This window comes from Oncorhynchus masou, chromosome 12, assembly GCF_036934945.1.
Source record: "Oncorhynchus masou masou isolate Uvic2021 chromosome 12, UVic_Omas_1.1, whole genome shotgun sequence".
Taxonomy (NCBI): Eukaryota; Metazoa; Chordata; class Actinopteri; order Salmoniformes; family Salmonidae; genus Oncorhynchus; species Oncorhynchus masou.
This window is the reverse complement of record NC_088223.1, coordinates 50,723,808-50,838,779: the sequence shown is the minus strand read 5'-3', so window position 1 is coordinate 50,838,779 and position 114,972 is coordinate 50,723,808. Positions and strand designations below refer to the sequence as shown.

General features: G+C 43.6%; 4 protein-coding genes across 8 annotated transcripts; 2 read left to right on the top strand and 2 right to left on the bottom strand.

The window, feature by feature from the left end:
- Nucleotides 1–5,922: 5,922 nt before the first annotated feature.
- Nucleotides 5,923–14,590, bottom strand: LOC135550309 (dnaJ homolog subfamily C member 18-like). 2 transcript variants are annotated; one of them, XM_064980988.1, is made up of 8 exons: nucleotides 13,942–14,590; nucleotides 11,176–11,350; nucleotides 10,878–11,023; nucleotides 10,395–10,601; nucleotides 8,747–8,859; nucleotides 8,141–8,250; nucleotides 7,576–7,748; nucleotides 5,923–7,422 (listed from the first exon to the last, which is right to left on the bottom strand). In XM_064980988.1, the coding sequence occupies exons 1-8, from the start codon at nucleotides 14,066–14,068 to the stop codon at nucleotides 7,298–7,300; spliced, it is 1,176 nt and encodes a 391-aa protein (XP_064837060.1). In that variant the 5' UTR covers nucleotides 14,069–14,590; the 3' UTR covers nucleotides 5,923–7,297. The 2 variants fall into 2 exon arrangements, with proteins under 2 accessions (XP_064837060.1, XP_064837059.1); XM_064980987.1 differs by having other exon boundaries at nucleotides 8,141–8,253; nucleotides 13,942–14,587.
- An 11,758-nt stretch (nucleotides 14,591–26,348) lies between these two features.
- ppp3ca (protein phosphatase 3, catalytic subunit, alpha isozyme) lies at nucleotides 26,349–78,805 on the bottom strand. Of its 2 annotated transcripts, XM_064980984.1 has the most exons (14): nucleotides 78,492–78,804; nucleotides 55,019–55,219; nucleotides 41,453–41,577; nucleotides 39,921–40,032; nucleotides 38,864–39,009; nucleotides 38,501–38,640; nucleotides 34,598–34,675; nucleotides 34,313–34,407; nucleotides 32,598–32,723; nucleotides 32,105–32,188; nucleotides 30,767–30,851; nucleotides 30,518–30,615; nucleotides 29,861–29,911; nucleotides 26,349–28,251 (listed from the first exon to the last, which is right to left on the bottom strand). In XM_064980984.1, the coding sequence occupies exons 1-14, from the start codon at nucleotides 78,544–78,546 to the stop codon at nucleotides 28,061–28,063; spliced, it is 1,587 nt and encodes a 528-aa protein (XP_064837056.1). In that variant the 5' UTR covers nucleotides 78,547–78,804; the 3' UTR covers nucleotides 26,349–28,060. The 2 variants fall into 2 exon arrangements, with proteins under 2 accessions (XP_064837056.1, XP_064837057.1); XM_064980985.1 differs by lacking the exon at nucleotides 29,861–29,911 and having other exon boundaries at nucleotides 78,492–78,805.
- A 1,890-nt stretch (nucleotides 78,806–80,695) lies between these two features.
- LOC135550308 (ubiquitin-conjugating enzyme E2 D2) lies at nucleotides 80,696–84,724 on the top strand. The gene is made up of 7 exons (XM_064980986.1): nucleotides 80,696–80,940; nucleotides 82,111–82,174; nucleotides 82,469–82,500; nucleotides 82,594–82,671; nucleotides 82,865–82,970; nucleotides 83,167–83,260; nucleotides 83,350–84,724. Exons 1-7 carry the CDS (start codon nucleotides 80,917–80,919, stop codon nucleotides 83,393–83,395), a joined length of 444 nt encoding a protein of 147 aa, XP_064837058.1. The 5' UTR covers nucleotides 80,696–80,916; the 3' UTR covers nucleotides 83,396–84,724.
- Nucleotides 84,725–89,064: 4,340 nt separating this feature from the next.
- Nucleotides 89,065–108,200, top strand: LOC135550306 (CXXC-type zinc finger protein 5-like). Of its 3 annotated transcripts, XM_064980980.1 has the most exons (4): nucleotides 89,065–89,146; nucleotides 89,264–89,332; nucleotides 97,567–98,600; nucleotides 106,800–108,200. In XM_064980980.1, the coding sequence occupies exons 3-4, from the start codon at nucleotides 97,794–97,796 to the stop codon at nucleotides 106,842–106,844; spliced, it is 852 nt and encodes a 283-aa protein (XP_064837052.1). In that variant the 5' UTR covers nucleotides 89,065–89,146; nucleotides 89,264–89,332; nucleotides 97,567–97,793; the 3' UTR covers nucleotides 106,845–108,200. The 3 variants fall into 3 exon arrangements, with proteins under 3 accessions (XP_064837052.1, XP_064837054.1, XP_064837053.1); XM_064980982.1 differs by having other exon boundaries at nucleotides 89,077–89,332; nucleotides 106,803–108,200; XM_064980981.1 differs by lacking the exons at nucleotides 89,065–89,146; nucleotides 89,264–89,332 and adding an exon at nucleotides 89,358–89,547.
- The last annotated feature ends 6,772 nt before the right edge of the window (nucleotides 108,201–114,972 follow it).

Sequence of the window (114,972 nt, the reverse complement as noted above, 5' to 3'; positions counted from 1 at the left end):
ACTCGAATGGAGACCATACAGTTGGTGGGCTTCATGGGCTTAGATGGTGATGAACTCATGATAGTAGATAGGAACCTGACTCCCTCCGATAATACTGCTAATGCTGTTGAATTGCATTACAGACACAAAACACAAAATAGTCAAACGCACGCACTGCACCCATACCTGTGCAGATATAGGGACAACGCGAGACAAAGATCCCTTGCGAGTCCACGCCGTTGAAATCAAATCAAAGTTGATTTGTCACGTGCACAGGATACAGCAGGTGTTAACAGGGGTGTGAAATGCTTGCTTTGCAAGCTCTTCCTCAACATGCAGTAATACTAAGTCATATAAAATAGATACACACCAGAAGCTACACTGTATACAAGGTCAGAACCAGTACAGTACCAATCAATGTCAGGGATACTGGTGAAAGTGTAGGTAAGGCTATGCATATGTAATCTGGTTAAATTTCTCTCAACTCTCTCAACTGTCAATCTGATACACACACACACACACACACACTGATATTTTATTTCTCATCCTTCATTCATCTTTTCACTGCCTCTGTGTCTACGCTTGTGTGTGTGTGTTAGCTTTTTGTTAGCTTCATTGATCTGTGTTTGTATCTGTGTCGTGTGTGTGTGTACCCCACTTCACTGCATTAATGTGTGTAAAGACATAGCCATGGCAGCGCTCCAACCTTGTGTTCTTCTCCAGTGTCTCTGGCTGGTAGATAGACTCAAAGCAGGAGAGAGGCTCAAGGTTTAGGGGTGGGGGGGTTTAGAATGAGTTGTTTTGGATTTAGTGGGGCAGATTCAATTTGTATTATAGTATTTTTTGGATCAGCTTTAATATTGCACATAGATTGTGGCTTCTATCAGTGTAATTGTCTGCATCATTTCCAATCCCCCTTTATGTTTAAACACACACCTACTCATTAAAAGGTTTTTCTTTATTTTTAATAAAGACTAATAGTGAAGACATCAAAACTATGGAATAAGACATATGGAATAATGTAGTAACAGAAAAGGTGTTAAACAAAAAAATATATTTATATTCGAGATTCTTCAAAGTAGCCACCCTTTGCCTTGATGACAGCTTTGTACACTCTTGGCATTCTCTCAACCAGCTTCACCTGGAATGCTTTTCCAACAGTCTTGAAGGAGTTCCCACATATGCTGAGCACTTGTTGGCTGCTCTTCCTTTACTCTGCGGTCTAACTCATCCCAACCATCTCAATTGGGTTGAGGTCGGGTGATTGTGGAGGCCAGGTCATCTGATGCAGCACTCCATCACTCTCCTTGGTCAAATAGCCTTCATGTCTTAAAGTAATGACGGACTGTCATTTATCTTTGCTTATTTGAGCTGTTCTTGCCATAATATGGACTTGGTCTTAGACCTATTTGGTAAATCTTCTGTATGCCAATCCTACCTTGTCACAACACAACTGATTGGTTCAAACACATTAAGAAGGAAAGAAATTCTCCAAATTAACTTTTAACAAGGCACACCTGTTTGAAAGGCATTCCAGGTGACTACCTCATGAAGCTGGTTGGTTGAGAGAATGCCAAAGAGTGTCCAAAGTTGTCATCAAGGCAAAGGTTGGCTACTTTGAAGAATTGCAAATATAACATATTTTTGATTTGTTAAACACTTTTTTTTGTTTGCATGATTCCATGTGTGTTATATATTTGGAGTAAACTAATGGATAGCAATACTTAGGCTGCTTCTTCCAGTTCCTACAGACGGTATATTTTACAATAGTTATCGTTTGTTTGTTTTTAGGCCCAGCCTTCAGCTACCCTCAACCCCTCCCATCTTTCTCTATCTCGTCCAGTTTTGGTTTCTCGCCGACGCATATTTTTCCACTGTGATGTTTCACAAAAGTTCTGAACTTTTCTATTCTCGTCGTTTCTACAGATTGTAAATGAAAGATACATATTTTTGCTTCGAGTATTACAGTATATTATAGTATTTGAAACTAAAGTTATTTGCAATGCTACAGCATTTCATATTTGGCCAAAAGTCACATGGTACATGTTGCATTTTGGAGCTCAAGTTTTAAGATGGAATGCTTATATTTAGTTCATCACAACAACAAAAAAGGCTCAAACGATATCTTCACAATCCAAGTGAGGAATTGGTTACCCACCTGCGTTTAAGTAAAGGACTTGGGTCAGTTGGTGGACCACTCCTGTGAGAAGATGGATCCTGCTTCAGTATGTGTTCCCACAGGTTTATATTCTATACTGTATTTATAGTGTCCATGACTGGTGGTGTTCACTTATTTTATACCCTCCATGTTTTTCCCTATATGATGCACCTCATTTCTCAATCTTTTTGGAGGGGGTCTGTCTTTTTAAATTTATTTTTATGCAGTTCTCTTTTCTTTTGGAGTGTGTCGTCAGCGTGTCGTCACTGTGTGTGCTCCACGACTCCTCTTCTTTCGTTGTTCTGTGTGTCTTTGTTCCCTCTCTCTGACTATCCTCTGTCTTCTCACAGGACAGTGTCCCCATGGCCTCTCCTGCCTTCCTTCTCTCTCTCTCTTTGTAAGTACCCAGTCTGCAGGTTACGAGCTGCAAGACGACAGCTGGGGTATTTGCATTCTGGCCCCAAGTCAGATTGAATACTTGCCTGACGACTCATCCTGAATTTGATTTTCGTTGCTCTTATCGATCGCTCCATGCTGAACCTGCTATCCGGGAAGTTGTTTGTGCTGTCGTCAAAAATGACGTGATTCGTGTAGGCCGGCTCTGGCCCAGCTCATTGGTTTCGGGGGACCAATCAGAGCGGTCAGAATGGGTTCGCATTCGAGAAGCAAATCCAGACTCATCATGTAGAAGAAACTTTAGCGGGAGTGGCGTTTGGCCGGAACGATGTGGATGGGTAGACAGGCAAATTGAATACCCCTGCTCTGTAGTATTCTTTCTTAAATGTCCTCTCCCTCTTTCTCTCTCTCACACACATACGCTTCTAAAAACACACGCAGGCAAAGAAACACAAATTGACTCGCTAACTTTCATGCACACAAGCTAATTGACCCATGCGTTTGCAAGTTGCATTGAGTCTAAATGTTGAACCATGTTTCCTATCATGTTCAAACAAACACTAAATATGAGGGCCAGTCTGTCCGGTGTTGTCTAGTGTGATGGCTTTGGACCAGAGTTAACCCATCTCCTCTCTGTGCTTCTACAGGATGGGGGCACCAGGGGGCGCCATTGTGCCATAGAAGCTGACCTGAAGATGAAGAAATGAGTCGCAGGGAGCACCTGCGGATGACTCTGGATGGAGTACAACTGATTGGTACCCCCTATCCATGGTCATGTCCCAGTTGCTTAAGGTAACGAAGGACACCACAGTCTGGGTCAATGTCTTTTCATGTCCTCTCACTTCAACTAGACACGGTATGTCTGGCTGAGAGAGCAATGCAGTTCCTGAATTGCAGTTTAGAGTAAACGCAACCCCAGCACTGAGAAACACATACTCCAACTCATGAATCGAGTCCCCCTCTTAAACTGAGCAAGATGGATAAACAGAGTGAGGAACAGTTGACTGAATGAGATGACCAGGGTCGTACTGTATGTGTCTGTCAACACAAAACTGAAATACCTTGCATTGTGTATGTGTATGTGTTTCATGAGTTTAAGTCCTTTGTATACTATTGTACAGGCGTTAACATATGGTGCCTTTTTAAAGGCAATGAATGTTTCAAAATAATACATATTAGTTGCAAGATTGTGGTCCCCCAACTTAGCAAACCAGGCAGTGTGTGATTTTTATTTATTTTTTATTTTTTAAGGAAATCCCACAAAAAGGACTAAGGTTGGGACTCTAAGGCAATCCGTTTGAGCATTGTCGACAATGCACTGTTTAAAGGCAATGTTTGTGGAGACGGCATTTATGGTAAATGCTGCATGTCGGCTCAATCGGAAATGGGCACATTGTCGACAGCGTGTGATTTAACTGATTCCCGCCATAAGCTCGGGTGTAACACCAGTATATACAGTGCATTCTGAAACTATTCAGACCCCAGAGTTGCTGCACAGCTATTTTCAGGTCTCCAGAGATGTTCGATTGAGTTTAAGTCCGGGCTCTGGCTGGGCCTCTCAAGGACATTGAGACTTGTCCTAATGCCACTTAAGCATTATCTTGGCTGTGTGCTTAAGGTCGTTATCCTGTTGGAATGTGAACCTTCGCCCCAGTCTGAGGTCCTGAGCACTCTGGAGCAGGTTTTCATCAAGACTCTCTCTGTACTTTGCTTCGTTCATCTTTCCCTCGATCCTGACTAGTCTCCCTGCCGCTGAAAAACATCCCAACAGCATGATTCTGCCACCACCATGCTTCACCGTAGGGGTGGTGCCTGGTTTCCTCCATACGTGTCGCTTGGCATTCAGGCCAAAGAGTTCAATCTTGGTTTCATCAGACCAGAGAATCTTGTTCTCATGGTCTGAGAGTCCTTTAGGTGCCTTTTGGCAAACTCCAACTGGGCTGTCATCTGCCTTTTACTAAGGTGTAGCTTCCTTCTGGCCACTCTTATCACAAAGGCCTGATTGGTGGAGTGCTGCAGAGATGGTTGTCCTTCTGGAAGGTTGTCCCATCTCCACAGAGGAACTCTGGAGCTCTGTCAGAATGACCATTGGGTTCTTGGTCACCTCCCTGGCTAAGGCCCTTCTTCTCCGATTGTTCAGTTTGGCCAGGCTGGCCAGCTCTAGGAAGAGGCTTGGTGGTTCCAAACCTCTTCCATTTAAGAATGATGGAAGCCACTGTGTTCTTTATGGACAATTCCTTCGACCTCATGGCTTGTTTGTTTCTCTGACTTGCACTGTCAACTGTGGGACCTTTTTATATAGTCCAATCAATTGAATTTACCACAGGTGGACTCCAAGTTGTAGAAACATCTTAAGAATGATCAATGGAAACAGGATGCACCTGAGCTCAGTTTTGAGTCTCATAGGAAAGGGTCTGAATACGTATGTAAATAAGATATTTGTTTTTTTTTTAAATAACTTTGCCAAAATTTCTAAACCTGTTTTCGCTTTGTCATTATGGGGTATTGCGGGTAGTTTAATACGTTTTTAGAATAAGTTTGTAACGTAACATTTGTAAAAAGGCAAGGGGTCTGAATACTTTCCAAATGGACTGTGTGTGTGTGTGTGTGTGTGTGTGTGTAACTCAGCAAAAACATAAACGTCCCTTTTTCAGGACCCTGTCCTTCAAAGATTATTTGTAAAAATCCAAATAACTTTACAAATCTTCATTGCATAGGGTTTAAACACTTTTTCCCATGCTTGTTCAATGAACCATAAACAATTCATGCACCTGTGCATCATTTGTGGGCAGAACTGAAAAAGCATGTGCGAGCAAGGAGGCCTACAAACCTGACTCTGTTACACCAGCTCTGTCAGGAGGAATGGGCCAAAATTCACCCAACTTATTGTGCGACGCTTGTGGAAGGCTACCTGAAATGTTTGACCCAAGTTAAACAATTTAAAGACAATGCTACCAAATACAAATTGAGTATGTAAACTTCTGACCCACTGGGAATGTGATGAAAGAAATAAAAGCTGAAATAAAATATTCTCAACTATTATTGACATTTCACATTCTTAAAATAAAGTGGTGATCCTAACTGACTTAAGCCAGAGAATTTTTACTAGGATTAAATGTCAGGAATTGTGAAAAACCGAGTTTAAATGTATTTGGCTAAGGTGCATGCAAACTTCTGACTTCAACTGTATATGAGAGAGAGAGTGAGTTGTATTTCTATTTTATTTCACTAGTTTCACTGCATGTTGAAGCTCAAAGCCGAAGAGTTTCACTGTACCCTGCAATCACACCTGTAACCCTGTACATGTGACTATTAAACATTCTGAATCAGTTGGAAAATGGGAGTATAGCATCAGGAAACAAAACAAAAGCTCCCCAGAGACACCAATAGATTGTTTTAAGATTTTATTCAACCAGCTTGAAAACCTGCTCTGGCAGCACAAATCAACGGGACACCAGAGTTTAGCCAAGGGACCACTAGGTTTCCAGTTAACATCAGGTCTAATCTGTAATCCCCCCCATCCTGTCGGTCTGCCACTAGTTTGGCCGTTAACCCCCCGCCTGCTGGATTTATGATCTGACTAAAAGGAAAGGTCAAGCATTAGAATATTGAAACTATTACTGAAACAACTGTTCCTTTTGGAGAAACCAAAACTAAAGCATGTTTAAAAGCTCTTTAGTAAAGTTAGTCGATTTACATGAAATGGGCAGGATGTGTGGATTGCTCTTAATAATAGTCCTTCACAGAGAATTGCGGCCGACTGAGCACCTGATGTGTAACACAAAGGCCTGGATCAACTATGCATGCATCAGGGAATAGGGACATCGGGCTCAGAATTAAAACAGCATCAAAAATGTGCTCGAGAAGGAAATGACCAAATAACGGACAATAAATACAACTAACAGCAACGCTGTCTGGCAAAGTCTTAATGCACGGCAAATGAAAAGGAGAAAAAAAAGGATCAACGTATCGGTCTTCACATAAAACAGAGATCTGCAGTTAAATTGTATGTGGATCTAATACGCTAGAGATGTATAGCTCTTGCCTTGCTTTGTTTCTCTAACGAGCAGGCGTGACAAATCTACACTTTCCCTTCACAGTTTAAGACCCTATAGAGCGGTCTTTTCAAATAGAATCTCTCACATCGTTTGCCTCTGTATCTGAACCTTTTCTACAAGTTACTGGCTCTCGGGTCCTTGCCTGCCTTCGCAATTAAAACGTTCTTCCCAGTTCAAAACTAAGTCACGGCTCTAGCTATGCTCTTTCCCAATACCTACTCAATATACTCAAATGTAACCCACGCCACAGAAATCCAGATAAAAATGAGTAACCCACCAGTACTAAACATGCTTCAAACAGGTGACTAACAGAAAGTGTACGTCTGAACAGAACCATATTCTCAAACCTTGTAAGCAAGCCCATATTCCTTAATGTAAGGAAGTAGAAACAAGGCTCCTGTACATCAATACAACAATCCCAGAGCCAGCCAGTCAGGGCTTCATGTTATCTACAAAGAGCCAGGCTTGGCAGCTTACAGTACATGCTCCTCCACGTTCTTCCATCCGAGAGGAGAGAAGGCACAATGTTTCAATTCAAAATGGCTTTGGCTGCCACGGTGCTCTAACCAGCGAGAAGAGACAATTCTTCTTCTTCTTCTTAAAAAAAAAAAGACCCGATTTTGAATAAATAAATGAAATTTAAAACGAGTAGTGTCGAATTCCCAGCTGCAAAGAGATGCCTCCCTCTCCTCCTGTCTTAAGCCCCTCATTCTCCTCTCTGTCGGCCCACAAAGCGGTACAGCTTGTCACAGTTGTCCAGCTTTAGAGACTCAGCCTTCGCCTTCAGCCTGTCATCACGGTACAGTTGGGCAAGGTTCGCCAAGTCCGACTCTGAACGAGGATGGAGAGAAAAACATATCAGCTTATATATGGATCAAATTCATACTCTGCAACATGGATTAACCATGCGTGGCTGCCTCAGTCAACATGTCTCCAAATGGGGACCGTGCCAAGCTGCCAGGATCTGACTGCAGCTGGACTTACTCTGCTGTTTCTCCTTCCAGCAGCTGCTCTGCAGGTGTTCAATGTAGTCACTCTCTATGGTTTTCTCCAGCTCCTCCAGGGACTCCCCACGGTACTCCTTCTGGAAGCCCTTGTCCACGTAGTAGGGCACACCCATATTCTGGGTCTCCCGGGAGACAACCAGACCCATGGCCCTGAAAGACAAATATACAGTCAGTCCCACTACAGGCAGACTTAAGGGGGAAATACACGTCACACCTCACCCGCATACGCAGGGTGGGCAACTCCAGTCCTCGAGGTCCTGATTGGTGTCACAGTTTTGCCCCAGCTCTAATCACCTAATCATGATCTTCAGTTTAGAATGCAATTTGATGAAAATAAGCTGTGTTTGTTAGGGATGGAGAAGAAGTGCGCCGTCAATCAGGCCCTCGAGGACTGGAGTTGCCCACCCCTGCTCTTAAAGGGTCCTCATGCACTCTGCACCCAGTTGCTACCATGGAACTAGTCTGAATGAGGCTCATACGCATGCAGTCTACTTTAGAGGCAAACGTGTCATCAAGAAGCTTGGTTGATGTGGTTGACTCACGGTTTGTAGAAGAGACTGTAGGGAGGGTTGGTGGCCATCAGTTGGGTCACAACAGATATGAGGATCAGCACCAGCACAGGAAGAAGCTGCAGGAAGGCAGTGAAGGTGTTCTGCTGAGGAAAGGCAACGCCAGAAAGATATGTTAAAGCAAAAGTTTACACCAAACCATATACCTGTAAATACATGTAAAAATCAAATCTGCAGTAATGTTTCTAGGACTCTATTGCTTATTGCAAAAAAAAAAAAAGCTAGTTTACTCATTTTCACAGCTGGTCCGTTTCATTGGTCAACCTTTATCTGACCCTCTTGGAGCAGCATAAGGTTCTCATTTTTATTGCCTATTGTAGCACTGCATAAAGGGAAATACTATCCAAAATGGCAGAAACAGGATCAAAAAACCCAATCTTAAAGAGATCTAAATGTAAGGCCCAGCATTAATTGTGAACACATAGGAAATACATACGCTGTAGCCATGCGAGTTAAACTGTACGCCCATAGAAAAATCCGCTGTAGCTCTGTTGGGTTAATCACACAGCTACAGAACATCTATGATGTGAACTGGCGGGAGTTTCTAGGAGATTCCTCCTCATGTGGGCACTGACTGACCGGACTGCGGTTCTCCTCCACTTCCTCATCGCGCCTCTCATATGCACGTCGCCGACGAGGCTGGTAGAAGTTAGAGTAGGTGGCGCCTCTGTTTGTGTACACATGGATGTTGCCTGAGGGAGCAGAACACACGTGTAACTACTACGCAACAACCGACAAGGTGACTAATCCAAAATGAAAGGAACAAGAGAGAGAGAACACACGCCATCTCTCTTTCAGACACCTACATGCACACAGTTCCACCAAGGTTATTATCGTTTTTTTTTTTTTTCTATTCGTTTTTTCTATGTTTATTTGAAATGTGAGTTTAAGTTTGTTTTCTGACTTGATTTATTAGTTTTAGTTTTCATATTATTTAGTTTCAGTTTTAATGTTAAGGGCAAAGTAGACTAGGCGTGGGAGGCTAAGAGACATTTCAGTTTTGTAGGCCTATAATTTTGGGGGATTTGACTTCTTGCCACAGGGGCAGTAATACATAAATTGATAGGTTTAAATTGTCAACCTCATTGTGACTTGATTTAAAACAATTAGTGCCTAGACTGAATGCAGAAATATGGAAGAAAACTTGCCCATTTTTACACTAATATTTTTAAAGCTTTAGTAGTACATGTAAGAAACAAGTACCTATATCTGAAAGAGAGGAAAAAACAACAAGTCATGGCACATTTGTTAGCTACAGTGATAGTGATGCGCACTAGTCTCGGAAATCCCAGACCTAGGCAACAGCAGCGCTAGGTCTGGGGAGGATGTTAGAAAGGGGGGGGGGGGGGGAATTGGGGATTGTTCCAGAGAGAGTCGTCTTAAGACACACAACTCTCTACAATTCATGAGTCTGGGTAGGCGGGCCAGAACATCACGATTAGAAACTAAAGTTTGCAGGCAAAGCCTTTGCACTTGGTTTTTAGTGAAGGTAGATGCAAACTAGCCACTTGCAAAAAGCACTCATTACAAATAACCATTCTCCGTCTTGCTAGCTAGATACTACGTTGTGTCCGGCAGGAATGTTTTACACTTGGGCAACAAGCAGATACGGCGGTGAGACGCATCCCATTTCCCACTCTCCTCTGTTCCCAACTGACACAGACACTTCTACAGACGTGTCTGCAGGAACATCGGTCCATTGTGGGAGGCAACCGGTCAAGCCTTGAGAGACTAGTGATGCACACGCTAGGCTTATTTCAACCATTGTCATCTCCTGGTGGCATTTACCTGCCAGATAAAGCAAGCATGAAAACCCCATTGGGGGAAAAAAGAAGCTTAAACCCCATTGGGGGGAGCTTGAAAATCCAATTAAGTTTTTGCCCAAAGTTTAGGAGAAAACAAACTAAAACTGAACATAATTTGATGTTTTTCATGTTTCAGTTTTTCAAATGGGTTTCTTCACTTTATTTCCGTTTACAAAAGTCTTCATGATTTGTTTTAGGGCTCCATTCAATCTACCGCTGAAGCGTTACAGATTACGCAATAGAAATGTAAAGGTCATTTCCGATTGAGCCGAACATATGCAAGCGTTTCCCGTGAATGCCGTCTCCGCTGACGCGGTAACGTTTCCTTTCAATTTCAATCACGCTGTAACCTTTTCAGTTTACTCCTAATAACCTCGACTTCCACACACACACACACACACACACACACACGCAAATCTTACCTGTGGGAAATCTTCCTCCAAAGAAGATATTGAAAAGCTCTTCAGGGGAGATGTCAGCCTCAAAGTTCCTGTTGAAGTTGCGGTAGTGTCCGTGGCGAGCTTGGGCTGAGGAGTGGGTGGTGCTCTCAGAGGGAGCCTGCTCTCCGTACTGGTCATACTTATGACGCTGCTCAGCATTGCTCAGCACTGCATACGCATTGCCTATGGCTGTAGAGGGGAGAAAAAAAACCACTTATCAGGCCTATGATTGATGCTCTTGGTGTGTCGTTGTCTGACTCGATGCACATGCCGGGCCACAATAGCATGATAATTAAGGAGCTAATTATCTGCACCAGCAGTCCCACAATATACAGAGGCCCTATTTATTCATCTATTTTGTTGTTAGAATTTAAAAAAAAATTGCTCACAGAGGAGAAAGATGTGACTCAGATGAGTCCTGGATCAGGTCAGGGAAACACAGCACTAACAGAGGCATCCCTTTACCTTTAAATGCATCTGTGGCTCCCGGGGCACAGTTCTTGTCAGGGTGGAACTTCAGTGCCAGCTTCCTGTATGCCTTCTTCAGATCTTCATCGCTAGAGTCTTTAGGAACGCCCAGGATCTCATAGAAGTCCTTGCATTTCTTTATCCTGCAATGGATCAAACCTCACAAAGATTAGTACGAAAACTGATACCAAAACAGGACAATGTGCATTTGCCCTGTCACTGGGCGGACATCTTGACAAAATGTAGCGAAGGTCTGTAAGTGCTCAAAATGAACGTAGGCCTATCACTCAGGTACCTGAGAACACCCTGACGCTGATCCTCTGTGTAGGTCTTCTTCTCCTCGTTGGCCCCTTTGCGCACTTCCTCTCGATCCCCGTCCTCTTCATTGGATCGAAAGCCACGCGGTGGGGGTATGTGGGGCTCCTCTGGAGCAGCAGAGCTTCCATTCCTCACTATGGCATCAATCAGCACTGATGGGGAGATCAGGCATGGGTGCAAATATCAATAGAAGAAACAGCCAGTCTGGACAGGTGTGTACCTGAAACATGCATTCCCCTAACCTAGTCCCTTCTTGTCAACAGAAGATGATGAGTTACTTACACTGAGTGTACAAAACATTAGGAACACCTTCCTAATATTGAGTTGCACCCACTTTTGCCCTTAGAACAGCCTCAATTCGTCAGGGCATGGACTCTACAAGGTGTCAAAAGCGTTCCACTGGGATGCTAGCCCATGTTGACTCTTGCAGTTGTGTCAAGTTAGCCGAATGTCCTTTGGGTGGTGGAACATTCTTGATACACACAGGAAGCTGTTGAGCATGAAAAACCCTACAGCGTTGCAGTTTGACACACTCACACCGGTGCACCTGGTATCTACTACCATACCTCATTCAAAGGCAATTTGTCTTGCTTATTCACCCGCAATGGCACACATACACCATCATTGTCTCAAGACGTAAAAATCCTTCTTTAATCCATCTCCTCCCCTTCATCTACACAAGTGGTCACCAACTGGTAGATCTCTAAGGGATTCCTAGTTGATCACCAAACATTTCTGTAAAAACCCAACGAAAAAGCCTTGGGCTCCTATTTTTTTTTTTGCGCTGTTGGCGGTAGGTGCACTTGATTCAACAGCCCTAGCGCCGGCAAGGCAAAGTGTTCCCATTTTGAACCATTTCATGTGTCCTACACGCCAGGCCCAGAGAGCAAATCGAGTGCACCAGAAGGCCTACCGCTGGCCAGTCAAATAGCTCAGATCACCATGTCTGCACAGTTTGCGCCTTAGACTGTAAAAAAACAAAAGCCTTGAACGCACAGCAAAGTTGATACTGTGAGATTTCAAAACAATCACTAGAGAGAATGAATAAGGCAAAGAGCCGGCTGCTGTTTTTATGGGTAACTTCATGTTCAAGTTGTAACTCAGCACCACCAACACCTTGTTCAACACGTAAAATGCTACAACCAGCTAAATTGTAATGAGTATAGCAAAGACAATTTATGCTTGATCCGAAAATGTGTTCGGAGGTGCCGTGTGGAAGGTGTGACGCAATTGCGAAGCCTCCAGAGACACGCAGAGGCCAAACGGAGCTCCTGTACCGCATGCTCTGCTCCGCTCAAATGTTTAAACAATGCGGAGGGCTCCGTATAGACATGATTGGTTGTTGGTAGGTGAGAGCGGATGGGTCCTGTATAAAACACAAACTCACCTCCTTGACAACAGCGCAGCGCTGCTCGGCAAAACACAAGTAGTACGAGTGCCCAGAGTTCTGCAGAGGCCATAACATCATAAATGCTGCACGGCCAATGCAGATGTCGGAATGACCATGCAGAGCCTGTAAGTGTTCCGATAACCTTGCGTTATCATTAGCAGCTTATGTCTTTTTTAATATTGAGGACTATTTCATTTTTGGGGGGTCATAGGAGTAACATGAATTGGTGCATGAGGCTATTTGGAGCTCTCAGCAATGTTACAAAATTTGGGAGGCGCACAGCGATGCGGTCAGTTTGGCCTCTGCATGCATCTGGAGGCCCCGCGATTGCGTCACACCATCCACACGGCGCTTCCGACCACATTTTCAGATCAAGCTTAAATTGGCTCTTAAGTTTCGCCATCAGCTGGAAGACTTGTGTCCCCATTTTCTCAGCAGAAGGAAGGAGGGAGAGAGAGACGGTGAGAGGCAGCCTCACCACTGCTCCCTCCCTCCCCTCAGATGCAGGCCATCAGCCCAGCTCACTTAGCTGTGCCTCACAAGTAATACAAAAAATGATCTATGAACAGTGTGATCATATACAAAATATTTTTTTTATATAATTTCAAAATGGTCTGAGAATAATAGCATTGGCAGGGCAATTCCGGCATAGCCAATATGTAGTGATAATGTATTGGGCTTATAGCCTACTGCACAAATCTCATTGCTACAGAACGGTTTTTAAATGGTTCATGTTAAATAGGCTTACGTTTTTTAAGTCGTTTTTTATTATATGACTGATCTTCACTCAAAAGGTTGGTGACCAATGATCTACACTGATTGAAGTGGATTTAACAAGTGATATCAATAAGGGATCCTTATTGGTCAGTCTGTCATGAAAAGAGCAGGTGTTTTGAAGAAAAAAACAAACATTTATTTTTAAATGTAACCTTTATTTAACTTGGCAAGACAGTTAAGAACAAATTCTTATTTTACAATGACGGCCTACCGGGGAACTGCCTTGTTCAACAATAACAACCAATTTGTCTGGCTGACAGCTGCACCTCCAGGTTGAGTAATAACACGGCAAGTAAGTCAAATAAACATGACTAGTTACAGTAACTATACATTGTAGTGTGGCCTACAGCTTATAAAAAGTAAATCCACTTACAGGCACAAACATGCTATCTAAAAATATTGTTTATATTATAAGCCTGACCATGTTGTAAATATTCAGATGACATGCATAACACATTCGCTGATTCGAGCATACATTATGCAATTCACATTCACAAGATACAGACGTTGCACTTTCTATTTTAACATTCAAGTTGGCAAGCAAGGCTAACAAGACGGCCATTACGGGACACTTACCTCTGGCCCGAGTGCTGGGAAATATTTTCTGGGCTTCATACAACAGTTGAAGGGCCTTTTCTCTCCGCCCTGACCGCAAGCACAGCTTTGCTTTCTCTATCAACCGATCTGATTCAGCTCTATCCATTTTGACAGCTGTTCGATAGCTAGCTACTGTAGCTAGCTTGTTACCGTTAGCTTGTTCTCAGAGGCCTGCAACCCCAATTAGCTACAGTACGCTAGCTACACAAATGCGGTTGACTGCCTGAAATTGTAAGATTTTAGTTAAGCTAGCTATCTTATGTTCAGAAGTACCTGGACGTTGTATGTCACCTCAATTAACGGTAACTAACTAGCTTTGTTTACATCCAGATAACAAGCTAACGTTAGCTAAGCTAGCCAGCAATCGGTTAGCTACGATATTTCGCCGTAACTATCAGGTATCATAGCGATGATGACGACTGCCACAATTCAGACACGAACACGGGTGCAAGCGCGCCTATTCAAGTCGACATACAAAACTGAAGTACTACAAATCCGTGCATGACTGAGAAATGTAATACCGACATTATAGAACTGGTGTGCTTTGATTCAGGTTACCACAACACTAACCATTCACTTCCGGGGTACGGAATCTTTTAAACGTTCTAAATAACCCTCCCCGAGATAAAAGTATAAAAGTGCCAATAACCTGTATTTAATCATTGTCTAAACAGTCATTCATATTTGATCATATGCAAGTGAAATTTACTGGGGGAGGTGGAGACTGGTCCAACTCAACAATATCATTAAAAAATGCACCCCCCTCCCCAACGTAAAACCTACTGTATAAACACAAATCGTTTAAAAAGTGATCGGGATTGCGCAATAAAGTTGAGATCTTATTTCCATTGTGGTCCCTACATTTGCAGCAGCATATGCTACAGTAATATAAGGACTTAATGTACACATCTCCACCTGGCTTTCCAGGGTCATCTTGTGTTTTAATATAGCTACATCTATGGGTTTTTCTGTCTTGCGAAAAATGCGGTAGCCTATAACATAGGCTATGTATTGGATAAAAGCACAATCATTTTTTAATTTTTTATTTGGGCTCCTAAAATGTATTTAATGTATAGCTCATCAGGCTCAGGTAGCATCAGATTTGAATTATCATGCCGATCAAAGCTCTTATCAAATCAAGACATATGCTTTAGAATTACATTGGGAAAATATTCAACCCTAGTCTGTAGTTTATTCTTTAGATGTTTGGGGCTGCTGGTGAACCATGATGTGCAGGCATAATGAAAATGACACTGGACTAGCGCATTTATAGTCTTTAGTGTGTCTATAGGTTTCCATGCAATTGTCGACAGATTTTCATGCGAATATTCTAAAATATGCATAAAAACAAACAGGCGCATTTAAGGAGTTAATTCGGGAAGATTTTACATTGGACAATCGTGACCGGGAATATTTTAATTTAACAGACATTTGGTAAACGATGGATATTGTTCAAATTAAACCACATTTACGTGTCCTTAAAAACGGATTATAACACATGAAAAACACTATTCATTGTGTTTCGATGTGTAGCAAACTTTATAGCCTATTTTTTGGTTCAGCTGTCGGAGATTTGAGTGTTAAATGCATCAGGGCATTGCATGCATATGCCTATAGGCTTAGATGTCCACTGTATAATATTAATATTTACAAAAAAAATATAGTCTATATAAAGGAAGAGAAGCTTAGGCCTATCCTAAGAGAGATAGATCGAGATATGCAAATCGCATGCTAAGACACCGACATGCATTTCTTTATGTCAGATGGCTACTGCGTCTGCCATACATATATAGATTTACAGTAAAAGGTTAATTCGTTCGTTTTCGATCAGGATATTTTGCATACAAATAAGCATTATATTTTAGGGCTATCTCTGATAGGCCTGAAACGTTTTTCCTCACCTCAAATGTAACTGTCAAGAGTCTGCTGGAGCGCCGTGCATACTGCCTTCATATCATAGGCTTGCAGTAGCTAAATTGTAATATAGCCTGTCGTGGTAATTTCCTGTATTACTAAGTGAAAGGAGAGTTTACAAACCACACACAAGTCAGAGTTATACTTTAAACTTAATATTTTAATAATATGAGCTTCACCAATAGCCCTTTGACTCTCAGATCAATTCAGTGTCTGTAAATGAATTCTCTGAGAGTGTCAACATAATGGCAACTGAGATATTTTATAGCAAAGATACAACCCTCTCAACTCACAATGATGAACCACAGGTCTTAGGAAAACTGCACAAAGGAAGACTTTCACTTGAGAGAGGAGTATCCCATAGCCAGACAGCATTAGCTATAAATTATCATTCAGTTTGCTCTCTAAGACAAGGTTCTACTTCTCATTCTTGGTACTTCATATTACCAAAACATTACCTCATCCAAGGGCATATATCAATTGTCAATTCTCGATACTCCCATCTCAAATACAACCCACCCCTGAACAAGCTCCCTGAAAGGAGAGTGAGCCTCTCAGTCATATACTAGGTCAAGTTAAGTTTTATTTTTTATATATATATATATAATGTTACAAATAATTTTAACAGCAGCAGTAAAATAACAATAGCGTTTCTATAAACAGGGAGTACCAATACAGAGTCGATGTAGGTAGAGTTAAAGTGACCTGCATAGATTATAAACCGAGAGTAGCAGCAGTGTAAAACAGGGGTCTGGGTAGCCCTTTGATTAGCTGTTCATGAGTCTTATGGCTTGGCGGTAGAAGCTGTTAAGAAGCCTTTTGGACCTAGCCTTGGTGCTCCGGAACCACTTGCCGTGCGGTAGCAGCGAGAACCGTCTATAACTGGGGTAGCTGGAGTCTTAGTTAATTTTTAGGGCCTTCCTCTGACACTGCCTGGTATAGAGGTCCTGGATGGCGGGAAGCTTTGCCCCAGTGATGTACTGGGCCGTACACACTACCCTCTGTAGTGCCTTGCAGTCGGAGGCTGAGCAGTTGCCATACCAGACAGTGATTCAACCAGTCAGGATGCTCTTGATGGTGAAGCTGTAGAACCTTTTGAGGATCTGAGGACCCATGCCAAATCTTTTCAGTCTCCTGAGGGGGGAATAGGCTTTGTCGTGCGGATGTCTTAGTGCGTTTGGACCATGTTAGTTTTCCCATCAGGCAGTTCAGGATCCAGTTGCAGAGGGAGGTGTTTAGTCCCATGGTCCTTAGCTTAGTGATGAGCTTTTAGGGCACTATGGTGTTGAACACTGAGCTGTAGTCAATGAATATCCTTTCTAGGGCAGGCGTTCTGCTAGCGGAACCCCTCGACAACATTCCGCTGAAAAGGCAGAGTGTGAAATTCAAAAATATGTTTTAGAAATATGTAACTTTCACACATTAACAAGTCCAATACAGCAAATGAAAGAGGAACTTCTTGTTAATCTACCCATTGTGTCCGATTTCAAAAATGCTTTACAGCGAAAGCACAACATATTATGTTAGGTCACCGCCAAGTCAAAAAAACACACAGCCATTTTTCCAGCCAAAGATAGGAGTCACAAAAAGCAGAAATATAGATAAAAATAATCACTAACCTTTGATAATCTTCATCAGATGACACTCATAGGACATCATGTTACACAATATATGTATGTTCAGCCCAGTAATTCATCTTCATGAAACGCGAGCACTTCGTCCAGACAAAAACTTGAAAAGTTCCGTTACAGGTCGTAGAAAAAAGTGAAATGATGTATGGAATCAATCCTTAGGATGTTTTTAACATAAATCATCAATAAGGTTCCAACCGGAGAATTCCTATGTCTGAAGAAAAGCACTGGAACAAGAGCTAACTCTCTTGTGACCGTGCGTCATGAGATCAAGGCACTCAGCCAGACCACTGACTCAAACAGGTCTCATGAGCCTCCTTTATAGTAGAATCCTAAAACAAGTTTCTAAAGACGGTGGACATCTAGTGGAAGCCGTAGGCAGTGCAACTTGACTCCATAGACACTGTGCATTCGGTCGGCCAAGCTTTGAAAAACTACAAACCTCAGATTTCCCACTTCCTGGTTGGATTCTTCTCAGGTTTTCACCTGCCATATGAGTTCTGTTATACTCACAGACATCATTCAAACATTTTTGGAAACTTCCGAGTGTTTTCTATCCAATACTACTAATAATATGCATATATTAGCATGTGGGACAGAGAAGGAGGCAGTTCACTCTGGGCACGCTATTCATCCAAAAGTGAAAATGCTGCCCCCTATCCCAAAAAGGATAGCATTCTCACATAGGTTTTCCTTTTGTCCGGGTGGGAAAGGCAGTGTGCAATAGAGATTTCATCATCTGTAGATCTGTTGGGGAGGTATGCAAATTGGAGTGGGTCTAGGGTTTCTGGGATAATGGTGTTGATTTGAGCCATGGTCAGCCTTTCAAAGCACTTCATGGCTACAGACGTGAGTGCTACAGGTCGATAGTCATTTAGGCACATTACCTTAGTGCTCCTGGGCACAGGGACTATGGTGGTCTGTTTGAAACATGTTGGTATTACAGACTCGGTCAGGGACAGGTTGAAAATGTCACTTGCCAGTTGGTGAGCGCATGCTCGGAGTACACCTCCTGGTAATTCATCTGGCTCTGCGGCCTTGTGAATGTTGACCTGTTTAAAGGTTTTACTCACATCGGCTACAGAGAGCATAATCACACAGTCGTCAAAAACAGCTGATGCTCTCATGCATGCTTCAGTGTTATTTGCCGAACATAGAAGTAATTTAGCTCGTCTGGTAGGCTCGTGTCACTGGGCAACTCACGCCTGGCTTCCCTTTGTAGTCTGTAATAGTTTGCAAGCCCTGCCACATCCTACGAGTTTCTGAGCTGATGTAGTACGATTCAATCTTAGGCCTGTATTGGCGCTTTGCCTGTTTGATGGTTCATAGCGGGATTTCTTATAAGCTTCCGGGTTAGAGTCCCGCTCCTTGAAAGCGGCAGCTCTACCCTTTAGCTCTGTGCAGATGTGGCTTATAATCCGTGGCTTCTGGTTGGGGTACGTACGGTCACTGTGGGGACTACGTCCTCAATGCACATATTGATGTAGCCAGTGACTGATGTGGTGTACTCCTCAATGCCATCGGAAGAATCCCGGAACATATTCCAGTCTATGCTAGCAAAACAGTCCTGTAGCTTAGCATCTGCTTCATCTGACCTCTTTCTTATTGGTCGAGTCACTGGTGCTTCCTGCTTTAGTTTTTAGTTTGTAAGCAGGAATCAGGAGGATAGAATTATGGTCAGATTTGACAAATAGAGGGAGAAGGAGAGCTTTGTACGCATGTCTGTGTGTGGAGTAAAGGTGGTCTAGAGTTGTTTTTTTTTGCCCCTCTGGTTGCACATTTAACATTCTGGTAGAAATGAGGTAAAACGGATTTGAGTTTTCCTGCATTAAAGTCCCCGGCCAATAGGAGTGCTGCCTCTAGATGAGCGTTTTCCTGTTTACTTATGGCCGTGTACAGCTCATTGAGTGCGGTCTTTGTGCCAATTTCGGTTTGTGGTGGTCTGTAGACAGCTACGAAAAATACAGATAAACTCTCTTGGTAAATAGTGTGGTCTACAGCTTATCATGAGATACTCTACCTCAGGCGAGCAAAACCTTGTGACTTCCTTAGATTTCGTGCATCAGCTGTTGTTTACAAATATACATAGACCGCCACCCCTGTTCTATCTTGCCGAAAAAGCTTAAAACCCGGCATCTGTATGTTATTCATGTCGTCGTTCAGCCACGACTCGGTGAAACAAAAGATATGACATTTTTTAATGTCCCGTTGGTAGGATATACATGATCGTAGTCTATTTTATTATGGATTGATTGTACGTTGGCTATTAGGATCAATTATCCTCTCGGCAATGGATCCTAACAAGGCACCCGGATCTTTGTTTACGATACCTCTGTCTCTTTCTCCTACGAATGACGGGGATGAAGGCCTTGTTGGGCCTGAAGTAAATCCTTCCTGTCCGACTCGTTGAAGAAAAAGTTTTCCTCCAGTACGGGGTGAGTAATCGCTGTCCTGATGTCTAGAAGCTCTTTTCGGTCATAAGACACAGTGGTAGAAGCATTATGTACAAAATCATTTACAAATAACGCAAAAAAAACATACACAATAGCACAACTGGTTACGGGATCGTAAAACGGCATCTTTTTCGGCGCCTTTAAAATCTATTAATTAAGAAATTATGAACAATATTAATAACATTCCACCCATGAGGCCACTAGTCATTTGAACGCTGGAAAGGGTTACATAAAACAGGTTTTGCGTGTATATATATATTTTTTTTTTGATTTGTTATTAATAAATAGGCTTACAATAATAACAATGATATACAATAATGATAAAACAACTGATTATAAATAAGTTCCAAAACTGCTTCCTACCTGAATAGGGAGTTGCACAGTAGCAGTAGTATTTGGCCATGCCAGTGTTCTTCAACTACAACATTAAAACTTATATTAAATTCCCCTTGTAGGCTTTTCACTATAGGCATACTTTTCCCCCCTCTAACTTTTGTTTTACTTCAATGAAAAAGGCCTCAATCTTTACAATCAACAGTGGCCTAGGGCAAGGATGCTCTCTTGCTCTCTCTTGCTCCTCAGCAGCAGGCTCACTTGCCCTCAAGGCATGAGAGAATGGTGCTGAAGCACAAATTCAGTGTAGGCTATGATAAACAGCCTCTCCTCGATAATTTGGCCAACTACAATTGTATTCATTGGCTTTTCATTTTATTATCGGCAAAATGCCGCAATTCCCGGCTAAGGGAAACCCTGGCGCATTTTACCATCAGAGTTGTGTTTCAATCAAATGTACTTCTTGTAGATCAAAGTCTGTGCATAAATATGACATCATGGGAAAGCATGAAGCTTGATAGGCTACAGATTAAATAAATGATGATGAACTTCACAGGGTGGTGAAAGTGCATGGCGATGAGCTTAATGCTCCTTTTCAATAAATATCGAAGGTCTTATTCTGGTGACGTGATAATCGATGCTTGGCTGCTTTTTGACAAACAAAAATAATCTTGCTCTTTTGTCCTTAATAATAATCTAATCAGGTAGTCCAGTGGCTCCTTGTGGCCGGCCGGGCACCTGCCAGCTGGGCGGTGTTTCCTCTGAGACATTGGTGTGGCTTCCGGGTTAAGTGAGCACTGTGTCAAGAAGCAGTGCGGATTGGCAGGGTCGTGTTTTGGAGGACGCATGGCTCTCGACCTTCGCCTCTCCCAAGTCCGCAGGGGAGTTGCAGCGATGGGACAAGACTGTAACTACCAATTGGGGAGGAAAAAAGGGTAAAAGTAAAACAATTATTGAAATCTAAAGATAAAATTAAACCATCGAGTAACCTTAGATCTTGGGAAAAGGCAGCCCTTGACTGTTTTACTTCAATCATTCTCACGGTAAATGGCTAGGCCTGCTACGCTCTGAAACCCTAAACTGTTGCAGAGACTGATGTTACCGGCCGCAATTGATGTGGGGAGGCAGAGGCACAGAAACGCACATCAATACCTTTGTCAGATAACCTGTTAAACGAAGAATTGATGCTTCTAGCAATCAAGGGGAAACTTACTAAACAACTCAAAGTCCCCAGTTTATGCTTGGCAAATGGACGTTCGCTGTGAGGGCCTAGATGCACATGCATTTACTTTTGTTCGCCATACGTGTCGGGGGATGCTATTCACAAGGACATATTGTTCTGTCTCATGATTCCCAAGCATGAAACGGCACAGGGGATGTTCAGTGTGCTGCATGGCTATATTCACGAAAACAGATTCCATGGGATCGATTGGTGGGCTTTTGCACAGATGGGGCTTCATCTATGGCGGGACGGAGGGCATCTGCACCCTAGTTATGAGTACGTCTCCCTCTGCCACATGGATGCATTTTATGATACACAGAGAACATCTGGTGTCAATAGAGTTGAGCACAGAACTAGGAGATATACTGCAGCAGGTAACTTCAATTGTAAACTACATCAAACCACACTCACTGCGCCTGTTCACAAAACAATGTGGCAATATGGGATCAGAGCATGTTCTATGAAATCGAGCTGTCATCTGAATTAATGCATTCATGGTTCACTAAGGGGGAGTTTTGTTTCCTAACTCAAAGGGAATACCCAGCAGACGCGGAACCGTCTCCTTCTGAGCATTAATGCCGCATTCAAAACAACTGGGAACTCGGAAATCTCCAACTTCCGACTTCAGTGGAAACATCTAGTCAGTTGTACAACTGAATGAATTAAACTGAAATGTGTCTTCCGCAGTTAAGCGTTCAAGTCAACTGGGAACTTGGAAAAAATGAGCTCCGAAGGGAAAAAATAGTTTTGAACGGTCATCCAACTCGGAATTCCAGCTTGGGAACTCGGGCCTCTTCTCTTTCTAGAGTTCCAATTTTCTGACCTGAAAATCACTGACGTCACAATTTGACCTATTGCTCAGAGATCCCAGTTGTCTTGAAAGCACTATAAAACTCATGGTACACCAGAGACTGTGGGTTTGAGCCCAGGCTCTGTCGCAACAAGCCGCGACCGGGAGGTCCATGGGGCGACGCACAATAGGCCTTGCGACATCCGGGTTAGGGAGGGTTTGGCCGGTAGGGATATTCTTGTCTCATCGCGCACTAGCGACTCCTGTGGCGGGCCGGGCGCAGTGCATGCTGACCAGGTCCCTAGGTGTAAGGTGTTTCCTCCGACACATTGGTGTGGCTGGCTTCCGGGTTGGATGCGTGCTGTGTTAAGAATCAGTGTGGCTTGGTTGGGTTGTTTCGGAGGACGCATGGCTCTCGACCTTCGCCTCTCCCGAGCTCGTACGGGAGTTGTAGCGATGAGATAAGACCGTAACTACTAACAATTGGATACCACGAAATTGGGGAGAAAAAGGGGGTAAAAAAACAAAAAAACTTGTGGTACCCTTCGTCAGCGCATATCCCTATGAAGCTGGATTCAGTATTCTCATCTGCATTAAAACCAAATCTCAATCCAGTTTGGCTGTCATAGCAGAGATGAGGTGCGCACTGTCACCACGCCCCATGACTTTGAGAAGCTCTGAAGCGACATGCATCAAGCACACCCATCTCATTAGTGGTGGAGAGATGAGTAAGGGATAATCCAAGAGGGGCTATGCATTCTATGGAAAATAATGAACAACGCGGAAGGTGTGTTCCACTGTGTGCTAGCTGAGTGGAACTGAGCTTCCACAGAGTTGCATTATTTTCCAGAGAACGCATAGAGTCCCGAGTTGATTATCCCTATTATACCATGGCTGTAATTGAACAAATTGTTGTTCATTTGCCAGTAGAAATGTGTTCAACATCCACTGAAGTAGCTAGCAAGTTTTCTGGATAGGCCTAGCTGCAGTAGTTGCTGTGGTAACCAAACAGACTTGCTAGTTTAGCTAATCAAACAAACCATCAGTCCTAGTTTGCCATGGTGAATATTGAATTCAACAATACCTATAAATGTTTACAACTCGACTTTCGCTTTCAAAAGCAGCTCAAACACAGAACATGTGAGGATGAACTATAGCCATTGAATTCTACCATCCACGTGTGTTACAGGGAAACAATGTGTGCTCTAGAATGCCCTTCAAGCCAATCAGAAACAAGTATTCAACAATGCCATGGTGTAAGTCAGACTAATATGCAATTGACTGTCATAGCCCCACATTAAAAGTATGTGATGGTGAGTTGAGAAGACCATGGGAAATAATGTTAGATTTTTTTTCAATTGACTGCCATAGCCCCAAATAAAAAAAAGTTTTAATTTGCCGTTAATTATAGAATTTATTTCACATGGTTGGGGTCGTGACAGTTTTCAGAAATCAAAATGGAGTAGCGGGCTAAAAAGGTTTGTGAACCCCTGATGTAGGCTATAGACAACAGCATTACCGGTATCTGTCTGTTGGCTATAATGCATATGCCAATACCAGAGTGGGCACACTTGCTATATAATGCAAACTCTTTTTGTGAGGAAACCACAAGTATAGTTAAAAATGCTATGGAAACCCTTAACTTGTATTTTTTTATTCGGTACATGGGAATTTTACGTCATCACGCACAGCCTTTTATCTACAACAAGTTAATTTGAAAAGTCATCTTAATTTTGGGAATGATCACAAAGTTTATCCAGAACTCAGATTGGAAGGCGTGGGCTTACTTGAGAAATCTTGTTGTAATAAATATATAAGACAAATTCTTCATTCACAAAACCAACTTACACCGAGAGGAAAGTTTTTCTGGAACATGCTTATTCCTGACATTGTCTGGAAAAATGCATGGTTAAGGTCTTACAAATTCTGTATACCAAACAAAGTTAAGGAAGTGCACTTAAACATTTTGCATAAGATATATCCATGTAATTCTATGATTTCCAAATTTGTGGCTATTGATGATATCTGCGTTTTCTTGTTCTTTGAATGTAAATTTGTGTCAGAATTTTGGGAAAACCTTGCACAGTACTTATTTACCATTATGAACACTGCCTATAATTTTAACATAAAATATATTATATGTTACTATTGCAATGATAACAAAACCACTGAAATGATTAATGTTTTTATTCTTGTTGCCAAATACTTTATACACAAACAAAAATTCCAAAATTCGAATAGCAAAATTACCAATTTTTGAATTTTTGAATTGAATTGAATTATCTTATTAAAACTAATCCTAGTGAATAACAAAAATAATAACATCTTCATGAATCATTATAATAAGATATTTTCAGAGTGAATATAATTGCACTTAAATTGTTTAATTTTTGTATTTTATTTTTATTTATATTTTTTGTATGTTTGAGCATTGTTAATACCTGTGTTTGGTTTGTTAGACATGTTTGATGTAGCAATGTAAGTTGATGTTTATATTATGAATAAAATAAATTTAGAATAAAATAAATAAATAAATTAAAAAAAACAAGTCAATTTGTTGGAAACACCTCTGGTGGGAAGATTGAACGCCTGATTCATGCAGTCTCCCCTGAACAATTAATTGTTGAGATGTGTCTGTTACTTGAACTCTGAAGCATTTATTTGTGCTCCAATCTGAGGTGTAGTTAACTCTCCTTAATTTATCCGTTGCAGCAGAGGTAACTCTGGGTCTTCCTTTCCTGTGGCGGTCCTCCTGAGAGCCAGTTTCATAATAGCGCTTGATGGGTTTTGCGACTGCACTTGAAGAAACTGTCAAAGTTCTTAATTTTCCATATTGACTGACTTTCATGTCTTAAAATAATGAACTGTCATTTCTCTTTGCTTATTTGAGCTGTTCTTGCTGTAATATGGACTTGGTATTTTATACCAAATAGGGTTCTCTTCTATATACCACCCATACATTGTAACAACACAACTAATTGTCTCAAAGTCATTAGGTAAATACATTCCACAAATGAACTTTTAACAAGGCACACCTGTTAATTGGAATGCATTCCAGGTGACGACCTCATGAAGCTGGTTGAGAGAATGCCAAGAGTGTGGAAAGCTATCATCAAGGCAAATGGTGGCTAATTGAAGAATCTCACATAGAACAATGTATTTTGATTTGTTTAACACTTCTGGTTACTACATGTGGTATTTCATAGTTCTACAATGTAGAAAATAGTAAAACAAATAAAGAAAAACCCTTGAATGAGTAGTTGTCCAAACGTTTGACATGTACTGTGAGGAGAGTTGTGATGACAACAGGAAGTTTCGGTACAATTTAATAAATGTCAACAGTACCTGTAATCTGGCTACGCTGCCTTTTTGATTTGAACCTACCTGCTGGAATGAGGAGAAACACACTCAGCAGTGATGGGATATAGAAGCAGATCAATGTCCAAATCTACAAAGTTTCCTCTGACTGGAGCGTCTCACGTTCCCACTGTGTGTGGTTGTGTGCGTGTGTGTGTAAAATGAATGAGTGTGTGAGGTCACGCAGGGGCAAGAGGAGCAACTGTGTAGGAGAGAGAATGGAGACTCTGAGTAGTATGTCTGTCTGTGTAAGGCAACTGGCTCAACTTGTGACCTGAGTCTGCGTGTATGTGTTAATGAGTATGGTTAAGGTCCTGGTAACGGGATATTACCGTCTTGATCCATAGACTTGCCCCCTACAGTGGGTTCAGTGTGAGGTGGGAGTGGTTGCCATGGCCTGTGTGATGCTGTTCCCGGAGTTTCCTGTGGAAGAATGACGGGAAGCAGACCGAATGCCCACATGGAAATGGGAGAGAAAAGCACATTCGCCCACTGTATGGGATCCAAGTTGGCTGTGAAAAGCAGCTCCCTTCGAAAACAGTGAAGCTGCCCGTTTTACATATGCGCAGCAGACACACACACTTCGTCCCGCAGAGCATACTGTTTAGGTGTGGCTTAAATTGGCATCCTATTTACATCATGTTGCACACATTTCCTATCTATCGATAAGAAACTTGAAGCCACACTACTGATTCATGCATATTTTATTCAAGAGTAAAAAATATGATTTGTCCCATAGGGCATGCTTACCATATGTGTATCATTTAGGAATTCAAATGCCAAAAATTAGTTCCAGAGAAAATTACAAGAAAAATTGTCACAAGTTAAAATCCATTAAATTCCTTCTTCGGAATAAACCATGTCTAGACCAATCAAGGATCAGAAAACAGTGGAAGGGGGGGAAAAACTGTAAGCTTAAATCGTTAGAATTATAGGAATATCATCAAGAACTAATGAGAATATATTTTTTCCTTTTAAAAGAAAGAGAGACACAGGATTTTCATTATGTCCAATTTGTTTACATTTGAACAAACCATGCGAGCATGCTTTGGTAGCCTGAATGTTGCTTATCACGGAGTAATATGTTCATTCAAACGATTGGATAACTTCTGTACACCAACAGAACAGAAAAAAAACAAGGCTTCACACCTTAAAGAGAGCATCTGTGTCTGTAGAGCGAAACAATATAAAAATACAAAACCGTAATAAAATGTTAAATAATATTGATGAAAAAAATGTACAAAAACAAATCAAAGGAAGCAAGAATGAAAAATGATATGTAAAAAAAACTCTTTGAAGAGGGAAATAATTCAAGTCTACTCTATTGAAACACATCACAATAAAAATGGTACATATCAATAAGGAACTTAATTGCATGCATTGATGCGTTCCATAACGTAGATGCTGTTAAAAATCATTGTCTTTGTTATTGTCCTTCTTTATAATTAATTATATATATATAGATATAAGATTTTTTTTTTTTTTACTGCGACAGCAGATTTGACATACCGTGTGCATTCTCTCTCTTTAGTTACAGGCAAGTGAAAAACAACAATCAGGTAGAAGGTAGGTGGAAGGTAGCTGGAACTGCAGCCCCTAAACATGACAGACTGTGGCTTTGGTTGGTGGAGAGGCCACAGTCAAGCCCACGTTCCACCCCTACCCTCTGCAGGCTCATGGCGTCTTACCACAAAATAAATCAAGAAATAAAAGTTCTCCGGTAAGATTGCATTGCAAGTAGTAAAACGTACATATTTTTCCTTCTCGAATGCCCTTTCTTACAAATAACATTTTCTCTTTTTGGATTTGTTTCTATTACTACTAGTAGCAAAACATGTTGAGTAGCGAGATTATTTCTGTTTGAGATGAGTTCATGAGTGAAACTTAATCAAAAATAGTCAAATGTGTGTGTGGCATGGGTCTCGTATCATACCCTTTGAGGATGTAGCGGACATGGGAGAGAGTTCGGGACTCTAAACCCTGCTTACTAGGTCTGTGATTGGACTGAGAAAGGGACCAGCAGACACACCCACAGGAACACACCCCCTTGACAAGTTCCATCCCGCCCCGCTCGCCTCCTCCATGTCCCTTCCCTAATCTCTGACCCCACTACCCTCCTCCCAATCCACAGACCAAAGAGCGGGAAAACCTCCCCTTCTGAGCTCAGTTCCCCCCCATGTGGTGACCTGGCGTCAAAAAATATACCACCTTACCCATTTGTACAAGAGACTTAACATTTGATTTGTTTCTCTAATTGGATGTAGGAGCAGCAGCGGTAGATGCAGATGTGTTGTGTCTGTGTTCTGTTGTATCTTTATTCGGAGGTCTGATATCACCATTTGGCGATATCTTGTCGCACAGCGCAGCAGTAGCATGAGCTCTGGGGCGGGCCTCAGCGTCACTGGACGTTGCTGTTGTCATTGTCATTGTCTTCCGTGCCGTTGGCCTCGGACATGTTCATCTTGCCCATGGACTGTCCCACGTGGTTGACCCCGACTCTGCGGGGTGGCATGCGCTCGTTGATACGGTCTAGCCCCTTAGCTTCTTCGAAGCTGGCGATCTTATGCTGGGGAGAGAACCCACGGATGGCTGAGAGGAGGGACAGGTGGGAGGAGAGAGAGGGGGGACACAGGGGATCAGAATTACTGTCTCATGACAACATTCATAAATAATAAACCTGGATTTTAAATCCTTTGAAATTCCTCTTTGTGTACGCTCATACGATACAAATATTATTGGGAAGTACCACACTGGGCCTCAACATAATAGAACATTACAATAGTTCAGTCCCTCAAACATAGCGTTCTCATGTCACACAGCAGTACAAGCTAGCATTGTGATTTCAAAGATCATTTGACACTCGTCTAGAGAGAACATCTGAACACAGCTTTGAGTAAGACAAAGATGATTAGAATAAGATTTAATTGTGGACAGAGTGATATCAGAACCCTTTGGGATGTTCACAGGCTCTTTTAAGAGAAACATCTGGGATAACGAGTCAACGACTCACCCAGCCACTCAGATAAACAACCATGGCTATAATAGCACCCTCGTGTCCTGACACCCTTGTTTACTACAATAGCACCCAGGACCCTCCTTTACTCAAATGGCATCCTCGTTTACTAGAATAGCACTAGTTTATTAGAATGGCAGCCTCCTTTACTAAAATGGGACCCTTGTTTTCTACACTAGCACCCTCCTTTACTAAAATGGGACCCTTGTTTATCACTATAGCACCCTCCTGTACTTGAAGGGCACCCTTATTTTACTGTTGTTATTATTATGCATCATGAAGCCAACGTGACATTACAGTACCAGCTACATGGCATAAGCATGTCATACTACATACCAATGGAGGCTGGTGAGGGAGGACGGCCCATAATAATGTCTGGAATGGAGTCAATGGAATGGTATCAATCACACCAAAGACTTTGGTTTCCATGTGGTTGATACCACTCCATTGACGCCATTCTAGACATTATTATGAGCCATCCTCCCCTCAGCAGCCTCCTCTGCAACATACGTAGTCCTGATAGTTTATCGCAACTCTGCCGTGATACAGGCAGTTGTTTAACTGCAGCTGTTAAATGGGTACTAAAGTGTCCAGAGACTCTATGGTTCACACAGATAGCATCACGCTCATGATATCATTCAGTTGACATCATGACGCATACTGTATTTCACCTTAGGGCTCACCTGTGTCCTGTTCTCCCTGCATGCGATGCATCTTTCAACCAGATGGGGGCGGAAGATAAGCCAAATCCCCCAAAATAAAAATGAAGGAATCATGCCTGAGCATAAAAAGTCACCCGAAACCATCATGCATCTCTTGGTAGCACCTCACTTTGCATGGCTTAAATTACTTCCATACAAATCCATGTGTTTATATGTACCAGTATATTTGTTAATATATGTGCATTTGTATGTTTATGTGAGGTATCAAACTTGTGAAAAAGCTTTGTTTTTCATTGAGCACACTATGTAATTATTGTTATATATCCTGGCCCTTATATCATAACTGATATAGTTGAGATATCTTGTAATCAAGGTACTGCAAAGTTCCGTGCTACCCACTCTAAACCAACTGTCCCCCTGAGATGTTCGATGCAGGCTGAATATGAACTGCTATTGTCACCGATGGGTAGTTGACCCAATGCATGTCCTGCTGAAAGGGGTGGGGTGGGGGACGCAGCTTTACCTTCTCCGTCCTCAGTTTCTGTGTCGATGGCTTCGATGGCCTCGGTGGTGGCTGGGGGAGGGGGAAAGGAGGGGAGCGAGTTACTTCTGACAAAGCCATGCAGAATGCAGCCCCCCCCCTGGCGGTAGGTAGGCAGCTGGCCAGAGACCAGCGAGACACACATGTAACCCAGCAACACAGCCAGGCAGGCTGGATCAGCAGCCCACTCCAGTCTCTGTAGAACACAACAGACTGAGTGACCAAAGGACTGGGGAACACCCCAGGGCTGGGTAAGAGTAACTCTGGAGGCCCACAGACACCTCACCCAGCTTTTCAAAGAGAAACTCGATGGGAGTGAATACAGGTGAGATGACTCTCTCTCTCTCTCTCTCTCTCTCTCTCTCTCTGTCGAGCTATAGCTTAAGAAGGCAGAATCTGCAGTCCTCCAGAGTTACGGGTGGCTGCGCAAACCTGGGTCAGAAACAAAGGGACCAGAGGACGGATACGAAGACAAAGACCCAGGGAGAGACGGAGAGCGACGGAGACTGTGACAGAAAGAGAGTAAGAGTCACAGTGATAGAAAGAGGAACGGATAGACAGGGTGGGAGACGAGGAGAGGGCAGGCGGGACGGAGGGAGGATAGAAAAAAACATGGCCTGGCTTGGGCCTGGTCCTCACCACTCTGCAGGGTCTGTTTTCCCCCTGAGAGCACCCCACTGGGCAGCATGCCAGTAGGCGTCAGGCCCTTCAGCGTCAACACGTTCTCACTCTCCTCCCTGCAGGACACACACAGGTCAGAGGGCATCCACAAAGATCACTCACGTCGGCTTCTACTGTGTATATATATATATTCAATTATAATAACTCTATATTCCACATTAGAGATGTGTAACAGCTCATGTGAAGTGAGGTGAAGAACATTCTCACCGAAGCACTTTGAACATCGTGGCCATTTTCCCAATGGCGCGGATCTTGTTCCTGATGACCTCCTTCCGAGCTGCAGCTGCGTTGGCTAGAAAGAGAGAACACTCATTTTCAGATCTCAGGAGTGAGTCTTATGGCCACATTGAAGTGATCCATTTAAATTCTTTACAGGTAATTCAAAGAGCCCCTCATAACAAACAAATACCCAGAGGACATTTAATATACAGTACACATACATTGTTTTTAAATTGTTTATCGGGATCTATGCCAGGGAGGGGAATGTGATACACTACAGCACGAATGGATTCTTAAAGGCCTAGTGCAGTCAAAAACTTGATTTGTCCTGTGTATTATATACTCTATCGTTCGAAAGTTTGGGATCACTTAAAAATGTTCTTATTTTTGAAAGAAAATCACTTTTTTTTGGTCCGTTAAAATAACGTCAAATTGATCAGAAATACAGTGTAGACATTGTTAATGGCGGCAGGGTAGCCTAGTGGTTAGAGCATTGGGCTCGTAACTGGAAGGTTGCAAGTTCAGATCCCCGAGCTGACAAGGTACAGGCAGTTAACTGCCCTGAACAGGCAGTTAACCCACTGTTCCTAGGCCGTCATTGAAAATAAGAATTTGTTCTTAACTGACTTGTATTTGTTTCTGGCTATTTTGAGCCTGTAATCGAACCTGCTGATGCTCCAGATACTCAACTAGTCTAAAGAAGGCCAGTTTGATTGATTCTTTAATCAGAACAACAGTTTTCAGCTGTGATGGTTGTTGATAATGGGCCTCTGCACGCCTATGTAGATATTCTATTAAAAAACTAAAATCAGCCGTTTACAGCTACAATAGTCATTTACAACATTAACAATGTCTACACTGTATTTCTGATCAATATGATATTTTAATGGACACATAAATAGCTTTTCTTTCAAAAACAAGGACATTTCTAAGTGACCCCAAACTTTTGAACGGTAGTGTATATATTTCCACACTCTGAGGTTGGATAATATAACTGTGAAAATGATGACAATGCTCTTTAAGTGTAAGAGCTGTATGAAAAGACCACCTGAATTCAATTCAATTCCTTAATAGACCAATAAGAAAGAGTTCCAAACCTCTCTGCCAATAACAGCTAGTTCTCAGTTCTCCCCTCCCCACTCAGACCACTCCCAGAGTCCTAGCAAAATTATTGCTTGAGAAATTGCTCTTTGCTAAGAAGCAATTTTTGTTTCTTTTTGACCAGTAAGGTATTTAATTGATAACCAGAAATTATTTGATATTGAGATTTTTTTTTTTTCAATGGCTGCATTGGACTCTTAACAGTGCAGTATATTAGTGACTCACCATCAAGGATCTCTTGGTCGTCTCCGTCGTTCATGAGCTCGTCGTCAGAGCAGATGCTCAACACGTTCACCAGCATCTCTGTGACTGGACAAGGGTCAAAGGGTCAAAGGTTCTCAGATGAGGGTGCTGCCGCACATATTTGTTCATGATAAAATGAGGTAAGAGGGTTAAGTATAGGAAGGACACAGTCATTGCATATCGTAGCAGTCTAAGAGCCTGCATATATCACACTGAATGTTAGTCCATACTATCAAAATAAGATTATTTTGTAACACCAAACTTGGGGTGAGGAAAATAAATATACATTTTCCAAAAGTGATCCCCTGCATATTTTTTTTTGTTGGTGTGTCCATTTGGGGTTGTGTGCAGAAAAGGTTTGAGGACCCCTAACTTAGCTCAGTGTGATGAACCTGTATTAAAACACCACTGTACTCATTAGTCATTACACTGATAAATGCGCTACTAATGAATAAGGAAAGGGTAGTAGTGGTACCTTTCTCCCCCACAAAGGGCAGGGACCAGGTGAACACGTCCATGAAGTTGGGCAGCCAGTAGGGATGAGGGGAGCAGTTGAACTGCCGGATGTTCATCACGTTGTTCTCATACTTCAGGACTGCAGCTGTGGAGGGGGAACAACTTGAGAGGGTCCCGGTAACATAAAACATTTCAGCATGGATACACACATTGCTACACAAAACATAGATGTGCAGAAACAACACAGTAAAAATGACCATCGGTGTTCTGAGTGATACATTGCTAAAGCTCTGTATGTCTTCCAGGCTCACGGTTCAATGTCACATCCTCCATGTTGAGGCCCCCCTGTTCCTATGTCAATGACGCAGCGTTGCATGGAAACGCGTTCGAAATCCTGTCAATTCCCAAGACGGCATGGTTTTTTTCACCCCTCTCACACCAACGTTTCATGCCTTCCGTTGCAGACAGAACACAAAGCATCTGATGTACTTCTACCAGGGATATATTCACAGAGATTGATTGTTTGATGTTTTGTTGTTGTCACATTTGAAAACAGCAGCAGCGGCTGATGCTAAGCAAGGATAATTATGACAATGCTTCCCTATGCTACTTCCACTATATACAGTATAAGCTTGATATAGGAGTTTTTTCTCTTGACAAATATGATTTAGGAACGAGCCTTTTTTTTACTAAAAGTTGTAACACAATCCACGACATCTAAAAACACACTTTCTTTGAATGACTGTATAAAACACCACCACAAGGAAAGACATCTAATAATCAAAATATGAAACCAAGAGTAGAGCTCGTATAACACACTGGCTCTTCAGAGTGGCAAGGAGATACTAGGCTAGAGCAACATTCTTAGTCTTGTGGGGTTGCACATCCTGATATGTGTTTGCGTGTGAGTGAGAGAGAGACGGACACAGAAATTCAGGGACAGACAGAGGCAGAGACAGACACAGAAACAGGGACAGACAGAGGCAGAGAGAAACAGAGGCAGAGGATGAGAGAGCGAGAGGGAAACAGGGGCAGAGAGGCACAGCAACAGACAGAGGCAGAGACAGGCAGATGCAGAGGAAGAGAAGAGTGAGAGAGAAACAGAGGCAGGGAGACACAGAGACACAGGGACAGACAGAGGCAGGGACACAGAGGCAGCGGGAGAGGCAGTGAGACAAGGGCAGACAGAGTGAGACAGAAACAGAGGCACAGGAAGAAACAGAGACAGGCAGAGACCCATAGAGAGAGATGAGATCAACCACTAGGTGCCCCTCTTGAGTCCCAGAAATGTAGTGGAGAAACATTCTTAGTCTTGTGGGGGTGCACATCTTGATATGTGTTTGCGTGTGAGAGAGACGGACACAGAAACGCAGGGACAGACAGAGACAGAGACATACAGAGGCAGAGTGAGAGGGAAACAGATGCAGAGAGACACAGATAAACAGAGGCAGAGACCCATAGAGAGATGAGATGATCAACCACTAGGTGCCCCTCTTGAGCCCCAGAAATGCCGTTGCAGTTCCATCAGGAGAGATAAAGCCACATGGAGATAGTCAGTCATACCGACAGTCCCTCCTACGCTCTCCCCATGTCCCACGATCCATCTCCACAAGCCACACATTGAACACCACCCACCAGCAAACACTTGCTCCAGCATACATTCACTACAAATATTTACTGGTTCACATAGATTCATAAAGTAGCACCACAAATACATGGAGCAGATTGACTGACCTTTGTTGTTGTAAACATCAAGGTAGTTTGGCGCTGAGAAGATGGTGATTAGGGAGGGGAAGCCGGTGGTTTGGCTCTTCCGGTACATCCGGTAGCTATAGGGCACCACAGAGAGAGTGGGAGGTGTTTTCAGGTTGATAATCTGGATGAATCATCAATTGTGTAAAAGCTACTGAAAAGTGTGTGTGTGAGAGAGAGAGGGAGAGAAGTGTGTGTGAGAGAGAGGGGGAGAGAGAGCGGGAGAGAGAGAGAGAGAGAGAGAGAGAAGTGTGTGTCGGTACATACCCAGCATCTTGTGCTTCATGTGCTCGGATGACTGATAATAAGTTATTGTTCTGTAGGAACTCACATACAGCTGGATAACTGCAAGGCAGAAAGGAGGGAGGGTTTAGGGATGTCATATACACATTCACACTGTTTGACACATATCACAGTGCAACACAGCCTGACCTATGGAATCGAACAGCGTGCCGAAAGCAGAGGTATTGTGTAACAGAGCATACACATTACATTCAACTGAATACAAACATTATTTTCTACATATTACATTTACGAAATGGAGCATGACCGAGTATGACACCCCTGGTGCAGCCACAGAGTAGAACATTGACATTGTCCGAAAACAAAACAGAGCAGAGCACCAGCAGTCGTCAGTGTGCTGTTATCAGATCACTGCTCAGCATGATGCAAGACGTAACAGCCCATCCCAGCCCGACACATGGCTCACAGGTCGCCCAAAGCAACTTAATGCCACTCACTGGGCCTTAAAGAACACAACAAACCATCATGTCAGCTCTCATTTGACGGCTAACTGGCTGTCACTTCTACCCGACAGGAAGTGTGAGGATTAGGACATTTTCCCCATCCTTTAGGCATACTGTTGACGAGACGGCCTGCTTGACAGCATTGGTTCTCCGCCTCTCTCTCTCTCTCTTCACAGATCACTCCTTTCCTTGTAGCTCTCCCTCTTCCTATCACTCGCTCCAGTTTGGTCTGGAGGAGTGAGTTGTCATAGCAACAGCTCATTGCAGAGCCCCAGGGGGGTTGTGGGATAGACGGCAGTGTTGAGTTGATACTGGCCCTTCTTTTATTCCACGCTCGACTCCGCCTCACCCACGGTGCATTTCAACCGCCTGGTTTGGAGTAGGAGATCCCCGTGTACTTGTCTACGCCCCCTCTCATCTCCTCTACATTCCTCTCCTTTAACCTCACAACAGCAGCTGCAAGTGGAGTTGATACCCCACTAGCAGCATCTAATATATCAACCCCCCCCACCCTCTGTATCTCACTCCATCCTGCTGATCCAGACAGACAGAGATGCTGATACAGATTCAGCTCGATTCCATTCCAGTTCCCAAAGCTCCAATTTGACCTCTCAATCTATAAGCTTAACCAACGTTAAGAAGCCAGGATGTGTATATGGTTAATAATCATAGTGTGTGTCGGCGTAAGGTAAAATGTATTTCAAGCAATGTCCCCAAGACGGCATTGTTCCCCCCCACCCCACCCCCACCCCCACCTCACACCAACGTTTCATGCCTACGGTTGCAGACAGAAAAACGGAGCATCTGATGTGTTTCTTCTGCAGGCATATTCACAGGGATTGAAAGGACCAAAGGTGGCAATTTTGAAAACAGCAGTGGTTGATGTTAGCAGGGCAAGATTAACGTAGGGGCTGATTAAGGACGATATACAGTATGTATTATTTCCAGTGCCATCAGAAAGTATTCAGACCCCTTGGCCTTTTCCACATTTTGTTACGTTACAGCCTCATTCTAAAATGTATCAAATGCATTTTTCCCTCGTCAATCTACACACAATACCCCATAATACACCAAAACCGGTTTACCTTTTGCAGATTTCAAAATACAAATCAGGAAAAACATACAGTTTGGAAAGCAAATGCCTACTGCTGAAAAGAGAAGACTAATCTGTCGAACCAATATAACTTTCTTTGTAGCTAACAGCAACACTGTTGTTCAAAGTAGCTCATCTTGAGATATGCTCGTTGTGGCAATAGCCTATCTTCATCATTAGGTTTTTTAAAACATTTTATTTATTTAACCAGGCAAGTCAGTTAAGAACACATTATTTACAATGATGGCCAAACCCGGCCAATTGTGCGCCACCCTATGGGACAATCAAGGCCAGATATGACACAGCCTGGATTTGAACCAGGGTCTGTAGTGAGGCCTCTTGCACTGAGATGCAGTGCCTTAGACCACTACGCCACTTGGGAGTCAATGTACAGCTGGAATTTTGATTTAGTAGCGAATATATACTGTATATACAGTATATATTGCCTCCTAATATTGTACATTCTGTGTGTCGCTTCATTGGCCTGGGCTATTGTTTGTTAAATCCAAGACCAGATTGTCAGTCTATCAGTGTAGCCAGTCATTTCGATCATTTGTGTATTAGAAAAGTTTTCGCTAGTGTCTTCTGTCATGTACATTACTTAGAACTGCATGAAATGCGTTTATAAAAGGCAGATTTTTTTGGAGGGGGGGGAATCCTAAATATGCCTCTGCTCAACTGTAACCTATCTGTGTCATGGCAGGTAGCCTAATGTGTTGGGCGTTGGGCCAGTAACCGAAAGGTAGCAAGATCGAATCCCCGTGCTGAACAGGCAGTTAACCCACTGTTAGTAATGGAAAATAATAATTTGTTCTTAACTGACTTGCCTAGTTAAATAAAAACATTTATGGTTTTATTATAACCTTTTTTCCCCCTGCTCTTCAACAGTAAATTTACCACGCATCCAATTGCATCTTGGCGCAAGGATTTGTTTACAGAACATGATGGTGGGCCGGTTAGGGTGGAAAGGTTGTAAAAATTAAAAAACAAAGCCCCGGAGCCTATGATTTCTTAATCTGCCCCTGGTTGCTAGCTAGCTCTCGGACTAATTATGACAGGGCTTCACTATACTACTTTCACTATATACAATGAGATCATGAACATAAAAAAGAGAGAGACTGCAATCAGCATGAATAGAACCTGCAAATTGCTGTGGTAAATGATTTTTAAAAATCTGAAAATAACAGGAGATTACTTTCACCATGGTTATGAACAATTTTTATGCACATACAGATGACTCAAGCCTGCATATTGATTGTGCATTTGTACCCAAATGTGCTGCAGTTTTTTAAATCCATGGCTCAGTTGGTCAGAGAAGGTGGTCTCTCATGTCTGTGTCAGATTTGGCTCCTGAGGCGTTTCTCTGGACCACTGTAGTGCTGAAACCATCAGGTGCTGAAGCCGTCGGGCTACAGAGTGACGGATGAGAGGCACTACTGAACTGTTCCCCTGAATACACTATTGTAACTCCTCACCGACAAACCAGACCGTAGGTCTTTCACCTCATCTTATAAAAAAAGCACAGTCCACCACCTAACAACAAGGATGCCAGGTGGGAAACATAGTGTTATGTGGCTGTCTGATAGTTCCCTTCCATGTATTGCTATGGTCATTCAGAATGATACAGTCCATAAAAGGACACAAAGCATTTACAACATGGACATAAGCCAGCTGAGATCCACCAATAACACCTACTAATCACCAGGGATCCCATATGCCCCCTCTCAAACCGACAGACCAAATGACCTGAGGTGTGCACTTGTTTATGTGTGTAAAAAAAAGCCTCTTATGAGGATGTGTTCACCTACCACAGCCATGTATTGCACCATCATCTCCATCTTATCCTACCACCACCATCCCCTCTACCCCTCCCTACAGCCACGCCCCATCTAAGTTGTCATAGGCGTGTGAAATATTTAAGTGTTCAAAGATTTGGGCAGGAAAGAAAATAAACGAATAACGGCCGGGCTCTGAGCACCTACTGAGAGCCTACCGAATGCAGCCCCATATACGTCCAAGGCTTTCCGCCCAAATATCCTCGGCACCCAGAATGTAGGTCAGTGCAGCGGCTGCATCTCACACAGACATGACATATAAAACGGCACACACTATGGCTGACAGGATACAGAACCACGGCAACACAGATGCACATCGTGGCTGTGTGCGCGCTGCATTTCCCTGTGTGTGTACAATTTGAGATTGTGGATTCGTGCCGTTTGGTTTGGAGGTAATTGTTTGGTCGACAGATCCAGAGTGGGATAATTGACGACTCAAAAACACCAGGACTCGTTATGAAAGAAAGTGTTGAGGTGGGAGCGAGAGAGAGCTGACCTGTAGAAGTAGGAGCAGCCTCGGACTGTGTTGTGGCTGAAGAACTCCTGGGTTTTTTCGTTGCCAAAGTCCTCCAGAGGGTCAGACCACAGTAGGTCACACATGGGCCCAAACGCTGGAGGCTCCTTGAACCGGTCTATCTACAGCAGAGAGAAACGTACTGAATTCAAAAAAACGAGCAAATACGCAAATATTCAAACACAAAAACAACACTCTCTCGCACGTACACTGGTGCTCACGCATGCGCTCACACACACAACATGCACAAGTGCTGTACGGAAGTATGCGAAGAGATGAAAACACAGTTGATTTGATTTTCCTATGCACGGCTTGTCAGTGAGTGCCATGGTGGTAGTTCAATACCTTCTTTATGTCATCTAAGTTGTGTATTTCTGGTGAGAGTCCTCCATGGACACACAGAAACTGCTGGTTCATGAGGGCAGCCAGGGGAAGGCAGTCAAAAGCGTCCATGCATGAGTCATACACCTGCTCTGAGTACTTGATTTTACCTGTCCATCACAGAGAGACAACTGGATCAGTGCAATGATACAAACAGGGACCTCAGGGACCACACAAGTCATCCATCAAGGTGGAATCCTGATGTGAGATACGAGCTAATAGCTTTGACTGTTACATAAGCTGTCCATTGATATTAACGCATGATTCACGCTTAAGAGAGATTTCAGCCTGGAACAGATAGTCCAAGTAAGAACAAACACAATATCTCACAGTCAAAAACATTTGACATTTTAGTCACTCTTAGCCAGAGCAACGTACAGTAGGGAGTGCATACATTTTTGGATGTCTTTTCGTAATAACATCCAACCATCCTCTCTCAAGAGGATATACTGTATTGTGTGATCTGACTGAGCAGAGAAGAACAAGATGACTCCCAACATGCACTTCTCCATGGATGTTAGAGACCCAGAGAACTATAAAACAATCAAATAAAGAGTCGCACACTTCATATATAAACTCCCAGTAATTTATTGGGTAAATCACCTAAGACCCAGAGAACACCTCTACCATCTGTCATATTCCTTCCCAGCTAAGGGATCTCGGATATTCATCACAACACCTTCTCACACTTCTCCCCAGGCTCATCCGATTTCATCTTTGTTTGTGTGTGTCTGTATGCCATGCCAGTCTTTTTTCATTAACTCCTAATCCCCAACCTTTCACAGCATTGGTAACCATGGTGATGTGCCACCGGGAGAAGATACGGAAATAGGTTCCAGGTCTACCTGTACTTGTAGTACTTGTAGTACTGCTTCTCCTCATGGGATACCTCGGCTCGAACCATCCATCCACTATTTTTCGTTAATGTATCACGCTTTCATTTTCAAGAATCCTTTCATAGCCTCTCAAGGAACAGTGCACGAGATGACACAGAAATAGAACATCTCTGGAGAATACTCACATTCTTGTTTGAAGGTGAAGTATTCTGTCAAATGTCTACATTCATGGTTTCCTCGCAGTAAATATAGCGTCTTTGGGTAGAGGATTTTCAGCGACCAAAGGTACAAAACACACTGTCAAGAAAGTAGATAAAGGGTTATTAGATCAGTTTACATACACACACAAAAACTGAATGATATGATACACTGTTCAGGACCTAAAAAAAAAGGCCTGCATCAGGCTGCAGCTTGACGATAACAACGTCAGCGTTATATAACATTGGATATAAAATCAGACCGTATCACGATCAATGACTGCCTCGAGCTCAAACCAGATAAGGCCTGAAAATGGACCTTTATTTGAAATATATGAAACGCAACAAGCAACAATTTCAACGATTTTACTGAGTTACAGTTTATAGAAGTAAATCAGTCAATTGAAATAAAATTCATTAGGCCCTAATCTATTGATTTCACATGACTAGGCAGGGGCGCAGCCATGGGTGGGCCTGGGAGGGCATAGGCCCACCCACTTGGAGCCAACCCAACCCACTGGGGAGCCAGGCCTTCTCAATCAGAAGTCGTTTTTCCCCCACAAAAGGGCTTTATTACAGAAAGAAATACTCCTCAGATTTATCGACAGTGTTTGGCTGGTATCAGACGGTCCCCTAATTGAAGAAGCCGAATGTGGAGGTCTAGTGTGGTTACACATGATCTGTGGGTTGTAAGGCCGGTTCGGCGTGCAGCCAAATTCTCTAAAACGACGTTGGAGGCGGCTTATGATAGATTAATGAACATTCAATTCTCTGCCAAAAGCTCTGGCGGACATTCCTGCAGTCAACATGCCAATTGCATGCTCACTCAAAACTTGAGACATCTGTGGCATTGTGTGACAAAACTGCACATTTTAGAGTGGCCTTTTATTGTCCCCGGCACAAGGTGCACCTGTGTAATGGCCATGCTGTTTAATCAGCTTCTTGATATGCCACACCTTTCAAGTGAATGGATTATCTTGGCAAAGGAGAAATGCTCACTAACAGAGATGTAAACAAACATTTTAGAGAAATACGTTTTCTGTGCTTATGGAACATTTCTCTGATCTTTTATTTCAGCTCATGAAACATGGGACCAACACTTTACATGTTAGGTTTATATTTTTGTTCAGTATATATCAAATGAGGACCCCCAGCCATTGATTTGGTGACAGCTGATAAAGATAGCATGATAATCATGAGAATTGGTGGAGCCAGTCTGTTTGCGGATAATCAACCCCTCAGGCCAGCGAGCCTTCCTTTATGCAAATGCAACTTGTCAGCATCGATTTCATGTGATTGGATGATTCCTCCTTCCTCCTCACGGAAGATTCCAGGGGAAGCTGGCCACGTGGTGTTTTTGCGGTGCTTCAGTACACTATAGCTGCTTCAATATAGCATCGCAGGGACATAGCACAGCACACGGAGTGGCACAGGGAGCGAGGCAGCAGGACAGAGACGCCATTTGTCTCTCATTCCATGTGGATAAGGCAGGAATGCCTCCCAGTCTAAAGGTCTCTTACCTCGATACTGAAGTATCCCCGGTCCACATAGTCTCCCAGGAAGAGGTAACGCGTCGTGGCCGGCGAGCCACCCACCTCAAACAGCTTCATAAGGTCAAAGAACTGCCCATGGATGTCCCCACACACTGCAAAACATCAAATCCCACAGCATGAGAAAAGATCAGCACATTATTACTGGATCTGTTAGCATTACATACAGTACACAGCGGGCATTTTATATACAGCTGAAGTCGGAAGTTTACAAACACTTTAGGTTGGAGTCATTAAAACTTGTTTTTCAACCACTCCGCACATTTCTTGTTAACAAACTATAGTTTGGCAAGTCGGTTAGGACATCTACTTTGACACAAGTAATTTTTCCAGCAATTGTTTACAGACAGATTATTTCAATTATAATTCACTGTATCACAATTCCAGCAGGTCAGAAGTTTACATACACTAAGTTGACTGTGCCTTGAAACAGCTTGGAAAATTCCAGAAAATGATGTCATGGCTTTAGAAGCTTCTGATAGGCTAATTTACATAATCTGAGTCAATTGGAGATGTACCTGTGGATGTATTTCAAGGCCTACCTTCAAACTCAGTGCCTCTTTGCTTGACATCATGGGAAAGTCAAAAGAAATCAGCCAAGACCTCAGAAAAAAAAACTGTAGACCTCCACAAGTCTGGTTCATCCTTGGGAGCAATTTCCAAATGCCTGAAGGTATCACGTTCATCTGTACAAACAACAATATGCAAGTACAAACACTTTGGGACTACGTAGCCGTCATACCGCTCAGGAAGGAGACGCGTTCTGTCTCCTAGAGATGAACATACTTTGGTGCGAAAAGTGCAAATCAATCCCAGAACAACAGCAACGGACCTTGTGAAGATGCTGGAGGAAACAGGTACAAAAGTATCTATATCCACAGTAAAACGAGTCCTATATCGACACAACCTGAAAGGCCGCTCAGCAAGGAAGAAGCCACTGCTCCAAAACCGCCTTAAAAAAGCCAGACTACAGTTCGCAACTGCACACAGGGACAAAGGTCGTACTTTCTGGAACTGTTTGGCCATAATGACCATTGTTCTGTTTGGAGGAAAAAGGGGGAGGCTTGCAAGACGAAGAATACCATTCCAATTGTGAAGCACATGGTTGTCAGCATCATGTTGTGGGGGTGCTTTGCTGCAGGACGGACTGGTCTAATACACAAAATAGATGCCATCATGAGGAAGCAAAATGATGTGAATATATTGAAGCAACATCTCAAGACATCAGTCAGGAAGTTAAAGCTTGGTCGCAAAGGGGTCTTCCAAATGGACAATGACCCCAAGCATACTTCAAAAGTTGTGGCAAAATGGCTAAAGGACAACAAAGTCAAGGTATTGGAGTGGCCATCACAAATCCCTGACCTCAATCCCATAGAAAATTTGTAGGCAGAACTGAAAAAGCATGTGCGAGCAAGGAGGCCTACAAACCTGACTCAGTTACACCAGCTCTGTCAGGAGGAATGGGCCAAAACTCACCCAACTTATTGTGGGAGCTTGTGGAAGTTAAACAATTTAAAGACAATGCTACCAAATCCTAATTGAGTGTATGTAAACTTCTGACCCACTGGGAATGTGATGAAAGAAATAAAAGCTGAAATAAATCATTCTCTCTACTATTATTCTGACATTTCACATTCTTAAAATAAAGTGGTAATCCTAACTGACCTAAGACAGGGAATGTTTACTAGGGTTAAATGTCAGGAATTGTGAAAATCTGAGTTTAAACGTATTTGGTTAAGGTGTATGTAAACTTCCAAGTGTGTGTCTGCATTCTTGTAAGTCTGCGTGTGTGGTACTGAGCAAAAGAGAGTGCCTGTGTAAGGCATGCTTTTCCTGTGTAAATTAGACAGTAGAAGATTTATGCTGTTTCTCGGTTCAGTGATTTTTCTCAGAGAGTGTAAGAGAGACGAGAGAAGTTGCAAAGTCCTGTTGCCATGGTGATATGATTTTTATGAGAATAAATAATGAAATAAATGGACGTTTCTATATATCATCTCGCCCTCGCGTGGTGTTGGCATGGCGATGCTGCCTGGGTGTTTGCCCCCAGAGGCCTCGCTCTTTCTACCCCCAGTAGGGGGTGGGTGTGGCTCAGGGACCCTGGGCCTGGGGGAGGGAGTCTGGGAGGCTGGGACTCTGGCTGGCTGGTTCCAATCCCCTGGAGACAATAACAACTGGACCCTGGGTGCTCAACACTTTGGTTTTACAGACTAAACCTGCATCTCATTTTGTCATCTTTCCCCGTCTCCTCTCTTTCATCACCACTCTCTCGCTCCCACTCACCCTCCCTCTCCTCCTTCCGTCTGCCTCGGTCTCCCTCTATCAGCTCCACTGTGGCCTTTTGTCCACTCAAAGCTCAGAGCAACGCGAGTGGGAGCCTCTGCTTGTGTGAGTAAAGCAAACAACACACACATGCTTGCACGCACAAATAGCATATGCACACTGCACATACAGTAGTAGTACATGAATGCATAAATACACACACACACACACACACACACACACACACACACACACACGTAAGACTAAGCACAGACACTATAAAACAGTGCTAGTAACAGCAAAAATACAGTCGTCTTACATAGAGATCCACACTTTGCAACTCTATTCTTAAGAATGTCTTAGCACTGATACCCACATCATCATCCATATTTCATGCTCAACAAATGAAGCATATGACCCTCATGTTTGTGGCGCTTGTTCACCAGAGGGTCGAAGGACTACCCCTTGTACTGTAACTAAGGTATCCCGTCTCCATTTACCATCTCCCACCAACCAATCAACCATTTCGTCAGTCAGTCCACCAATCAATCACTCAATGCCAGGGGAGGAGCCATCTGTACATTGGGCTATGTCTATTCATCATGTTCACAACTCCTAGTATATCTTGGTAACACATGCTGCACAATGGAAACCAATGCCTTTTTTCAGAGCAGGAATTAAATGAAAATGGATACTAATACCAAATGAAATGAAACTAGAATTCGAAGAACCTATGACCCCTAATGTCGGTGACACACAGTGTGCCTACTTCTAAATAAATTATAGCACACGAACAAGGACAGGCAGGCACCAGCGTACAAATAGATTTCTAATCTCAATGTAATCACCTGTATAAACACGGGATAAATGGGCAGTTATCTGACAAAGCAAATGGGTCGGGACTCACATTACAGCCCAGTCCAAGTGAACACTAGCTGCTGATGTAGTATGGTAAACGGTGACTTCCTGTGTCCTCTACTGCCTTACTCCAGCCTTCCTCTCCATCCATGGCCGTAGTATGACAGGGGATTCAGACATGGGGGAGAGTAGAACAGGCTGATGAGTATAGAAGAGAACCTACTTGCTATGGGATTAGACGTAATGGTAAATAGGTCTACCTGCTATGGCACTAGACCAGTGGAGGATCCTGAGGGGAGGACGGCTCATAATAGTTGCTGGAACAGTGTTAATGGAATAATGGAATCAAGCATATTGTTTCCATGAGGTTGATACCATTCCATTGACTCCATTCCAGCCATTAGACCAGTGGAGGATCCTGAGGGAGGACGGCTCATAATAGTTGCTGGATTAGACGTAATGGTAAATGGAATCTACCTGCTATGGGATTAGACGTCCATGGTAAATAGGTCTTCCTGCTACTCCATTAGACAATGGTAAATTGAGCCTACTTGCTATGGGATTAGACGTAATGGTAAATAGGTCTACCTGCTATGGGATTAGACGTAATGGTAAATAGGTCTACCTGCTATGGGATTAGACGTAATGGTAAATAGGTCTACCTGCTATGGGATTAGACGTAATGGTAAATAGGTCTACCTGCTATGGGATTAGACGTAATGGTAAATAGGTCTACCTGCTATGGGATTAGACGTAATGGTAAATAGGTCTACCTGCTATGGGATTAGACGTAATGGTAAATAGGTCTACCTGCTATGGTATTAGACGTAATGGTAAATAGGTCTACCTGCTATGGGATTAGACGTAATGGTAAATAGGTCTACCTGCTATGGGATTAGACGTAATGGTAAATAGGTCTACCTGCTATGGGATTAGACGTAATGGTAAATAGGTCTACCTGCTATGGGATTAGACGTAATGGTAAATAGGTCTACTTGTTATGGGATTAGACGTAATGGTAAATACTATTACTTGTATTATTGTTCTCCAGTACAACCAGAAAGCTATTTCACATGTCTATCTACAACAAACACACGCATGCACACTCATGTAAACGCTCTCTGACTCTCGCAATTGCTTCTCATGTTTACAATATCCAAAAAGGTGCCTAGTGTTTTGAAAGGCTATCTTAGACCATTTGAACCACCTGGGTGCTGAAGCAGCCAAGCAGCTTTCGCTGGGATGTGTTCATGCTCAGTAGTGTGGATTTGTCTGGACTGTTGGGCTGTTCAGCTCTACCATCGCTGTGGGCTGAGTGGAGTCACTGTACAAGAGAATGAACACTTATGAATATAACTATTGTTCCCTGAAGGAGGGAACGAGGTATAACATACCTCGAAATCAACGACCAATCATATTCACCTGAAGAAAACTGAAATCACGCCCTACGGACCGGACCAATGGATGCTAAGCCCGCCCTCGGAAGCCCCGCCTTCCTGGCTATAATACTGGGGCTGCAAGTATTCCTCAACTCAGTGAGCCCAAATATGTTGGACCAAAATATGTTATACCTCGTTCCCTCCTTCAGGTAACAGCAATTATATTCATAACCTTATGTTCCCTTTCAATCGGTCACTCGGAATAACATACTAAGGGACATACAATCACGCCCCAAGCCGGCTCAGATGATACCAAACTTGGAGGCCAGGCCCGTAGCAGCCCAAGCACACATACGTGTCACCGACTCCAAAAAGAGGTTACGGAAGCCATCCTCTTCCCTAATACTTACCGGAGAAGCCTGAACTGTCAGAGCCTGATGAGGACTGATCTGTCAGAGCCCCATATAGGGAACAAGAACCTGCTGCAACTTGGCTATGTGTACTGACACGCTGCCACCACAGCCTAAGTCCACAGACCCCACGGTTCCAAGAACAATACTTACCTTGTGAGCCGGAAAAACCAGAACTCGTACAAGGAATCGCAAGTCCCAAAAAAACAGGACACCTGTCGTGACTCTGTAAAGCGCAACACGTGCTCTGCATAGCATCGACCGGAGTCGATGAACCACGGCAGCTGGAGGCTCAAGCCCACAGGAAACCTGCAGTAACTTGTGTACGCGCGCACTGCCACGGCAGCTCAAGGCGCACGCCCAAAGGAAACTATGGTAACCCGAATAATGCACACTTTACACGCTGCCGCACCCACAGGCAGCCCAAGGCTCAATTACATAGGAACTGTGGTAACCCGGATAAATGCACAACCTGCACGCTGCCTAACTCCCACTCCCGGAGCCAGCCATAAGAACACTAGGAGCCACACTAGGAACAGTTACATCCAAGTGATAAAACCTCACAAAAGGTATGTGGGAAACCCCAATTTACTGCAGCACAAGTATCCCCACTTGTCATGCTCTTGAACAATGCCCAAGGAGCTGTCAGACCCCGAGTGGAGTGAGTATGCATATCGCTAGGCAACCATTATCCTTTGGTGTCATATGCCAGGGACATAGCCTCCACAGTGCAATGAGAGAGACGCTTAGAAAGGGCCCTACCCCGAGCTGGATTGGCAAAAAAAAAATACAAACGCTGCTCACAATGCAGATATCCTTGGTCCTATCCGTATACACTATATACACAAAAGTATGTAGACACCCCTTCAAATAAGTGGATATGGCTATTTCAGTCACACCTGTTGCTGACAGGTGTATACAGCCATGCAATCTCCATAGACAAACATTGGCAGCAGAATGGCCTTACTGAAGAGCTCAGTGGCTTTCAACATGGCACAGTTATAAGATGCCACCTTTCCAACAAGTCAGTTCGTCAAATTTCTGCCCTGCTAGAGCTGCCCCGGTCAACTGTAAGTGCTGTTATTGTGAAGTGGAAACGTCTAGGAGCAACAATGGTTCAGCCGCATAGTGGTAGGCAACACAAGCTCACAGAACGGGACCGCTGAGTGCTCAAGCGCGTAGAGCCTAAAAATGGTCTGTTCTCAGTTGCAACACTCACTACCGAGTTCCAAACTGCCTCTGGAAGCAATGTCAGCACAAGAACTGTTCGTCGGGAGCTTTATGAAATGGATTTCCATGGCCGAGCAGCTGCACACAAGCCTAAGATCACCATGTGCACTGCCAAGCGCCGGCTGGAGTGGTGTAAAGCTCTCCGCCATTGGACTCTGGATCAGTAGAAACACGTTCTCTGGAGTGATGAATCACGGGTCACCACCTGGCAGTCCGAAAGATTAATCTTGGTTTGGTGGATGCCAGGGGAGCACTACCAGCCCGAATACATAATGCATACTGTAAAGTTTGGTGGATGAGGAATAATGGTCTGGGGCTGTATTTCATGGTTCGGGCTAGGCCCCTTAGTTCCAGTGAAGGGAACTCTTAATGCTTCAGCATACAATGACATTCTAGACGATTCTGTGCTTCCAACGTTGTGGCAACAGGTTGGGGAAGGCCCTTTCCTCTTTTAGCATGACAATACCCCGTGCACAAACTGAGGTCCATACAGAAATGGTTTGTCAAGTTCGTTGTGGAAGAACTTGACTGGCCTGCACAGAGTCCTGACCTCAACCCAATCGAACACCTTTGGGATCAATTTGAACGCCGACTGTGAGCCAGGCCTAATCGCTCAACATCAGTGCCCGACCTTACTAAAGCTTTTATGGCTGAATGGAAGCAAGTCCCCGCAGCAATGTTCCAAAATCTAGTGGAAAGCCTTCCCAAAAGTGTGGAGGCTGATATAGCAGCAAAGGGAGAACCAGCTCCATTTTAATGCCCATGATTTTGGAATGAGATGTTCGACGAGCAGGTGTACACATACTTTTGGTCATGTAGTGTACATGTGTAAAGCGCACAACAGACACAGATCCCATATCTGCGGTTGTGGGTGCCAAACTCTCCCGTGCGCCTGGGACAATATATACCTCCACGGGTCCCCCGCCCAACAAGCGGATGATCTCCGGGAACCAGGGTCATCTGGGCCAACGGGAAGCCACCAGAATCAACAACAGACCCTCCTGACAGACCCTCTCCACGAATGAGGTCCACCGGAAGAAACGTATAGAGCAGGGTCAGAGGCCACTGATATGCCAAAGCCTCCATTCCCAACAGAGCGCGCAGATCCTTCATTGAGAAGAACAGACGGCAATGCACGCGATGCGCAAAGATCTACGTCGACCGTGCTGAACTGGTCCCAAATCTGGGCAACCACCCGAGGGGTGCGGTCTCCACTCTGTAGAGATAGGACCCCCCCGGAACATATATCTGCATCCGTGTTGAGGGACCTGGGAAGATACGTCAAATTGAAAGATAGGAAATGCGCACTGCTCCATGCGAGCAGATAATGGGCCAGGTTTAAGAGAGAGACACAGTTACGTGTCCTTAAAAACAAAAACAAATGATCAAAAAATGATGTGTGCTTGTGTGCACTTCCTTTGGAACTTAATTTAGCCAACAAAAATGTCTCAACAAAATCAAACAAAACACTTTTTGCACAGGCTATTTAAAGAACAGGTTTAGATGATTAAATAGGCCTACAACAATAATTACAAAGAAAATAATTTGCCAGCAGCATACCACCCTGCATCCCACTGCTGGCTTGCTTCTGAAGCTAAGCAGGGTTGGTCCTGGTCAGTCCCTGGATTGGAGACCACATGCTGGTGGAAGTGGTGTTGGACAGCCAGTAGGAGGCATTCTTTCCTCTGTTCTAAAAAAGTATCCCAATGCCCCAGGGCACTGATTGGGGACACTTCCCTGTGTAGGGTGCTGTCTTTCAGGTGGGACATTAAACAGGTGTCCTGACTCTGAGGTCATTAAAGATCCCATGGCACTTATTGTAAGAGTAGGGGTGTTAACCCCGGTGTCCTGGCTAAATTCCCAATCTGGCCCTCAAACCACCACAGTCACCTAATAATCCCCAGTTTACAATTCTCTCATGCACCCCCCCCCCCCTCTCCCCTGTAACTATTCCCCAGGTGGTTGCTGCAAATGAGAACGTGTTCTCAGTCAACTTACCTGGTAAAATAATGAATAAATAAAAATGACTAAACAATTGATAATAAATACGAAAATAAGTAGAAAATTGCTTCCAACCTCAATAGTGAGTTGCACAGTCCATTTGGCCTCTCCAACGTTCTTCTCCTCTTTGTCCACTACAATACAGAAACATTCCCCATCTTTTCACTGTACTCTTTCTTTTGTTAACTTCAACAAAAAAGGACTCCATCTTCACAATCAACAGTAGCCTAGACCAAGGCTCCTCTCTCTCTCTCTCTCTCTCTCTCTCTCTCTCTCTCTCTCTCTCTCTCTCTCTCTCTCTCTCTCTCTCTCTCTCTCTCTCTCTCTCTCTCTCTCTCTCTCTCTCTCTCTCTCTCTCTCTCTCTCTCTCTCTCTCTCTCTCTCTCTCTCTCTCTCTCTCTCTCTCTCTCTCTCTCTCTCTCTCTCTCTCTCTCTCTCTCTCTCTCTCTCTCTCTCTCTCTCTCTCTCTCTCTCTCTCTCTCTCTCTCTCTCTCTCTCTCTCTCTCTCTCTCTCTCTCTCTCTCTCTCTCTCTCTCTCTCTCTCTCTCTCTCTCTCTCTCTCTCTCTCTCTCTCTCTCTCTCTCTCTCTCTCTCTCTCTCTCTCTCTCTTCAGCAGCAGCAGGCGTAAGTGAGATGAGCAGCCGGAACCAGTTTCAGCTGGACATAAGCGATACGTTTTATTGAGTTTCAATTGGCTGACACAGATAACAAGTTTGCGCAGTTCTCAACACACAAACACAAAATTAACAGAGAACAGGTCCAATCGGGTCCAGTCGGTACATCAATATTAATTGCACATGCCCGAGACTCGTGGCAATTATATCAGACCTGACCCAGATCCGAGACAAAAGTCTGAATTTAGGACGCGGATCCCAGGTCAGATCTCTGAATTTCGCGTCTGTGGAAACCGTGAAGACCATAGACCACATCCCTCCCTACCTGTTGATGCACGCCACCACCAACACGGGTCCTTCCAAGGAGTCAACGCCCTTAGACAAGACAAGGGACGCCAACCGATGGCTCTGTCGAGATGCATCAAGATGCGTAGCAATCCCCCAGCGCTGACAGACGCATCAACAGCCCTCCCAGAGGCACCACAGCTATCGAACTGGCCAGCAGACCCAATAATCCCTGGGACAAGTGTCCCAGCTGAAACCGTGCCAGATAGAGCCAGTATGCGACTCTCCTCTGTTGGGACAAAAACACATGATTCAGAACCCGAGTCCAGAATGAGACACAGAAACTGAAAGTGCTGAGCCAGAGTCTAACAACTTTTCTCATGATTCATTATGAACCCCTGTGACTTAATATGGGAAGTCACCGCAGCAGTGTGGAGCTCCAGATAGGCCAATACACTGATCCCCTGTCAACGCACCGGTGTCAAAGCCACCTCCACTACCATAGAAAAGGTGCGGGGTGATAGAGAGAGCCCGAAAGCCAGGACCAGAGACTCGATGGCCACATCTGGATGACTAAGCCTGTGGTTTAAAAAAAAAAATCACTAGGACCCATTCCTCAATCACTTTTTCAAAACTCTTCACACAGTGAGTACAACAGCAGTCTATGTGGGCTAAACTGTCGATCATTGTTCATTGCTTTGGCACAAAATGCATTCAATGACTACATCTTTCAAATTTCATGAATTATTTTCTCACTCACAAGCACCACCCAAAATTCTATGTACAGTGCCTTGCGAAAGTATTCGGCCCCCTTAAGTTAATACCTTGTAGCGCCACCTTTTGCTGCGATTACAGCTGTAAGTCGCATGGGGTATGTCTCTATCAGTTTAGCACATCGAGAGACTGAAATTTTTTCCCATTCCTCCTTGCAAAACAGCTCGAGCTCAGTGAGGTTGGATGGAGAGCATTTGTGAACAGCAGTTTTCAGTTCTTTCCACAGATTCTCGATTGGATTCAGGTCTGGACTTTGACTTGGCCATTCTAACACCTGGATATGTTTATTTTTGAACCATTCCATTGTAGATTTTGCTTTATGTTTTGGATCATTGTCTTGTTGGAAGACAAATCTCCGTCCCAGTCTCAGGTCTTTTGCAGACTCCATCAGGTTTTCTTCCAGAATGGTCCTGTATTTGGCTCCATCCATCTTCCCTGTCCCTGCTGAAGAAAAGCAGGCCCAAACCATGATGCTGCCACCACCATGTTTGACAGTGGGTATGGTGTGTTCAGGGTGATGAGCTGTGTTGCTTTTACGCCAAACATAACGTTTTGCATTGTTGCCAAAAAGTTCAATTTTGGTTTCATCTGACCAGAGCACCTTCTTCCACATGTTTGGTGTGTCTCCCAGGTGGCTTGTGGCAAACTTTACACGACACTTTTTATGGATATCTTTAAGAAATGGCTTTCTTTTGCCACTCTTCCATAAAGGCCAGATTTGTGCAATATACGACTGATTGTTGTCCTATGGACAGAGTCTCCCACCTCAGCTGTAGATCTCTGCAGTTCATCCAGAGTGATCATGGGCCTCTTGGCTGCATCTCTGATCAGTCTTCTCCTTGTATGAGCTGAAAGTTTAGAGGGACGGCCAGGTCTTGGTAGATTTGCAGTGGTCTGATACTCCTTCCATTTCAATATTATCGCTTGCACAGTGCTCCTTGGGATGTTTAAAGCTTGGGAAATCTTTTTGTATCCAAATCCGGCTTTAAACTTCTTCACAACAGTATCTCGGACCTGCCTGGTGTGTTCCTTGTTCTTCATGATGCTCTCTGCGCTTTTAACGGACCTCTGAGACTATCACAGTGCAGGTGCATTTATACGGAGACTTGATTACACACAGGTGGATTGTATTTATCATCATTAGTCATTTAGGTCAACATTGGATCATTCAGAGATCCTCACTGAACTTCTGGAGAGAGTTTGCTGCACTGAAAGTAAATGGGCTGAATAATTTTGCACGCCAAATTTTTCAGTTTTTGATTTGTTAAAAAAGTTTGAAATATCCAATAAATGTCATTCCACTTCATGATTGTGTCCCACTTGTTGTTGATTCTTCACAAAAAATACAGTTTTATATCTTTATGTTTGAAGCCTGAAATGTGGCAAAAGGTCGCAAAGTTCAAGGGGGCCGAATACTTTCGCAAGGCACTGTACCTACAGGCCAGTTTGCATATTTGTACATACTCTATTCAAAACTGTTAAACTTAAGTTCAAAACCTAACATAACACAACATTGAATAAGACAGCAATTTCCTACACTTCTACAGTAATACTATACCGAAATATATTCCACATCTAACAAATGAAATACTATCAAAACAATTAGACACACCACAGCTGATTCCCGTTGTAGCTGAACCCCTACAAAAGGTGTTAAGTCTTTCAATTTCATTACCATCTATACAAAAGGGGACATCTTAGGAGTAATGCTGTACTGTAAATGTAAACATGGACCCAGCCAGAGATAAGAGAAGTGGCTGACAGAGGAGGAAGATTGCCAGGGATGGACCAGGCCAATAGATTAGTTCCTAGGTGCGTTGCCCAAGATGACATAAGATGTGATGTGGATGAGAACCTGTGGCCACATGCAGAAGACAGGGTTGACAAGCATTGCTACTGTATCCGGTAGATGGTGTATATACAAAATCTTGTATTTTGGAATCACTCAATGGTAAAATGGCATAACATATGACATCATGTCTGATTCATTCCTGTAACATATACTGCAATGAATTCTGAATAGTAGAGAGGTGTCATTCTTGTTTTGTAAAGACATTTGACAAAAGAAAACATTGCGCAATGCTACCCGTTGTTGGTGTTTTTATAGGTCGTTGATTTATGACTGACAGTGTGCTTGTTGGGTGACAACCTTTGCTAGTGTTATGGAAGAATGAGTTGATTTGAGACATGTATGAAGTGTTTTTGTAGTGTTCGTGCATTTTGGATGTGAAATTAACTGCTGTGCCAAGCTGAAAGTTGGTTAGGAGATCTGTATGAAGTTTTGAAAAAGTGACCTAAGTATTGAGATCTGGGTCCTAGCGATGGTAAATAAAAATGTTTTTAATATGATTACATTCCTAAGTGTGGAAAAGATATTTAGAAAAAACTAACTTATGACTGAACAGACAAATATAATGGAAATGATTCGCTAAATGATTAACTTTTACGCTAGTGACAAGAAACATATGGAATGTTCCATGCATCTGGACAGTGGATCTAGCCAGAGCCATATATTTAGAGAGTTTGGCCAACTCTTTGAATTTGTAATATATATATTTTTTTTTTACTAAATTCCATGTGTGACGATAATGGGGTACTAACATGGCTGAACTGTCATGTAGGCTAAACACATCATAATTGTCATTCTGTTAATGGGAGATAACATGGCTGCCATAGAATGTTGTAGTGTCATGTAAATGCATCATAATGCAGAAACGTCAATGTCCCAACTGTCTAAACACAAGGCTCGGGACACAGCGCATAGTGTCCGATATCGCGTTTTGCAACAAAACACATTCTAAAGCACATCTAAAGTAAATGTTCATAGAAAGGAACAATTCATTTTCAGATAAAAAAAAAAAAAGCTAAATGTGAAAAATGTGTGTTTATTGCGTTTTGGAATCAAACCCTTTAAATACAGGTGAGGTGACAAACCGCTGGACTTCTGTGATTGGTTGAACAAGCCTCAGTATACTCTGGTCCTCATCATGTATAAGTGCCTGTCTGAGAGGTATCTTCAAACAACACTCAACATTGACGCTCTGATACTTGAAAAGAAAGATAAAGAGAGATACAGAGCGCTTGAGGTGCTTGAGAAATATATTATTCTTACATGCCCGTAACACTTGAAAGTGACAGCTACCCGATATGGGACTCTGCATATAGAGAGTCCTGCTTTGCCGTCTCTACTTTTCATCTTCATTTCAACTCCAGTCAGGTGCTTTGGAGTTTATTTTTGTATTTCAGGTCATTCATTTGCACACTCACTCCCAGACTCTCTATGCTTGTCTTCCTGTTTCACTTTCAGACACTCTACTTGCACACAAATATTTGCTTATAGACATAGTACAGTAAGACACCTTCACACACATACATTTATACATCAAACGAAAGTACATTCTCCCAGATAGCCAAAATACCAAGTTCTCTACAGTGCAGGTTTACTCCAGAGCTCAGACTCACTCTCACGTTAACCTGCTTATAAAAGAGTCCCTCAGTCTGAAGCACTTTAGACCCACAGACCCACTCTCACAGCAACCTAGTCACTCATAATACTCGTTCTCACTCGCCACTGGACCAAGTAACCAGAAGAAATCATATCTATTCTGACAGGTCTGTCTTCAACAGACAGGTCTGCCTTCCTTCCTCCCTGTTGGACCGTGATATGAACGTTAGTCATCGTTTGTTTCACCAGTCAAACAGGTAAAGGTGATCTCTATTCCTCACCTGTGACTGGTGCTTCTATATCCAGCATGGTTTTCTCCTGGCGCAAGATGGCGGCGCCCTCGTTGACGATGCGCAGTGCCACGGCCTCCTCCACGCGGCCCTCCTTGGTGAGGTGGGCTTTGAGCAGGTCCACCCTGGGCTTCCCCTCACTGTCAAAGACCTCCTTCAACGTGAGGCGATGACTCAGGGGGAAGGGCACGGCTGTGGAGACAACACAGTGAGACAACACAGTGAGGTGAGAAAACACACCCCAATGGGATGTCCAGACAGTCCGTGATCACCTGCTCTGAGGCTAGGACACAAATACTTCAGACTTAAAGTTAAGCATGGGGAAAAGAGCCCAGAGAATTCTAATCGCATAATGTTTTGTTTAAAAAAAAAAAAAAAAAAGCTTACTTTATGTGATAATGTTTGCAAGCTACTTTAACTCTGGTCCAGACTGATGGTGCAGAGGATTATTCGACTTTAGCTAGCTTGTTCTTCCTATGACATTTGTTCCCTCTGCGGGATGTATTGTACCAGGGAACATGACTTCATGTAGTACAGTACAATCCAATCCAAACGCTAAGGGCCCCAGATATAGGGGGCGGGGCAGATGAGAGCTTTTTAACGGCCGTGGTGCTGAAACAGCGACCAGCCTCTTGTTTTCATTCGTGCTGGTGCTGAACGTTTGCGTACCACCGTAAGGACACAACAAGGGATTGCCGCAGGATAGTTAGATGTCTTCCTTGTACCGGCTTCTACAATTCATGTTACAACTAATGCCTAAAACAGATACTCTATCCTCCAATGCGTTGGTTAAACCTGCTGAGCCTGTTCAATTATGGCGCTTATATGCATAAAGCTAAACCCCGCCCTTCAAGACACCTAAACGAAAGTCAAACTTTTTCTTCTTTATGCAGAAATGGCAGAGGGGAAAAGTTCTGTCAACAAATTCTTCCAAAATGTGGCCTACTTTAATTATGGATGCTTCCACAGTATATTATAATTTCTGAATCGCTGTAAATGTACAATCGGATGTGTGGAATAAAAATATCCACGTGATTTATTCCCCCAGATAACACAACCTCTTTTTTTTAGTGAGAGTCAACAATCCAGTATGTATAAACATCTTAACAAAAGTTTGCTCAACATAGTGGTGGCAGATAAAGCCCTCTGAGTAATTACTATATGTATCTCCGATCCCTATAAAGAGGGAACGGATTGTGTTGTGTTCCAACCAGAGGGTGCCGTCATTTCTGATGAGAAAGCCAATAATACTGCAATACGACAGGAAACAAAACTTTAGTCAGAAGGAATAACTTCACTGGGTCGTTAAAACAAATCTAAACCCATGAATAAGACAGCACCTGTCTGCCAGACATCCTCTGAAAACATCCCATCCAACATCACATCCATTGCTTTGGGAGCAACAAAGGGCTTTTTTTTTGCACTGAAGCTAATCTGTGTCAGTGGTCGAAAGACTTTGGTGTTGGCTTTGCGTGCTGCATAATACTGTATAAAAAGTTAATGTTGCCACGCTTTTTTATTTTTAAAATCAATTTTACCCCCTTTTCATTTGTTAGTAACTACTATCTTGCCTCATCGCTACAACTCCCGTACGGGCTTGGGAGAGACGAAGGTCGAAACACAACCCAACCAAGCCGCACTGCTTCTTAACACAGCGCGCCTCCAACCCGGAAGCCAGCCGCACCAATGTGTCGGAGGAAACACCATGCACCTGGCTACCTTTGTTAGCGCGCACTGTGCCCGGCCCGCCACAGGAGTCACTGGTGTGCGATGAGACAAGGATATCCCTACCGGCCAAACCCTCCCTAACCCAGACGACGCTAGGCCAATTGTGCGTCGCCCCACGGACCTCCCGGTCACGGCTGGCTGGATGCGAACCCAGAGTCTTTGGTGGCACAGCTAGAGCTGCGATGCAGTGCCCTAGACCACTGCGCCACCCGGGAGGACCGCAGCAGCCTTTCTTACTGCTGGACCTGTGGCCTTACTATGAAAGCAGGTTTGCATTCCAATCAATCGGTCGTAGACAATTATGTTTGATTCAGATTGGATACTAAATCCAACACCATTGTGCTCTTATATCACAGACCAGTTAGAATGAAAACATCACACATCAGGCAAGTCCTTTGACCCATAGGACAATGCACCTGTGAACTCACAACTATATAGGCCTGGGGGTCTTGATTGTTTCCATCAGCCAATAACACTACTGTACAAACCTACAAAAAGTATTTGATTGGATAGTGGTTCCCTCACCAGTGTCTCAGCTCTAAACCTGTTGCTGATTGAAAAGTAATAATAAAAACCAGCTGATACAATGACCTAAAGCAGAGTGGTGCTCCAGCCCCTGCAATATGGTTGTCTGAGATGCGCAAACATGCACACGCGCACGCACACAGAGTAATACAGCAATATGGCCAAGTTTGTCGGCTAGAGATTTGTGTTGCTCAGTGCATGTGGCGATGGGGAGCTGCTGAGCTGAGCGCTGGGGGAATAGAAGAGAGAGAGCAGAGAGCTCTCTGAGCTGACGCCCAACGTGATCAACATGCTGTTAAATAATGGATGCTTGACTAGAGGGGGAAAAGAGAGAAATCTCATGTTCCTGCTGCTGGGATAATGAGCCCAGGCCTGGCAGGAGATTTTCACTGGGGTAAATTAATCCCATTCAACAGTGTGTTTGTGTTTTATCTGTGCGTGTGTCTGTGTGTGAAAGTCCATGTTAGTATATGTCCATGTGCGTACGTTTTGGGCTTGTGTTATTTGCCTGAACGGTGTATGTTAACGTGTTTGTCTCTGTGCTTACACATAGGTGTGTATACCTGACTGTATTGTGTTTCTAAATACACACCGAGTGTACATAAAACACTCAATGACCTAGACTGACCAGGTGAAAGTTATGATCCCTTATTGATGTCACTTGTTAAATCCACTTCAGTCAGTGTAGATGAAGGGGAGGAGACAAGTTAAAGAAGGATTTTTAAGCCTTGAGACAACAGAGACATGGATTGTGTATGTGTGAATGGGCAAGACAAAATATTTAATGGTGGTACTCGGAGTAAATAATGTTCACTCCTCAATGCTATGAACCAGATTGTGTTCTCAGAGCTAGCAGGAGCGAGATGAGGCAGAGCTGTGTGATCAAAAGAACGTGTCACAATCTCAGTGGCCTGTCTGGTGTGTTTATATCTCAGTCTAACCTACAGACGTCACTGAACAGCCACTATAATACACTCAAAAGAGCCCTAATGGTAGAACTGCAGTGGTAGGTACTGTACCTAATAAAGAGACTAGAGATACTGCATGCCCTGTATGTTTGTAGACATGTCTGTATGTGTTTAAGAGTGTGCATCATTTCCTTCAGTGTGTGTTTTAAAAACAACAGACAGTACTGTGCTTTTGATACTCTCCGACGCTAAAAGACTGAGAAGTCAGGGAGATTCCTGGTGGACATTAGAGAGGGGGAGAGAAAGAGGGCGAGAGGGAGAGAGATGAGAGTGTAGAAGGGAGCAAGAGAAAGAAACCGAGAAAAGGAGGGAGAATTTAGAGGGAGAGAACACCAGGCATGGTGAAAACACACGAGAGAAAGAAAGAGGGGGAGGTGGGGGGTTGAGATGGGTGACAGCTCACGTCGACTGGGCGCCCAAGCTAAGCTGAACTGTGGTGTACGTTGCCCGGGCAACAGCAGCTAACTTTTGAAGTACAGCCAATATCGGCGCGAAATACTGTGATTTGCATGGGAGGATCAGAGACGCATACAGTATTCCCTCGTTCTCTCCTTTTATGAAGCACAATTTCCCCAAGACAATGCAGAAAGGGCAGGGAGCTTGATAATTGAGTAAGGGTTTCAATAAACAGGAGACTATATCAATACAAATATAGCTTCTCACCCATTCTGCTATTCCATGGACTTATCGTCATTGCACAGCCTACAGTAATTACCACCAGACTCATGTACCGTACCTTCATTAATGAATGGTCATGTATGCCATGTTGCCTAAGTCCTTTTTTAAATTATTTTACAGCCACTCTACTGTATATCAACCTGTCATGACACATTGCCAGGCTGGATGCTGCAGAGAGAGAGACGGGGGAACTGTTGGTCAAGCACTGCCCATGTTTCTACCTAACTAATACAACAGCAACAGTGAATACTCTCCATCCAGCCCTGGCATCCTGTCAATCTGTCCACACATACAGCACAATACTCATCCTCTAGGTGTGTAGCTACTGTCCGTCTGGATCTATGTGCACCTGTCTGTCACATCTCTGGCCCAGGCTTGTGTTAGCTAGCGGCACCTGTCACTTGTCTCAGCCCTGCTTCTACCAAACCTGCTGTCCCCCCTCTATCTGGGCCTGTGACCGTCTTCATTACCACACAGGGATATGCGGCAGGGAGGAAAGTTGCTCCAGGACTAGGGCTTTTGTGGTTTATGTCATCCTAACTTTGTAATGGACATTGCACATAACTAAAGAGTAGAATTTACTACCTAAGTGCAGATTCCTGCCTAAGCCATATATGCAGTGTTGCCAGCGAGCTTTTCTTTTATTAAATAGACAAGACTAGAGACACGTGGAGATATTGTAAATAACATGGCAAACAATGTTGCCTAATCATTTGGGTGACAAGATGTTGTGTTTGGTTCCTGTGTGCACTGTGAATAACTCTTGACCTTTAAAGAGTCCATTCAATACCAATGTTGACATTCGTCTCGTTATTATTGTTGGGATTATCACTGTACTCTGCACTCCATTTAATTGAGATTGTGTCGCTGTTGGGATAACTGAAGGGTTTGTTATCATAGCACTCAACAGACTGTGATGCGAATGTTTGAAATGTCTAAATGAGTATGTTCACTGATTGAACCTACGTTGACCCTGTTTCTTTCCTGTGCAAAACCCCAAATGTGCAGAGCCCTAAAGTGCATTCTGACTGTTTGCACGGAGTCTGCCAGGCCGTATGGCAGCTTGCGGCCCACAGATCAGCCCATGCATGAAAACCCAATATGCTAAAGACTGGGAAGAGAAGGAGCCAAGGAGGAAGCCATGTTAGCGGGGATCTGAACAGAGCAGCCAGGGTAGACACTAGGCAGTGTTTGTTTGACCAGTCTACAGTACTGATGATGTCCCAAAACCACAACAGGTAAACTCAGTTGAATTAGAGCTGCACATTGCTCTTCAGTTATGCGTAGAGCATACATTTGGACAATCACAAAATTACAGAACTCAGTCATCGGTTCAGGTCTCTTTTTGTCACTACCCCATAATGGCTCTAGGAGTTGGTTCTATGACCCATCTTCTAGGTGCTATGTTCTAGGCGTACCTTTAGTGTTCTGTCTCCCCCTCCAAACTGTAAACTTTAAGTAGCACATTTCAGCCATCTATTTATTGTGTTTGTGGGGTTCACTTGTCACTTACATTTCGCTGGATTGATTGCTTTCATTTTACTCCTGAGACTCTTTCAGACTCTTCCTTGTGCCTGTCATTTTTTTAAATAAACATTGCGACCGTGGAAATGTTTATCATGACCTGCCAAACACATCCTGGTAATGGCTGAAATGGGGTAAGTCGCTTGGGGTATGTCTCTATCAGTTTTGCACATCGAGAGACTGAAATTGTTTCCCATTCCTCCTTGCAAAACAGCTCGAGCTCAGTGAGGTTGGATGGAGAGTTGGATGGACAGCAGTTTTCAGTTCTTTCCACAGATTCTCGATTGGATTCAGGTCTGGACTTTGGCTTGGCCATTCTAACACCTGGATATGTTTATTTTTGAACCATTCGATTGTAGATTTTGCTTTATGTTTTGGATCATTGTCTTGTTGGAAGACAAATCTCCGTCCCAGTCTCAGGTCTTTTGCAGACTCCATCAGGTTTTCTTCCAGAATGGTCCTGTATTTGGCTCCATCCATCTTCCCATCAATTTTAACCATCTTCCCTGTCCCTGCTGAAGAAAAGCAGGCCCAACCCATGATGCTGCCACCACCATGTTTGACAGTGGGGATGGTGTGTTCAGCGTGATGAGCTGTGTTGATTTTACGCCAAACATAACGTTTTGCATTGTTGCCAAAAAGTTCAATTTTGGTTTCATCTGACCAGAGCACCTTCTTCCACATGTTGGGTGTGTCTCCCAGGTGGCTTGTGGCAAACTTTAAACGGCACTTTTTATGGATATCTTTAAGAAATGTCTTTCTTCTTGCCACTCTTCCATAAAGGCCAGATTTGTGCAATATATGACTGATTGTTGTCCTATGGACAGAGTCTCCCACCTCAGCTGTAGATCTCTGCAGTTCATCCAGAGTGATCATGGGCCTCTTGGCTGCATCTCTGATCAGTCTTCTCCTTGTATGAGTTGAAAGTTTAGAGGGACGGCCAGGTCTTGGTAGATTTGCAGTGGTCTGATACTCCTTCCATTTCAATATTATCGCTTGCACAGTGCTCCTTGGGATGTTTAAAGCTTGGGAAATCTTTTTGTATCCAAATCTGGCTTTAAACTTCTTCACAACAGTATCTCGGACCTGCTTGGTGTGTTCCTTGTTCTTCATGATGCTCTCTGCGCTTTTAACGGACCTCTGAGACTATCACAGTGCAGGTGCATTTATACGGAGACTTGATTACACACAGGTGGATTGTATTTATCATCATTAGTCATTTAGGTCAACATTGGATCATTCAGAGATCCTCACTGAACTTCTGGAGAGAGTTTGCTGCACTGAAAGTAAAGGGGCTGAATAATTTTGCACGCCAAATTTTTCAGTTTTTGATTTGTTAAAAAAGTTTGAAATATCCAATAAATGTCGTTCCACTTCATGATTGTGTCCCACTTGTTGTTGATTCTTCACAAAAAATACAGTTGTATATCTTTATGTTTGAAGCCTGAAATGTGGCAAAAGGTCGCAAAGTTCAAGGGGGCCGAATACTTTCGCAAGGCACTGTAATACAGTTGAAATGTTTCCAAATTAGATGCTCTGAAATGAAAGCAAGCTCCCAAAAGGAACACTTGGATTATAGTGATATTATGTGTGATTTTACAAACAATGTAAAGTATGTATAGATAGGTGTAATCTGGAGCCAAGCTTGTTGATTTTTAAACCCGAGGGTATCCTGCTATTGACACACTTGTTGAATAATGCAACAGAATTAATTAACAACAACAGTAATTAATGCAGCAGTCTAGACAGCGCAGGTGGGGTCAGGTTGTCCTGTTAAAATCTTCCCGGTGTGAAATAGTTCCAGATTGTTCTGATTGTGACGTCATGTTGTAAACATTTTCACAGCGGGAAAATAATTGCACGCGCGTTTGTGTGAATGGCTGAGCTCGTGCAGATGTTTTTCTCACACCCCCTCGCCCTTGCTAGCTAACTAGCATAATTAGCTGTAAACTGGTCTTAATAATGGCTTGTTCTCAGAAGTGTGCAATTGTAACTTGTTTGTATTGCTAACAAACATTTTATTCATATTCATATATATATATATACATCAAGACTATACGTATATATACGTATATATATATATACGTATATATACGTATATATATATATATATATATATATATATATATATATATATATATACCGTGTCTGCAGTAACGTAGCAGGCATAAAAGAAAGCTAGAGCACAATTGAGACTGAGACTATCAAGACTATACGTATATATACGTATATATATATACGTATATATACGTATATATATATACGTATATATATATATATACGTATATATACGTATATATATATATATATATATATATATATACGTATATATACGTATATATATATATACGTATATATACGTATAGTCTTGAAGTCTCAGTCTCAATTGTGCTGTAGCTTTCTTTTACGCCTGCTACGTTACTGCAGACACGGTCTGAGCCATCCGATTGTCCATTGGTAGGTCTACAGTGCATTTTATTTGCTGCCGGGCACATGCACGCTGACTTCGGTCGCCAAGCTGTATGGTGTTTCCTCTGACACATTGGTGTGGCTGGCGTCCGGGTTAAGCGAGCAGTGTGCCAAGAAGCAGTGCGGCTTGGCGGGGTCGTGTTGACTCTCGACCTACGCATGACTCTCGACCTTCGCCTCTCCCGAGTCCGTAAGGCAGTTGCAGCGATTGGACAAGACTGTAACTACCAATTGAATATCACGAAATTGGGGAGAAAAAGAGGTGGAAAAATACAATTACAAAAAAATAGATATTAAATGGTTCAAAATGGGAACACGTGGCATGTACAGGGCACCTACCCGATTCTTGGTGTTTGCAGCCATGTTCCACCCCTTTACGTTAATGAATTCATACAGTATATGCAAATACACATTGTATATTTATGCAAATTAACAGCATATAATTTTCTTTATTTTTACACAAAATTTAAAAAAATGACACAACGTATACCTTATACGTATATTCTAAGAACAAAAGTTAAAATTGACAGGAATTGAACACCTAAATCCCTGAACTCCATTCATTATTTGTCCGTGCCAGTAAAATGTTTTATGTGCCATAATTCAGTCAATAACTGATGGATAAAATAAAATAAACTTGTTGATGACTGTTGCTACTGTAAGAGCTCTCATGTGTGTGTGCAATCATGTGCAAGTGTCTCTCTCATCCACCTCCCCCCACCCCCCCCTTACTCTATCCTTTAGATTTGTCCTCTCCACTACACTACTCTCCCTGACTCCATCTCCCTTCTCTTCCCCCTCTCATCGCTAGACCTCAGGGAAGTTTCATTATGTAAGAGGCCTGTGTGCAGTAAAACACTGCTGCAAACCAATCCTTAAATAATTCACCCACACTGCTATATAAAGCTTGTGAGTATCATGCATGCAGATAGCCTTCAGAGGGGGCGAGCTGGGCGCAGGGTATCACACCATCAAGATCCACCACATCCACACATCTCAGGGGGTGGGCTCTACGCTGTCTGGCCAATGAGCCAACCATATCACTGATATTCTCAAAAACAAACAAAACGCACACACACCCTCTTATATAGCATCCATCATAGTAATAAAACACACAAACGCTTATGAGAACAAGACAAGCATAGGCATAGCAGAATGGTGAAAGGCCTCTTCTCCCACAGACCCTTATACGTGAACACAACAACTAGCTGTGCATTTTCACAGTGAATGTCAGAAATCTAATTGTGGGTGTAGAGAAACGGATCTTAAACGGCTGAATGTTTATTGTAAATATTGGTGTCTAAAGGATGGTCACCATTTTTTAGGAAGATCTCTTTCCAGCCTAAGCTTTGGGAGAGAAAAACTGAGAGACTGCATATGTCAGAATCATATTTCAGAAGAGAGATTCCCTCTGTGTGCCTACTGACTGGCTGTCTAAATCCAAAAGTGCCTCTACTGATAGGTCTGCCCTTTCCATGATTGTCTCCGTTTTGTTCTGAAAATAATTTGGGTATTGTGAGGGTTCCCTCTCTCAGACAAAAGGCATTCAATCCACAGTGATTTACCGAGCCCCACGAGAACTAGCACCTATAATATCCTACAACCACTCTAAGAGCCTAGCTTGATTGTTCACACTCTCCAGAGATGCCCTGACATGGGACCAGGCCAAGTGGCAGACACAGTCTCCTCTCCTCCAATAGCTAGTTCATGTCCTGGTCACAACAACCCTACTCATAGGCATCACTAATATCCTCATTCCTCTATACAAAGACTAAAATCCCCATGATCCCTGGTGGCCACCCACCCTCCAACACAGAGAAGGTACAGTAGTCGAGCTGTGTGACAGAGAAGAACAGCACCTAGGGCAGCTTTTTCAATGAACCCTCTTCCCTTTCTGTTACATTTCCTGTGTGGACCAATCATGTATCACAGTGCTGAAGAGTGAGGTCAATACACACTCCCGAGACCCTACTTGTAAATAGAGGGCTCTCCTTGAACCAATAAAACAGTACTCATGACACTGTGAATGTAGCACATGCCATTGTGACGCTGTCCTGTTTGGTGGGAGGATGTAGCAAGTGGACATATGATAGTATCCATCACTGAGTACCAGAGGGAAATGATGTGACAACATCAGAGATTAACATCTTACCACCTGATATATAACTGTAAGAGAACATAAGAGTAAGAGTGACATCGTAAAAAAATAAACGCTGAGTAAAATCAAACAGGAAAACAAACGCTTAAACACACAGGTGAGTCATTTATAGGCCAGTATGTTTAGCTATGTGCTAAGCTTTGCTTCAGGGCAATTCCATGTTAACTGAATGACGCTGAGATTCCCATTTTCCCCTTAACACTCTGCCAAACAAAAACCATTGGTTGCAAAGTTAAACGAACCATACAACTCTATGCACAAGGACTACTTTGAACCATTTCCCCCTGAACATTTTAAAACAACACATTTACTAGAAGAACCTGCAGATGTAAGGTTTGGTAACAGAATGACAATCAAATTTCCCTCCGATTTTTATGCGACTGTGCTTTTCAAAAACTGTTAAATATCTACTCCAAATTAAGATTCCAAGATGTCGGTAGAAAGAATGGGGTGTCAGCTATGACATCTTGACTTGAAAAAAAAATCTGTTTTGGTTATTGTACTACAATAAGTGTTTGGATATTATGTTACACACTGGCTATTATTCTAATGAGCTCCAAACCCAAACAAGACAAGATTAAATCAAGATTTGGTTGGTGCGGAGTGGACCAAATCTTTACCAATCATAGACGTCTATGTTTCACAAGTTTGGACATCACAGTACAGCACAGTATATACAGCATATAAAGTACAGTAGAGTATAGTTCAGTAGAGTTCAGTGCAGTATAAAATACAGTAAAGTACAATACAGTCAATTATACTGTACTCTACTCTAGTGTGAAAACAGCACCCTGCACGGTATCCCTGATGCAGTGAAAATAATAAAAATAAAACAACGAAGTAAGCTTTATTTGTAATATTTTCTACATTGTAAAATAATTGTGAAGACATCAAAACTATGAAATAACACATATGGAATCATGTAGTAACCAAAAATGTGTTAAACAAATCACAATAAATTTGATACTTTAGATTCTTCAAAGTCGCCACCATTTGCCTTGATGACAGCTTTGCACACTCTTGGCATTCTTTCAACCAGCATCACCTGGAATTCTTTTCCAACAGTCTTGAAGGAGTTCCTACATATGCTGAGCACTTGTTGGATGCTTTTCCAACTCATCCCAAACCATCTCAGTTGGGTTGAGGTCGGACGATTGTGGATGCCAGGTCATCTGATGCAGCACTCCATCACTCTCCTTCTTGGTCAAATAGCCCTTACACAGTCTGAAGGTGTGTGTTGGGTCATTGTTCTGTTGAAAAACAAATGATAGTCCCACTAAGCACAATCCAGATGGGATAGCGTATCGCTGCAGAATGCTGTGGTAGCCATGCTGGTTAAGTGTGACTTAAATTCTAAATAAATAACTGACAGTTTTACCAGCAAAGCGCCCCCACACCCCACACTGACCTTCAGTCAATCAAGAAAATTAATGATGGACTGTCGTTTCTCTTAGCTTATTTCAGCTGTTCTTGCCATAATATGGACTTGGTCTTTTACCACCCCTACCTTGTCACAACACAACTGATTGGCTCAAATGCATTAAGAAGGAAATAAATTCCACTATTTAACAGGGCATACCTGTTAAATGAAATGCATTCCAGGTGACTACCTCATTAATCTGGTTGAGAGAATGCCAAGAGTGTACAAAGTGGTCATCAAGGCAAAGGGTGGCTATTTTGAAGAATCTCAAATATAAAATGAGTAGGTGTGGCCAAACTTTTGACTGGTACTGTATTTGCCACAGCTGCAGCTGTGTAGGGTATTAGGATCTCTGAACAAGCACCAAGTAGTACCACAATTCCTCTTCAGCCACCTCAAAAGAGATGTTTTTGTGAGCAGCATGAAGATATTACTCAATTTGATTGATAGGTTAATGAATTTCTAGTGCTATGAGATTGCTGCATTTACCAGACCTGCCAGGGATGGCACAGGCATTGATCTGGGTGTGGTCCTCCTGAAATCCCTTCACATTCGATTCACAGTTGCAGTGGTTCATCCAGCATATCCCTCCTCTATTACGATGCAACTGACCCACAGAAGACAGATGTTCCTGTATTAACACCTACAGTCAACTTTGAGTGAACCCATTCCACTGTCAACCCTTTGTCCTCTCTGCAAAAACACTCACTCGTTGAGATGCAGTACAGGAAACACACAGCTGTCTGCTGTCTCTGTATTGTCACCTGTTCAAAACAGTCCCTTTCCAAAACGATGTAGCTATGCCCTCTCAGAATGGAATTGAGTACGAAGGGATCCATCCTTGCAATACTTGCTGACTTACTATCATGCAGCACATTCTTTTGCTAACTCATTACAACTTAAATATGCTCAGCTTCTAAAGCAATTATTATTAAATTCCCCTATTGGCAATAGCCCCAAAAAGATTAAACATATGACAAATAAATGATGATGTCTTCAATGGAACTGGTTACTTATTGTACTAACAAGAAGTTAGATAGTATGTAGGAATACATTACAAGAAGACAGCCTATGCATAATATTCACCCCAAAAGTTGATATATCCAATACCAGTCATATATGTGTAACACCCTGATCAGTTTCACCTGTCCTCACTATTGTCTACACCCCCTCCAGGTGTCGCTTGTTTTCCCCAGTGTATTTATCCCTGTGTTTCCTGTCTCTGTGCCAGTTTGTCTTGTATGTGCCAAGTCAGCCAGTGGTTTTCCCGTTCACCTGCTTTTTGCTATTCTCTTTTTTCTAGTCTTCCCGGTTTTGACCCTTGCCTGTTTCTGGACTCTGTACCTGCCTGCCTGACCATTCTGCCTGCCTTGACCATGAGCCTGTCTGCCACTCTGTACATCCTGGACTCTGATCTGGTTTTGACTTTTTGCCTGTCCACGACCATTCTCTGTCCTACTCCTTTTGGACTAATAAACATTAAGACTCCAACCATCTGCCTCCTGTGTCTGCATCTGGGTCTCGCCTTGTCATGATAGTACGAACTGGCCATGACCGACCCAGCAGACTTGGATCAGCTCCTCCACGTTGTCTCCCTGCAGGGAGCCACCATTGGAAGACATGAGTTGTTACAGGACCTTTTGGAAGGATTCAGTTCCTTGATGGAACGCCACAACCATGGGTTGAAGGCTATTCTGGAGCAAATCAGGGAGTTAGCTCAGAGGCTGCCTGCCACCTCTGGAAAAAACCCAATCACCCAGTAATTTTTTTCCCCTACCTGTGGTGCGTTTGTACAGCCTATCCCGGCTCCCCGAGAACCCCGCTTACCACCTCCGAAGGGATATTCGGTGATTCCTGATACCTGCTGGGGTTTTCTTGCTCAGTGCTCGCTTATGTTTGAGCTACAGCCATCTTTGTTTCCTTCAGACTGATCAAAGATATATTATTACGCTAATGTCGGAAAGGGCGCTCTCCTGGGCTACGACAGTTTAGGAGCAACAATCTGCCATTTGTGGTCATCTGGAGGAATTTATGGCAGAGGTGAGAAAGGTATTTGAGTCTCCGGTATCCTGGAGAAAGGCGGCCAGTAAACTGCTTGACTTACGTCAACTCCCGTAGTGTGGCAGACTACGTGGTTTATTTTCGCAAGTTGGTCGCCATGAGTTTCCGAAGGCAGCTTTTCCGAGAGGATTCAAAGCCATCCGAGCCCTCTGGTGAATCTATGACAGGTGAGTTGGATACTCCTGAGCCTATGCAGTTGGGAAGAGCTAGGTTATCAGTTGGGGTAACGCTCAGGGAGGAAGAATAGTAACTGTTGTCTGTACTGTGGAGGGGCAGGACATTTTATAGCTCCCTGCCCTATTAGGAAACCCTTGTCTCTAGTGGGTACCAGTACTATGGTGTGTCAGACTGGGAGTTCCCTATTCCCATCACCCGCACACCCTTTTTTGTGCTTATGCTGTGGGGAGACCAGTCTAAGTCTGAGTGCTCATTGACTCTGGGGCTGATGAATGCCTTATAGATGCCATGATAGCTTCGGAGCTTGGTATTCCCACTCAGCCTCTCTCTGTTCCCATGGATGCTAGGGCAATAGACGGACGCTCTATAGGGGAAGTCACTCATAGTACTGTGCCCGTTCAATTACGGGTTTCAGGTAACAACAGTGAAACCACGGTTCCTCCTCACATCTCCCCCATGTTCCGGTTGTTTTGGGATTTTGCTGGCTCCAAAAGCACAATCCTGTAATTGACTGGACCACAAGCTCCATCCTGGGTTGGAGCCCATTTTGCCATTCCCACTGCCTTCAAGCAGCACAGCCTTCCCCAAGTCGTCTTCCTCAGGATGTTGGCAAGACTGTGGATGTCTCTGGTATTCCCACTGAATACCATGACCTCCTGGAAGTCTTCAGTAAGGCATGTGCTACTTCCCTTCCCCCACACCATCCTTATGATTGTGCCATTGATCTTCTCCCAGGCAATACACCCCCTCGGGGTTGGTTGTATTCTCTGTCCGGACCAGAGACCAATGCTATAGAGGAGTACATAGAGGACCATCCTTCTGCATCTCCTGCTGGCGCAGAGGCCTTTGTGGAGGAGGACAAGACCCTGCGTCCTTGCATTGACTACTGGGGAATTAACGACATTACTGTTAAAAAATCGTTACCCCCCCCCCACCTTTTCTATGCATTTGAACCTCTCAGGGGGCCACCATGTTTTCCAAGTTGGATCTTTGGAATGCCTAACCTTGGTTCGGATACGTGAGGGGGATGAGTGGAAGACAGTCTTCAACCCAGCCAGTGGACATTATGAGTACCAGGTCATGCCATGTAGACTAACCAATGCCCCTGCTGTTTTCCAGGCTTTGGACATGCTAAACCACTTTGTTTGTTTACCTTGTCGACATCCTGTTTTTTTTACCACTCTGCCCAAAAACATGTACTTCATGTCAGACAGGTCCTTCAGCACCTCATGGAGAACCAATTGTTCGTGAAAGCCAAGAAATGAGTTCCATCGCTCTACTATCACCTTTCTGGGATATCCTGTTGATGCTCTGGGGGCGCAATTTCATTTTTGGATGAAAAACGTTCCCGTTTTAAACAAGATATTTTGTCACAAAAAGATGCTCGACTATGCATATAATTGCTACCGTTCGAAAGAAAACACTCTGACGTGTCCAGAAATACAAAGATCTTCTCTGTGCGTGCCCTAAAACGTGAGCTTCAGGCAAAACCAAGATGAGATGGCATCCAGGAAATGACAAGGATTTTTGAGGCTCTGTTTTTCATTATCTCCTTATATGGCTGTGAACGCAAGAGGAACGAGCCTGCCCTTTCTGTCGTTTTCCCCAAGGTGTCTGCAGCATTGTGACGTATTTGTGGGCAGATCATTGGAAGATTGACCATAACAGACCACATTTACCACGTGTCCGCCCGGTGTCCTGCGCCGAAATTGGTGCGCAAAGTCACCTGCCAGTATTTTTCCATGGGACACAGAGAGGAAAGCAAGCTTCCACGAACTGCATGTCAATGAAGAGATATGTGAAAAAACACCTTGAGGATTGATTCCAAACAACGTTTGCCATGTTTCGGTCGATATTATGTAGTTAATCCGGAAAAAGTTTCACGTTGTAGGTGACTGCATTTTCAGTTCGTTTCGGTAGCCAGACGCAATGTAGAAAACGGAACGATTTCTCCTACACACAGACGCTTTCAGGAAACACTGCGCATTTGGTATGTGACTGAGACTCTCCTCATTGAAAACATCAGAAGCTCTTCAAAGGTAAATGATTTTATTTATTTGGTTATCTGGTTTTTGTGAAAATGTTGCGTGCTACATGCTACACAAAATGCTATGCTAGCTTTGCATACTCTTACACAAATTAGTCAATTTCTATGGTTCAAAAGCATATTTTGAAAATCTGAGATGACAGTGTTGTTAAGAAAAGGCTAAGCTTGAGAGCAAACGCATTATTTTAATTTTATTTGCGATTTTCAGAAATCGTTAACGTTGCGTTATGCTAATGAGCCTGAGGCTTTAGTCACAAACCCGGATCCGGGTTGGGGAGTTTCAAGAAGATATGCCATTGCTGAGGGCGATGTTCAGATGGATCCTGGATAGGTGAAAGCAGTGGTGGATTGGCCTCAACCAATGTCCAGGGTGCAGTTTTAACAGTTTCTTGGTTTTGCTAACTTCTACCGCCGCTTCATTCAGGATTACAGCACCCTGGTGGCCCTCCTCTCGGCACTCACCTCTCCCAAGGTACCGTTCAAATACTCTCCAGCTCCCGACAAAGCCTTTGTGAACCTGAAGCATCCGTACAGCCAAGTGCCTCAACTCCAGGCAGGCCCGGTGGGCCCTCTTGTTTACCAGATTCAACTTCACCATTTCCTATCACCCAGGGTCAAAAAATGTGAAGCCTGACGCTCTCTCCTGCCTATACAATTAACACCCTTAACCTCTGAAACTATTCTCTCTACCTCATGCCTTGCTGCCACTGTGGATTGGGATATTGAGAACCTGGTTCGCATGGTGCAACACTCCCAGCCTGGACCTGAAGGGGGTCTGGCTAACCGGCTGTTTGTCCCTAACCCAGTCCAGTCCTGGAATGGGCTCATTCCTCCAGGCTGACATGTCATCCAGGGTCCCGTCGTACACTAGCCTTCCTCCGACAACGTTTCTGGTGGCCCACAATGGTTCCTGACGTCTCTGCCTTCATTGTCGCATGCACAGGGTGTGCTCAGAACAAGACTTCACGGCAAGCTCCTTTTGGCCTCCTTCAGCCACTACCGGTCCCTCATCGTCCCTGGCTTCATATCTCTGGACTTTGTCACTGGGCTCCCTCCATCTGACAGCAACACTGTCATTCTGACGGTAAGTCACTCGGTTCTCCAAGACCGCATATTTTATCCCTCTCCCCAAACTACCTTCTGCCAAAGAGACGGCCCAGCTTATGGTGCAGCATGTTTTACGGATCCACGGTCTCTTGTTAGACATGGTCTTCGTTTGGTGTTCTCGTCTCCGTTCTGGAAGGTATTCTGCACCCTTATTGGGTTGTCGGCCAGCCCTCGAAACGGGAGTCTGCCTCCACTCTTCCCGGAACAAGAGTAGGTCAGCATACCCTCGGCCCAGATGTTTGTCCGCCGCTGTCGACGTACCTGGAGAAGAGCCAGGGTGGCTATTCTCAAGACCAACTCCAGGTATCATCGACAAGAGGACCGTCGCCGGACCCCAGCCCCCACTACCGCATTGGGCAGAAGGTATGGCTTTCCACTCGGGATCTGCTTAGGGTAGAGTCTGCCTAGGGTAGAGTCCCGCAAGCTGTTTTCCCGGGTCATTGGTCCTATTCCCATCTCCAGAGTTCCACTGCTGTCCGTCTTGTGTTACCCCGTACCCTCCATATTCACCCTACATTCCATGTGTCTAGGATTAAGCCCGTGTCTCAGTCCTTTGTCCCCCCCCCCCCCCCGGGTCATCATCAATGGACAGACAGCATATACGGTGAGACGCCTCCTGAGGGTTCGACCCCAGAGCAGGGGTTTCCAGTACCTGGTTAACTGGGAGGATTATGGCCCGGAGGAGAGGTGCTGGGTCCCTGCTAAAGACATCCTGGACCCGGCCCTCATCAATGATTTTGACCACCAATATCCCAGTCAGCCAGGTATGCACCCAGGTAGGATGCCAGGTGGTGTCCCGGGTGGGGGGCTACTGTCACATCCTGATCTGTTTCACCTGTCCTTGTGATTGTCTCCACCCCCTCCAGGTGTTGCTTGTTTTCCCCAGTGTATTTATCACTGTTTCCTGTCTCTCTGGGCTTGTATGTTCCAAGTCAACCAGCGGTTTTCCCTTTCTCCTGCTTTTTGCTATTCTCCTTTTTTTTGTCTTCCAGGTTTTGACCCTTGCCTGTTTCTGGACTCTGTGCCTGCCTTGACCACAGGCCTGTCTGCCACTCTGTACCTCCTGGACTCTGATCTGGTTTTGACCTTTTGCCTGACCACGACCATTCTCTTGCCTACTCCTTTTGGATTAATAAACATTCAGACCCCCACCATCTGGGTCTCACCTTGTGTTGTAGCGGTATTTATTAGAGAGGGGTAAAGAAAGATTTTGTTCGGGCGCCAGGCAGGTATTAACCATGCCGAAAGGAAAAGAGTAGAATAGAGAGAGTACCACTACCAGACCCACACACATCAGCAGAAGAGACTGCCTAGAGTGTAGCCTATTTACCAGATAGCCAGTGGAGAGAAAAGAGAATACACACCATATAAAACCCACATCACAGCACAGGGGTAACCCCAACAAGAATACCTCATACACTAATACTAATAATGGCAGAGCAATTCAACAGCAACTTCATACAAGAACGAACCCAGTCATCAACAGAGGATTTGCAATAATCTGTATTATTTTCTAGTGGATGAGTGCAGAGGGTATGAATGTGGGGGGTGTTCATCGACACAACCATGGCCTTAAAAGTCCACAGTCTTCTCGGAAACATGTCATTAGTACACCTCACCTCAATACAGTTCACATAATAATACACAATTTGCAAGCAACCTCCCTTTTAACTACAATGTCCATCCAAATAGTTCTGGCAGGGCAATAATAGTCCAGCTCTAATGAACTTCAATGGGAAGTGCATTTAAAAAATAAAGAGTCTGTTGCAGGGTAACGCACTGGAACGAGAGGAAAGAGAAAGGGAGAGAAAAAAAGAAATCTTAGCTGTGGTCTTCAGGCCTGCCGGTGTACTGTCTGACTGTCCGATGGTTTGTTGGTTAGTATGTTAAAGCTTCGCAACAATGTTGCTACTAATCCATGCAATCCATAATGGACGCGGTCCCAAACAAAAACAACCACGATCTAAAGCGAACACACCGATGATTGAGTTAAATACTTTATAAACTACACACGCTGAAAACAAACAAAACTTCTGTAAAACAGCACACACAATCAAACTGTTGCGTCACCCAAGAGCTCCTCCCCAAAGAGTTGAATGAGCCCTCTTTATTTCCTCCTTCCTTACTGCTCATGCTCTCTTAAAGTGGCAGTGCACGGTGAAGATGGCATACCAGTGGAAGTAACTTTTTTTGATATACTCAGAGGACCATTATTAGCATGTTTTAACCACTCCTATATACAGTAAATGGTAGATTATCAGATATGCAACAAGAAGTTCTGATATCATTATTACTGAAACAGGACCCAAGTGGTGAGTGTGTGTATATAAGATCCAGTCCATTTAAAAAATTGGAGACCTCTTACACTTCAGTGTTGTGATGCAAAAATCCTAGCAAAATGCTTGGCACATAGAATTAAAGTATTGTCAGATATTATTCATCCTAATCAGACAGGTTTTTTACATGGACGATACATTAGAGATAATATAAGACAAATACTGGAAACAATAGAATACTATGAAATATATGGGACAACAGGCCTAGTTTTCATAGCTGATTTTGAAAAGGCTTTTGAAAAGTACGACTGGGGTTTATATATACATTTTATATAAATTAATATATATACATTTTGGGGAATCTCTTATAAAATGGGTTAAAGGTATGTATAGTAACCCTAGGTGTAAATAATGGCTACATCTCAAAGTTTTAAACTATCTAGAGGAGTAAAACAAGGTGGTCCACTATCGGCATATCTATTTATTATTGTCATTGAAATGTTAGCTGTTAAAATTAGATCAAACTATAATATTAAGGGATTAGAAATCCGTGGCTTAAAAACTAAGGTGTCATTGTACGCTGATTCATGTTTTCTTTTAAAACCACAATTAGAATCTCTACCAAGGCTTTTTAGAGGATCTAAATACTTTTGCTATCGTCTCTGGATTAAAACCAAATTATGATATTACGTATTGGATCACTAAAAAATGCACATTTTACATTACTGTGTAGGTTACCAACTAAATGGTCTGACGGAGATGTGGACATATTCGGTATACAAATCCCAAAAGAAAGAAATGATCTCACTCCAATAAATGTTTATAGAAAGTTAGCAAAATAGATAAGATCTTGCTACCATGGAAAGGAAAATACCTGTCTATTTGAGGAAAAATCACCCTGATTAACTCTTTAGTCATATCACAGTTTACCTAATTGCTTATGGTTTTGCCTACACCTAGTGACCTGCTATTTAAATTATATGAGCAAAAAATATTGGCAAGCCAGACAAAATTAAAAAGGCCTATTTATATAATGAATATGAATTCGTAGGGCAGAAATGATTAAATATTAAAGCATTAGACCTCTCATTAAAGGCATCAGTCATACAAAAGTTATGCTTAAATCCAAACTGGTTCTCTAGTAAATTGGTAGGAATGTCTCATCCTGTGTTCAAGAATTACTTTTTTCCCCTTTATTCAGATTACACCTGCTCACTTTCGGTTGTTTGAAAAGGAAATAATCTCCAAAATATCATTATTTTTTAAAAAAGCCTTAGAAAGTTGGTTGCAATTTCAGTTTAATCCACCTGAAAAGATAGAACAAATAATACAACAAATATTGTGGTTAAACTCACATATACTAATTGATTTTTTAAAAGTGTTTTTTCGAAGACATTTAAAAATTTATGTGAATAATATCATAAATAGGACTGGTGTAGTTATGTCACACATGCAGCTAACACAGACATATGGAAATATCTGCTCTACCCAAAATTACAACCAACTAATAGCAGCATTACCACAAAAATGGAAGAGGCAAGTAGAAGGGGAAAAAAGTAAGGAACTTGTATGTCGGCCCTGTATTAAAGAACATAAATGGTTAAAGAAAGTGTGATAAATGAACACATATACCAATTTCATTTAAGGACCAAAAAACGGACAGCTGTGCCATTTAAATTGCTAAATATTTGGGAAGAGATTTTCGATGTATCCATTCCATGACACATGGTTTATGAATTGATACGCAAAACAACTAGAAATAAATGCAAATAGAAATCCAAAATGGATGGGGTTGAGAGAGAGATGGGAGGGGTTGAATGGAGCTGAAGGGTGGGACTAATAACAAGATAACCAATGTAAAACATAAGGGGTCTGCAATATTAAGCTGATCCACCCCTTTCAAAAAAGAAGTTCTTGGCCCATACATGTTAAGAGAAGAGATAAAGAAATGTTAGAATGAGGTGCTCCACCTTCTCTCTTTGCAAGTTATGCGCCACCTCCCCTTCCCAAATTCGAAAGATGCTAACACGGAACCCAAACCGGCTGTGCGCGTGCTCCATCGTGCATAAATGTATTTTGTCCCCCACAACAAACGTGATCACGACATGCAAGTTAAAATATCAAAGCAAACTCTGAATCAATTATATTAATTTGGGGACAGGTCAAAAAGCATTAAACATTTATGGCAATTTAGCTAGTTAGCTTGCACTTGCTAGCTAATTTGTCCCATTGAGCTAGCTTGCTGTTGTTGATTTGTCCTGGGATATAAACATTGAGTTATTTTACCTGAAATGCACAAGGTCCTCTCCACCCGCCAATTAATTCACACATAAAACGGTCAGCTGAATCATGTCTAGTCATCTCTCTTCCTTCCAGGCCTTTTCTTCTCTTGACTTTATGTTGCGATTGGCAACTTTCATAAATTAGGTGCAAACCGCCACTGACCTCATTCGTCTTTCAGTCACCCATGTGGGTATAACCAATGAGGAGATGGCACGTGGGTACCTGCTTCTATAAACCAATGAGGAGGTGGGAGAGGCAGGACTTGCAGACCGATCTGCGGCACAAATAGAACTGACTTCTATTTTAGACCTTGGAAACACAGACACTCGTTGGTGCCACAAATAGAACTGACTTCTATTTTAGACCTTGGCAACACAGACGCTTTCTACATTTATTTTGTGAAGCGAGCGGTGTAGTCAGCCTGTAACACCTTGGAAATTGTGATTTGTCAAAATAACCAGTGAAGACAAGCAAAACACGGGAACTAGTGCTGTTCCTTATCCTAGCATCCCATTAAATCCAAATAGATTATATTGGTTTACAAACAGAATCTTCCACAACAGATTAGCATATGCCAGATTTTACAATGCCTGGATAGTTATTTTACTTATAAACTAACCACATGTTATAGCAATCTGGTGCCTGGCAGAACAGTCGATGACGTGACACCCAGACATTGGTTGATGCATGCAACTTCTGAGCAGAGGCACGCGACCTGTATGTGACAGTTGTCAGGGGCTTGGTGGGTCTAGCAGGCTGTGATCGTCTTGATTTTATACTTTTCACATGTTCAGCAAGAGATTAGAGTCACCTATGAAACACGGACCACACAAAGGTTCCCACCCTTACATTACGATAAACCGAAGAGTAGATGTATAGCCCTATTTTCAATCAAGTGCTATAGTATTTTTATTCTAAACAATGCATATTCAATATATCACAATGCTGCTGTCCGGGCCTGGATAGCTGCAGCACCGAACTCGGGTTTACATTAGATTAAACCTCGTCTGCGCCTGCAGACAAGTGCCATGGGGTTGGGTGTGCAATTGAGACTCGATTTGTAAATAAAATGCGTCAGAAATAAACTATTCCAATATTGGAAAGCGGCAACCCCAAGGAGGAGCCCTGACGCACCACCGTAAAATGACTAAAACTGTCATATACCCCACGGGATGGCACATTTATAATAAAAAGCCATTTGACATGAACGAGACGGGAAAGACAGGGACTTATTATTGAAGCTCAGTCGACACTATTTTACTTGTAGCATAGCCCCTATACATCATTGCAGACGACAGCACTTTTGACGCCAGAAAATGATATTGCAGAGACAATAGGAGTATTGAAAGAAATGGCTACAGGTCTACATTAGGTTATATTTTCTATGATATGCATACTAATAGCCTACATCATAGCAGCATAGACGTTATTGGCACACGTGCCAAAGAAACGTGAATATAGGCCTAATCGAAACGAGTGCGTACTTTGAAACTCAAGATCCAAGCAAAGATAACCTATATGTTTTACTCATCGACAGTGAAAACTGCCACATACAATTCCAATATAGATTGCAACCCACCCCATCCCCCCAGTGAGTACGTAGATCCACGTATTCACCAAGCGCCCTCTATCACAGTGCCAGCGAAATCATGCTGCATCACTGCCTCAACCGCAAAGACCTCCACGGCAACACGGCCTCATTTAGTATCTTCTTCTGCTTGTCCATGACTAAATACAATCACATTGGGACAGTGCAAAACATATTGCCGTGACACGATTAGGAAGAGTATCCCCCCCCCCCCCCACCACCACACACACACACACACACAGAGTCTGAAGGCTATAGCTATAAATACAGTCACTGCCTTTCACTGTTTATCAACATCACAGGACCCGAGCAAAATGCAATTATTTATATAGCACATCAGACATCCACATGACGCAATACCCAACCCTAAACTAGATCTTAAACGGCACACAATTAATAGCGTATAGCTCTTAATAGCCTATACAATAATTTAAAAACAAAGAAAATGCACTCACTTTTTACTACTCGATCCGTGGCGTTTAAGACCATGTCAACGTTAGACATCTTCATGGGCAGTTGCGCTCGTGAGGCAAACTCGTTTTTAGTCCTCCTTGCGGAAGTGACTGTTTATTCTCGGTGTGTTTTCGCGGTTGCGAGATTTGGTTGGTGCAGTGGCATCACTTGGATACGTCCCTCAGTGTATCACTGCCTGCGCTGGGGATGACTACTGCTACCCAGTTAGGGTGGATGCTGCTGAGGAGGGTGCTGTGTTAAGCTGTCGTGTGGCGGAGGATGGAGGGAACGAATTAGGAGGGGGTGGCAGAGAGAGACAGAGTGGGAGAGAGAGAGAGCTCTGCTCAGGAGATCCTCACTGCGCGCTGCACCACCCCGACATGGCGTTGAGGGGAACTCCTTCGCAAATGTTTCACGGGGCTGCCTGATGCTGCCATCAGGTGGAGGCAAAGCCGGGGATTCCCAAAAACACGCACGCGCCATGTTTTTGTATTCTATGCACTTGCTGAAAGGGGTGGGGATGTGCCCTGAGACGCATAGGTCTGTCGCCTACTGTATTTAGTATGGTTGTATCAGTGAAGGTTCCTGGGGTAAAACATTGTGCCATTGATTTTTTTTTCGTGTGAGATGTTATTTCTCCAACATGTTCAAATATTCTGAGAGACCTATGGGAGAACAAGTGGCATCCATAGAGGAGATGACAAGCCCAAAATGTGTGTGTGTGACAAGAACACATTGAATACCTAACCAATCAACACAGAACATTTCCTGGAAGTGTTCACATAACCATGGCATGTGGTTGCGCAAACTGTTCTGCCTCTCAGACCAAATGTGTCTGGATGCCAAATAATCTTGGATCAGTAGGCCTATTAGAGGAAAGTGGAAATTTTAACAGCATAAGGTTTTCCTGCAGCCACAGGCCCATAACAGGTGCTTTGAATGAATATCCTCATTATATGAACTGCCAGTGCGCGGCGCTGTTCAGTGTCCGTGGTTCTGAAACCAGCGACCAGTCAGACCGCGCTCATCGCAGCGCTGTCCGTAGTGCTGAATGTTTGGGCGCAGGTAGGCCATCTTCCCGTAAACTCGATTCACTGCGGATTCTAAAATGTAAGTTACAAAAGACAGACAACTTGTTTTGCCACCTCAACAACACACTGTGATGTACTTAGCTATTCATATATTTTTCCACAACTTTTACTTCGCTACATTCTTAAAGAGAATAATTCTCTTTTTACTGCATACATTTTCCCTGACACCCAAATGTAGCCGTTACATTTTGAATGCTTAGCAGGGCAGGAAAATTCTCAAATTCATGCACTAATCAATAGAACGAACCTGGTCATCTCCCCTAATGCGTCTGATCTGGTGGACTCACTGGTGGATACACAAATGCTTCGTTTGTAAATGAGGTCTGAGGTTTGGAGTGTGCCCGTGCCTATCAGTACATTTGTTGTTTTTTTTAACAGGAAAATTGTGCTGTGGTCTGTTAAAGATAAGGAATTTTAAATTATTTATACTTTAACTTTTGATAGTTAAGTATATTTCAAACCAAATACTTTTACAAAGGTAGTATTTTACTGGGTGAATAACTTTTACTTGAATAATTTTCTATTAAGGTATCTTTACCTTTACTCAAGTATGACTATTGGGTAATTTTTCCACCACGGCTCATTCCCATGTAGGCCTATGGCTACAATAGAAGTCGCGGATTGGTGGGTCTTCTCTTCATCTGAATTTTGTAGGCATGACGGGCGAGGACTTTGTGATGACTGTAGAAATGTATGTGCTTGGCTAAATGTTCTATGATGTAACCTTAGGTATAATACATGAACAAAATAAAACTCTGAAAACAGTGAAACAATATCTGTAGTGCTTTTTCTTTTTGACAGCTATGAGGTTGCAGGTCCATCCCTTGCACATATGGTTCCACAGTTATTATATATGCATATAAAGTTGACCATGACACGGGTAGGCCTAATTACGGATACAAGTGGGCTATCCTATTTCTACATCTAGCTAATCATTAGAAATTATAGCACAAATTAATAAAATCATGGAGTCATATGGGAGGAACCAGTGGAGTTGTGTAGCCTAAAGACTCAGAAATGATGTCAGTTGCATAGCTCTAACCTGTCCCACCGTTTCCAGCGGATGTAGCGTGTCGCAAGCAGACGATTGCGTCACAGTCTACCGAGAAGTGATGCGGTGCCCACTTCCCACAGCTGCTAGGAGGAGCCGGGTGAAGCGCACTGTATTTCAGTTTCGATAGGCTACTCCGATAGTCAGTCGCCGCATTGTACTGTAAAGACAACCATTTAAAAACACATTTTGAACTCCGGGGGGTAAAATCTGGGTGGAGAGGCAATAATCGTTGTTTCGCAGAAGTAAACCGACCAGTACATTGACAGCGGCACGAACACAACAATGGCCCTGAAAAGAATTCACAAGGTAAGGAAGTAACGTTATCTTGCTTCCGTGCTAGCTAATAGCGAGCCCCCTTTTTGGCCTTCGCTTTTTGGCACAATTACGAGCTAGGCTACTAAAGCAAAACGGCTTGCTAGCCCACATTTAGACCGCTTTCCTCACTTGCCGCCTGGTCAGTGGCTAACTTGTGATCAGATTAATTTGCTTTTGAAAACTAGCGTTAGCTAGCTGGCTACTAGGCAGTTAGCTAGCACAGTTTAGCGGCAGATGACATCGATAACAGTGCGCTATGCTAGCTAACAAGGTAACTAACGTTAACTATGAGTTATTGGCTACTAGCTAGTTAGCTAATTTGATTAGCAAGCTACCATTAGCTTACTATAGTTAGTTAATTAGGTAGTTAGCATACTGGCGGTGGTAGCTAGTTAGTTTGGCTAAATAGCTAACTAGCTTTAATCATAGCTTGCCAAGTATAACTAGCTAGCTAACGTTTTTCGGGAAATCCCTTACTAGCTAGTACTACCTACTAACCTTACTTCCTTGTAGTAAACAAATGAACATCTGCTGCTGGTATCGTTTACACCCCAACAAAAATCACGTTTGGCATATAACTACCATGGTCCTGACCTGTCTAATGCCAGTAGTTACTTCAGCAACTTGACTTGAACAAACGAGTTAGCTACTGTAACTAGCTATAAAATTGTTTTACCAGCATTGTCTTCAGTATCAAAATGAAGTTGCTCTGTTGCTTTCATCTGACACTGGCTGATCAATGATTAATGAAAACGATTGAAGTTGACAGAATGTTAGACTTTGAAAGGAAAATATTTATCCGTCCATGCTATTCTAAATCCAGTACTATTTCTGTTTCATTGAGGACATTTAACTGACTTACTTTCAGTTGTGGCGGAAACGATGTTCAGTAGTAAACATGAATCCCGCTAACCCGTACAGGACAGGTCTGACCACAATGTTGTTTGTAGTCCTTGAAATTAGTTACATTTTGATAGGTCTTTATCTTCTGGCAACAAATCTGAGCCTAGCCTACGACATACCAGCCCACATTCAGCATTGGAGACATTGTATGCAGTTTTACTGAATTACTCATACAATACAGGCGTTGTTCATGGAGGTATTATACTTTTTGGAAGAAATCAGAACTCTATTTATTTTTTTATTTATTTTTTCTCCTAGGAGTTAAATGATTTGGCTCGTGACCCTCCAGCACAGTGCTCCGCAGGACCAGTGGGAGATGACAGTAAGTCACCTCAACCTCTATCACACAACACCACCACCCGCAAATTACTTTCACCACCTATTTCAATCAACATTCATGATGGTTCATATCTTAATCACAGAAAACAGTATTTGACTCCCAAGAATACCGTTGATGAAATGTAGCCTATAGATGGGAGCCAATAAAGATTGATGCTGGTATTCATCAATGACACCAGTTGTCATTTGTATATTGGCACGGAAATCTAATTGAAACACTATTTACTTGTAATGGTGCTCATAGTGTATTTTAACAGTTTTCTCCTCTTTTACCTAGTGTTTCACTGGCAAGCTACAATAATGGGACCTGTAAGTATACCCCCCTGTTCTGCTCTTTAAAGTTTAGGGGTTCACAGCCTTTATTCTGGGACATATAGTAACCAAAAATGTTCCTTTCTGCAGAATGACAGTCCGTATCAGGGCGGCGTGTTCTTCTTGACCATTCACTTCCCCACTGACTATCCCTTCAAACCACCAAAGGTAAGGTCGTATCCTGGAACTTGTGGGCAGACTTTTAATGTAGCTATGAGCTAGATCTACATTGATCGTAAAATTCCATCATGCATGACTGTTTGTTTTCAGTGCATGCGACATCTCGTCATTGCGGTAAAGGAGATGGTGTAAATGTTATACATTTGCAAGATACAGAAAAAAAAGCATGTCCTCTCTATAGGTTGCATTCACCACAAGAATCTACCACCCAAACATCAACAGCAATGGCAGCATCTGCTTGGACATCCTGAGGTCGCAGTGGTCGCCAGCACTCACCATCTCCAAAGGTAAGTCCAAAATGGTGCTCTTGGTTTATGTTTGTATGTGGGTCTCAATCATTTGTTCCGGTTGGCTTGAACCAGTATGGTTTGAGTTTTCACAACAGATTCTGGTAAGTATGTCCCGAATTATGCTCCGGAAGAGGTCCGAGATTTACGTTGATTGTCAGAACTGTGGTGACTCTTGTTGTTGGTCGTCCTACAGTCCTCCTGTCCATCTGCTCACTTCTCTGTGACCCAAACCCAGACGACCCACTAGTTCCTGAGATCGCCCGCATCTACAAGACCGACAGGGAAAAGTAGGCCTTACACATTTTCAACATTCAACACATTTTTGTATAGCCTGTGTGCTACAAGGAAAGTGATTTGTATCCTGCTGTCATTCCAGATACAACAGAATAGCCCGGGAATGGACACAGAAATATGCAATGTAGTCGCAAGGCATAACAGCAGATAATCTGCCTTTTTATATTCGAAAGCTTGGGGAGCTTTGAACGAAAAAGAGGGGAAAAGTCTTGTTGGTTTCCATTGGAGTGATTTCTTTGAGCCACACCCACCCTCTCCCTACGCACTTGACCTCCATTCTCCTGCCTCACCCCCTTCCTTCAAAACCTGTCCAGCTGCGGTGTTGTACATATTTCAGATTGCATATTGTATACCCCACTGTCTGTTTCTGCCACTATGTCCACCGGCACCCATGTAGGACCACTCTTATTTGATTCCAAGAAGCGTTCCTTATACTTTTTTTATGAGCCCAAGGTTTGCTTTCCCAAGATTGAGGGATTTGTATTTTTTTTTTAAACAACTTTTTTCTTCTTTTTTTTCCCTCTGTGCTTCCAGCTATCCTGTGAGATGATGGTAAGGGTGGGGAGAGATGGGACATGGATAGTGTTTTTGGCTATGATAAGAAATGACTTTCAATCTGTCACTGGTTTTGGAAACCTCTAGGGGACTTTTTCTGTTTGGCTACGGTATGCCCAGGATCCCGCCTCAGCCCTACCACAATATTAATCACTGTCATTAAGATGATAGTTAAGTACCCGTGGACCCATCCGCACTGTATGAAGTGGGATAATAGAATAATGAGAAGGCAATCTATTGATGGAAGTAACTCCCAAATGATTGTTTTCCCTCAACTTAGTCAAATGATATACTCCTTGTTGTTTTTGCTAAAGAAAAAAAATAGTACCCTTTTAGATCGACCTTTGAGCCTTCATTATATAATTTTTCTCTCAATGGTGGCAAATCTTTATTTTTTTGGTGTAGGTCTGATTTGGAAACGGCCAATGTTAGGCAGATAAGTTGGGTGGTACAAGTAGTTTGTGACTGGAATGATATTAATCCAGCTTGATCGTCCATTTGATCTAGCCTGAAAGGACAAAGATTTGACATGAGTAATAAATAATGTTTGAAGGCAACTTCACAAGACAAGCTCTAAAATGTTTTGAGCAACAGTAGCACTAGACTAGACAAATATGATAAGAGTTGAACTGTCTACCCTCAAGTGGGCTAAGTTGAAGGAAACAATCTGATTGGGGTGTATTTTCATAAAAAAAAAAAAAAAGTGAACTCATTATTCTGTCTTCTCACTTTGTATATTTGAGCTGCCATTGTTGACTTAGCTCCAATGACTCATTGGCTGGATCTCAGAACCCTGGACTCAAGGACTTGATTTCCAGACCGACAAACTTCTGTATATTTAATTACCCAGGAGCTCATGGAGCTTGTCTTAATTAAACTGTGTAATAAACATGATTATTAAAGTTGTGGGTTTCACTGTTTTATTTAATATCCTTGCTCAAATATGTGCTTTTACAATTTTATCTGAAGGCTTTGTCAATTTGAAAAGAGGAATGTCTTGTATGGTTTGTTTTAATATATATATTTCTTAACCTTTTTATTTAGCTAGGCGAGTCTTGCATGTGTCCTATTGATGTGGGAGACTTTTGCAGATGTTTTGATAGCAACAATGAAACCTACGTAATGAACCTTTTTAATACAACTGTGAAACATTTAGCCTTCCTATTATTCCAACTGATTCATACCACCATGGTGTCTCGCTCTGGTCCCTTTTACAGCAAACTTTACATTCTGACTTAGGACCTGGCTGTTCTTATTACTGCCAGCCCATTCAATTAATTATTTATTACATTATTTGAAGCAAAGTTACAGAACCTGCAACTACACTAGACCCGAATTCCAGTCTTATGTATTCGTGCTACGCTGCTTCAAAACTTGTATGGAATATTTCACACACAACTGTCTGATTTGTGAGACTACTGTACAACACTGTCCTGAATTTTAAGGACAAAGGTGGGCCAAGAGCCGCTTAATATACTTACACCAATTCAGCTGCTTTACCATGATGCTCAATTATAGTATTTTTTAGGAGGGGTTAGACCTTATGTACAATATACAAATAAAGGTGTCTTTATTTCCAGGCCACAAATTAGATTTTTTATTCTCCCACTAGATGGCGGTCTATCATTGGGTTTGGCTCTAATGTTAGTTTGATTTTTCATAATGTAGGCTTAACGGCTTGTGCCATTCATTTGAGGGCCATAATCAGCTAGCCACTGTGGCATTTACAGTGGCTGTAGTCAATTAAGAGGTGGATGAGATGTCTTAGTTAAATGCCATTAGATACCGTAAACATATGTTAAATCTATATAATGACTATGTCCATTTTCCGTGGATCCCAAGGGTAGTTTGCGGACTATCACATTCTGAGTGCAGAGAATGAACATGTGATTGCTTGTGATCTGAACAACAAATCCTTGAAATCGCGCCAGTGTTGACTGCCAGCAGCCCACTGCAGCTTGGAGCAATGAGGTGCAGGTAAAGTCTACTATAGTCTACTCTACTGCATGTTTGAGTCATATACCTTGTGGTGAGGACATTTACCCACACAGAGAACCCATATCACCAACAAAACTATGGTTCTTTCATTCACTACAGGGGCTTGAGGCAGGGCCCAATACCCTTTCACATTTTGTGTGTCCATGAATTTAGCAATACTCGAGGGGACTGATGAGTGGAGGGAGGCCAGTCAGATGAATGGGATGAGCCTCTGGACTAAAACAGGAAGTGTAAGGTGGGGAAGACAGCTGCACAGGGAGGTGAGGTACTGTCTTCTTATAAGGGTGTGTGGGAGTGAGAAAGGGGAGCTGCACTGTGATGTTTGGAGAACTTGCGTGTCTTGCAACAGTACTGTGTCTGAGAAACCGGATGTTCATCTCTCTCTCCCTTCCTCTCACCCCTCACTCCTCTTCTAGGCTTCCTTTAGAGTCTCTCCTGTGGCGCTGGTCATGTGTGCAGCTGGAGAAAGAGGCCGTGTAACACTAATCCCCCGGCCGGCTCAGGAAAGTACTCTGCCTCGCTTAGCACAGACAGAAAACAACAAAGAGCTGAGTGTGGCTGCAGCCCCAGGGCTCAGCCGCCCACAAGAACGTCTCCTGTGTCACAGCTTGCTGCTGCCTCCTACCCATGGCCACTCTCTCACCCATTGCTCTCTCGATGTAACACTCTCTGACACACCCCATACCAGTGGAAAAAAAAATACAATTTCGGGAAACTATGATGCCTAACCTATGTGTGTGTGTGTGTGTGCACGTGCGAGAGTGTGTGAGAGAGATTGACTTCTGAGGGTCCAGATCAGGAATGTAGACAAGCGGACAGGAAAAATGTGGTCAGTCTGGACATTTTAAAATAACAAGGATGCACAGGCGCTCCTCTGCACTATATGTTAAATCAAAGTGAGGGACTCGTGGCTGCGTGCTTTTAATCAATTTAAAATTAATAGGCCCATGTGACCAATTACAAGAGTTCAGTTATAAGTGTTATAACCCATATTTTGGTAACGTGGTAAATATTGACCCCTTGCAGTGCATACGCGCCGTTCCTCAAATTTCGTGCACACCCTACTTCACTATGCACATGCCTCGGAGCTTAGAGTTGGTATGGCTGATGGTCGGCATGAAAGTGATTTCCAAAGGCGCAAGGGATGACGAGGGGATTGACGTCTTCTTCATATGAGATAGGGTGAGACCCGGCATATTGCCAGAGCCATGTTAGACACTCCAGGGATTACGGAGAAATGCGTGTCCAATTTATGCACGGCAGTGCGTCTTGGGGGAATAGATGCGACCATTGTGCACTTACCTTGAACGGAACCCTTGCTTGTTATCCCACGGCCACTCTCAGTAAACACAGAAGCCTACAGGTAAACATGCTAATAATAATTTTCGAATGATAATAAACCAAATGGCGAAACAGCACTATTCATTTAATAGATTAATGGTACATTTTGGCCCTACAGGTAGTCTAGCAACACCAACCTATAGCCTATATTCTACTGACGTGGAGAGAATATAAACGTTTGGCTTGGCTAAATTACAACAAATGGCATGATGAGTTAAACAAACAAGGAGATAAGTAATCACAAGAGACCCAAACCAAGCGATTCACAGGTGGCCATCCATGCTTATCTGTCACATTAGTGATTCCTCCACAGAACGTGAGGTGTGAATTGAGCGTAATAACAATTCAACTTTGGTTTCAAACCCAGTAATTAAGTAAATGTTTGGTGCTTCAATGGATAGCTCTTAAGTGCCCAAATTTGCCCATTTTTTTTGCAGATTATGCAATGCTTCAACATTGATGATACAGTTGGTAATTTTAATAGGTCGTGTCATGGACATGTCAATTACAATTAGTGTTTACTAAATACATTGTTTATTTTTTATTTTTGAGGATGTGAACACAATTGCACATTAATGCATTACTCATTACGCATGAAATTGCTCTGCGTAATAGTGACCGCAAGGCTGCGTTTGGTGACAGATTATGGTTTACACTGTGTGTGTATATGTGTGTGTCCAAGTGAGAGGGTGTTTTTGTGTGCGGGAGGTTGGCTGACTACTGCCAGTGTGAACACCCCTCCCTCTCTCTCCCTCTCTCAAGCTGCCGCGTTATTTTCCAGCTCGCAACCTCAACCGCACGGCTCGATCGATTCGCATTGATTGTCCCTGACGAGCTGCTCCACTTTCTAGCCAATGTCAGCCCGTCTGCAATTGGGAAGGAGAGAAATGAAGGAAAATCTCTGCCGCCCTGGCGGTGTCATTTCCACACACTTCGGTTGGCCGCCTGCCAGTAGACAGGACATTCGAAAGAGGTGGAGTGGACTCTTGGTTTGAGCGAGAAGAGGAGCCGAGCGCACCGGTCATGGGCGATAACATAGCGAGTAGCGAGTAGCGACTGAGCGCCGTGTGGCCACTCCTGCGCGCACACACCGCTTCGAGTGTGAAAAACAACCCATCGTCTAATTACCTAATTACGCTGCGTAAAATAAACATGGTTACCATCAGAAACCACCAGTGACATGCCACACGAACGTGTTATCATCCTAAATTAGAACATTAAAATGTCAATGAAGGACAACATGATGTCAATTTATAATAATGAAGTTCAAACATCAAGACAAGTATGTTGTTTTGCAAATCAGACTCATTGCTACTGGAAAGGGGAATTGCAATAGCGCACCTTACCATACTTTGGTAGGAATAGGCGATTTTTAAAATAAGGTAATAGCCTAGACCTTGACACTTCGCATTAACAGGCTAGGTTCACACACATGTGGATGTCCATCACTGAAAATCAAACAAGAGAAAAATATTCGTTTTTGTCCGTGCAATATTAACCATCGGATATGTTTCCATATTGACGGATTGCACTGTGAAAGTTATTTGTAAACAGGAATGTGTTAAAAGAAAGTTAAGTCTTAAAGAGGTATGACGAAATATCAACTTGCGCTCATACAGAGAGAAACAAATCATGATGTGCCTACAGCCAGCACTGATGGGAGCCACAACAACCAGTGAAATGCATCTCAAAGCCATAAATATGTCAAGCTTTAATAACAAACATGTTCTTCATTACACGCCCCTTGAATATTCAAAGTCGAGCACCTGAAAGCCTCGAGAAGAGTAATACATCGCTATATTTTAAAAAGTATAAAAGGTATATTATTTTCTGTCGCCATGCTGCCGAAAGTCCAGTTCGGTTTTTCCGAGAAGCTCCAAAAATCGATGAAATGTGTTTGCATGTTCTTCTCGGCGAGCGGGGATGTAGGTGGGATTGCGAGAATCGAAAAGGTTGGAGATCCCACACGCTCAGCTTCCGAGAAAGTACGTTTTACAATAATTTCGTATTATATTTCCCGCTTGTTCTATACAGGCGAGGACTATATTAATTTAATTGGTTTATATTAAGGTTTTTTCCCTTTATTTATTTTTTACATCAAGCTCTACGGTAAGCTTGGAGACGGACGGCTTGGACAGTGGGAGCCCTCCCCTCCACTCGGAACCGCTTTGGTAGGTGCGAACAAAAAAGAGAGAGTGTTTGCAAATATGCAGATACATAGGAGGGAGGGGGGATCATACTTTGTTGAAGTCTGCTGAAAGTTGGGGATGTCACCTTCCTAACGATCAAGTTAAATGGGAGAATGGTTCTTCTCAAACGTGCTGGTGCAGACCATACGCTGGCACCGCAGAGACCGGGGTTTCAGATCATTGAGTCCAGACAAAAGGTATTTTTTGTGTGCTGCTTTAATGTTAGATACAATTAGGATCCGCGGGTCTCGAATGCATGTGATGCATGCACGGTTATTGGCTTGATATTTTTGAATGGCCATAATCGTCATTCTGCTGTCACATCCTCATTTGTACATTTTTCATCGATCATTTGGCAATGCTCTAGAGGTTTGTAGAATTGTGGAGAGCTGTTCATTTCATTCAAAGATTTTTGGGGTGAATAATGAAAGTGTGAATTATCTGATAATGACATGCGCTCCAAGAAACTCTACGCTCTCCAGAAATATTTTCCATTGAAATTATGGCAGTTTGCGTTGGGTCTTGATGACGTTTCTGGTTGTAAATCCTTTTAATGTCAGGTGGTGATGAGGCATCTCTTTACCTAGAGATACATTTAAACGGAACTTTTATTTTCTGCAGTGTTCCCTTGAATCATCAACAAATGCTTTTGTGAAAATACATAGGCTAATGGCTGAAAAACGAGCAAGATTTTTTGGGGGGTTTGTTTTCGATGTAGCCTATCGCCGAGTCATCCGAAGAACAGTATGCCAGGTGTTCTCTGAGTGATTTTATTGTAGAGCGAACGTGTTTGTTCTTCATTGTTCCGCATGCGACGATCAGCCAGTCTATTGCGCGCGATGTCTCTGTGCTGTATCGCCGCTGCAAGCCTGGATTTACCGCGACCCCCCCTTGGTACTGCCGCAATCCGCTACCGGTAGTGGCGCTCTTATGCTGCATGTTTATGCAAATAATTAGTCACGATTTTACACAAATAGTTAATAACGATTTAACACACCATCGCACGGATATACTTTTGTTTATTTTAACTCAGGAATGGGAGGGGAAAAAAACAGAGAGACGCAGCAGGTTGGATGTTTAATTCTGGTCTTTATAAACTTCCTTGGGTCTCGTGCACGAATGTGCCCGACGGTGTGTGTGCGTTCTTGTGTGTGTGCCAGAGACGGGGGGGGGGGGGGGGTTGAGACTGAGGGAGAGGACTAGAAAGATAGATGTGCGTGTCTGCGTGATCGTGCGTTTGAAGGGAAGGGAAGGGTTGTCTTTGGTTCTGCATTACCTGAACCAAGAAGTAGCCTCTAGCTGAGCTACCTTGCAGCGTCCCACAACATAGACTTGGCTTGGCTTGTTGTTAAATGTTTTGGTGTTATGATTGATGCCAAAAATGAATATTTATTTCTTAATAGGCCCACATGTTATTTTTTTACACTGACAGCAAATATGGACCGAAAACTATTGCAATAAATGCCCCATTTTGCCAATTTTAATACCCTAAATAGTTTAGACCTATCTGTTTATTTGTTTGCCTACTAGACCCGTTCTTTTTATAGGCTGTGGTTATTTTTTCATCGGCCTAATGAGGATTTTATGAATACAGCAAAATACTTTGAGGAATATTCATTCTATGTTCTAAAAATCGAAATGATTCATTAGGACTATATCATACAAACTTCAGTATGACTTTTTCCACTTGCAGATTTCAAAGATTGTTCAGTTCAGCTCGTGGGTTAGTCCATTTTGTTTGTATATTCCATACAGCTCCCTTTCTCGTTGGCCTTGGGGAGCCTGTATGGAAAGACTCCTTGGGATGGTTTATTCAGCAGAGAGGGCCCAATTACCGCTGCGCGCTGACCTCCAGGGATGAAGCACGAGCCATGTCTCTAGCAGCCTCCCCCCGACGTAATCAGTGTAGACCTATATGAGCAGGGAGAGTGGGTGCTTCAGTCAAAGTATAGTTTGAAAGTATTTTTATGGCAGTCCTATTTGTGATGCTGTTAGGAGAAGTTGAGCAGGAGGAAGAAGCTGTGGTAGAAGTTATAACCTAAGGCTACCTTTGGCATGATGGGTAATGACGTCATTGAGGAAGATACATTTTCACCCAGTAATATGTTTTTTTTGCACCAACCTGTTCCTCATTGTGCATTCACCCTTGCTTTTCTAATCACCATCATCTCAACAGTATCAGCATTTGGGATAATTCTATTCCGAGAGAATACTTTGGTCACAGAAACTGGGGGACTGTTGAGTGACAGAGAAGAGATGATCAGTCTAGGGTCTGGAAGAGATATCATTTGTCCAACTGAATGTATTCAACTGAAATTTAACCCAACCCCTCTGAATCAGAGAGGTGCGGGAGGGGAGGCTGCCTTAATCAACATCCACGTATTCTGTGCCCGGGGAACAGTGGGTTAACTACCTTGTTCAGGGGCAGAACAACAGATGTTTTACCTTCTCAGCTCAGGGATTCGATCCAGCAACCTTCCGCTTACTGGCCCAACGCTCTAACCACTAGGCTACTTGCCGCCCCTGCACAGGGGGTGTGTGTGAATGACATGACGGAGGAGCAGAGTGAGAGTGATATTAGGAGAATGGGTAAAAACAAGAAGGAATGTGGTCAAGGGGCAAGGAGTCACTGTGAATGATATGGAGTTGGGACAGAGACTATTAGAAAGGCATGGCCTTGACATTGGAAGACGGATGGTAGAGTGAGAAGAGGCACTGAGATGGTTGGGAAAGATGGACTGTGAATGACGTGTTCACGTTTGATGGAGATGGAAAGAGTGCGAAGGATGTGGGTCAGACAGAGAGACACTCTCAGCATAGACGGAGTGAGGCAAGGACAGAGAAAGAGAGAGAGAGACACACACACACACACAGACATAGACGTTAGTGGAGCAGGCGGGCGGCCCTGTAGCAGCAGCGAGAGAGAGCAGAGCCCTGGTCAGACTCAGAGCAGGAGAGCAGGGAGAGGAGCTGAGTTGCTGGCTCCAGTCCGCTGGCGCCACGGACCCCTGAGCTGGTGAGAATGCGGGGGCTGCGCTCCTGCCTTTGAAGCTTTACCTCCCACTAATTTTGGCCTTCCAATTTCCACACACTGCGCAGACCCCATCCTCTCCCCCTCCCCTTCCCTTTGTTTCCCTTATAAGGACTGGCCCGGCCATTTCCTCCGTTTTTCTCAGGGAGGTGCTTGTTTGTGAGTGGGGACAGGTCAGTGGGGTAGTGTGTCTCTTCATAGGAGGTTAGCCATTGGGATCTTTCAGCTGTATACACTCTGGATAAAGTGTTGGAGTCAAATCCATTTCAGTCCATTTTCATTTATGAATGAATTGGGAAAAATACCCAACCAGCAAATTGGTTGTTTTTCAATTCTTGGATTGTGCAAATTAAATGGTCTCATAGAGAATAATAAGATGTTCCCCAAGAGAGACTGTCAAGCAGCATTTTAACCCTCCTGTTGTGTTCGTTTCATGTTAATTAATTCTGTGTTCCCGGTCCAAAATGACTGTCCCCATTATAGCTGATTATACATCCACAATAATACATATATTATCGCCTAATCTTTTAGATCATTTTATCAACTTGTGAACATTACTCGTTTTGAACCTCTATTTGCTATTGATGGCCGGTAGGCCTCATTGACCTGAGCTCATACAACTCGTTTTTGAGTAAATAAAGCATAATGTATGGATTATTATGACAACAACAAATACTCAGATGAAACATATTGTGCTATTTATCACAGACTACTTTGTGGCAAAGTTTAACAAGGACTCTCTCCTCCTCACCAGTGTCATGATCAAAGATATTATCAAGAGCCTCACATACAGTATATCGTTTGGTCATTGTGCTGCCACAGAATTAATTGTGAGCAAGGCCTCAAAAAAAGCTTTATATACCAGAACTGCGAGAAAAGTTCTATATATTATTGAAACAATGTTGCGATTGTTTGTGAGAATGCCAACAGGTGTGGTTCCCATGGGGGAAAAATTCTATTGGGGAAAGGTTCTCGTGGGGGGTTGCCATGGAAGCCAAGAAGGGGAGTGAGGTGTGTGTGTGTTTGCTCACTCAAACACACATGTATGTGGGGGTCTGGGAGAGGAAGTGTGTCCATCTGATGAATGGGCCTGTGTCTGAACTCAATTTTTGACCGGGAACACCACAGGTGTACAAAAGTTAAAACAAAACACCCAAAATGTAATGAAAATCATCCAAATGTATTTTGTGTGTTCAGATGCCCTGAGTGGACAAAGTCATGGAACCTGATGTCAATCAGTTTAAATGAACTACACTTTTCAGAGAGAGAACTTGTAAATGGGTCCAATTCGACCTTGAACACAGCAGGAGGGTTAAAAGAGACAACCAACTTGACCAATGCCATGACACTGTCCTCCACTATCTGTGCACATCCTCCATTCTTTTTGGAATACAACATTATTGATTATCATAGGCGATACCACCCTTATATGTGAACACAGCTAATTGGACCGAAAGTAGGGTATCCACAAGGCATAATGATGAGTTCAGATTACAACATTGGCACCTTATCTTTTGTATATGTTATTTGAGGGTTGATGATGTCATGAAGTATGACAACCAACAAACTTACAGTGTTGTAAGTGGTCAAACCTGTGTTTGTTTATTTTTCTAAATGGCTTTTTGTGTGTTAATTCAAAATCAAATTTTATTTGTCACATGCGCCGATTACAACAGGTGTAACCTTACAGTGAAATGCTCTCTGACAAGCCCTTAACTAACAATGCAGTTTTAAGAAAAATACATTTTAAAAGTAAGAAATTAAAGTAATAAATAATTAAAGAGCAGCAGTAAAATAACAATAGCGAGGCTATATACAATGGGTACCTGTACAGAGTCAATGTGTGGGGGCACAGGTTAGTCAAGGTAATTGAGGTAATACAGTTGAAGTCAGAAGTTTACATACACCTTAGCCAAATACATTTAAACTCAGTTTTTCATAATTCCTGACATTTAATCTGAGTAGAAATTCCCTGTTTTAGGTCAGTTAGGATCACCACTTTATTTTAAGAATGTGAAATGTCAGAATAATAGTAGAGAGAATTATTTATTTCAGCTTTTATTTCTTTCATCACATTCTCAGTGGGTCAGAAGTGTACATACACTCAATTAGTATTTGGAAGCATTTCCTTTAAATTGTTTAACTTGAGTCAAACGTTTCGGGTAGCCTTCCACAAGCTTCCCACAATAAGTTGTATGAATTATGGCCCATTCCTCCTGACAGAGCTGGTGTAACTGAGTCAGGTTTGTAGGCCTCCTTTCTTGCACACGCTTTTTCAGTTCTGCCCACAAATTCTCTATTGGATTTAGGTCAGTGCTTTGTGATGGCCACTCCAATACCTTGACTTTGTTGTCCTTAAGCCATTTTGCCACAACTTTGGAAGTATGCTTGGGGTCATTGTCCATATGGAAGACCCATTTGTGACCAAGCTTTAACTTCCTGACTGATGTCTTGAGATGTTGCTTCAATATATCCACATAATCTTCCTCCCTCATTATGCCATCTATTTTGTGAAGTGCACCAGTCCCACCTGCAGCAAAGCACCAGAGCCACTGTCTGTTCACCCCGCTATCATCCAGAAGGCGAGGTAGGTACAGGTGCATCAAAGCAGGGACCGAGAGACTGAAAAACAGCTTCTATCTCAAGGCCATCAGACTGTTAAACAGCCACCACTAACATTGAGTGGCTGCTGCCAAAATACTGACTCAACTCCAGCCACTTTAATAATGGAATTTGATGTAAAAAAAATGTATCACTAGCCACTTCAAACAATGCCACTTTATGTTTACATACCCTACATTACTCATCTCATATGTATATACTGTACTCGATACCATCTACTGCATCTTGCCTATGCCGTTCTGTACCATCACTCATTCATATATATTTATGTACATATTCTTTATCCCTTTACACTTGTGTGTATAAGGTAGTAGTTGTGGAATTATTAGGTTCGATTACTCGTCGGTTATTACTGCATTGTCGGAACTAGAAGCACAAGCATTTTGCTACACTCGCATTAACATCTGCTAACCATGTGTTTGTGACAAATACAATTTGATTTGATTTGAGGAGACAGAACGCGTGTCCTTCCTGAGCGGTATGACGGCTGCGTGGTCCCATGGTGTTTATACTTGCGTACTATTGTTTGTACAGATGAACGTGGTAGCTTCAGGCGTTTGGAAATTGCTCCCAAGGATGAACCAGACTTGTGGAGGTCAGCAATTTTGTTTTCTGAGGTCTTGGCTTATTTCTTTTGATTTTCCCATGATGTCAAGCAAAGAGGCAATGAGTTTGAAGGTAGGCCTTGAAATACATCCACAGGTACATCTCCAATTGACTCAGATTATGTCAATTAGCCTATCAGAAGCTTCTAAAGCCATGACATCATTTTCTGGAATTTTACAAGCTGTTTCAAGGCACAGTCAACTTAGTATATGTACATTTCTGACCTGCTGGAATTGTGATACAGTGAATTATAAATGAAATAATCTGTCTGTAAAACAATTGTTGGAAAAATTACTTGTCATGCACAAAGTAGATGTCATAACCAGCTTGCCAAAACTATAGTTTGTTAACAACAAATGTGTGGAGTGGTTGAAAAACAAGTTTTAATGACTCCAACCTAAGTGTATGTAAACTTCTGACTTCAACTGTATGTACATACATGTAGGTAGATTTATTAAAGTGACTATTCATCTACAAAGATTTGATGAATGCCTATATACACAAGATATGCAAACCATGTCAACATCTTTGCTCTAGTCAATTGAAGAGTTTTGTTCCAAAACAATATACACACACATTTTTTTTCAATCAGATTGTTTTTATTTTATGGGTACCTTTATGTGTTTGTAAAATATTAGCGTTCTCATATTTTTAATTCATGGATTTTAGTATTAAAATGGAGTTTGATGCAAAACGCTATACATCCATTGTTGAGTTGGAATGGATTGTCCGTATCCTATATATTTGACTGTGATATTGTCTCACCTAGCGATCTTAAGATGAATGGACAAACTGCATGTCACTCTGAATAAGACCTAAATCTGCTAAATAACAAAATGTATATGTTTTACATACAGATGTCATATTACTTTATTGATACATTTTTGTAAAACTGGGGGGGGGGGAAAGGGGTTTGTCACAAATGTATCATTTGTACAGTTCTTTATGAAACATGTAGTTATTTGTTACATTCTACTGTGTAAAACCTGGCAATATTTCTCTGAGAGTGTGGCGGATATATAGCGTTTGGCATCAGAACATGATTATTTGCCTCTCTGAAATGAATCCATCAGGTGATGGATTACAAACAAGCACATTTGAACCACCCCCGTGCCATGATTAGATAAAAACACACCAACCTCTTTCACAAGTTCTTTAAACAAGAACAGTTTATATCCCCGTATTTCTAATACTGCATATATTGCATTTTGGAATGAAACTCTCCAATTAAATACATAAACAAATGTTTAACATTGTCACATGCCAGGAGATCCTTCAAAAACATGAAGTTTGACCCCCACCAGCAGCGGTACCACCACTAACACTAAGTCAAGGTTTCTGGGAGTAGGAGAGCGGGATGGCAACGTGGGGATTGTTCATGGTCTGAAGTCTTAATTCATGTGAAAATGGATTTCAATTGTGTCTGCATGTAGTGTGTGGGAATTATTGTTACAAATCCCTTTGATGGAAAGAGTGAGTCTCCACAGGCCGGCTCTTCATGGTTTTCTCCTGGGAGATACTATGGCTGCATTCAAACTAAAGGGTGGGAATTAGCTCATAAATTGGTGAAATTGGAGAAGAAAACATAGCGCTGTCTGTTCTCTTCTGTCGCTGTCGTTTAGTATAATTTATGTTTTCTGTGTTCTGAATGTTCTATTGTGGGGGGGGGGGGGGTCGGGGGGTTGATGAACGTTTAATGGTGTAAGTGGACACATCTTCCCGGGCTATTACACTGTGTTCATGAGCTGTTTAGATACATGAGCTGCCTCGTTTTTGCAGTTTTTTTTTCTCTCTCCACCAGCTGTGTTCAATCTAATAAACAGGTAACATTAAGGCATGGCAGAGTTGCTGTCCCATTTATTTCAATGGAGTCGGTTGTTTACTAAGATGCTGTCTAGGTCCAACACTGAGCCTGTTATTGAAGGACCCTTCTCGCTCTCCTCTCTCCCTGTGTCAGTTTTGTAGGTTGCCAGTGAAAGGATGCGGATGAGGGCTGAGGTTTAGAGCGAGAGCCAGGGCTCTAGGGCCTGCCTGTGATTGGCTGGCCGATTCGTCCACAGCGGGGAGGTGCCACCTCACCTGGGCTCAGAGCAGACTGTGAGAAACTATCGGCTCCCCCTCCTCTGCTCGCCCCCTGTCCCCCCTCCCGCCCCGCCACCCCACCAGCCCTGCACGCACTGGACCATGTCTAGCGGACGGTCGGAGGGAAGCCGAGACCGGACAGCCGAGGCCCTGGAGCGGAACAGCTGCACGGAGGATGTCCCTGTCGTCGAGCGCAGGAACCGCAGTGGCATCATCAGTGAGCCCCTGAGTAAGAGCCTTAAGAGGTCACGCACCCTCTCCCAGTACACAGCCGCCTGCCCCACCAACACTAATGGACACGCACACCACAACGGAGAGGCCAAGAGCCACTCGGCCAAGCCCCAGCCGCCCCCACAGCCCCAGCCCACCGTCTCAGCGCTGGCGGCAGCCAAGCTGGACCGGACCCTGGAGCAGGTCTTGGAGGGACAGAACGGCCTGCTGCACTTTGCCCAGGCGGCGGAGCTGCTAAAGAGGGCTGGGATGGAGCACATGCTGCTGCCGGGGGGGATGGGGATGGGGATGGGGGGTAGCGATTCAGGCTCAGGGGCAAGCGACTTGGAGGGTGCGTCCGCTGTGGACTCTGTTGGCGGTGTTGCGGACTTCCCGTACGGTGTTGGAGGCGGTTTCCCGTTCAACCCGGGGCTGTTCATCATGACACCGGCAGGAGTGTTCTTGGCCGACAGCGCGCTGCACATGGCCGGCCTGGCCGAGTACCCGGCGCAGAGCGAGCTGGCCTCGGCCATCAACTCCGGCAAAAAGAAGCGGAAACGCTGCGGCATGTGCCCGCCCTGCCGCCGGCGGATTAACTGCGAGACGTGCAGCAGCTGCCGGAACCGCAAAACGGGCCACCAGATCTGCAAGTTCCGCAAATGTGAGGAGCTGAAAAAGAAACCGTCTGCCGCTCTGGAGGTAAGAGCTCAGTGGGGGGTTAGAGATGACATAGAGGGTCATAGAGTGTCATAGAAGGAAGGGTCAGGCAGGATGGGCTCCTGAGTCTCACAGCAGTCTAAGGCACTAGACACCCTGGTTCAAATCCAGGCTATATCACATCCGGCTGTGATTGGGAGTCTCATAGGGCAGCGCACAATTGGCCCAGCGTTGTCTGGGTTTGGTCGGTGTAGGCCGTCATTGTAAATAAGAATTTGTTTTTAACTGACTTGCCTAGTTAAATAAAATACAGTACACAAAAAAGATGCTATCAAGAACCTAAAAGGGTTCTTTGTCTGTCCCCATAGCAGCCCTTTGAAGAACCATTTTTTAGTTCCAGGTAGAACTCTTTTGGTTCCAGGTGGAACCCTTTTTAGGTTCCATGTAGGACCCTTTCCACAGAGGGTTCTATATGGAACCCAAAAGGGTTCTACCGGGAGCCAAAAGAGTGTAGGTGTGGAAAGAGTGTTGGGAGTTTACCTTAACCATACACACTTACAACTCAACTTTATGCGTGTATGTATAGAGCGTGACACTGCTCCGAAGGGTGTGGAGCGTCTTTTTGATGGGGCGAGGCTTTGAGCAGAGCAGGAGAATAACAGGTGGTGATGAGGGGGAGGGTGTGTGGAGGGGGGGGGGGGGTAGACATGCCCCATGGGGTCTCTTTAATCTGTCCTCCACACGCACTGAGCAAACCCCTCTCCACACCCACCATGATACAGAGCTCTTATTTTATGCCCTCACAGAACAGGTAGATTGTGCATTTCTCAACTGGGGGGTGGGGGGGGGGGTCAATGCATGTTCTGTTAACACAAATGTGTGTGTGTGTGTGTGTGTGTGTGTGTGTGTGTGTGTGTGTGTGTGTGTGTGTGTGTGTGTGCCGTGATGTTTTGTGTGATATGTTACTATATTAGTGTGGCCCCGCGGGTTTGTGTGTAAGGAGGAATGAGGAGATGAGGCGAGAGAGAGGGTGTGATGGGATTGTAAGAGTTTCTGTAGATGTTTGACCGAGACCGTGTGTGTTGCAGTGCGTGACATTGTGGATGTGTTTGTGTGTACATGTTTTGGATGGGTAGTATGTGTGGCAGAGCATATGTGTGTGTGACATGGTCCATCTGGCCATGGGGTTGTCATCTGGAGCACCAGGTGTCAGTGTGGCACAGGCGCCCCCCTCTCGACCGATCTCTCTCTCTCCTGTGGCACGCCTGTTTTGGCTAAATTGCCTGCAAACTTCTCATCTGGGTCACCTCAGTGGCACTGGGCCCAAACTCAAATCAGTGTCGCCCTTTTGTGACCTCAGAGAAGTTCATGTGGCATATCCGATCGTGTTTTTAGGGCACCTTGACAATTACATTCATGATGTCAGTACTGCTCCAAAAGCTCTGATAAACATGCGATGACAAATGACATAACGTCCCAAACAATATTTTGGTGTATTACCTCAATTGTCACGATGACATTACGCAACATTGAATCGCCGTTAAGAGGGGTAAAGCAATTGACCCCCGTTAATTGTACAAAAGAGGTGAGCATCACATTCAAAAGTTTATGGTTCCTTTCTTAGATGGAAGGACAATGGTGGTGTCTTTAGGTTCTGCTGCCTGGGTATCAACATTTTCTTCTCTGTCGGCCTCTGTTCCGCCAATAGCGACGCCGGCAATATCTTACGCCGACACTGTACATGTGCTATGCTAGTACACAATCCTGTCCTGACCATAACAAGTGGGCTCTCTACCAATGACTGTTACAGTCTGCAGAATGCTGTGATCCTGAATACAGTATCACCCTGTTGCTACAGATATACTACAATACTCACGTTCACGAGACAGTGGGGTATCATCTGGTGTAATCTGGTCCTTGTGCCCCCGAGCACACATGCAACGACTCTGATTAATCAGGGCTTGACCCGCATGTCCCGTCCCCCCCCCCCCCATTCCACTTCAGATGTCACGTCAAATGGTTGCACTGTGAACAGCCCTAACCTTACTCTGAAACGGTTCTCTTAAGTAATCAGATGCTTGCGGATGTGTGATAGTAATAGAATTTCCTGTGTGTTATTGATTGGTAGTATGCTATCAGTGGTCACATGGCAGAAATGTCCATCAGTTGTTCACGGCATTCAGATCAACAACAGGTGATTGAATATGCATGACTGCAACCTTCACTATGAGGTTGACTTCTACGTTTGTTTCCCCCGAAACCACAAGAGAGAATCGCAGCAAACTGATCTCCGTTTCCCATGGATTTATGTCCGATAGTTGTAGGATTTTATGCTGCTAATAAAATCAGATTGCTTGTTGTCGTGCTTTCCACACGCAGCGCATCAGCAGGATAGCCTTAGCAGGGCACTTGATGTGATATTAACAGGGCAACTATGTACACCTGTTGAGCATTTCCATTTGGAATAGCTTAGCATCGAATGAACTGTTGACCTCTCCTTCAGATTGGGTTAGTTCTTCTATCTTCAAAGAAACGGTGTGCCTAATCTGAACGGGCCCTTAGCAGGCCAATGCTGGCTAGAACTTGTTCTGTGTTAGTGCCTGCGTTGGTCCACAGGCCAGTAGGCCAGAGAATCGACTCGCACAGTCAGTCAGTAGGTCAGACCGAGTTGTGTCATCGTAGTGCTGAAGGTCAAAGGTGAGAACGATGGCACAAAACATATTTTGTACAATAACACATCTGATATTTGGCCCCCAGTATCCTACTTTGATCTTCGGGTTTATAATTTATTAGGGCTTGCCTGAGAGGACTGCCGTTCATGTTGTCAATGGAGGGGGTTCGTTCAGTCTTTACAGTAGATTACACTGCTTGTACTATCAACCCTGTTAAGTATCACCACACTGTGGACAGTACAGATTGAATTATCTAGTTTACTCTGTTTTATGTTCTGTTAACTGGGGAATTATGGAATGGTTCGAAAAATATTGCCCAACCCACTCATTACTCTTGGTTACTGAGGTTAGGACATGTTCAGTGACACCAGGACAGCAGCACCCGGGACAAAATGGAGGGCCATGGTCATCTGGTCCGGCTCGGAAGCAGCACGCCACAGACAGTCATCTGCTGTTTGCTTCAGCTGGAGTGTAGTGGAAACAGCCCCAGAGTGTCACATCTCACATACACACAGCCGGCTGTCTAACAGGGAGGCTAATGGATGGGGATCACTTAGCGAGGTGGCATAGACTGTTAGCCATAGTGCTTGTAGTGTGTGTGTGTTTCTCTCTCTCTCTCTCGCTCTCTGTGTGTGTGTGTTTCCCTCGCTCTCTCGCTCTCTCTCTCTGTGTGTGTGTGTGTGTGTGTGTGTGTGTGTGTGTGTGTGTGTGTGTGTGTGTGTGTGAGTGAGTGAGTGAGTGAGTGTGTGTGTCAGTGAGTGAGTGAGTGAGTGAGTGAGTGAGTGAGTGTGAGTGAGTGAGTGTGTGTGTGTATTTGGTCGTAAAGATGTGTCATGGTTTAATAAGTATTTTAATGCTTGGTTTGTTTTGACCTCTTCAGACCCCCGAAATCTGGGAAAAACAGGTTGTTTTTATTGTTTTGTATACATTTTCTCAGAGACCTCAGTGACTGTCACTGCTTTTGATAATTTTGATAATTCCTTTATTACAAATTTGCAACAGATTTTTATTAAAGGTTTTAATTTTTGGTCCGTGTGTGTTAGTTGTTCGGTTTTGATGCACGTGAGTGGACATTAGTTGAAGTTTATACAGTCTGATGTGGTCTGTGTATGTGAGAATAGAAAGAGAGGCCGACGGCTCGATGTTTTGGGGGTGTTGAAGGCTTCCCGTCGAAACCTCATGGCAGACTAAAGATGGCTGTAAAAACAGAGTTAGGGGGAGGTAGCGTGACGAGGCCCTTGCCACCTCACACCTCGCTGGCTGGAGATGTCTGGATTTATTTTGGGAACGCTACATTTGAACAGAAATAAACGGAGCCCAGGAGAACTAGTCCCTTTCTGCAGCATGCTGCAGTCTCACTGTTGATTGGCTCAGTCTCACTGTTGACTGGCTGCAGTCTCACTGTTGACTGGCTCAGTCTCACTGTTGACTGGCTGCAGTCTCACTGTTGACTGGCTCAGTCTCACTGTTGACTGGCTCAGTCTCACTGTTGACTGGCTCAGTCTCACTGTTGACTGACTCAGTCTCACTGTTGACTGGCTCAGTCTCACTGTTGACTGGCTGCAGTCTTACTGTTGATTGGCTGCAGTCTCACTGTTGACTGGCTCAGTCTCACTGTTGACTGGCTCAGTCTCACTGTTGACTGGCTTAGTCTCACTGTTGACTGGCTTAGTCTCACTGTTGACTGACTCAGTCTCACTGTTGACTGGCTCAGTCTCACTGTTGACTGGCTGCAGTCTCACTGTTGACTGGCTCAGTCTCACTGTTGACTGGCTCAGTCTCACTGTTGACTGGCTCAGTCTCACTGTTGACTGGCTGCAGTCTCACTGTTGACTGGCTCAGTCTCACTGTTGACTGGCTCAGTCTCACTGTTGACTGGCTGCAGTCTCACTGTTGACTTGCTCAGTCTCACTGTTGACTGGCTGCAGTCTCACTGTTGACTGGCTGCAGTTTCACTGTTGACTGGCTGCAGTCTCACTGTTGACTGGCTGCAGTTTCACTGTTGACTGGCTCAGTCTCACTGTTGACTGGCTCAGTCTCACTGTTGACTGGCTCAGTCTCACTGTTGACTGGCTGCAGTCTCACTGTTGACTGGCTCAGTCTCACTGTTGACTGGCTCAGTTTCACTGTTGACTGGCTCAGTCTCACTGGCTCAGTCTCACTGTTGACTGGCTCAGTCTCACTGTTGACTGGCTCAGTTTCACTGTTGACTGGCTCAGTCTCACTGTTGACTGGCTCAGTCTCACTGTTGACTGGCTCACGTCTCACTGTTGACTGGCTCAGTCTCACTGTTGACTGGCTCAGTCTCACTGTTGACTGGCTGCAGTCTCACTGTTGACTGGCTCAGTCTCACTGTTGACTGGCTCAGTTTCACTGTTGACTTGCTCAGTTTCACTGTTGACTGGCTCAGTCTCACTGTTGACTGGCTCAGTCTCACTGTTGACTGGCTCAGTCTCACTGTTGACTTGCTCAGTCTCACTGATGACTAGCTCAGTCTCACTGTTGACTTGCTCAGTCTCACTGTTGACTGGCTCAGTCTCACTGTTGACTGGCTCAGTCTCACTGTTGACTTGCTCAGTCTCACTGTTGACTGGCTCAGTCTCACTGTTGACTGGCCCAGTCTCACTGTTGCTATTTGCTGTCTAGGTGAGAAAAGTACAGATTTTTAGGTCACAATCTGTGTTTATATTGTGTATTTATTTTTTAATGCTAGTGTGTTTCTGTACTATGGTCTGTTGTTTGTATTTGTTTGTCAGGGTCACTTGGGGCCTGGGGGGATTGTTTGTTTTTTTGTGAATGTTTGTTTGTTTGAAGTGTATACATCACTGTTTGATGAACATTCTGCTATGGCTGTGTGTTTACCAATAACTGTGTGTCTGTGTTGGTGCGTTTCAAGTATCGTATCCCTGATGACAGATCAAGCCGACCCACTACAGGCATTAGATGTCTGGCGATATGGCAAGTTTGCGGCATGCAGACACTGGAGCCAGAGAGTTTTCACTTAGTGTTGTGACCCCCCCAGAAACCGAACGGCAGACTGGGAGAGCAGACTGACGCAGAGACACACAGGCATGCAGACTGACGCAGAGACACACAGGCATGCAGACTGACGCAGAGACGCACAGGCATGCAGCCTGACATTGAGATGCCCAGATCAGTAGGCACGTTGCCAGCCAGACACAGAAACTGCTAGGAGTAGGATAGACAGGTGCGGACAGACAGATGTACTTGCAGACAGCTCAACCCACATACAGCAGTGGGGTTATTGACTCCCATAGCCTACCTACGAGAGGGGAGAGATGACATCACGGTCTAAAACTGTCCGAGGTCTCTCAGCATCAAGGGTCAGGGTAAAAGGGCTCTTGTGACAAGTGGACCTGGGGCTGTCCAGTGGGAAGTGATTGATGGGAGTCTTTAGCCTAATGCTCTGCTCTAAAGAGAACGCTCCTCTATGGGCAGGTCCTGGATCAGCTGTCCCCACCACAGTCAAACTGTGCCAGGACAAATAAGATAACAAATTAGATACTGGAGACATTTCAGAGTATGACCTGTTCTGCTAACCAATTCTCTCAGTATGTGTGCTAAAGGAAGGCTAGAAGGCCCCTGGGTGGGGGAAAGCATAGGCTTTATGCAGCGTCCATTGAGGAAAGTAGCAGTAGCATATTCATAGTTAAATCAATAAACAGGGATTAAGATGCTGGACATTGAAATGGACGCCTGGAATGGATTGTGACCTTGGGAGTCCCCTCCCCCTAGGCCAGACATGACAAACAACCGTGTTTATGCAGAGTGGAGGTCACAGGTGTTGGCTCAGAGTTTTTTCCCCTTTTTAAATGTGTTGGTTCCCAGTGAAAAAGGCCTTGAGGTTAGCATCTATGTGCCTGAGTGACATAGGTGAAAGGTCATTAGTGAGGTGCTTATGGACCTTGCACCACCTTGACCTCCTTGCTTTTCGAGTGTCCAATATTTGCCCTGGCTGTAAATATATGACATTTTCAGTATTTCTCTGCGCGTGTGTTGACGTGCCAATCATTTGCGTGCTGTCTGTGTGTATGACTGACAGGCGAGCAAATTGCAACCTTCTTACTATCTTCATGGTGTGTACGTCATTTAGATTGTGTCTGAATCGTGTGCTTTTTGTGCGGTTGTGATTTGTGCCTGTGTGTGTGGAGGTGTGTGTCTGCATGTTCATATGCGTGAGTGGAGGTAGGCGTGAGTGTGTGTGAGGGACTGTGCTTGACTCGGGCAGGAGCTCGCTGGAGCCTCAATGTTCTACTCCTTCAGCTCCTGTTCTTCTTATAGAATATTCGCCCAATTTTTCAGTTTTTGATTTGTTAAGAAAGTTTGAATTATCCAATAAATGTCATTCCACTTCATGATTGTGTCCCACTTGTTGTTGATTCTTCACAAAAAAATACAGTTTTATATCTTTATGTTTGAAGCCTGAAATGTGGCAAAAGGTCGCAAAGTTCAAGGGGGCCGAATACTTTCGCAAGGCACTGTAAGTCCAAGTCAAGCCCTGGTGAGGGAATGAGTGTGCGTGGGTGCGTAAGTGTTTGTGGCGCTACTCCTGACTGGCCCCGGGCAGTCCTAGCTAACGTGAGATTCTGTGCCGCAGTAGAGTTGTGCTTTTCAGAACGCTTGTCGTGCTGCAGCTCTGGGGACTGAGCCTGAGCCCCAGTGGTCCTCTGTCTTCTGACTGGCAGGCGACCACTGAACCCCTGCAGCTGCATTGCATTGGTGCCTGCCCTGCCTAGTGCAATGCAGTCAGAACTGGAGATCCCACACAGAGAGGAGTAAGGGAGGAACAGAGAGAGCAGTGTCACCCGTGAGAGTGGTGTGGTGTGGTGGGAGAGGTCTGTGACTGCGTGGTGACTAAATAATGAATGTGCCATATCGAGTTTCGCGTGGAGCCAAGGCCATTGCCCATGGCTGATGAGGGAGGAGGGTGGGGTGTGGGCCAGAAGGCCAGAGAGAGGTGAGGGAGGAGGGGAGGGCTGGGGATATGTCTGTGTGGGACGCAGTGATTTCACTGATAGAGCCTTGGGGGGATGGGGGGGGCAGACACAGAGAGAGACAGACAGAGAGAGAGAGAGAGAGACAGAGACACAGAGAGAGACACACACAGAGAGAGAGAGAGAGAGAGAGAGAGAGAGACAGGGAGAGACAGGGGGAGAGAGAGAGAGAGAGACAGAGAGAGAGAGAGAGAGAGAGAGAGAGAGAGAGAGAGACAGAGAGAGACAGAGAGAGGGAGAGAGAGAGAGAGAGAGAGAGAGAGAGAGAGAGAGAGAGAGAGAGCAGAAGACAAGAGTCGGCAGATATGGAGGGTTATGGTGTCTGTAAATATGTTTGATGTGGAGATTTGATGAGCATGTTGTTGTCTGAATCTATTCAATCATTAGTCTGGGGGAGAAAAACGTCCACAGAGAGAAAGAGAGAGCGAAAGAGAGAGAGAACAAAAAACTGCAGATGTTGCATTTTACAATGGGTCTCGGGATGTGTTTTCTTCAGCCTGTATCTACTAACCCTCTCCTTCCCTCTGCTCTCTCTGTTTTTTCGTTTCTCTAAGAAGGTGATGCTTCCTACAGGAGCAGCATTCCGATGGTTCCAGTAAGACTCTGACCCTCCTCCACCCTTACCCCTTTACCCCCTTACCCCCTTACCTACCCAAACCCAAAGCTCTGCGATCAAGTGCAATGCCAACTCTCGCTTGGATTGTCTCGGCACGGACACTGGCTGACAAGCAAACAAACAACAAAAATATACAAAAGAACTCAACAGAAATGATACAAAAAAATAATCAATTGAGTAATGGATGCACCTGCTTATTCCTTGAACCAAAAATTGAACATAAAGAAAAATATCTATGGCAACTTTCATTCCCTTTTCTATGTTTTCCATTTTGGTACCTTTTGTCCTTTTTCCAGCAGGTTTTTTCTGTCTCTCAGACATGGAACTGTTCGTTGCCAAACAGAAATGACGGACTGAGTGTGGACAATCAACTCATTTGTGTGTTTGGTGTTAATGTTGTTCACGTGTGGAAAGATACAGTACTTGTGTAGAGAATGTACATTTACGGCTATATTTTCAAACTAGTGGCTAACGGCAGGCACTATTGTAATTTTAGCACCATTGTTCTTAAACTTAAAGCCTTGTCTATTTGATGATTTGTTTTTTGTTTTACGAATATTGTTTTGAAAACGGATCACTGGTTGTCTTGTAAAAGAACAAGGAGATATTTCAAAATGTAAAAATACTTATCGAAATGAAATAGCAACTGTTATCCCATCGGGCAGAAGTCCAGGGGACTCTTTAGCAGGATGATGCTATCCTCCAGAGAACTGGAATCTCCCCAACCAACCAACCAACAAACCAACCAACAAAGCAACCAACCAACCAACCGTGTTTTCCACGCCTGTATTTCCAAGCTTTTTATTTTGTGAAACTGGCAGCCTTACGTTCTTGTGGCCCAAACTAGTGTGTGTCATGAGGATCCCAACGCAGAGGGCGACAGCACTAGGAGACAGCACTTCCATTTGGAATAGCACAGAGGGTGACAGCACTAGGAGACAGCACTTCCATTTGGAATAGCTTAGCTCTGGGTCTACCCATTTGAACGCACTGAAAAAAGAGTTCTTTGTTTTTTTTTCATTTTTTTTCATTATGTTGCTGGTAGCTACATCTTTTAAAACAACAGCGATGTTTGTATTCATTTAGAAAATTGGACTGGTTTTGTGAATAAAAACGAATGCATGTATTTGTGTCAAAATTTACAGTTCTGATGTTTGTTTACTTGTCTTTGCATGTTTTTTTTCTAAAACAATGACGGAATTTAGAAAATTCTGAAGTATGAAAATGTCCAGTAATATTAAACATTTGTTCCCTTTTCATATCATTGGATATAATAATAAAAAATGGATGGGGTGGGAAATACAACTCATTAAAGCAGAATCAGGAAATGGTGAGTTTCGCCATGAGTCCTTGGTTTCATTCATTCATAGATAGTCAATACAGACAACAACGATAGTGTGACAGGGTAGGAACCACGTTTTTGGTCAGTGTTTCCCAGGATGCCCTAAAAAGGGTTGAACAGCTCAGAAATTATAAAATCACACATTAGTTCTCCTCAGGCAAGCTTTGTACCTGAAGGATCTATAGTGCCTTCAGAAGATATTCACATCCCTTGACTTTTTCCACATTTTGTTGTGTTACAGCCTGCATTTAAAATGGATTAAATTTAGATTTTGTGTCACCCATAATGTCAAAGTGGAATTGTGTTTTGAAATGTTAGCAATGAATTAAAAATGAAAAGCTGAAGTATCTTGAGTCAATAAGTATTCAACCCCTTTGTTTTGGCAAGCCTAAATAAGTTCAGGAGTAAAAATGTGCTTAACAAGTCACATAATAAGTTGCATGAACTACAATAGTAGTGTTTAACATGATTTTAGAATGACTACCTAATCTCTGTGCCCCTCACATACAATTATCTGTAAGGTCCCTCAGTAAAGCAGTGAATTTCAAACACAGATTCAACCACAAAGACCAGGGAGGTTTTCTAATGCCTCGCAAAGAAGGGCACCTATTTGTAGATGAGTAAAAAAAAAGCAGACATTGAATATGCCTTTGAACATGGTGAAGTTATTAATTACATTTTGGATGGTCTATCAATGCACCCAGTAACTACAAAGATACAGGTGTCCTTCCTAACTCAGTTGCCGGAGAGGAAGGAAACCTCTCAGGGATTTAACCATGAGGCCAATAGTGACTTTAAAACAGTTACAGAGTTCAATGGCTATGATAGGCTATATGACCTACCACTTCACAGCTGAACCGGTGTTGCTCCTAGACATTTCAACATCACAATAATAGCACTTACAGTTGACCGGGCAGCTCTAGCAGGGCAAAAATTTGACAAATGGACTTGTTGAAAAGGTGGCATCCTATGACAGTGCCACGTTGAAAGTCACTGAGCTCTTCAGTAAGGCCATTCTATGCCAATGTTTTCCTATGGAGATTACATGGCTGTGTTTTCAATTTATATACACTGCTCAAAAAAATAAAGGGAACACTAAAATAACACATCCTAGATCTGAATGAATGAAATATTCTTATTAAATACTTTTTTCTTTACATAGTTGAATGTGCTGACAACAAAATAACACAAAAATTATCAATGGAAATCAAATTCATCAACCCATGGAGGTCTGGATTTGGAGTCACACTCAAAATTAAAGTGGAAAACCACACTACAGGCTGATCCAACTTTGATGTAATGTCCTTAAAACAAGTCAAAATGAGGCTCAGTAGTGTGTGTGGCCTCCACGTGCCTGTATGACCTCCCTACAACGCCTGGGCATGCTCCTGATAAGGTGGCGGATGGTCTCCTGAGGGATCTCCTCCCAGACCTGGACTAAAGCATCCGCCAACTCCTGGACAGTTTGTGGTGCAACGTGGCATTGGTGGATGGAGCGAGACATGATGTCCCAGATGTGCTCAATTGGATTCAGGTCTGGGGAACGGGCGGGCCAGTCCATAGCATCAATGCCTTCCTCTTGCAGGAACTGCTGACACACTCCAGCCACATGAGGTCTAGCATTGTCTTGCATTAGGAGGAACCCAGGGCCAACCACACCAGCATATGGTCTCACAAGGGGTCTGAGGATCTCATCTCGGTACCTAATGGCAGTGGGGCTACCTCTGGCGATCACATGGAGGGCTGTGCCGCCTCCCAAAGAAATGCCACCCCACACCATGACTGACCCACCGCCGAACCGGTCATGCTGGAGGATGTTGCAGGCAGCAGAACGTTCTCCACGGCGTCTCCAGACTCTGTCACGTCTGTCACATGTGCTCAGTGTGAACCTGATTTCATCTGTGAAGAGCACAGGGCGCCAGTGGCGAATTTGCCAATCTTGGTGTTCTCTGGCAAATGCCAAACGTCCTGCACGGTGTTGGGCTGTAAGCACAACCCCCACCTGTGGACGTCGGGCCCTCATACCACCCTCATGGAGTCTGTTTCTGACCGTTTGAGCAGACCCATGCACATTTTGCAGGGCTCTGGCAGTGCTCCTCCTTGCACAAAGGCAGAGGTAGCGGTTCTGCTGCTGGGTTGTTGCCCTCCTACGGCCTCCTCCACGTCTCCTGATGTACTGGCCTGTCTCCTGGTAGCGCCTCCATGCTCTGGACACTACGCTGACAGACACAGCAAACCTTCTTGCCACAGCTCGCATTGATGTGCCATCCTGGATGAGCTGCACTACCTGAGCCACTTGTGTGGGTTGTAAACTCCGTCTTATGCTACCACTAGAGTGAAAGCACCGCCAGCATTCAAAAGTGACCAAAACATCAGCCAGGAAGCATAGGAACTGAGAAGTGGTCTGTGGTCCCCACCTGCAGAACCACTCCTTTATTGGGGGTGTCTTGCTAATTGCCTATAATTTCCACCTGTTGTCTATTCCATTAGCACAACAGCATGTGAAATTTATTGTCAATCAGTGTTGCTTCCTAAGTGGACAGTTTGATTTCACAGAAGTGTGATTGACTTGGAGGTACATTGTGTTGTTTAAGTGTTCCCTTTATTTTTTTCAGCAGTGTACTTGTCTGCAACTGGTGTGGCTGAAATAGTAGAATCCACTCATTTGAACGGGTGTCCACATACTTTTGTATATATACTGTAGGGGAAAACTGAGGATGGATCAACAACATTGTAGTTACTCCACAATACTAACCTAAATGATAGAATGAAAAGAAGGAAGCCTTGACAGACTAATCATTTTCAAAATAATGTGTCCTGTTTGCAACAAGGCACTAAAGTCAAACTGCAAAAAATGTGTCCTGAATACAAATCATTATGTTTGCAACAAATCCAACACAACACATCAATGAGTACCACTCTTCATATTTTCAAGCATGGTGGTGGTTGCATCATGTTATGGGTATGCTTCTCATCAGCAAAAATAAATAAAATGGAAACAGCTAAACACAGGCAGAATCCTAGAGGAAAGGCTGGTTCAGTCTGCTTTTCGACAGACACTGGGAGACAAATTCACCTTTCAGCAGGACAATAACCTAAACCACAAGGTCAAATATACACTGGAGTTTCTTATCAAGACGATATTGAATGTTTCTGAGTAGCCTGGTTATCAGCTTGAAAATCTATGACAAGATTTGAAACTGGCTGTCAAGCAATGATCAACAACCAACTTGACAGAGGTTGAAGAATTTGTTAAAGAATAATGTGCAAATATTGTACTATCCAGGTGTGCAAAACTCTTAGAACCTTAACCAGAAATACTCACAGCTATAATCGCTGCCAAAGGTGATTCTAACGTATTGACTCAGTGGGTTGAATTCTTATGTAATCAAGATACAGTGGGGCAAAAAAGTATTTAGTCAGCCACCAATTGTGCAAGTTCTCCCACTTAAAAAGATGAGAGAGGCCTGTAATTTTCATCATAGGTACACTTCAACTATGACAGACAAAATTAGAAAAAAAATCCAGAAAATTACATTGTAGGAAAATAAGCATTTGGTCAATAACAAAACTTTATCTCAATACTTTGTTATATACCCTTTGTTGGCAATGACAGAGGTGGAGGACAGAGGAGGACAGAGGAGCCCCTTAAAGTTACAGGTCTGTGAGAGCCAGAAATCTTGCTTGTTTGTAGGTGACCAAATACTTATTTTCCACCATAATTTGCAAATAAATTCATTAAAAATCCTACAATGTGATTTTCTGGATTTTTTTTCTCATTTTGTCTGTCATAGTTGAAGTGTACCTATGATGAAAATTACAGGCCTCTCTCATCTTTTTATGGCGGCTGACTAAATACTTTTTTGCCCCACTGTATATTACCATTTTATTTTTCAGATGTTTTATTTTTTTTATTTTTAAAATGCTAGAATTTTTCTTCCACTTTCATATTACATAGTATTTTGTGTAAATTGTTGACAAAAATGGACAATTAAATACATTTGAATCCTACTTTGTAACACAACAAAATGTGGAAAAAGTCAAGGGGTGTGAATACCTTCTGAAGGCCCTGTACATAGACTGTGTGGCCCATGCAACGGGTGGATCAATACAGCATTGTAATGTTAAAGTACAACCAAAATCTAAATGAAGAATAGAGGAGAAGATTCTGTCTGGAATGTCCCTCCAAATCTATGGAGTCACCAGCTCCTCCACGCCTCTCAGCTGTCCTTCTCTCCTGCTCCCCTGCTGCCGCATGACATTTACAGGTAAAAAAAAAAGAAAAAAACACAATTAGAAAGCTATGAATAATTAATATTTACTCAATAACGCTGATGGAGAGCTTTGTTCTCAAAGCCACGAAGGAGAGGGCTGTTGAAGTGCAAAAGGGAGGCTTTTTTTGGATGGCAGGAGTCAGCTTCACTCGAGTGACTACACGCATGCTGCCGGGACACAGGTGTGGTGTCACCTATCGACGGGGAAGCAGCAAGGGGAAACAGGGACATACTAAAACATGACTTTGTTCTTCAAGGAGCAGCTGTATTTAAAGCGAGTCAACAGATCCATTCAGTACATCTCTGGGCGTACCAACAATACTCGTACTTACGTTTGACTTAAAGGAACACGTTGAGCCTCGCTTTGCATCCGACAGGGAGACTGTCCCGAACACTAGGGATTGCCATGCGTTGTAAACAGAAAGTCAGTTCATTTATCCAGTCGCAAGCTCTTCATGAACCCCAACGTAGGCTGCAAGGCCACAGCTGATGTTATTACATTGGATTGGAGGTAATGAATATGACAAGTAAAATGAGGCTTTGATTGCGATGATGGGAATTTCATGATCACGGAGCTTTGCAGAGCATATCTTAGTAGGCTGCATGGGGGCATAGGGCATGAAGGTGAATTTCCAATTCCTGAGAATTAATTAAAAATATCAGATCACTGCAAACCCTGGCTAGAGTTAGCATTAAGGACGTAGATACAGGTTTCTACAGTGGTTCTAATGGTCAGTTTTTCTAATGAGTGAGTATCCACGGCGGCGGCCCAGAGTGGTGGGCTAGCTAGTGCGCGTGTGAGCGTCCGTGCACGTGTGTGTGTGAGCTGGTGAGCAGATTGGCGTTGCGAGGGTTGGAGAGTGCGTATTCCCAGCTTCCCCCCCTGGTGCCAGCGCTGGGCTGGTGCCATCGCCGTGGCTCTGGGGCTCTGGGGGGGGGGGGGCTGAGGCCCTCCATTATTAATGTGCGCCGCGGCATCCTCCTCGCCTCCTCTGCTCCTCGCCGCCCGCACTGCTCCGCACAGCACTGCTCACTGCCCAACCTGTCATCATTGAGGGGGGTGGAGGGGAAGGGGGGGGGATAAAGAAAGGCAGCAGAACGAGAGAGCAAAAAATTATTGCGTGCCTGTGTGTAGGAGGATCTAAGGTGGAGTGGACTCACGGTTTAATTCTCATACTCCTATGTGATGCCTGCTGCTGAGAAAAACACAACTTTATGGGTTTAAATCATGGTATGACCCAGGGTTGGGGTCCATTCAGGAAGTATACTGAAATTCCAATTCCAATTCTCTAATGAAAAAAATGTGGAATTGGAATTTGGTTTACTTTCCGAATTGACTGGAATTCCAAAATGGAATTGACCCCAACCCCCAGAAACACAAACCACTAATGGTCAGATATTAATCAGACCACCTTGCTCCCCCTAACCCTCCCAGGGTTAGGTGGTGGTAGTGGTGGTGGTGCAGGTGTTTCTCTACAGATGGGTGGTGCTAGGGTGGGTGAGCAGGGCCTGTCACAGTGTAAGAACCCTGGAATCTTATCACCGCCTCGCAGACACTGAGCTGCACTGATCTGCTCCCCCTCTTGACCGGCAGACGTGCCCTTCCCCCATCCAAATGCCCTGCACAGGCAGACCCCTTCTCTCTCCGCTCGCCTCCTTCCTCGCAAGGGGAAGATAGTCGGAGATGACGGAATTCCATTGTTGTGAGTAAAGGAAATGTCTTAAAAGAAAGAGGAAGATGTAGGCTTCCAGAATAAACAGATATTTAGGAATTTAAAATGACTATTCGGTGTGATGAAATGACTTACCTTCGTGAATATACCTGGCTGGTTTGAGAGCTACTGTGCATGAACGTCAAACTTGGCTAATACTCCGCCAACGGTCGACAGTGGCGAAGGAAAAGCCTGATTTCGCTGGGACTGCTCAGTATGTGAGATGTTATGCTTTACCGGGACCGACTTTGAACGGACCTCCGCCTGGCTTCGGTGATGCAGGCGGTGGGAACTCAGTTACGTCTTGATGATTGACGCACATCAATTGAACAGTGATGACCGTTTCCTCATCTCTCTTGTACCTTTGTTTCTGCTGTGGCTTTGCGGTCCGTGCTATTGGCCAGCAACACCGCTCTCCCTTATTCTTCGTGTGCATAACGGTGTCTGCTATGTGGACAAGAGGCGTCAAACTCCAGCCTCAGAATGTATCTGTTGTGATGACAACCTTCCAGCGGCTGAACGTACCCAATTATACACACTGTGTGTGTGTCTGAAAGCTGGGGGGGGGGTTATGCCTCATCTCTGGTGGTGACGTCATACACACCTCCCTCCCCACTACCCAGGGGACCTCCTGTCCTGTGTTTGTGTGTGAGCTGTGAGGGAGCTGCTGCAGTGAGATAGAATGACACTAAGGCATAATGCCTCAGTGACACACTCAGGCTATTCCTGTATCCTGTTAGTTAGCAAAGATCATATTGACAAGCCTGACTTATGTAACAAGAG

Coding starts and splice junctions, on each gene's coding strand:
- LOC135550309 (XM_064980987.1), bottom strand. CDS start 14,068: ATGGATAGAGCTGAATCAGATCGGTTGATAGAGAAAGCAAAGCTGTGC. Junction 11,024..11,175: donor CAGCGTCAGGGTGTTCTCAG/GTACCTGAGTGA, acceptor GATCCATTGCAG/GATAAAGAAATGCAAGGACT. Junction 8,254..8,746: donor TGGAGGAGAACCGCAGTCCG/GTCAGTCAGTGC, acceptor GCCTTTCCTCAG/CAGAACACCTTCACTGCCTT.
- LOC135550306 (XM_064980980.1), top strand. CDS start 97,794: ATGTCTAGCGGACGGTCGGAGGGAAGCCGAGACCGGACAGCCGAGGCC. Junction 98,601..106,799: donor AACCGTCTGCCGCTCTGGAG/GTAAGAGCTCAG, acceptor CGTTTCTCTAAG/AAGGTGATGCTTCCTACAGG.
- ppp3ca (XM_064980984.1), bottom strand. CDS start 78,546: ATGAAGATGTCTAACGTTGACATGGTCTTAAACGCCACGGATCGAGTA. Junction 34,676..38,500: donor GGCTGCTCCTACTTCTACAG/GTCAGCTCTCTC, acceptor TCTGCCTTGCAG/TTATCCAGCTGTATGTGAGT. Junction 29,912..30,517: donor AAAACAGACCCTGCAGAGTG/GTGAGGACCAGG, acceptor CCCCTCCCCCAG/CCACCACCGAGGCCATCGAA.
- LOC135550308 (XM_064980986.1), top strand. CDS start 80,917: ATGGCCCTGAAAAGAATTCACAAG. Junction 82,501..82,593: donor AAGCTACAATAATGGGACCT/GTAAGTATACCC, acceptor TCCTTTCTGCAG/AATGACAGTCCGTATCAGGG. Junction 82,971..83,166: donor AGCACTCACCATCTCCAAAG/GTAAGTCCAAAA, acceptor GTCGTCCTACAG/TCCTCCTGTCCATCTGCTCA.